This window comes from Mustelus asterias, chromosome 14, assembly GCF_964213995.1.
Source record: "Mustelus asterias chromosome 14, sMusAst1.hap1.1, whole genome shotgun sequence".
NCBI lineage: Eukaryota > Metazoa > Chordata > Chondrichthyes > Carcharhiniformes > Triakidae > Mustelus > Mustelus asterias.
In genome coordinates, this window is record NC_135814.1 from 101,392,775 (window position 1) to 101,536,953 (window position 144,179).

The 144,179-nt window shown below is 48.1% G+C and overlaps 2 protein-coding genes across 6 annotated transcripts in view; both read left to right on the plus strand.

Annotated features, from left to right (window-relative positions):
- Positions 1 to 375: 375 nt before the first annotated feature.
- On the plus strand, positions 376 to 76,773 carry LOC144503905 (integrin beta-2-like). Of its 2 annotated transcripts, none has more exons than XM_078228964.1 (16): positions 376 to 479; positions 33,577 to 33,643; positions 39,143 to 39,228; positions 42,573 to 42,768; positions 47,881 to 48,051; positions 48,190 to 48,431; positions 49,736 to 49,894; positions 51,433 to 51,528; positions 52,623 to 52,712; positions 55,528 to 55,665; positions 56,827 to 57,017; positions 59,728 to 59,960; positions 61,163 to 61,385; positions 65,962 to 66,170; positions 67,623 to 67,789; positions 72,842 to 76,773. In XM_078228964.1, the coding sequence occupies exons 1-16, from the start codon at positions 462 to 464 to the stop codon at positions 72,905 to 72,907; spliced, it is 2,352 nt and encodes a 783-aa protein (XP_078085090.1). In that variant the 5' UTR covers positions 376 to 461; the 3' UTR covers positions 72,908 to 76,773. The 2 variants fall into 2 exon arrangements, with proteins under 2 accessions (XP_078085090.1, XP_078085091.1); XM_078228965.1 differs by having other exon boundaries at positions 388 to 479; positions 33,580 to 33,643.
- A 29,186-nt stretch (positions 76,774 to 105,959) lies between these two features.
- LOC144503902 (disco-interacting protein 2 homolog A-like) overlaps positions 105,960 to 144,179 on the plus strand; it is a 304,026-nt gene continuing 265,806 nt past the window's right edge. For all 4 annotated transcript variants that reach the window (XM_078228953.1, XM_078228954.1, XM_078228955.1 and 1 more), the window contains exon 1: positions 105,960 to 106,176. In XM_078228953.1, the coding sequence (XP_078085079.1) occupies positions 106,098 to 106,176 (79 nt within the window). In that variant the 5' untranslated portion in view covers positions 105,960 to 106,097. The remainder of the gene's footprint in view (positions 106,177 to 144,179) is intronic.

Consider the following 144,179-nt stretch of genomic DNA (forward strand, 5'->3'; position numbering starts at 1 on the left):
CTGAGTCAGGGGACCCTCTCTGAGTCAGGGGACCCTCTCTGAGTCAGGGGGACCTTCTCTGCATCAGGGGACCCTCTCTGAGTCAGGGGGACCCTCTCTGAGCGAGGGGCACCCTCTCTGAGTCAAGGGGACCCTCTCTGAGTCAGGGGGACCCTCTCTGAGTGAGGGGGACCCTCTCTGAGTCAGGGGGAACTCTCTCTGAGTGAGCAAGACCCTCTCTGAGAGAAGAAAACCCTCTCTGAGTCAGGGGTCTCTGAGTCAGCTTAGTGACCCAACACCAGTCAAAACCCATTCCCTCCGCCCTCCTACACCGATCTTTGGCTTCTTGCCATTGCGCGTATGTTCTCTTCCACTTCCTCTGCACAGAGGGAAGTGGTTGTTTGTTGAGTGAGGGCAGAGTTGGAGGGATAGAGACACAGGGGGAGAGGCGAGGCTGTGTGAACACTCCCGCTGGTGCAAGGATGGAGCGGGGAACTACAGTGAGTAACTCAACATTCAAACTGTATGAGTGTGTGTGTGTGAGTGAGAGCAAGACCCCTGTCCCAGTCTCTCTGTCCTCTGCTCCTTGCAGGGGAAGGGGGGCAAATGCTGTGTCTTCACTTTCCCCCTTCTCTGGAAGGTGATCTGGCTTCAGTTCCAATCTCCCGCTGTGATTCCCCGGAGTTTAATCTTTCTGCCGATGCTAAAAGCAACTGGATGCAACTTGTATATTTCAGCCACGTTCAGTGTAAAGCAGAAATGTTATCCACTTCTGCTGCATCTTGCTCAGAATAAAACCGCTCCTTAGTTGGAAAGGTGTCTCACTCTGTTAGACTTCAAGATATCACTTCTACCACCCCCGTCACTGACTCTCTGCCCACCCCTGTTTAGAGTGTGGAAACTTTTGGGGGGGAGTTTTGTATCAGTTTGACAGTGGAGGGAGGGAGGGGACGGGGGGGAATAGGTCTGTGTTACGCAGTCCCTTTCAACTTGTCAGCACTTCCAAATAACATCAGTGTCTCCCCCACCCTCTGTAAACTACAACTCATTCAAAAACGCTGCAGTCCCCCCAGCGCTGGCTGACTTACTCTGACTTGCCTTACACCCGGGACCCGGGTTCGATTCCCGGCTTGGGTCACTGTCTGTGTGGAGTCTGCACGTTCTCCCCGTGTCTGCGTGGGTTTCCTCCAGGTGCTCCAGCTTCCTCCCAAGATGTGCAGGTCAGGTTGATTGGCCATGCTAAATTGCCCCTTAGTGTCAGGGAGGCTAGCCAGGCTAAATACATGGGGTTACGGGCTGGGCAGGATTGTTGTTGGTGCAGACTCGATGGGCTAAATGGCCTCCTGTATTGTAGGGATTCTATGGTTCTTCCCTCTTGCCAGCTCCTCTGAGATCTTTGGGCAGTTTTTTTGGGACATGGGCGTCACTGGCTGGGTCAGCATTTATTGCCCATCCCTAGTTGCCCGAGGGCAGTTGAGAGTCAACCACATTGCTGTGGCTCTGGAGTCACATGTAGGCCAGACCGGGTAAGGACGGCAGATTTATTTCTCTAAAGGTGAACCAGATGGGTTTTTCCAACAATCGAGAATAGCTTCATGGTCATCAGTAGATTCTTAGTTCCTGATTTTGTTTATTGAATTCAAATTCCATTATCTGCCATGGTGGGATTCGAACGCGGATCCCCAGAGCATTAGCTGAGGTTTTGGATTAATAGCCTAGCGATAATACCACTGGGCCATCAGCTCCCCCAGCATTCCTTCAGTCCTGACCTCACTTTGCAGTGTCCTCAATGTTAAGGTTCTGGGAGACCCTCTGTAAACTTCTCCATGGCCTCTTAGAATCCTACAGTGCAGAAGGAGGCCATTCGGCCCATCAAGTCTGCACCGACCACAAATGCACCCAGGCCTAACCCCATAACCCCATGCATTTACCCTGCTAACCCCTTGACACTAAGAAACAATTTAGCATGGCCAATCCACCGAACCTGCACATCTTTAGAGTGTGGGAGGAAATCCTCCCTCCACCCCCTCCAAAGATGCTCCAGAAAACACACCTCTTTGACCAAGCTTTTGGTAATTTTGTGTTAAAATGATTTGTGTTGATACCTCCTTCCGTGCATAGTATCAACTTCTGTCTGATAATACTTCCTTGAAGGACCTTGGGACATGAAAGGCATTATATGAAGAGCCATTTGTTCAGAGCCATTAACCCTGTAATATGTTTAATGAACATTTTTAATGAGTAAGGAGAGGTGATGGCCGAGTGGTATTATCACTAGATTATTAATCTAGAAACTCAACTAATGTTCTGGGGACCCGGGTTCGAATCCCACCACGGCAGATGGTGGAATTTGAATTCAATCAAGAATATTTTTTTATTTATTAGTGTCACAAGCAGGCTTACATTAACATTGCAATGAAGTTACTGTGAAAATCCCCTAGTTGCCACACTCCAGTGCCTGTTCGGGTACACTGAGGGAGAATTTAGCATGGCCAATGCACCTAATCAGCACATCTTTCGGACTGTGGGAGGAAACCGGAGCACCCGGAGGAAACCCATGCAGACACGGGGAGAATGTGCAGACTCCGCACAGACAGTGACCCAAGCTGGGAATCGAACCCGGGTCCCTAGCGCTGTGAGGCAGCAGTGCTAACAACTGTGCCACACTCTGCCATCCCTGGTAAGGTTGCCAAAGTGAAATAATTCCTCAGAGGCCTGGCGGTCCCTTCACCAAATTCCCTTTATTTACAAACTTTATCCCCAGTCCGAAGAGAGCTTGTGTACGAAGCCAGAATCTGGAGTGTCCTTAGCCCTGACACTCCTCTGTACATATACACAGGTGAGGCTCTGATTGGACAGGCAATCATTACCTCAATCAGGGATTTCATAGAAATCATAGAAACCTTACAGCACAGAAAGAGGCCATTCGGCCCATCGAGTCTGCACCGACCACAATCCCACCCAGACCCCACCCCCACATCCCTACATATTTTACCCACTAATCCCTCTAACATACACATCTCAGGACACTAAAGGCCAATTTAAGCTTGGCCAATCAACCTAACCCGCACATCATTAGAATGTGGGAGGAAACCGGAACACATTACACATTACATTGTAGACACATTACCAATGACTAATGCCATCCAATAACCTACAATTACTGTCTTCTATTTAGGAAGGGTTCATTGTCTGTTATAGATTTCCAGGGCATTGCCCTCTAAATACACCTCAATTTACAAATCTACAAATATTAGTACAACACAGCACACCGTACACAACAAAAATAAACATTGAAGCATATCCGCTGCCCTCCAGGGCACTGCCTCCTGAGTTTTTCTCCTGCTGGAAGTCGGGGTGGGAGTGCAACCCTCCAGAGGTACTTATGTCCGGGGGTTATGGATGTTCAGCCAGAGGGGGGAAGAGGGGAGGCCACCCCGGACCTACTCTGCCTGGACCCTCCCTTCCGGATTTTTGGCCGGGACGGTGGGGGAGGCTCTCCAGGGTACTCAGTCCGGACTGCACTTCCGGACTTTCTCCCAGAGAATGGGGATCCTCCGATGTTATCTCAATCAGGGATCTCATACTCTAAGAGGCCCACCTCATGGGCCTTGCTGCGGTCCAGGCAAGCGAGAATGGTGGAGCTCAAGAAAGAGGTCTTGGAGAATAGTGTAAAGGGAGGGGTTTGGTTGGGTTGGAAGTGGTTACTGAGATAGAGAGGAATGATAGCGCTGTGGTGTTTATAAATAAATGCAAAATGGTTTGTTTGAGATGCTGGTTGAAGGGCGGGGGGGGTCAGCGTACGTCTGTACATGTGGTTGTTAATGGTGAACATTCATTGGTGTGAAACAGGATATGGACTACAGAGATGCATTTGAGTCTGTCAGCCATGAAGAATGTGAGACAGGCCAAGAGAGAATTGGGGGTGTTTGAGTCTGAAAGTGAAGGAGAACTCTGACGAGGGTTCACGTAGAGATAGGCTCAGCTGAAGTGATGGAGGAGGTTGCCAAGTTTTGGGATAGAGAGTGCCTAAGGCAGGAATTTCAGCATGTCTTCAAAGACAACTCCCAGGAATTTGGCTGAATCAACTGGGAGCATTGACCACAAACTTGAAGTGAGGGGATCCAGAATTTGTGTCGGGTTGCACGGGTGTCCAGTACCTGCGACAGTGCCAGAGTGCTCTAATAATAAAATAAGTGGATGGAATGTTGGTATTTACAGCTAAAGGAATAGAATATAAAGGTAAGGAAGTATTGCTGCAACTATACAAGGCATTGGTGAGACCGCTCCTGGAGTATTGTGCACAGTTTTGGTCCCCTTATTTGAGGAAAGATGTAGTGACATCGGAGGCAGTTCAGAGGAGGTTCACTAGATTGATTCCAGAGATGAGGGGCTTGTCGTATGAAGAGAGATTGAACAGTTTAGGCCAATACTCTCTGGAATTTAGAAGAATGAGGGGAGATCAAATTGAGGTATACAAGATGATAAAAGGTATGGATAAAGTAGACGTGGAGCGGATGCTTCCTCTTGTGGGACATTCTAGAACAAGAGGTCATCGCCTTAGGATAAGGGGCAGCAAATTTAAAACAGAGTTGGGGAGAAACTACTTCTCCCAAAGGGTTGTGAATCTGTGGAATTCCCCAAAGTGGGGTGGATGCTGGGACAGTGAGTAAATTTAAGGAGGAGTTAGACAGATTTTTAATTGGGAATGGGTTAAAGGGTTATGGGGAGAAGGCAGGAAAATGGGGATGAGGAGCATATCAGCCATGATCGAATGGCGGAGCGGACTCGATGGGCCGAATGGCCTAATTCTGCTCCTATATCTTATAAACTTATAAATCTACGGCTTCAGTCTTTGTCCTGTTTACGAAAGGAGACCCAAGGTCATCCAAGGATGTCCGCCTGGTGCACGGAGGCAGTGGAAGAGTTCGCAAGTCATCCGGAGAGGTCCGGTTGGATGTCACCATTCAAACCTGGGTGAGGAAAAGGGGGAGGAGAAGATGGGTTTCCGTGGGTCTCAGAGCCTGATACAGCAAGAGGAGGGATGGTTTTAAATGTTCTGGCTACAGTTGGATACTGGCCAGGAGACTAGGTGACCTGCTCTTTTGAAAACAAATACATTTTCTTATGCCCATTTCAACTGGCAGGAGTTCAATTTTGCTCTGATAGATGGTATCTGCAGTAACGCAACACCCATCGGTAACTGGGCAAGAGCGTTAGTCGAGAATTCCTGGAATGGGTCAGAAACGCACTGATTGAATGACCACTGAAGCATCCCTGTACCATTCTGACTGAGATACACAGAGATAGATGGAAGTTCACGTGATTTAGATGGGACATTGAATATTTGGACATTGTTTTGATCATTTTCTGAAGGAAGTAGATTTTTAACATGGGACATTATGTCGGAGCTGTGTAAAACTTTGGTGAGGCCACAGCTGGAGTACTGTGTGTGTTTTTGGTCACCTCACTATAGGAAGGATGTGATTGCACTGGAGGAGGTACAGAGGAGATTCACCAGGATGCTGCTGGGATGGAACATTTGAGCTATAAGGAGAGACTGGATAGGTTTGGATTGTTTTCTCTAGAGCAGAGAAGGCTGAGGGGGGACATGATTGAGGTGTATAAGATTATGAGGGGTATGGACAGGGTGAATAGGAAGCAGCTGTTCCCCTTGGTCGAAGGGTCAACAACGAGGGGGCATAGTTTTAAGGTGAGGGGAAGGGGGTTTAAAGGAGATTTGTGGAAACATAATTGCATCCAGAGAATGGTGGGAGTCTGGAATGTACTGCCCTGGAAGGTAGAATCATAGAATCCCTACAGGGAGGCCATTTGGCCCATCGAGTCTGCACCAACAACAATCCCAGCCAGGCCCTATCCTTGTAACCCCATGTAATCCCCTGACACTCAGGGGAAATCCCACGCAAACCTGTTGGCCCGTAACCCCAAGTATTTACTCCACTAATCTCCCTAACCTACACATCCTGGGACACCAAGAGTCAATTTATCATAGTCAACCCTAACCCACACATCTTTGGAGTGGGGAAGGAAACAGGAGGAAACCCACGCAGACACGGGGAGAATGTGCAAACCCCACACAGACAGTCACCCGATGCCAGAATTGAACCTGGGTCCTGGCGCTGTGAGGCAGCAGTGCTAACCACTGTGTCACCGTTCCGCCCTAAAGTAGCAGAGGTGGGAAACCTCACAACTGTTAAAACGTACGTGAATGAGCACTTGAAATGTTGTAACATTCATGGCTATTGGACAAGTGCAGGAAAGCGGGATCAGTGTTGATGTAGTGTAGCTTTTGTCATGCAGACTTGATGGGCTGAAGGGCCTCTTCTGTACCATACAACTCTGACACATGAAGTGACGGATTAGGGTGGTTAACTCCCAACAGCCGGAGGTCTTAATCTGCAGGAATAAGTTTCTCAAAAACTCCAGTGATCTGTTACAGGAGTTCAGTCAGGACAGATTATCACTGTCACCCCGGAGGATATTTGAACGGCAGAGTAAGTGAGAATGTGTGCTAAAGATTGTCTGTGGGATAGAAGCACTAAAACGTCAGCAGGCGTTGATGTTAAATCGAGAGAAGCTTCCGGAGCTTCTAGTGCTGACCTTGCCAGTCAGGGAGCATCTTTTGCTTAGGTTTTTGGGGTCAGACAGAGAGAGGACTTGCCCCCTTTTCTTCGCGCTATGCCACTTTTCTTTCGGCCCACTCCAACCCCTGTTGCCCCCGGTGACGCCTTGCCTTTATCTTGTGGCTTGTTGTCCTCTTGCCTCCTGGGCCTTTTCCTTTCTCTTGTATATTATTACTCCTGTTAGGGTTAGAATGCCTGTGAGATTTTGTGGTTTGCCAATGGCAGGTCTTCAAATGTGTTATTTTGTTACAAGATTACCCCGTCGACAAGTAAATGAATGGCTTGAGGCACCGGTGTTCATGTGTGGCATGGTGGCACAGTGGTTGGCACTGCTGTCTCAAAGCGCCAGGGACCTGAGTTCGATTCCAGCCTTGGGTGACTGTCTGTGTGGAGTTTGCATGTTCTCCCCGTATCTGCGTGAGTTTCCTCCGGGTGCTCCAGTTCCCTCCCACAGTTCAAAGTGTGTGTTTGGGTGGGTGTGGCACGGTGGTTAGCACTGCTGCCTCACAGCCCCAGGGGCCCTGGTTCGATTCCAGCCTTGGGTCACTGCTGGTGTGGAGTCTGCACAATGTCTGCGTGGGTTTCCTCCGGTGGGCCGAGGTGGAGTGCCCCTTTGGAGGGTGGGTGCCGACTCGATGGGCCAAATGGCCTCTGTCTGCACTGTAGGGATTCCATGAAATACTCTACGGAATAGACGTCTCATCTGAAAGACGGGCACCTCCGACAGTGCAGCACTCCCTTGGCACCGCCCTGCACCGTTGGCCCGGAATTTGGACAGGATGTTATGGTTGTACCCGCTGGCCGGATTATCCAGCCTCGCCAAAGTCAGTGGATTTTGTGAGTGGGTCACTGCTGTCTCTGGCCCTCTCTCCAACCATAACATTCTGCCCTTTGTCCCCATGCCAATGGAGTGGGACTTGAACCTGCAACCTTGGCATTCTGATGCCACCACTGAGCTATCTCTGACACCATAACAACACAAAAACTGGGTAGATACAGGTGAAATATTGGCATGTGTTACAGAGTCAGGGAGAAAGGTTCAAATGCATTTACTCAGAATGAAGGACTCTGTTGTGATGTGGAGATGCCGGCGTTGGACTGGGGTGGGCACAGTAAGAAGTCTCACAACACCAGGTTAAAGTCCAACAGGTTTATTTGGTAGCAAATACCATAAGCTTTCGAGATATTCGATAGCAGATATCCACTCCATCTGACGAAGGAGCAGTGCTCCGAAAGCTTATGGTATTTGCTACCAAATAAACCTGTTGGACTTTAAGCTGGTCTTGTGAGACTTCTTACTGGACTCTGTTGTGACAGAGGTGACGCAGAGTTCATGTTGCAAACAGTCACACATCCGGGTTTTGAAAAAGTTAAAAGTTTATTATTAGCCACACGTAAGGCTTACATTAACACTGCAATGAAGTTACTGTGAAATTGTGGGGTTTAGATCACAAGGGCCTGTTTCTTCATTGGAGAGATGTCTTGGATGAATATCTTTTTAATTCACTCGTGGGACACGGGCGTCGCTGGCTGGCCAGCATTTATTGCCCATTCCTAGTTATCCGAGGGCAGTTGAGAGTCAACCACATTGCTGTGGCTCTGGAGTCACATGTAGGCCAGACCAGGTTGGACAGCAGATTTCCTTCCCTAAAGGACATTGGTGAACCAGATGTTTTTTCCCGACAATCGACAATGGTTTCATGGTCATCAGTAGATTCTTAATTCCAGATATTTTTTATTGAATTCAAATTCCACCATCTGCCGTGGCGGGATTCGAACCCGGGTCCCCAGAATATTAGCTGAGTTTCTGGATTAATGGTCTAGCGGCACGGTGCCACAGTGGTTGGCGCTGCTGCCTCACAGTAGCCAGGGACTCAGGTCTGATTCCCGGCCTTGGGTCACTGTCTGTGCGGAGTCTGCACGTTCTCCCCATGTCTGCGTGGGTTTCCTCCGGGTGGTCCGATTTCTTCCCACAGTCCGAAAGACGTGCTGGTTAGGGTGCATGCTGAATTCTCCCTCAGTGTACCCGAACTGGCGCCGGAGTGTGGCAACTAGGGGATTTTCACAGTAACTTCATTGCAGTGTTAATGTAAGCTAGTGACTAATAAACATACTTAGCGATAATACCACCAAGTCATTGCCTCTCCACCCCAGTCATGATAAGTAGCATGAGTCACTCCGACTGTAGGTCACACGGAGAGTAAATGGTGGCTTCTAAAGGCATTAATAAAGGATAAATTGACGATATCCTCTGATTGGGAAATCAGTGATGAGTGAGCATTTGTTTCACATCTTCACAAAGAGAATGAGGAGCAAAGTGAAGAAAAATTCCTCTCTCTGGAACATTGATCACCAGTAGAGTGACTGACTGTCCCGTCCTTTAAGAGGTTGTTGGATTGTTACCAGAAGCAGAGAAGGATACAGGAATAGTGGCCACAGCAATAGAGCAGGGCTCCTGGCTTCAGCAAAGGGTCAACAGAGACATGAGGCAGCACGGTAGTTAGCACCGCTGCCTCACGGCACCAGGGTCCCATCCCGGGTTCAATTCCCGGCTTGAGTCACTGTCTGTGTGGAGTTTGCACATTCTCCCCGTGTCTGCGTGGGTTTCCTCCGGGTGCTCCGGTTTCCTCCCACACTTCAAAGATGTGTAGGTTAGATGGATTGGTCATGATGAATTGCCCCTTAGTGTCCAAAGGTGTGCAGGTTAGGTGGATTGGCCATGCTAAATTGCCCCTTAGTGTCCAAAGATGTGCAGGTTAGGTGGATTGGCCATGCTAAATTGTCCCTCCGTCTCCAAAGATGTGCAGGTTAGGTGGATTGGCTATGCTAAATTGCCCCTTAGGGTCCAAAGATGTGCAGGTTAGGTGGATTGGCCATGCTAAATTGTCCCTTAGTGTCCAAAGATGTGCAGGTTAGGTGGATTGGCCATGCTAAATTGTCCCTCCGTCTCCAAAGATGTGCAGGTTAGGTGGATTGGCCATGCTAAATTGTCCCTTAGTGTCCAAAGATGTGCAGGTTAGGTGGATTGGCCATGCTAAATTGCCCCTTAGTGTCCAAAGATGTGCAAGTTAGGTGGATTGGCCATGCTAAATTGCCCCTTAGTGTCCAAAGATGTGCAAGTTAGGTGGATTGGCCATGCTAAATTGCCCCTTAGTGTCCAAAGATGTGCAAGTTAGGTGGATTGGCCATGCTAAATTGCCCCTTAGTGTCCAAAGATGTGCAGGTTAGGTGGATTGGCCATGCTAAATTGTCCCTTAGTGTCCAAAGATGTGCAGATTAGGTGGATTGGCCATAGTAAATGTATATGGGGTTATGGGGATAGGGTGGGGGATGGGGCCTGGGTGAGATACTCTGCCAGACAGTTGGTGCAGACTCGATGGGCCGAACGGCCTTTTCTGCACTGTAAGGATTCTCTGAGTCCGTGTGACAATGGCCTAGTCTTCACCAATGAGGTGGTTGGCGAAGACAGGACCACTCATTTCACCAGGAAATTGGATGGGTGCTTGCAGGAAATAGACTTGCTGGCTAACAGAGATAAAACGGGGGTGGGGGTTGGGGCAATATGACTGATTGGAGAGCTGGCATGGGTTTGATGGGCTGAATGGCTGCCCATGGGCTGAGTGTACTGTAGTGATTCAATGATTGGATGTGTCACGTTGCGCTGACCAGCAGGTCACTGGCACTGCTCGGAAATGGTCATTCTTCATTGGTGACTTCAATTGCAAACATTACCAAACTGGGCAACAGGTGGAACCTCATCCTGCGCTCACTTGGTGTGCATACGCACGCATGAACTCTCCATCAGGCTCTCCACCGGGCATCTCTGGATCAACTTTACTCTCTTTTATAGTTCTATAGTTTATTTATTAGTGTCACGAGTGGGCTTACATTAACACTGCAATGAAGTTACTGTGAAAATGCCCTAGTCGCCACACTCTGGCACCTGTTTGGGTACACTGAGGGAGAATTTAGCACGGCCAATGCGCCTAACCAGCACGTCTTTCGGACTGTGGGAGGAAACCGGAGGAAACCCACGCAGACACAGGGAGAATCATACAAGCCCGACTGTGCAGAAGGAGGCCATTTGGCCCATCGAGTCTGCACTGACCACAATCCCATCCAGGCCCACATATTTACCAATCCCCCTAACCTACACATCTTTGGACAATAAGGGGCAATTTAGCATGGCCAATCCACCTAACCTGCACATCTTTGGACACTAAGGGGCAATTCATCATGACCAATCCATCTAACCTACACATCTTTGAAGTGTGGGAGGAAACCGGAGCACCCGGAGGAAACCCACGCAGACACGGGGAGAATGTGCAAACTCCAAACAGACAGTGACCCGAGGCCGGAATCGAACCCGGGTCCCTGGCGCTGTGAGGCAGCAGTGCCAACCACTGTGCCACCCGTGCCACCCCTTTTTTTGTTAACGTTCTATCTTGGCCTATGGCTGGTGAATCGAATTGTTGTCCCCACTCTGCTGCCCTCAACACTGCAACAGGGTGATGCATTTCCCATAGAGTTATGGAAGTAACACTGTTCATGAACACACGGCTATTGCAACATGCAAAATGCATTAGCAAGTGTTTTGGCTTGTAGATAACAAGTATGTGACTTTCTGGTCACTGAGGTATTTTGCAAGAGCACAGCTTTGCATGTGTTAAGTCTGTAATTATCTGGGAGGTAGATTCAAAGAAGTCACACAAAATGCAAGCCGCAGGAATAGTCGGTTTATTTGAAGGTCTGTACAACTTGCGCTCCAGCCCTCGAGTGGCTGGAGGGGCAGTTCCCAGGACAGGTCACTTCACCCTCTGGGTCACCTGACCTCTTAAAGGGGCCACGCCTCACATACGTAACAGACGCCATGAGATATTGATTATAGGTTGTGCTAACGAGTGTATAGACTTGCTGTGCCATCGTGTTTGTCCAGCATAGTTAAAGGTTAAATATTTCTTCCACAATGAATGGAGTCCAGTCATTCCTCGACTCAAATTCGGAGAAGTCAGTCTTCATTTCTTCGTGAAACAAAAACAGAAAATGCTGGAAAATCTCAGTGGGTCTGACTGCATCTGTGGAGAGAGAATTGAGCCAATGTTTCGAGTCTGGATGACCCTTTGTTCTGACAAAGTGTCGAAACGTTGGCTCTATTCTGTCTCCACAGATGCTGTCAGACCCGCTGAGATTTTCCAGCATTTTCTGTTTTTGGTTCAGACTCCAGTATCAGCAGTAATTTTGCTTTCATTCCCCAGTACCTCTTGATAGAAAGTGAAAGATATTGAGATATTGAGAGTGGACGGCACGGTAGCACAGTGGTTAGTGCTGCTGCCTCACAGCGCCAAGGACCCGGGTTCGATTCCCGGCTTGGGTCACTGTCTGTGTGGAGTTTGCATGTTCTTCCCCGTGTCTGCGTGGGTTTCCTCCGGGTGCTCCGGTTTCCTCCCATGGTCCAAAGATGTGCGGGTTAGGTTGATTGGCCGTGCTGAAATTGCCCCTTAGGGTCCTGGGATGTGTGGATTAGCGGGGTAAAAGAGTGGGGTTGTGGGGATAGGGCCCTGGAGTGGGATTGTTGTCAGTGCAGACTCGATGGGCCGAATGACCTCCTTCTGCGATGTAGGGATTCTATGATGGTTTCTATGATTGTTCAACTTTTGAAGGACTCTCGGGGTGGAATTTTCCAGCCTCGGAACTGTAAAAAGATACAAAAGTCTGAGATCAACAGAACTTCCCATTGTCCGCATCCTGTCCGCTCTGATTCCCGTGACGGTAGAATTCCAGCCAAGGAGTTAAGAGAATCTCTGATGGACAGGGCTTTCGAGCCTGGGGTGTCCAGTCCCGGGGGTGGGGGGGCACAGACCAGGATAATGGTTTGGCCATTAGGGATGGGGAGAAATTTCTTCATTCGGAGGGCAGTGAATCCTTGGAATTCTCTACCCCAAAGGGCTGCGTAGGTTCAGTCATTGAGTCTGTTCCAGACAGAGCAATAGACTCCTGACTTTAAAGACACCGAGGGAAGTGGGGATACTGCAGGCAAGTGGCATTAAGTTAGAAGATTAGCCGCGATATGGTTCAATGGCAGAGCAGGTTCGAGGGGATGAGTGCCTACTCCTGCTCCTATTCCTTTTTGATTTGATTTGATTTGATTTATTATTGTCACCTGTATACATATGCAGTGAAAAGTATTGTTTCTTGTGCGCTATACAGACAAAGCATACCGTTCATTGAGAAGGAAAGGAGAGGGTGCAGAATGTAGTGTTACAGTCATAGCTAGGGTGTAGAGAAAGATCAACTTAATGCGAGGTGGGTCCATTCAAAAGTCTGACGGCAGCAGGGAAGAAGCTGTTCTTGAGTCGGTTGGTACGTGAACTCAGACTTTTGTATCTTTTTCTTGACTGAAGAAGGTGGAAGGGAGAATGTCCGGGGTTCGTAGGGGTCCTTAATTATGCTGGCTGCTTTGCCGAGGCAGCAGGAAGTGTAGACAGAGTCAATGGATGGGAGGCTGGTTTGAGTGATGGACTGGGCTTCGTTCACGACCTTTTGTATTTATTTGCGGTCTTGGGCAGAGCAGGAGCCAGACCAAGCTGTGATACAACCAGAAAGAATGCTATATTTGTAGAAGTTGGTGAGAGTTGTAGTGGACATGCCAAATTTCCTTAGTCTCCTTCTGCAAAGAGAATGGGTACATCATTCTGACCTATCCTTATCCCAAGTGATGTTGTACATTGGAGCTTCTGAGTGGGTTTCGGATCATTGCACAATTGTTTGAACTGTCCTTGCCGCAGCAATGAGGGGTTTGGGGGAAAATATTGCCAGTGAGTAGAATGTTTAAGCTAAGTTTAAAGTCAAGTTTAGTGTCACAAGTAGGCTTGCATTAACACTGCAATTAAGTTACTGTGAAAATCCCTAGTCGCTACACTCTAGCGCCTGTTCGGATACGCTGAGGGAGAATTTAGCACGGCCAATGCACCCTAACCAGGACAACAAAAACAGAAAATTGCTGGAAAATCTCAGCAGGTCTGACAGCCTCTGTGGAGAGAGAATGGAGCCAACGTTTCGAGTCTGGATGACCCCTAGTCAGATTCCAGCATCCGCAGTTTATTTATTTTGCGTTCATCACCTAACCTGCACGTCGTCCGGAGTGTGGGAGGAAACCTGGAGCACTCGGAGGAAACCCACGCAGACACGGGGAGAACGTGCAGACTCCACACAGACAGTGACCCGAGCCGGGAATCGAACCCGGGTCCCCGGCGCTGTGAGGCAGCAGTGCTAGCCATGGGCTGGATTTCTGCAAATCTGGTGTCACTGGGCCGTTTGATCAAACACTTCATCTGAACAAAAACCAGAGCGGAAACGTCGAGTTGAGCCTGGCGAGTGGCCGTTTCCATGACGCCGTGTGACCCGCTGCTACAACCTGCGCCACGCGAAATGTCTGCCATGATTCACAAAGCAGCAGAAAATGGCTTTCTGTGTTGCCGATCTCTGTTGCATAGGTGTGAAACTAGTTGTTAACATCTCACAAACAAACTACTGATGCGTGTGGATGTGGGCACTCACAGCTTGTCGCAATCGCTTGATGATCAATGTTGATTGCGGCCCCTTCCTGCCTCTCACCATTGATCTCTGTTGGGGTGCGGGAGTTCAATCGATTGAAAATTTCCCTGGGGAAGCAATCAGCCCCTTTTGTATTTCACCACCTCCCCCGCCCCACTCCCCGTCTGAGCTTATCTCTGACCTCAGAATGACCTCTGAACTGAGGACTTGTGGCAAACTTTCAGAAAGAGCAATAACAGGATATCCATCAAACTGAATGGTTGTTGAAGGCGTTAACATGTCAACTCTCGCCAAGGTGTACGTGGCTCCTCTTTGCGTGTGACTCCGTACGCAACTAGACGCCCTGCAGGTTCCTTAACTTTTTAAAGCCACCTCGGCGTAAGATGAGGCTTTAGATCCAACACGGGAGGAGGTGCGATGTATGTGCAGGTACAGCAGGCGGTAAAGAAGGCAAATGAGATGTTGGCCTTCATAGCGAGAGGATTTGAGTATCGGGGTGGGGATGTTTTGCTGCAATTGTATAGGGCGTTGGTGAGGCCACACCTGGTGTATTGTGTGCAGTTTTGGTGTCCTTATCTGAGGAAGGATGTCCTTGCTATAGAGGGAGTACAGCGAAGGTTTACCAGGCTGATTCCTGGGATGGCAGGTCTGTCAAATGAGGGGAGACTAAGTCGGTTAGGATTATATTCACTGGAGTTTAGAAGAGTGAGAGGGGATCTCATAGAAACTTATAAAATTCTAACAGGGTTCGTAGTAAGTCTTCTAAATCTAAGTAGAGACTTCTTACTGTGCCCGCCCCAGTCCAATGCCGGCATCTCCCAAGCAGGGTTAGACAGGGTAGATTCAGAAAGAATGTTCCCGATTGTGGGGGAGCCCAGAACTAGGGGGTCATAGTTTGAGGATAAGGAGTAAACCTTTTAGAACTGAGGTGAGGAGAAATTTCTTCACCCGGAGAGTGGTGAATGTGTAGAATTCACTCCCACAGAATGCATTTGAGGCCAAAACGTTGTCTGATTTCAAGAAGAAATTAGATATAGCTCTTGGGGCGAAAGAGATCAAGGGATATGGGGGGAAGGCAGGATAAAGATATTGAATTTGATGATCAGCCATGATGAAAATGAATGGTGGAGCAGGCTCAAAGGGCCGAATGGCCTCCTCCTGCTTCTAGTTTCTTTGTTTCTCTGCTTCATCCTGTCAGCTTGGATCTTGTTAGATCGAGCCCAAAATGGGATGTAATATCCTTGTCTTGTCAGCTTGGATCTGGTTTGGGCGGCACGGTAGCACAGTGGTTAGCACTGCTACTTCACAGCTCCAGGGTTCTGGGTTCGATTCCCGGCTCGGGTCACTGTCTGTGTGGAGTTTGCACGTTCTCCTCGTGTCTGCGTGGGTTTCCTCCGGGTGCTCCGGTTTCCTCCCACAGTCCAAAGATGTGCGGGTTAGGTTGATTGACCAGGTTAAAAATTGCCCCTTAGAATCCTAAAAAATGCGTAGGTTAGAGGGATTAGCGGGTAAAATATGTGGGGGTAGGGCCTGGGTGGGATTGTGGTCGGTGCAGACTCGATGGGCCGAATGGCCTCCTTCTGCACTGTAGGGTTTCTATGATCTATGATTGTCCCTCACGTGGGGACCATGATTGGACTTAATTTGAGTTGGCTTTTGTGATTAAAAATAAAGTACCGGAATGTACAAAGAAATGAAACACAGAACAGGTGACGTTTATAAACTTGGTTTGAGGCCTGCAGTTGTTTGCAGATTGACTAACTGCCTGACTTTGGTCACACATGCAAGGGTGGCACGGTGGCGCAGTGGTTAGCACTGCTGCCTCACAGCGCCAGGGACCAGGTTCGATTCCCAGCCTCGGGTCACTGTCTGTGCGGACTCTGCACATTCTCCCCGTGTCTGCATGGGTTTCCTCCGGGTGCGTCACTGTGCCACCCTAATGCCACTGAATGTCAATGGTTCGATCCCCTTTCGGTGGTGATGGCCATTGCCTGGCCTTTGAGTGGCGCAAATATTACTTATCAGCCTAGGTTGGATAACATTTTCTTGAATGCAGAGTAGGGTTCGGATGTGCTTAAAAGCTAAAAAGTTAAAGTTTATTTATTAGTCACAAGTAAGGCTTACATTAACACTGCAATGAAGTTACTGTGAAAATCCCCTAGTCGCCACACTCCAGCGCCTGTTTGGGTAACACTGAGGGAGAATTTAGCACGGCCAATGCACCCAACCAGCACGTCTTTCGGATTGTGGGAGGAAACCGGAGGAAACCCACGCAGACACGGGGGGAACGTGCAAACTCCGCGCAGACAGTGACCCAAGCCGGGAATCGAACCCGGATCCCTGGCGCTGTGAGGCAGCAGCGCTAACCGCTGTGCCGCCCATACCCTGATGGAAGCTTTTGCAAGAAATACTTGCGAAAACGGCCAGTGACGACAAAAATAGTTGTTGTCGAGTGTGTGGAATGGAACTAATTTGGTGACTGTTGCACCAGCTCGCTCAAGCACAGACTGAGTGAACACTCCCTGCTTGGAAATTTCTCTGCCTCTGACAAAAGGGAAATTTACCCTGTTACCTTATAGAATTGCGGCTGATGATGTGGTTTACTCCAGTGCTGCTCGCTGGCTTATCAATTAGTACCAAACTTAAAAGTGTGAAGCTTTTCTGTCACCTATGTACATTTTCAGTGAAAACAGGAAGTGAGCACTTTGCGATCTATTTGTACTTCAGTGTGGAGCAGTGTGTTCGTCCGTGCATGCTGTGCGCTGCTTCTGAAACAAAAACACTGCACCACAAGAAGGTTGAAAGCCGCTTCTCAAATTTTGTGGCTTCAGGACAGGTTGTGGAAATGGGAAGACGTTTTGTGTTGAAACGCTGGGCAGCGAATCAAGTCCTTCCGAATCCACGCACAGCAAGATCACACAGACAACAATGCAGCCCAATCCATCACACAAACCAGCCTCCAATCATCAACTCCGTCTACACTTCCCGCTGCCTCGGGAAAAGCAGCCAGCCTAATCAAGGACTCCACGCACCCTGGGCATAGTCCGGGATTTTACCGGCACGCCCGCCCGAGGCTGGTAAAATCGTGCCCGAGGCCAATGGAGAAATGCCATTTTGTGAGCCTCGCCCGCCCCGGAAAATGCCCCGTGCCAATAAGGTCAGGGCCATTTTCTCTTCCACCTTCCCATCGGGAAAAAGATACAAAAGTCTGAGGTCACGTACCAACCGACTCGAGAACAGCTTCTTCCCTGCTGCTGTCAGACTTTTGAATGGACCTACCTCGCATTAAGTTGATCTTTCTCTACACACTAGCTATGACTGTAACACTACATTCTGCACTCTCTCGTTTCCTTCTCTATGAATGGTTTGCTTTGTCTGTATAGCGCGCAAGAAACAATACTTTTGTAATATTGTTTTGTATTACTGTATACTAATACATCGGTGGCATGGTGGCACAGTGGTTAGCACTTTGCTGCCAGGGACCCGGGTTCAATTCCAGCCTTGGGTCACTGTCTGTGCGGACTCTGCACGTTCTCCCCGTGTCTGCATGGGTTTCCTCCGGGTGCTCCGGTTTCCTCCCACAGTCCAAAGATGTGTAGGTTAGGTGGACTGGCCATGCTAAATTGCCACTTAGTGCCAGGGGGACTAGTTAGGGCAAATATATGGGGTTACGGAGATAGGGCCTGGGTGGGATTGTGGTTGGTGCAGAGTTGATGGGCCGAATGGCCTCCTCTGCACTGTAGGGATTCTATGTGACAATAATAAATCAAATCAAATCCACTGTTATTTGTCATTTATATTAATGATTTGGGTGAGAATATAGGAGGCATGGTTAGTAAGTTTGCAGATGACACCAAGATCGGTGGCATACTGGACAGTGAAGAAGGTTATCTCGGATTGCAACGGGATCTTGATCAATTGGGCCAGTGGGCTGACGAATGGCAGATGGAGTTTAATTTAGATAAATGCGAGGTGATGCATTTTGGTAGATTTAACCAAGGCAGGACTTACTCAGTTAATGGTCGGATGTTGGGGAGAGTTATAGAACAAAGAGATCTAGGGGTACAGGTTCATAGCTCCTTGAAAGTGGAGTCACAGGTGGACAGAGTGGTGAAGAAAGCATTTGGCATCCTTGGTTTCATTGGCCAGAACATTGAATACAGGAGTTGGGACGTCTTGTTGAAGTTGTACAAGACATTGGTAAGGCCACACTTGGAATACTGTGTACAGTTCTGGTCACCGTATTGTAGAAAGGATATTATTAAACTAGAAAAAGTGCAGAAAAGATTTACTAGGATGCTACCGGGACTTGATGGATTGAGTTATAAGGAGAGGCTGGATAGACTGGGACTTTTTTCTCTGGAGCATAGAAGGCTGAGGAGTGATCTTATAGAGGTCTATAAAATAATGAGGGGCACAGATCAGCTAGATAGTCAATATCTTTTCCCAAAGGTAGGGGAGTCTAAAATGAGAGGGCATAGGTTTAAGGTGAGAGGGGAGAGATACAAAAGAGTCCAGAGGGGCACTTTTTTCACACAGAGGGTGGTGAGTGTCTGGAACAAGCTGCCAGAGGTAGTAGGTACAATTTTGTCTTTTAAAAAACATTTAGACAGTTATATGGGTAAGATGGGTATAGAGGGATATGGGCCAAATGCGGGCAATTGGGACTCGCTTCATGGTTTAAAAAAAAGGGCGGCATGGACAAGTTGGACCAATGGGCCTGTTTCCATGCTGTAAACCTCTATGACTCTGTGACTCTACAAAGCAATGAAATATCAACCAGTCTTTTCAATCATTTTCGACACCTGTTAATGTCCCAAAAAGCAGCAGATGACGTGTCACACCCAGTCTGAGGGGCAGAAGGGTGTCTTGTTTTAGTATTTCCATCATGGGCTGAAGGACCTGTTCCTGTGCTGTACTGTTCTATCTCGTCCGATTAAACAGAACCAGCCTGGGAAAGTAGAATTTTCCCAGTTAAGTCCTGTCCGCAGCACTGCTGGGAAGGGAGTTCCAGGTTTTTGACCCAGTGACAGCGAAGGGTCAAAGTCTAGTTTCAAGTCGGGATGGTGTGTGATTTCGAAGGGAACTTGCTGGTGATAATGGCACCTGCTGCCCATATTCTTCTACGTGGCAGAGTTTGTGGATTTGCAACTCCTCAGATACTGATGGAAGCATCCCTTGTCCAAATGCAGCAAGATCGGACAATATCGGCTTGGGCTGATAATTGGCAAATAACATTCATGCCACACAAGTGCCAGGCAATGACCATCACCCACAAGAGAAAAGCTAACCATCTCGCCTTGACATTCAATGGCATTACCATCACTGAATCCCCCCCACTATCAACATCCTGGGGGTTACCAATGACCATCACTGAATCTCCCTCTATCAGCATCCTGGGGGTTACCAATGACCATCACTGAATCTCCCACTATCAGCATCCTGGGGTTCCCATTGACCAGAAACTGAACTTCACGAGCCATATAAACACAATGGCTACAAGAGCAGGTCAGAGGCTGGGGATCCTGCAGTGAGTAATTCACCTCCTGACTTCCCAAAGCCTGTCCACCATCTACAAGGCACAAGTCAGGAGTGCGATGGAATACTCCCCACTTGCCTGGATGGGTGCAGCTCCGACAACACTCAAGAATAACTCTTGTGTGGTGTGATTGTCACTTGCCATTTATCAGCGCAAACCCACATATTGTTCCGTTTTTGATGTGGGTGACAGAGACTGCTTCAGCATCCGAGTAAGTGGCAAATAGATCCCTTTTATACTGGAGGGAAGGTCATTGATGAAGCAGTTGAAGGTGGTTGGGTTGAGGACACTAACCCCGAGGAACCCTGAGGACAATGTCTTGAAGCTGAGATGACTGACCTTTGACAATCACAACCAACTTCCTTTGTGCTCAGTGTGACAGTGGACAGTGTCCCCTGGATCCCCACTTCATTTTTTACTGGGGCCCCTTGCCACGCTCGGCCAAGCTCGACGTCAAGAGCAGCCACTCACATCTCTGGAAATGTTGTCCATGTTTGAACCAAGACTGCACTGCGGTCCGGAGTTGAATGTCCACTTTGTCAGGTTGGTTCTGTTATTGGATGAGATACTTAAACCGAGAGCCCATCTGACCTGTATCAGGCGGACTGTAGGGCTCAGGAAAGAAACTCACCAGCAGCCTTGCAGGGGCAATTAGGGATGGGGCAAATAATAGTTCACAAGAATTATCCCTGGAATGAAGAGCTTGTCGTATGAGGAATGGTTGAGGACTCTGGGTCTGTACTCGTTGGAGTTTAGAAGGATGAGGGGGGGATCTTATTGAAACTTACAGGATCCTGCGAGGCCTGGATAGAGTGGACGTGGAGAGAATGTTTCCACTAGTAGGAAAAACTAGAACCAGAGGGCGCAACCTCAGGCTAAAGGGACGATCCTTTAAAACAGAGATGAGGAGGAATTTCCTCAGCCAGAGAGTGGTGAATCTGTGGATCTCTTTGCCGCAGAAGGCTGTGGAGGCCAGGTCATTGAGTGTCTTTAAGACAGAGATAGATAGGTTCTTGATTAATAAGGGGATCAGGGGTTATGGGGAAAAGGCAGGAGAATGGGGATGAGAAAAATATCACCCATGATTGAATGGCGGAGCAGACTCGATGGGCTGAGTGGCCTCATTCTGCTCCTATGTCTTATGGTCTAAATAATGTCTGGTATTGCACACATCCTGTGAATTTAAAAAAACTCCTCAAACAGTCTGGCACTGTCTCAGTCCTGCAGTGTCAGCCTGGATTTGTACTCTCAAGTTGTCAGTCCAATATAGGGGAGGTGATGGCCTCGTGGTATTATCGCTTGACCATTAGTCCGGAAACTCAGCTAATGTTCTGAGGACCCGGATTCGAATCTCGCCATGGCAAATGGTGGAATTTAAATTCAATAAAATAAGTATCTGGAATTAAGAATCTACTGATGACCATGAAACCATTGTTGGAAAAACCCATCTGGTTCACTAATATCCCTTGAGGGAAGGAAATCTGCTGTCTTTTCCTGGTCTGGCCTACGTGTGACTCCAGAGCCACAGCAATGTGGTTGACTCTCAACTGCCCTCGGGCAACTGGGGATGGACAATAAATGCTGGCCAGTCAGCGAGAGTCATGTGATTTGATTTGATTTATTATTGTCACAAAGCATACCATTCATAGAGAAGGAAAGGAGAGAGTGCAGAATGTTACAGTCATAGCTAGGGTGTAGAGAAAGATCAACTTAATGCAAGGTATGTCCATTCAAAAGTCTGATGGCCGCAGGGAAGAAGCTGTTCTTGAGTCGGTTGGTACGTGACCTCAGACTTTTGTATCTTTTTCCCGACGGAAGAAGGTGGAAGAGAGAATGTCCGGGGCGCGTGGGGTCCTTAGTTATACTGGCTGCTTTGCCAAGGCAGTGGGAAGTGTAGACAGAGTCAATGGATGGGAGGCTGGTTTGTGTGATGGACTGGGCTTCCTTCATGACCCTTTGTAGTTTCTTGTGGCCTTGGGCAGAGCAGGAGCCGTACCAGAAATTATGTTTTTTCTGGTGCATCTGTAAAGGTTGATGAGAGTCATAGCGGACACGGCAAATTTCCTTAGTCTTCTGAGAAAGTAGAGGCATTGGTGGGCGTTGGTGTCCCACGAGTTGATAAGAAAAAAGAGTTGGAAAACACAACTCTTTGACGAAGATATGTCAACATCCTGTGTGAGAATAGTGACCCTCTTGTGAGAAAAGCTCTCGTATTTCGGAGGGTAAATTAACCCAATTGATCCATTCCGGCCTGGATAATCAGGAATATTGTTTCCGGTGTTTGGAGAACTGATTTCTGATGTGAGGGTATCATTATTGCGTTCAGCTTTCTGCATGAAGGGTGCAGTATACTGTATATGGGTTTTATTAACAGGGGCAGAACAGGAGGTTATGACTTGTATAAAGACACTTAGTTCAGTCTCAACTGGAGTTACTGTGTCCAGTTCCAGGCACTGCACTTCAGGAAGGATGTGGGGATCAGACAGAATGCAGGAGAGATTCACAAGGATGAGGAACTTCAGTCATGAAGATAGATTGAAGAAGTCGGGACCTTTCTCCTTGGAGAAGAGAAGGTTGAGAGGAGATTTGTGAGAGGTGTATCATAGAATCCCCACAATTCAGCCCTCAAGTCTGCACTGACTCTCTGAAAGAGCATCCACCAGGCTCCTCCCGCGCTTTCTCTGTAAGCATATTTACAATAGCTAATCCACCTGAACTGCATATCTTTGGACACAAAGGGGCAATTTAGCATGGCCAATCCACCTAACCTGCCCACCTTTGGACACTAAGGGACAATTTAGCATGGCCAATCCACCTAACCTGCATATCTTTGGACACTAAGGGACAATTTAGCATGGCCAATCCACCTAACCTGCATATCTTTGGACACTAAGGGACAATTTAGCATGGCCAATCCACCTAACCTGCATATCTTTGGACACTAAGGGACAATTTATCATGGCCAATCCACCTAACCTGCACATCTTTGGACACAAAGGGACAATTTAGCATGGCCAATCCACCTGACCTGCATATCTTTGGACACTAAGGGACAATTTAGCATGGCCAATCCACCTAACCTGCACATCTTTGGACACAAAGGGACAATTTAGCATGGCCAATCCACCTAACCTGCACATCTTTGGATACTAAGTGGCAATTTAGCATGGCCAATCCCCCTAACCCGCACATCTTTGGACACTAAGTGGTAATTTAGCATGGCCAATCCACCGAACCTACACATTTTTTTACACTAAGGGACAACTTAGCATGGCTAATCCAACTAACCCGCACATCTTTGGACATGGTGACCTCTGACCTGTACTGAGCTCTGTAAATTCCACACCATGGTGCATCGTGATTCACCTTCACTTGGCCTAGCTTTAACTTCTGTCTTTGCTTCAGCCGGTTGTCAGTAACAAAGTAACCCTTTGTTCCAGGAGTTTGTTAAACACTAACTTTGGAAGGTCAGCAGCCTGTGGGGTTACTCTGTCAGAAAAGGGAAGTGTTGTCCAGCCAGCCTGGAAGAGAAGAGTGCCAATTCCTGCCAGCTGAGTCACCCGGCAAATACTTTGCAAACATCTCTCCACAATCCGACATTGTTAGATTATGGTGGGGTATTCGACTGCGTTTGATTCCAATCTCACTCAGACATAGTTCAGACCCTTCTGACGGTAAATGGTGGACCAAACTCTCACACCGACCCCTCTCCGGCAACCGGTAAATTGCTAATTGATTGTGCTTTGCTCGCGCGGGTTTTGAATCCCATCCTCACGCCACCTTTCGGTTGGGTATTGCACTGAAAAGGTCAACGAGTGGGTATGATCTTCCGTCGCCATCACGGTGGGACCCGCCCCTCCCCCTGCCCCCAGCAGGAGATTTGGCACCCCAGCCAAAATCCCATTGACTTGGGACCGGACCACCCCGGTGGCAGGCGGGCATGTGGGCGAGGCCGGACTGGTAGCCTCACGGCAGGCAGCCATTGTTGAACTAACTTCACTTACACCTCTCCAGCAGAGAGGGCAGCAGAGCAAAAGACCGATACTCCGACCATTCAGCGCACCACACGATTGCCTCAAAGATTCGACAGAACAAACATTCTTTTTACAAGATCATTAAATCCCTACAGTGCAGAAAGATTGGCCCATCGAGCCTGCACTGACAACAATCCCACCCAGGCCCCATCCCCATGACCCCATGTATTTACCCTGACAGGAAGGGGCAATTTAGCATGGCCAATCCTCCTAACCTGCCCATCTTTGGACACTAAGAGACAATTTAGCATGGCCAATCCACCTAACCCACACATCTTTGGACTTTGGGAAGAAACCGGACCACCCGAAGGAAACCACGCCGACATGGGGAGAATGTGCAAACTCCGTACAGACGATGACCCAAGCCGTGAATCGAACCTGGGTCCCTGGCACTGTGAGGCAGCAATGCTAACCACTGTGCAACCGTGCCACCTTTGCTGCTGTCCGCACCAAGGCAGACTTTCATCTGTTCCCCTGGGGAGGTTTTTCCTGGAACAGGTCACTATCCTATCACCAGAAGCTCATAATCACCATGCACCAAGTATGGTTGGACTTTAACCTGGTTAGACTTCTTACTGTGTTTACCCCGGTCCAACGCCGGCATCTCCACATCATGTGTGGCTGACCAGGAGTCTCTCCCCCTCTTACCGCCAGCCATTGGCGTGTTTGGCAGGTTGACACTTGACCTGTTTGACTGCGTGACGAACGCTCCTTCGTTTGCCATCAAGTCCTGGGGTGGGACTCGAACCCGGAGCTTCTGGCTCAGAGGTAGGGCCTCTAACCCAGTGTGCCGCACAGACCTCCACGCTTGCGGTTGTGAATGTTGGAATTGTATTGCAATAAAAGACCTGTTTTAAATTGGTAATTAAGCATGGCGGCCTCCAACTGGGGGTTCATTGCAAGATTATATAAACTAGTTCACTCTGGGGGTGACCGGGAGAAACTGGGAGAGTCTGTGACTTGACGCTGCTGTCTCAGAAGTCAACCTATTTCAGGGCGCAGAATGTCTTCATACCATCCTTTCTCAATCCATCATTACTGGAACTAATACTGATAGCAGGTGATGGTCCTGGCGGGGAGGTGTACGACAAATAGTGAGCGGGCTCGCAGGAATTCTCAGTCTTCCAACAGATCTCGTTCTCAGTGAGACAGAGAATAAGGAAGCTGTGCTGTCCCAGCGAGTTCACCGGAGACCTTTATGAATGCCTACAACCATCCCCCACAGCATTTCCTGTTGCAACGAGCGTCGCCGTACTCTGTCTCCTCCAGTTCCTCCCCCACCGCAGCGAATATCAGCAACATCAGTCAGCCAGTGCCCCACGTTATTCAGGTCACATTCCCTGAAAGTTGTAACAAGTCTCACAACACCAGGTTAAAGCCCAACAGGTTTATTTAGAATCACGAGCTTTCTGAGTGCTTGGTGAGTGGAGAGGGAGGTTTCACAAACACGGCAAATATAGACAAAGGCACAACTGCAAGATAATAAAGTCAAAAGTTAAAGTTTATTTCTTCGTTACAAGTAAGGCTTGCATTAACACTGCAATGAAGTTACTGTGAAAATCCCCTAGTCACCACACTCCGGTGCCCGTTCAGGTCAATGCACCCTAACCAGCACGTCTTTCGGACCATGGGAGGAAACTGGAGCACCACGCAGACACAGGGAGAATGTGCAAACTCCACACAGACAATGACCCAAGCCGGGAATCGAATCTGGGTCCCTGGCGCTGTGAGGCAGCAGTGCTAACCACTGCGCCACCGTGCCACATAATGGTTGGAATGTCAATATTTTCAGATAATCAAGTCTTTACAGGTGATTTAACCTGTGATTATCCCTCTCTCCACTCGCACTGTCTGTACCTGTAAAGACTTGTGTCTTTGTCTATATATGCCGTGTTTGTGAACTAACTTCTACTCACCTGATGAAGGAGCAGCGCTCTGAAAGCTCGTGATTCCAAATAAACCTGTTGGACTTTAACCTGGCGTTGTGAGACTTCTTACTGTGCCCACCCCAGACTCACGCGGCATCTCCACATCATCCCTGAATCTTGTGTAACTGGTTGGGGCGCTGGTGTTCAGATAGATTGTAGCATCCCGGGAGTGTTTGGGACATCATTGTCTGACCGCTTGTCCTGGACCCGACCGTCCTCAACTGCTTCATCAATGACCTTCCCTCCGTCATGAGGTCAGACGTGGGGATGTTTGGCGATAATTGCACAATGTTCAGCACCATTCGCAATCTCGAGACTGAAGCATCCCGTGTCCAAATGCAGCAAGACCTGGACAATGTCCAGGCTTGGGCTGACAAGTGGCAAGTAAAGTTCGCGCCTCTCAAGTGCCAGGTAATGACAATGATTCCATGATCTGAGACACTGGATAATTTAGTTGCTTTTCATAGAATCCCAACAGTGCGAAGGAGGCCATTCGGCCCATCGAGCCTGAGCAAACAACAATCCCACCCAGGCTCTATCCCCGTAAGCCCACGCATTTACTCTGCTAATGCCCCTGACACTAAGGGGCAATTTAGCATGGCCAATCCACCTGACCCGCAGATCTTTGGATACTTAGGGGCAATTTAGCATGGCCAATTCACCTAACCTAAATATCTTTGGACACTAAGGGGCAACTTAGGTGATGCATCTTGGTAGATTGAACCAGGGCAGGACTTACTCAGTTAATGGTAGGGCGTTGGGGAGAGTTACAGAGCAAAGGGATTGAGGGGTACAGGTTCATAGCTCCTTGAAAGTGGAGTCACAGGTGGACAGAGTGGTGAAGAAGGCATTCAGCATGCTTGGTTTCATTGGTCAGAACATTGAATACAGGAGTTGGGACGTCTTGTTGAAGTTGTACAAGACATTGGTAAGGCCACACTTGGAATACTGTGTACAGTTCTGGTCACCCTATTATAGAAAGGATATTATTAAACTAGAAAGAGTGTAGAAGAGATTTACTAGGATGTTACCGGGACTTGATGGTTTGAGTTAGAAGGAGAGGCTGGATAGACTGGGACTTTTTTCTCTGGAGCGCAGAAGGCTGAGGGGTGATCTTATAGAGGTCTATAAAATAATGAGGGGCATAGATAAGTCAATATCTTTTCCCAAAGGTAGGGGGGGTCTAAAACGAGAGGGCATAGGTTTAAGGTGAGAGGGAAGAGATACAAAAATGTCCAGAAGGGCAATTTTCTCACACAGAGGGTGGTGAGTGTCTGGAACAAGCTGCCAGATGGAGTAGTAGAGGCGGGTACAATTTTGTCTTTTAAAAAGCGTTTAGACAGTTACATGGGTACGATGGGTATAGAGGGATATGGGCCAAATGCGGGCAATTGGGACTAGCTTAGGGGTTTAAAAAAAAGGGGCAGCATGGACAAGTTGGGCCGAAGGGCCTGTTTCCATGCTGGAAACCTCTATGACTCTATAACTTAGCATGGCCAATACATTTAACCAGCACGTCTTTCGGACTGTGGGAGGAAACCGGAGCACCCGGCGGAAACCCAGACAGACACAGGGAGAACGTGCAGACTCCGCACAGACAGTGACCCAAGCCGGGAATTGAACCTGGGTCCCTGGCACTGAGAGGCAGCAGTGCTAACCACTGTGCCACCTCTAGAAACGTATCAACCCTTGCTTTGGACAATGTTCAATGCTTGAGCTTCCACAATCCCTCCAAAGGTTCCCAGCCTCTGAATCAAGAAATTCCTCCTCATCTAGATCCTGAATGGCCGACCTCACATTCTGAGACTGTGTCCCTGGTTCTAGATATGCCCCCGCCACTCAAGTGGATAGAGCTGTGAAGAAGGCCTATAGTGTGTTAGCGTTTATTAACAGGGGGTTTGAGTTTAAGAGCTGTGGGGTTATGCTGCAACTGTACAGGACCTTGGTGAGACCACATTTGGAATATTGCGTGCAGTTCTGGTCACCTCACTATAAGAAGGATGTGGAAGCACTGGAAAGAGTGCAGAGGAGATTTACCAGGATGCTGCCTGGTTTGGGGGGTTGGTCTTATGAGGAAAGGTTGAGGGAGCTAGGGCTTTTCTCTTTAGAGCAGAGGAGGATGAGAGGTGACTTAATAGAGGTTTATAAAATGATGAAGGGGATAGATAGAGTGGACGTTCAGAGACTATTTCCTCAGGTGAATGTAGCTGTTACTAGGGGGCATAACTATAAGGTTCATGGTGGGAGATATAGGAAGGATGTCCGAGGTAGGTTCTTTACTCAGAGAGTGGTTGGAGTGTGGAATGGACTGCCTGCTGTGATAGTGGAGTCAGACACTTTAGGAAACTTCAAGTGGTTATTAGATAGGCACATGGAGCACACCAGAATGATAGGGAGTGGGATAGCTTGATCTTGGTTTCGGACAAAGCTCGGCACAACATCGAGGGCCGAAGGGCCTGTACTGTTCTATGTTCTATGTCCCCCGTCAAACCAGGGGAAACAGTGTTCCTGCAGCAAGCCTGTCGAGGCCTGGAGGATTTTGTCACACTTCAGTGAGATCACCTCTCATTCTTCAAAATTCTAGAGACTGCGGGTCCAGCCTCTCCAATCTCTCCTCATAGGACATCTCAGGTTTCAGTCTGGTGGACCTGCATTGTGCTCCCTCTATGACAAGTAGATCCTTCCTTAGGTAAGGAGACCTGCAGCATGGTGGTACAGTGGTTAGCATGGCTGCCTCACAGCGCTAGAGACCCGGGATCGATTCCCGGGCTCGGGTGCCTGTCTGTGCGGAGTCTGCACATTCTCCCCGTGTCTGTGTGGGTTTCCTCCGGGTGCTCCTGTTTCCTCCCACACTCCAAAGATGTGCAGGTTAGGGGGATTGGCCGTGCTAAACTGCCCCTTAGTGTCCGGCAGATTAGCAGGGTAAACACGTGGGGTTACAGGGATAGGGCATGAGTGGGATTGTGGTTGGCGCAGGCTCGATGGGCCGAATGGCCTCCTTCTGCACTGTCTGGATTCTATGAAACTTAAAAATATGAACGTAAATGAGATGTAGGAGCAAAGGAATCAGACAAATGAAAATCCAGGGTCAGTAAGAACCTGACAAATGCAAACCAATCACTCGGGTCTAGATCCAAAAGTAGAGAAATTATCCTCGACTTAAGTTAAACCTTGGTCGGACCACGCTGGGAGTTCTAATATTTTTCATTCATCTTATGGGACATGGGCATTGCTGGTGGGGTCCAGTATTTTTTTGCCCATCCCTAATTGCCCCCTGTGAGGGGACTGGTGAGCCGCTGCCTTGAACCCTGCAGTCCGTTTGGTGTAGGTACACCCACACTGCTGTTAGGGAGGGAGTTCCAGAATCTTGACCCAGCCTCAGGGAAGGGACGGCCGATATGTTTCCAAGGCAGCTTGGTGAGTGACTATATTCTCAAAAGGATGTGGAGTGCAGAGAAGATTTACAAAGATGAGCACGAGAGATGTATGTGTATATCTATCAGGAAAGGATTGACAGGCTGGGCTTGTAAAGGGGAAGACGAGGGGGTGACTTGATGGAACTCTTGAACATTACATGAAGTTTGGATCGGTTGGACGCACAACGGGCCCGATTTTACCATTTGGAGTCTACGGGCCGGATCCGGGCGTAATGCAGATCTGAGCCCGGAATCCTCTTTCCAGCGCGCCCACGCGCTTTTTGCCGGCTCCGGTCCGATCCGTGCAGTGGGCGGGGCTTAGCGCTGCCGGAACGATCGGAGCTCTGAACTGCGCATGCGCAGTTCGAAAAAAATCTGAAGCAGCGCGCCTGGGCGGGGTGAGAAAGAAAAGCAGAGAGATCGGCTCTCTGACACATGGAAGAGTTGGCAATAATTATACCTGCTCTTGTTAGAGAAAATATTGTTCTAACAATCTGATAACGCTATTAAACTCAAAGCTTTTGTCGAAAGATTACACTTGCAATAAATTTCAACTGTCTACTTTAGTCTCAGTAATGAATGTGAGCTGCTTGGGTTATTTTGGGCTGATTGTGTCTACTTGCAGGGCTCAAGTGAAAAATAAAATGTGCATTTCTGAGAATCTTCGACCACACAGAACAAAATACATTCAAATCATTTTGAGTGTCTGTTCATTCCTGTTGTCACAGAGACGTCTCCCCATCAACAGATTGTAAAATAAATATATATCAAACCCAGTACTTGTAGCATATATCCTGAAGCAACAGTTCTTTAGAAGAAATTTCTAGTCCCAGGAACATCTTGGATCGACTTAAACAGTGTCAGAAGTTTAATATTTTAGATCAAATGAATGTAATGGTAGTTTATGCAGAAAAATTAGTTTATTAACTTTCTAAAGTGTAACAATATTTTGAAAAGAGATGCTTTTTACTGTTAAAGCATAGGAATTAAAATATTCAAATGTTTCAATTCCTATCCTTTAACAGTAAAGATAATGAATGGTTTACGTCCTCCCCGCCCTCCGCAACCAGAGATCCATCCTCCCCCGCTCCTCCCCCCCTCCTCCTCCCCCCAACCAGAGATCCATCCTCCCCCGCTCCTCCCCCCTCCTCCTCCCCCCAACCAGAGATCCATCCTCCCCCGCTCCTCCCCCCCTCCACCCCCAACCAGAGATCCATCCTCCTCCCCTCCTCCCCCCTCCTCCTGCCCCCAACCAGAGATCCATCCTCCCCCCCTCCCCCCCAACCAGAGATCCATCCTCCCCCCTCCTCCTCCCCGCAACCAGAGATCCATCCTCCCCCCCCCTCCCCCCCCTCCGCCCCCCCCAGCCGGAGATCCAACCTCCCCCCTCCTCCCCCCCTCCCCCCCCAAACCAGAGATCCATCCTCCCTCTCTCCCCCCTCATCCCCCCCTCCTCCCCCCCAACCAGAGATCCATCCTCCCCCCCTCCTCCCCCCCCTCCTCCCCCCAACCAGAGATCCATCCCCCCCCCTCCTTCCCCCCTCCTCCCCCCCCCCAACCGGAGATCCAACCTCCCTCCTCCTCCCCCCCTCCCCCCCAACCAGAGATCCATCCTCCCTCTCTCCCCCTCATCCCCCCCTCCTCCCCCCCCAACCAGAGATCCATCCTCCCCCCCTCCTCCCCCCTCCTCCCCCCAACCAGAGATCCATCCCCCCCCCTCCTTCCCCCCTCCTCCCCCCCCCCAACCGGAGATCCAACCTCCCTCCTCCTCCCCCCCTCCCCCCCAACCAGAGATCCATCCTCCCTCTCTCCCCCTCATCCCCCCCTCCTCCCCCCCCAACCAGAGATCCATCCTCCCCCCCTCCTCCCCCCTCCTCCCCCCTCCTCCTCCCCCCAACCAGAGATCCATCCTCCTCCCGTCCTCCCCGCCCCCCCAACCAGAGATCCATCCTTCCCCCTGCCTCCCCCCTCCTCCCCCCATCTCCCCCCCAACCAGAGATCCATCCTTCCCCCCACCTCCCCCCTCCTTCCCCCCTCCTCCCCCCCAACCAGAGATCCATCCTCCCCCCCTCCTCCTCCCCAACCAGAGATCCATCCTTCCCCCCGCCTCCCCCCTCCTCCCCCCCTCCTCCCCCCCAACCAGAGATCCATCCTTCCCCCAACCAGAGATCCATCCTCCCCCCCTCCTCCTCCCCAACCAGAGATCCATCCTTCCCCCCGCCTCCCCCCTCCTCCCCCCCAACCAGAGATCCATCCTCCCCCCCTCCTCCCCCCTCCTCCTCCCCAACACACTCGCAGAGCTGCCACCGACCCGGGATGGCGGAATGGCTGCGACTACAAGACACCCGTAAATACCGGAGAGCTTTCGGACACCACGCACCTACCTCCTCGCCAACCCTCACTGAGGAAGCGCCGGCTTCCGACTTTTATTTAGCAGGTCGCTAAAAACGCGGATCCGGATCGGCCCGCGCGGTGGTAAAGTGGGATTTGGTGGTAGAGTTGGGCGGGCGGTTCATTAAATCGATTTAAATGCATGCAAATGCATTTAAATCGTCGGGCCGCCCGATTCGGGCGCGGACCGGATCTGCGCCCGAATCGGGTGTCGGTAAAGCTACGATCTGCTCGGATTCGGGTGCAGATCGCGTTAAAGGCCCCACACCCGAATTTACCGCGATTTTGCGCCCGAAAACAGGCACGAATCTTTGGTAAAATCGGGCCCAACATGTTCTTACGAGCTTTGCTGAAAGGCCGTACAGACTGGAAATGTTAACTGTTTGGGCGGCACAGTGGTTAGCACTACTGCCTCACAGCGCCAGGACCCGGGTTCGATTCCCAGCTTGGGTCACTGTCTGTGCGGAGTCTGCGCGTTCTCCCCGTGTCTGCATGGGTTTCCTCTGGGTGCTCTGGTTTCCTCCCACAGTCCGAAAGACATGTTGATTAGGGTGCATTGGCCATGCTAAATTCTCCCTCAGTGTACCCGAACAGGCGCCGGAGTGTGTAGACTGGGGGATTTCCACAGTAACTTAATTTACAGTGTTAATGTAAGCCTACTTGTGACAATAATTTTTTTTAAACTTTAAACTGTTTCTCTTTCCACACACATTATCAGACTTGTTGAGTTTTTCCAGCATTTTCTGTTTTATTTCAGCTTTTCAGCAAGTATTTTGCTTTTATTTTACTGTTTGTTCTGAAGCGGAAAGTGAGACACTATATCTATATATAACCCAGAAATCAAATAGTGAATTCCAGAGAATCTTCAATACACAGAGGACGGTGAGAGTGACTACCAGAGAAAGCCATAGAGGTCAACAGTTCAGATGGATCCAAGGAGAAGTTTTTTTTATACTTTTCCAATTCAATCAAATCAAATCCAATTCAGAGTCTCAACAAGTTGAGATATTTCAGATCCAGGCTGACAAGACAGGGCGAGTGACCAAAATCACCCTGTCCTGGGCCTGATCTACATGAGCCAAGCTGATTGGAGAAGGGGGAGGTTCCTCCTCCAAGACTTGAGCTCATCTGCATCTTAGCCAAAAGGCCGAGATGCCGCTTTTAAAAATTGCTTCATATGAAACATATGAAGCTTCAATGTAACCTAATGACCTCAACCAAGTGCAGCATCCAATCCATACTACACTTGATCTTAGCCAAAAGGCCGGGGATCCAAGGGGAAGTTTGTGAGCCAGAAGGAAATGGAGGACTTACGTTAGTCATGTTAAGTGAGGCAGGGTGAGAGGAAGCACAGCACAAACGTCAGGGATTGGATGGGCTGAATGGCCTGTTTCAATGCTGTAAATTCGACGTCACTCTGTGTCTGTAGAGGTTTGGCAACAATTTTGCAATGTGTTAGGTTGAGGGGTCACTAATTTTTTGAAGTGTATAGTTCCTCAGGGTGCATTGCCAGGAGGAACTCACTCAAATTATGAGGAGACAGAATTTCAGTCACTAACCAGTGCTGGATTGTGCCATGATTTCAGAGAGGAAGTGTGGTACTGGAGGAAGTGTCGAAAGGGAACCATAATGTTGACTCATACTCCGGCATCGTGGACTCTCAATTGCCCTCCCTGTAACCCCACAAATTTATCCTGCTAATCCCCCTGACACTAAGGGGCAATTTACCATGGCCAATCAACCTAACCCGCACATCTTTGGACACTAAGGGGCAATTTAGTCGAATGGGCTCTTTTTGCACTGTAGGGATCTTAATGTCTTGTACAACTTCAACAGGGCGTCCCAAGCCCTGTATGGGGCTAACTTTCAACTGCCCTCCAAGGGCAACTAGGGATGGGCAATAAATGCTGGTCCAGCCAGAGACGCCCAGGTGCCACAAATGAATAAAAATAATGTAAAATTGGGGGTGTTGTGGTGAACAATACTGAACAAGCTGGAAGTTGGGGTGTGTTAATGAACGAGTGAGCTTCACGTTCAGCATTCAGACTCAAATTGGAGATTGTGATCTGGATCTATTCTTTTTTTTCAAAGCAGGAAATGGCCAAGTGGTTCTTCTTCAAGCTGGCGTTCGTCTCTGTGTTGGGAACAGGACTGGCGGGTGAGTGAATACGAGCTTAAATGCACCTGGAAAGGTAACACAGAAAGAAAGGGAGATATTGCCCTTCATAACCACGGGTCCTTCCAAAAATGCTTTGCAGTCTTTTTGAAGACTGCTCACTGGATCTGGGAGGTCTTACTGGGTATATTGGGTCCCTAAACTACAGGCTCTGGGTTTGATTCTCAGTCTATGGGGCGGCATGGTGGCACAGTGGTTAGCACTGCTGCCTCACAGCGCCAACCTTGGGTGACTGTGCACATTCTCCCCGTGCCTGCGTGGGTTAAATGTGTAGGTTAAGTGGATTGGCCATGGTAAATTGCCCCCTAGTGTCCAGAGATGTGCAGGTTAGGGTGGATTAGCCATGCTAAATTGCTCCCTCGTGCCCCAAGATGTGTAGGTTAGGTGGATTGGCCATGCTAAATTGTCCCTTAGTGTCCAAAGATGTGCGGGTTAGGTGGATTGGCCATGCTAAATTGTCCCTTAGTGTCCAAATATGTCCAGGTTAGGTGGATTGGCCATGCTAAATATGTAGGGTTACGGGGGTAGGGTCAGGGAGAGGGCCTCGGTAAGATACTCTGTTGGAGAGTTGGTGCAGATCGATGGGCAGAATGGCCTCTTCTGCATGATAGTGATTCTATGATTCCTGCTGCCCACAAACTCCCAAATATTGCAATTGAGACCCTCACCCCCCACGTTGTTCCGCCATTTCACACACTCGATTATTTATTCTGGCTTTTTAGTTTATTTGCAAGTTTGATTTCTTTCTTTGCAATGGTTTGCACTGAACACTGGACGGAATTATAAACATCCACTGCCTCAAAAGACACAAACCACAAATTTGTCAGAAAGCCAGAACTCCTTTCCCACTCCAACCAAATCCCCTTCTCTCGGCCTCGGTTCACCTTGTTGGTCACCGCTCTGTGAGCCTAGCTACTGTTCCCTTTTATACACTTCTACACCCAGCTCACCATTGCTCACATTGCAACCCGCTCACACACACAACGGGGCGGCACGGTGGCACAGTGGTTAGCACTGCTGCCTCACAGCACCAAGGACCCGGGTTCGATTCCCGGCTTGGGTCACTGTCTGTGTGGAGTCTGCACGTTCTCCCCGTGTCTGCGTGGGTTTCCTCCGGGTGCTCCGGTTCCCTCCCACATTCTGAAAGATGTGCTGGTTAGGGTGCATTGACCCGAACAAGCGCCGGAGTGTGGCGACTAGGGGAATTTCACAGTAACTTCATTGCAGTGTTAATGTAAGCCTTACTTGTGACACTAATAAATAAAATAAACTAATCACTGTCACGGATGGGCCGGTTCTGCTAACAGATTAGTAGGGTTCTTTTTCATGTTTTTATACCTCAAAGTCGCATTCAAAACAGCAAATAAAATTTGGAAACAGAACCACTTTCACCACATTCTCAACATTAAAGCTTCGTAGGTTGAGTGGCTGTAATAAGTCTTCGGAAGCAGAAGTCCCTTCACCAGAATATTTACAATTCTAACAGCAGTACACAGAGTGCTATCAGTCAACAGTCTACCCTCGGGGGTGCCAGAGGAACTGACACGCCCGGCTAAATACAAGGAAAAGACTCCCTGATTGGCTCATCAATTGACTCCTTAATCAGGGAGTTCATACTCCAATAGCCAAACTCAATGGCCTGATTGACAGTGGCCATGCAAATTTGCCCCTTAGTGACAGGGGAATTAGCGGGCTAAATACATGGGGTTATGGGGATAGGGCCTGGGTGGGTCAGTGCAGGCTTGATGGGCTGAATGGCCTCCTTCTGCACGGTAGGGATTCTATGATTCGATCTTCATTCACTGTGGGCAAACACTTTATTTCAGATTTCTAACATTTCTTTACCCTGGGTCTTTTTAAAAACGTATTCTTTCATGGGACATGGGCGTCGCTGGCTGGCCCAGCATTTATTGCCCATCCCTAGTTGCCTGAGGGCAGTTGAGAGTCAACCACATTGCTGTGGTTCTGGAGTCACATGTAGGCCAGACCAGGTAAGGACAGCAGATTTCCTTCCCTAAAGGACATTAATGAACCAGATGGGTTTTTCCAACAATGGTTTCATCAGTAGATTCTTAATTCCAGATAATTTTTATTGAATTCAAATTCCACCATCTGCCGTGGCGGGATTCGAACCCGGGTCCCCAGAGCATTAGCTGAGTTTCTGGATTAATAATCCAGTGATAATACCACTAGACCATTGCCTCCCCGTTTCTAAGATTAGCTTTTCAATTCCTGTTTTAATCATTGAATTTGAACTGCACCAGTTGCTGTGATGGGATGTGAACCCAAATTCCCAGCTGGGCCTCTGGATCACCAGTCACGTGATATCATCTCTACGCCACTGAGTCCCCTGTACCGTTTGCCTTCTGTCCTCTTGTTATCCTCTCTCCTTTCCCTGTTTGCGTCACTCTCTACTTCCTGTGTTTCTTTATTCTCCACCTTATTCCTCTTGAGTCTCTTTATTCCTCCCTTTACCTTGGGAAGCACGGTGGCACAGTGGTTAGCACTGCTGTCCCACCGCGCAAGGGACCCGGGTTCAATACCGGCCTCGGGATGACTGTATATGTGGAGTCTACACGTTCTCCCCGTGTCTGCGTGGGTTTCCTCCGGGTGCTCCGGTTTCCTCCCACACTCCAAAGATGTGTAAGTTAGTGGGATTGGCCATGCTAAATTGCCCCTTAGTGTCACAAGATGTGCAGGTTAGGGGGATTAGTGGCGTAAATACTTGGGGTATGGGGAAAAGGTCTGGGTGGGATTGCCCCTTAGTGGTGGGGGAATTACGTGGGGTTATGGGATAGGGTCTGGGTGGGATTGTTGTCGGTGCAGACTCGATGGGCCAAATGGCCTCCTTCTGCACTGTAGGAATTCTATGATAACCTATTCCCCCTCACATCTGTCTCACTGGTTCCTTCACTCGTTGGCCGGAACTTGCCGGCCAGTCCCGCCGACGGCACTCTCCCCGCCGCGGGTTTCACCGTGGACGCACCGACGGGAATCCCCGTTGACAATGGGCGGGACCAGAAGATCCTGCCTTCGGCTGCCTCCCGGTGTGGTGAAACGCGTGGCGGGTTGCGTGGAAAATCCCACCCGTTGTTTCCCGGTTGACATATTTTGCATCAAGTCTCTGCTTGGGCTGTTTGAGAGTTGCCCATTTTTCAGCCAAGTTAAAACAAAGTATCCTGTGTCTCTGCTGTGATCTATATTTGCTCCATTTGGCCTTATAAGTCTATGAAGCTGTTTGTGCTTCCCATTTGTCTTTCCCCATCCCTCTTACATAACCTTCTCGGCAGAACATTTCCTTCCTCATTCTTACTTACCTTCCTGTTAACTGTATATATATCTATACTGCTCATCTCAACCACACCACATTGAGTCTCGAGATTTCCTGCACAAAAAGAGGCCCTTTGGCCCATCGTGTCTATGCTGGCCATCAAGTAGCTATCTATTCAAATCTCCATTCTCCATCATTTGGTCCATAGCCTTGTCATCATCATATCATAGAATCCCTACAGTGTCGAAGGAGGCCCTTTGGCCCATCGAGTCTGCAGTGACCCTCTGACAGAATATCTTACCAGGTCCTCTGTCCCGCCTTCTCCCCGAAAGCACACACACTTACCATGGCTAATCCAGGGGCACCATGGTGGCAAAGTGGTTAGCTGCCTCACAGCGCCAGGGACCCGGGTTCAATTCCCGGCTTGGGTCACTGTCTGTGCGGAGTCTGCACGTTCTCTCCCCATGTCCGCGTGGGTTTCCTCCGGATGCTCCGGATTCCTCCCACACTCCAAAAGACATGTTGGTTAGGGTGCATTGGCCGTGCTAAATTCTCCCTCAGTGTTACCCGAACAGGCGCCGGAGTGTGGCGATTAGGGGATTTTCACAGTAACTTCATTGCAGTGTTAATGTAAGCCGACTTGTGACACTAATAAATAAACTTAACTTATCTAACCTGCACATCTTTGGACTGTGGGAGGAAACTGGAGCACCCGGAGGAAACCCACGCAGACACGGGGAGAATGTGCAAACTCCACACAGACCGAGAATTGAACCCGCGTCCCTGGTGCTGGGAGGCAGCAGTGCCAACCACTGTGCCACCGTGTATGCCACGGCTCATCAAATTGCTTCTTATATGTTGTGAGGACTGGCTAACTAAGGGAAGCAGAGTCAAGATAAATGGGTCACTTTCAGGTTGGCAAACTTGAGATAAAGAGGGCATTTTTAATTGTCAGCTTTAACTGGTAGAATGCCACAGTGATCAGTGCTAGTACCACAGTCGTTTACAATCTGTATTAATAATGGGCGGCACGGTGGCACAGTGGTTAGCACTGCTGCCTCACAGCGCCAGGGACCCAGGTTCAATTCCCGGCTTGGGTCACTGTCTGTGCGGAGTCTGCATGTTCTCCCCGTGTCTGCGTGGGTTTCCTCCGGGTGCTCCGGTTTGCTCCTGCAGTCCAAAGGTAAAGTAAAGTTTATTAGTCACAAGTAGGCTCACATTAACACTGCAATGAGGTTACTGTGAAATTCCCCTAGTCGCCACACTCCGGCACCAGTTCGGGTCAATTCACCTAACCAGATGTGCGGGTTAGGTGTCTTGGCCATGCTAAACTGCCCCTTAGTGTCAGGGGGACTAGCTCGGGTAAATGCCTCAGTGGGATGGTGGTCAGTGCAGGCTCGATGGGCTGAATGGCCTCCTTCTGCACTGTAGAGATTCTATGATAATGATGTGGGTAGTGGGACCAATAAACTCTCTCGATTAAAAGAAGTTATTTATCTGGGTTTTGGCTTCACCAACCGGCTTGGATCGTGTCAATGGATCTTCCTGGCCAATGGTTATCCTCCAACCAATCTCACCAAAACAGAACGTCAGCTCATTATCTCTTCACTGGGTGGGAGTTTGCTGTCCAAACGTTGGCTGCCATTTTTCCTGCAGCAAAGTGACCAAATTTCAAATCAAGCACTTCACTGGCCATAATATTGCAAGGAAGGTTTTTAAGTGTTTACTTTATTAATGTCACAAGTAAGGCTTACATTAACACTGCAATGAAGTTAGTGTGAAAATCCCCTAGACGCCACACTCCGGCGCCTGTTCGGGTACACCGAGGGAGAATTTAGCACGGCCAATGCACCCTAACCAGCACGTCTTCCGGACTGTGGGAGGAAACCGGAGCATAGACGAAACTCTGACGAAGGGTCTTCCAGACTCGAAACGTTGGCTCTATTCTCTCCCCACAGATGCTGTCAGACCTGCCGAGATTTTCCAGCATTTTCTGTTTTTTGTGGCCAAGGGATCCGAGTCTCTGCCACGAATGGAAACATCTTCCCCGTGCCCACTCTATCCAGGCCTTTCAGTACTCTCTTATGATGATAGACCGCGAACGTGGCGCTATGTAGTTTTGATGTGCCAATTATCTCCTTTTCTACCTGTGACCTTCATAATCATAATCGTTGTAACAGTAAATGAACCAATTTTCTATTTTGTTTTAGATATTGCCTGCAATCCCACACACGCAGAAGCGACTTGCGAGGACTGTATTAACTTGGGTCCAAACTGCGCCTGGTGTAAGGCACTGGTAAGCCTCATTCTGTACAGTGGCACCATTCGCAATGTCGAGCACAGTGCCCACATCTGAAATTACACTCGGGCTCACCAGTAACCGAACCAAATCCTTCAGAGTGGGACTGCTGGCAGCAGATATGAGGGAGCCAGTTTGATTTGATTCGATTTATTATTGTTACGTGTATCAGCATACAGTGAAAAGTATTGTTTCTTGCGCGCTATACAGGCAAAGCATACCGTTCATAGAGAAGGAAAGGAGAGAGTGCAGAATGTAGAGTTACAGTCATAGCTAGGGTGTAGAGAAAGATCAACTTAATACGAGGTAGGTCCATTCAAAAGTCTGACGGCAGCAGGGAAGAAGCTGTTCTTGAGTCGGTCGGTACGTGACCTCAGACTTTTGTATCTTTTTCCCGATGGAAGAGGTGGAAGAGAGAATGTCCGGGGTGCGTGGGGTCCTTAATTATGCTGGCTGCTTTTCCGAGGCAAGTGTAGACAGAGTCAATGGATGGGAGGCTGGTTTGCGTGATAGCTTGAGCTACATTCACGACCTTTTGTAGATCCTTGTGCAGAGCAGGAGCCATACCAAGCTGTGATACACCCGGAAAGAATGCTTTCTATGGTGCATCTGTAAAAATTGGTGTGAGTCTAAAATATTGGTGTAGATTATATCGGTGATAAATGGGATGTTGATTGAAATTAGTCTAGTTTGTGACGGAAGAGAGGATGAGATATATGTATGTTAATAATTCCTAAGGATATTCTTAGAGTTCAAATTTAGGGTTTGAGTCCCGTTCAAGGACTTCTGTGGTCTTAGGGAAAAGTGCATTCACATATCGGTGGCATGGTGGCACAATGGTTAGCACTGCTGCCTCACAGCACCAGGGACCTGGGTTCGATTCCCAGCTTGGGTCACTGTCAGTGTGGAGTCTGCACGTTCTCCCCGTGTCTGCGTGGGTTTCCTCCGGGTGCTCCGGTTTCCTCCCATAGTGCAAAGAGGTTCGGGTTGGCCAGGCTAAATTGCCCCTTAGTGTCGGGAGACGAGCTAGGCTAAATGCATGGGGTTATGGGGATAGGGCAGGGTGGGATTGTTGTTGGTGCAGACTCGATGGGCCGAACGGGCCCCCTTCTGCACTGTAGGGTTCTATAATACAGCTCACAGGATCATAGAATCCCTGCAGTGCAGAAGAGGCCATTTGGCCTCATCTTCCAGCTGGTCACCTTGCAGCTTTGGAACTCAATGTTGAGTTTGGCAGCTTTAAATTGTGACCTTTCTCCTCCATCTTCACCCCCGTTTTTTTAAATAGCCTATAGACATGTATTTCCTCATTGCTAGATACCCTCCCGCCCCTTCCCACACCCGGTCATCTGCTACATAGAATCATAGAATCCCTACAGTGCAGAAGGAGGCCATTTGGCCCATTGAGCCTGCACTGACCACAATCCCACCCAGGTCCTGTCCAATCCCTGTAACCCCATGTATTTGGCCTTCTAATCCCCCTGACACTAAGGGATAATTTAGCATGGCCAATCAACCGAACCCTCACATATTTGGACTGTGGGAAGAAACCGGAGCACCCGGAGGAAACCCACGCAGACATGGGGAGAACGTGCAAACTCCACATAGACACAGTCACCCAAGGCTGGAATTGAACCCAGGTCCCTGGCGCTGTGAGGCAACAGTGCTAACCAACGAGGCAACAGTGCTAACCAACCAACAATGAGAATCTTGTTGCAGTTTCTCCATTCTCCGTCCCTTCCGTTCTGACGAAGAGTCAAAGGACTTGAAACGTCAACTCTGTTTCTCTCTTGATGGGCGCTGGATGACTCTGTTCCTGCTAACAATCTGATTGGTTTGCCATTCTCGCCCCTCCTTCAACCCAGGGAACCTACTTGGGGATCTCTGAAGCATATGTGAGTGCATGGCCTCTCTGAGGGATCCTGTGTAAGCTTAGCCCTGTTTGCTACAGTCATAACAAAGACTTTGTTTTAAGATATTTCTCCCTCTGCACAATTACATTTAAATGCTAGACTGTAGGGGTTAACTAACTCTGCTCAGCTGACTAATTGTAGATAACCTGACTACATGTGGAATCATAAGGCATGATGGGTTAGCTAAAGATTGACTGCATTCCTGAAGGGTACACAATGCAGGCAAACAACAGTTTCCCATAGCAGCAGCTGCAAGGATTGTTTTCCTAGATGGAGACAGCCTGCGAAAAACACTTCCAATAATGGGATAAGGATTGAAATATGTTTTGGATTTTAGAATGTATGTGTTCAGTTCACGTTAAAGTTAAAATTCAGTTCAAGGCCTCCAATTTCGCTGTTTTGCTTCTGCCATGTTAACTTTTTAAGTTCTGTTCAATCAAAGAAAAACATTTTAAAACTGGTATCAGTGCTATCCCCTCGTCTATTCGAACGAATGAATGGACCTAACACTTTCTAAGCTCAAGGGACAGGCAGGCGGTGTCAGAGATCCTGGGTACCAGCAACCTCAGACACTTGACTTGAGTACAAACAGTACTAGACACCATGGATAATCCGATGTGAGGCCTTGTGCACAAGGGAAAAGCAGCCTGCAGTCGTCCTGCAAGGGTCTCTGAAGTTACAAACAAACAACTTGGTAATTATAGTCAATTACAGCAAATCAGAAAGAAGCAATTTTTTCAATCTTTCATTTGCAGACATATTCACCAATTAAATCCTGGCTTTTCATCCTTTCTCATTCGATGAAAAACTGACTGCTGCTAACCCTTCATTTGCATAGCATATCCCCATATCTCACCTTTGGTATTTGTTATGGAAAAATCTGGTCTTGCTCACCCTCTGGTGAAGGCGGAAATGATGTGGAGATGCCGGCGTTGGACTGGGGTGGGCACAGTAAGAAGTCTCACAACACCAGGTTAAAGTCCAACAGGTTTATTTGGTAGCAAATACCATAAGCTTTCGGAGCACAGCTCCTTCGTCAGATGGGGTGGATATCTGTTCTCCAACAGTGCACAGACACAGAAATCAAGTTACAGAATACTAATTAGATGGCAAATCTCTACAGCCAGCCAGGTCTTAAAGGTACAGATAATGTGGGTGGAGGGAGCATTCAACACAGGTTAAAGAGATGTGTATTGTCTCCAGACAGAGGCGGAAAAGCAGAATGTTATGGGGCCGATGCAGATGAAGATTAGCCTGTTCATGCTGAAATAACAGACACTGTCTCCTTTTGAAGGCCTGTAAGCTGATAAACATTTTCCACTACTGTACAGAGAAGGCATGAAACTTTAATTTGGACAGTTTAGCTTCCGCACAGTTTAGCTTCCAAACTATGATACTTCAATCTGAACATTTTAACTTCTCATGCAGAATTTCACCAAGGCTGGAGAATCGAATTCCGCACGCTGTGATTTGGTGGAGGCGCTGAAGCAACGAGGTTGCAAACACGTCGACATCATCAACCCGCGGAATACCATGGAGCTGCAGGTGGACAAGTCTCTCGTAAACTCCGGAGATAACGTGATCCAGATAAAACCACAGAGAGTTAAACTTTATCTTCGGCGAGGTAAACACACAAGCTGTGAAGCTATTGTCGTGTGGGGGGGTTTTGATTTGATTTGTTATTGTCACATGTATTAACATACAGTGAAAAGTATTGTTTCTTGCGCGCTGTACAGACAAAGCATACCGTTCATAGAGAAGGAAATGAGAGAGTGCAGAATGGGGTGTTACAGTCATAGCTAGGGTGTAGAGAAAGATAAAGCATTGTTAGAGAGTTTGGAAAAGGCATCTAGATAGATCCGTGAATAGGCCGGGAATAGAGGGATATGGAACACATAGAGACAAGAAAATATTAGATTCGAGAGGCATCTGTGTCAGCACAGACTTGGAGGGCCGAAGGGCCTGTTCCTGTGCTCTACTGTTCTTTGCTCTTTGTCACCAGACAAAGGGGTGGGATTTTCCAGTCACGCTCATCCCAAGATTGGAAAATCCCACCCAACACATGCTCTGTGTCCCGCCCGCCACAATTCCCGTGGTGAGTGGGACGGGAACATTCCACGTTAGCTTTCAATTTCCAGATTTTATTAAGTGAATTTAAATTCCACCAGCTGCCCCGGTGGGATTCGAACCCGTGTCTCTCAGAGAGTTAGTTTTAGAAGCATAGAATGAGAGTAAAAGATAGAATTAGAAGGTATGTTGGGCACAGCTTGCAAGAAGTCGCCCCACTCCGGCGTCAGATGCTGGCGCAGTAGTATTATCACTGGGCTAGTAATCCAGAGACCCCAGGCTAAACTCTCTGAGAGACATGAGTTCGAATCCCACCGGGGCAGCTGGTGGAATTTAAATTCACTTCATAAAATCTGGAAATTGAAAGCTAATGTGGAATGTTCCCGTCCCACTCACCACGGGAATTGTGGCAGGCGGGACACAGAGCATGTGTTGACCTTGGGTGGGATTTTCCAGTCTTGGGGTGAGCGTGGCTGGAAAATCCCAGCCCTTTGTCTGGTGACAAAGAATAGCTCAGCACAGGAACAGGCCCTTCGGCCCACCAAGTCTGTGCTGACACAGATGCCTCTCTAATCTAATATTTTCTTGCCTCTATGTGCTCCATATCCCTCTATTCCCGGCCTATTCATGGATCCATCCAGATGCCTCTTGAATGGTTGTTATAGAATCTGCTCCCACCACCTCCTCCGGCAGCGTGTTCCAGGCATTCACCGCCCTCTGTGTGAAAAACCTGCCCCTCACATCTCTATTAAACTTTCCCCCTCTCACTCTCAACCTATGCCCCCGGGTAATTGACCCTACGACCCTGGGAAAAAGACTCTGACTATCCGCTCTATCCAAGCCTGTCATAATCTTGTAAACCTCTATCAGGTCCCTCCTCAATCTCTGACCGTGAAACCATTGTCGGAAAAACCCATCTGGTTCACCAATGTCCCTTTAGGGAAGGAAATCTGCTGTCCTTACCCGGTCTGGCCTACATGTGACTCCAGAGCCACAGCAATGTGGTTGACTCCCAACTGCCCTCTGTAAAAACTGGATGGCACGGACAAGTTGGGCCGAAGGGCCTGTTTCCATGCTGTAAACCTCTATGACTCTAAATGACCGAGAGAGACACTCTCAGTTCAAGGGCAATTAGGGATAAGCAACAAATGCTGACCCAGCCAGTGATGCCCATGTCTCATGAAAGGATAAATAAAACAAAATAGTCAACAGGTCAGCAAGTTTCACATATTTATATTTATCACATTGCTGCACATTCGAAGTAAAATTCAACTCAATCAAGCCCTCACATGGAGCTAAAATAAGACTCAATATCTTTACAATCAGAATTTTGATGACACATTGCATAGGATGGCACGGTGGCACAGTGGTTAGCACTGCTGCCTCACAGCGCCAGGGACCCGGGTTCAATTCCAACCTTGGGTCACTGTCTGTGCGGAGTTTGCACGTTCTCCCCATGTCTGTGTGGGTTTCCTCCGGGTGCTTTGGTTTCCTCCCACAGTCCAAAGATGTGTGGGTTAGGTGGATTGGCCGTGCTAAATTGCCCCTTAGTGTCCAAAGATGTGCGGGTTAGGTGGATTGGCCATGGTAAATTGCCCCTTAGTGTCCAAAGATGTGCGGGTTAGGTGGATTGGCCATGCTAAATTGCCCCTTAGTGTCCAAAGATGTGCGGGTTAGGTGGATTGGCCATGCTAAATTGCCCCTTAGTGTCCAAAGATGTGCGGGTTAGGTGGATTGGCCATGCTAAATTGCCCCTTAGTGTCCAAAGATGTGCGGGTTAGGTGGATTGGCCATGCTAAATTGCCCCTTAGTGTCCAAAGATGTGCGGGTTAGGTGGATTGGCCATGCTAAATTGCCCCTTAGTGTCCAAAGATGTGCAGGTTAGATGGATTGGCCATTGGCTGAATGCGTGGTGTTACAGGGAAAGGAGCGGTCAGGGGGCGGTATTTGGGTTAGATGGTCAGATGCTCTTTCAGAGAGTAGGTGCAGATTTGTTGGGCTGAATGGCCTCCTCCTGCACTGTAGTGATTCTGTGGTGTGAATGGAGCTGAGCTTTCACACTGTGTGTGTGAGTGGGTAAAGGTGAGGTTAATTAAACTGAACATACGGACATTCCATTATGTTCATGTTTTCTTGTGCAATCTCGCCCTATGTCTCGGCAGGGAAGGGTGTCTGGCTGTTCCTTGTTACGCTTCGTCTGGCTCACCCTCCATATATCTCCCATCCAAAGCAACGCAGCTGGTTCCTTTCACAAGAATCTCAGTCTGTCAGCTGGTGGACTCAACACGAATGAGATCAGCTTCTATTAATGCACGCACTTATCCATCACCCGAACTTCCGGGATGAAATCATGCGTACATTTGATTTGATTTATTATTGTCGCATGTATTTATTATTCACCATAGAATCCCGACAGTGCAGAAGAAAGCCGTTCGGCCCATCGAGTCTGCATCGACCACAATCCCACCCAGGCCCTATTCCCATAACCCCACATATTTATCCGGTTAATCCCCCTGACACTAGGGTCAATTTGGCAAGGCCAACCAAAGGGTCGTGAGCGAAGCCCAATCCATCACTCAAACCAGCCTCCCATCCATTGACTCTGTCTACACTTCCCGCTGCCTCGGAAAAGCAGCCAGCATAATTAAGGACCCCACGCACCCCAGACATTCTCTCTTCCACCTTCTTCCGTCAGGCAAGAGATACAAAAGTCTGAGATCACGTACCCCCTCAAGAACAGCTTCTTCCCTGCTGCCATCAGACTTTTGAATGGACCTACCTCGCATTAAGTTGATCTTTCTCTACACCCTAGCTATGACTGTAACACTATATTCTGCACTCCCCTCTTTCCTTCTCCTCTATGTACTCTATGAATGGTATGAGTCATAGAAGCCCACAGCGCAGAAGGAGGCAATTTCACCCATCGGGTTTGCACCAAACACAATCCCACTCAGGCTCTATCCCCATAACCCCAAGTATTTACCCTACTAGTCCCCTTGACACTAAGGGGGCAATTTAGCATGGCCAATCAACCAAACCCGCACATCTTTGGACTGTGGGAGGAAACCGGAGCACCCGGAGGAAACCCACGCAGACACGAGGAGAATGTGCAGACTCCACACAGACAGTGACCCAAGCCGGGAATCAAACCCAGGTCCCTGGTGCTGTGAGGCAGCAGTGCTAACCACTGTGCCACCGTGCCGCCTATGATTCTACGATTCTATGTTGTGCCTGTATAGCGCGCAAGAAACAATACTTCTCACAGTATCCCAATACATGTGACAACAATAAATCAATTAACATTCAAGCTGCGAGCGTGTTGAGTTGTGGATGGAAAGGTTGCCAACAAACAGTCGGGATGGTATTTTGGGAGATGAACAATTAATCACACCTTTCGAGGAAGAGGTCCGATTATCAAGATCAATAAAACATATAAAACTCATCGGAGCACAGGAATTAGGAGCAGAAGTAGCCATTCAGCCCATCGAGCCTGCTCCGCCATTCAATCAGATCATGGCTGATCTCCCCCTGGTCTCAAATCCACCTCCCCACCCGTTCCCCATATCCCCTTATCCCTTTTTTAATTAGAAATATATCTCTCTCCTTCTTGAATCCATTCAATGATTCAGACTCCCCCGCGCGATGGGGCAGCGAGTTCCACACATTCTCCACCCTCTGCGAGAAGTAGCTCCTCCTCATCTCAGTTTTAAATCTACTGCTTCTCAGCCTATACCCTGTGGCCTCTTGTTCCAGATTGCCCCATAAGAGGAAACATTTGGTCCACATTTACTTTAGCAATCCCTTTTAGTATTTTATATACGTCAATCAGATCCTCTCTCATCCTTCTAAACTCCAGTGAGCACAAGCCCAAACTGTTTAATCCCTCCTCATCCATCAACCCCCTCATCCCCGGAATCAATCTGGGGAACCTCCTCTGAACTACCTCCAATGCCGCAACATCCTTCCTCAAATAAGGAGACCAGAACTGGACACAATATTCCAGATGTGGTCTCACCGACACCCTGTACATTTTTCATAGAATAATAGAATCCCTGCAGTGCAGAAGGAGGCCATTCGGCCCATCGAGTCTGCACTGACCCCTGACACTCGGGGGCAATTTAGCATGGCCAATCCCGCACATCTTTGGAGTGTGGGAGGAAACCGGAGCACCCGGAGGAAACCCACGCACCCACGCGATTCCGCACAGACAGTGACCCAAGCCGGGAATTGAACCCGGGTCCCTGGCGCTGTGAGGCAGCAGAGCTAACCACTGTGCCACCTTGCCGTCTAACTTATCCCACTTCGAGCTATGACATTAAAACAACAATAGATGGAAGACCTTTATACAGGAGTTGGAGGGAAGAGGTAAGTTGTAACCAAAAGCGAAAATGCTGGAAAATCTCAGCAGGTCTGGCAGCATCTTAAGGAGAGAAAAGAGCTGACGTTCCGAGTCTAGATGATCCGTTGTCGCAGTTTTGACAAAAGGTCACCTGGACTCGAAACATCAACTCTTTTCTCTCCTTCCAGATGCTGCCAGACCTGCTGAGATTTTCCAGCATTTTCTCTTTTGGTTTCAGATTCCAGCATCCGCAGTAATTTGCTTTTATTAAGAGTTAAGTTGTAGTTTCCCTTTCTGATTCCTTTTTAAATGTGGTGCCTTGTGTTTCAGGTAGTCCGCAGAAAATCGCGGTGAAGTTTAAGCGTGCAGAGGGTTACCCTGTTGATGTCTACTACCTCATGGATCTCTCCTACTCCATGAAGGACGATCTTGCCAATGTCAAGAGCCTGGGAGGGCAGCTCCTTCAAGCCCTGAAGAGTGTCACAAAATCCATCAAAATTGGTGAGCGCATCATTTGCCATGGTGCTGGTTGTCGATTTAATAAGGCTCAGCGGGCGGCGGGGGACAGTCTCGTAACTTTAAAATGTAGGTGGTTGTTTGCTGGGTCAGGTCATGACCTTTTTATTTGTCCGCCTGTAGGGTTTGGTTCCTTCGTGGACAAGACGGTGCTGCCTTTTGTCAACACCCACCCGGAGAAGATGAAAAACCCCTGTCCCAACAAAATTGAGGCCTGCCAGCCTCCCTTTGACTTCCGCAACGTCCTCAAACTGACGGACAATGCGGACATATTCAGGAAAGAAGTCGGCAAGCAATCCATTTCCGGAAACCTGGATCCTCCAGAGGCGGGGCTGGATGCCATGATGCAGGCCGCAGTGTGCGAGGTGAGGCCTTATTTTATTGACAAGATACAGAGAGGATAGTGCTTGGATAGGCCCCTTTTCTGAAGGGCCCCCGCGGCCAGCTCTGGAACGTTTGATCCCAGGGATTACCAGGTGAGATCCGAATCCAGTGCTCGGTTGTGGAAAATGGGAGTTTAATCTGCCACACAGCCTCATGGGCAGAGCTTTTTATTCAACCTCTGGGGTGCTGAGATAATCCCCAGGACTTGCACGGGGAATCACTGATTGACCTCCCTGTAGGAAACATTGAATATGAGCTCCCTGAGGATTGGTAATTAACTCACCAGGTGGAGCTCGTGTACCGAGGCTTATATAAAGCAGGCCCATGAGTGGGTCCATTATTGCATTGTCCCAATTGGGACCGGTTCACCACAAGCTTGTGATTTTGCTTTACTTTATTTTGTGAAGTAAAGCATTGTTCCTTTACAGCCGACTTTTCTTTTTATTCATTCGTGGGACATGGGCGTCGCTGGCTGGCCAGCATTTATTACTCATCTCTAGTTGCCGGAGGGCAGTTGAGAGTCAACCACTTTGCTGTGGCTCTGGAGTCACATGTAGGCCAGACTGGATAAGAGCGGCAGATTTCCTTCCCTAAAGAACATTAGTGACCCAGATGGGTTTTTCCAACAATCGACAATGATTTCTGTAATGACTTCAATCAGGCCATTGAGGCTGGCCTATTGGTGTGTGAACTCCTTGATTAAAGAGTCAATCAGGGAGTCTTTTCCTTGTATTTAACCGGGCGTGTCAGTTCCTCTGGCACTCCCAAGGGTAGACTAGTGACTGATAGCGCTCTGTGTACTGCTGTTGGAATTGTAAATAAAGGGATTTGGGTGAAAGGACTTCTGCCTCTGAAGAATTATTTCAGTTTTATAGTCATCAGCAGATTCTTAATTCCAGATATTTTTTATTGAATTCAAATTCCACTACCTGCCGTGGCGGGATTCGAACCCGGATCCCCAGAACATTAGCTGAGTTGCTGGATTAATAGTCTAGCCATAATACCACTCGGCCATCACCTGACCTTAAGACTCCTGGAGTTATTTTAGGTGCCACATTGGGAAACAGGGAAGGGAGATGGGGGCGAGGCGGACATGTCAGTGGGAGAGTTTTCACCAGTAGATCCACGGGCTGAAGGAACATCCTATAACGTTTAAAACCCCACCCGAAATATTGATTCTGGAAATCGTTTGCAGATAATTTAATGGGAACTTAAAAAGATGTGGACAAAGGTTTTGTATGTTTGCTGTGCTTCTGCCTAATACTCGTGGCGTTGTTCCTCACAGAAGGAGATAGGATGGCGTAACGTCACACGACTACTTGTGTACACCAGCGATGATGGTTTCCATTTTGCTGGTGACGGTAAGCTCGGAGCGATCCTTACCCCGAATGATGGCCAATGCCACCTTGATAAAGACGGCTTCTATGCAGACAGCACTAAATATGTGAGTATAACCTTCCTATTGGTTATTGACATGAGTATAATCATCTTGCTCGACACAAGAGTGTGGCCAGAATATTACCCCCCTGGAAACGATCCTGGCAGACTGTGGACAGAACGGTGTCTTCACCCAGCCTCTACCTGCCTTGCAGCAAGTGCTCTTGGGTTTATTTCCACTGTTGCTGCCTTGTTAGTCCCTGTCCTGTGACAGTATTTATTCAGTGTCACAAGTAGGCTTATATTAACACTGCGATGAAGTTACTGTGAAAATCCCCGAGTCGCCACACTCCGGCGCCTGTTCGGGTACGCTGAGGAAGAATTTAGCATGGCCAATCCACCGAAACTGCTCATCTTTGCAGTGTGGGAGGAAACTGGAGCACCCGGAGGAAACCCACCCAGAGAACGTGCAGACTCCGCACAGACAGTGACCCAAGCCGGGAATCGAACCCGGGTCCCTGGTGCTGTGAGGCAGCAGTGCTAACCACTGTGCCGCTCATGTGGCGTTGTTATGGCTTTGCGGAAATTTGGGTTTTAATCCCTGATGAAGCAACGCATTCCCGAGAAGGGTTAAACTCGGAACATTTCCCTGGCCCTGATGATTTGGAAGGAAACATCAGAGTATTTAACCCAACGTGAGATTTTACATAATTTAGACAAGTATTTGCTTTCTACAAATGATATTCCTGAGCTCTCGGTGGGATTAGAACCAGATTCACCTCATCTACACCTCTTTAGACATGAAGGGGCGATTTAGCACGGCCAATCCACTAACTTGCACATCTTTGGACACTAAGGGGCAATTTAACATGGCGAATCCACCTAACCTGCACATCTTTGGACACTGAGGCAATTTAGCATGGCCAATCCCCCTAACCTGCATATCTTTGGACAATAAGGGGCAATTTAGCATGGCCAATCCCCCTAACCTGCATATCTTTGGACACTAAGGGGCAATTAGCATGGCCAATCTCCCTAACCTACACATCTTTGGACTGTGGGGGGAATCCTGAGCACCCAGAGGAAACCCACCCAGACACAGGAAGAATGTGCAAACTCCACACAGTGTCCCAGGCCGGGAATCGAACCCGGGTCCCTGGTGCCGCGAGGCAGCAGTGCTAACCACTGTGCCACCGGGCCGCCCGGGGAGAGAATGGGGCAATAGGGAGCAAGATTCAAACATCCACTTGCTGTACAGCTGACGCACAGTGGCAGCAGTGTGTACTGTTTATGAGGTACACTGCAGCAACTCGAATCCTTCGATAGTTCCTTCCAAACCTGCAGCCTCTACCACCTAGAAGGACAAGGGCAGCAGATACCTGGGAACAATTTCCCCTCCGAGCCACTCGATCTAACGATCGGCAAAGCTAGGTTCATGTCTGCACGATAAGTCCACAACATTTCCAGTGTCTCGTGTGTAGCATTGCAAAGTTTTGTGATTTCAGATCAATAACAACTCAGTGTTGCTCGGGTGAGGATTGGGGTAATTACTGTTCCTGTATCCAGCTGTGATGGAACATTGTGTCTTCTTTCTGTTGTTGCCAGGACTATCCCTCCGTTGCTGAACTGGCTTTGAAGCTGGCCGAAAATAACATTCAACCCATTTTTGCAGTCACGAGCAAGATAATGCCAGTGTACCAGGTAATCATTCACGGTTCATGTCACAGTGCTTACCAACTATTCACAAAGCAAGGCCAGTGTGCCACGCAACTAGCCAAAGAATGTGCCCAGCGCACAGAGACTATCTCGCTTCGCACAAAATGATGCGTTTGCACAGGAGTGGCACAACATGACAGATGAACAGTCATAAAACAGTGGTGATTTTTCGAGTCCAGGTGACCCCTTTGTCAAAGCTAAAAGGCAGAGAATGTGGGAGATATTTATACTGCAGGGGGAGGGAATGAAAGATGAGTCATAGCCACAGAAACCAGGGGAAAGGCTGCTAATGGCAGCCCATAGAGAGAATAAAGGGTGTGAATGGCCAAACGGCAGAGAAACTGAAATCAGAGGGTGAACTGATGGAGATATGGGGGAAGGGGGGGAGATGGGTGGGAGAGAGGTAAAATTGAGAAAGAGGGGGGAAAGAGGAAGCAAAGGGGGAGAAAAGGTAAAGAAAGGGGATAAAATAGGGGAAAGAGTGGTGGGGGGAGGGCTTTTATCCAATGTTGCCAGGCAGGTAATCAAAGAATGAGCCAGTGCACCATGTCGAGAGGCTATCTCGCTCCATGCAAAATGATGTCTTTTGGCAGGAGTGGGACAACGTGGCAACCGAACATTCGTAAAACAGTGACTCCCTGTAATTTAGCATGGCCAATCCACCTAACCTACACATCTTTGGATTGTGGGAGGAAACCAGAGGAAACCCACGCAGACACGGGGAGATTGTGCAGACTCCACACACAGCCCAAGTCAGGAATCGAACCTGGGTCCCTGGCGCTGTGAGCTGCAGTGCTAACCGCTGTGCCACGATTGGGCTGTATTGGGAGGGACAAGTTTTTACGATCATCAAATACCACCCAAGGCATCATGAAGATGGAGTCCAGGTCCTTGTACGGTTCCCCTGCTGTCAGTCCCTCTTAAGGCAGCCTTGCTGGGATATCGGGAAGAAAGTAGATTTCCGACACTCCAGCTTCCCACAGGAAGTATCATTGCTCCTGCCATTGCCAACATTGTTTTTTGCTGCCATATCTTCGCACGGCTGAAGTAACCAAAACTGTCTTTCCTTTTCCTTCCAGGAGCTGAGCAAAATGATTCCTAAGTCTGCGGTGGGTGAATTGAAGGAGGATTCCAGTAACGTGGTCCAGTTGATAACAGCTGCCTATAATGTAGGTCACACTCAGTGGGAACTTCAATCCATGTTAGGTTCTGCTCTGAATATACTGCTGACTGGCAGTACACAAGTGCCTCTGTGCTGTACTCTCAGTTCAGTACTCTCAGTTCAGTATTGCTGCCAAGATTTGATTTGATTTGATTTGATTTATTATTGTCACATGTATTGGTTTACAATGAAAAGTATTGTTTCTTGCGCGCTATACAGACAGGTCTCACATCACCAGGATAAAGTCCAACAGGTTTATTTAGAATCATGAGCTTTCGGAGCGCTGCTTCTTCATCAGGTGAGTGGAGAGGTTAGTTCACAAACATTGCATATATAGACAAAGACACAATTACAAGATAATCCATTCTTCACATTCCAATCTGTAATTACCTTGTAATTATGCCCTGTTTGTGATCTAACCTCCACTCACCTGATGAAGGAGCAGCGCTCCGAAATCTCGTGATTCTAAATAAACCTGTTGGACTTTAACCTGGTGTTGTGAGACTTCTTACTGTGCCACCCCAGTCCAACGCCGGCATCTCCACAGCATGGCTTTACAGACAAAGCATACTGTTCATAGAGAGATAAAGGAGAGAGTGCAGAATGTAATTTTACAGTCATAGCTAGGGTGTAGAGAAAGCGATTGAATCAAAGCATTGTTAGAGGATTTAAAAGAATTAGAATGAAGTTTTAGAAGCGTAGAATGAGAGTCAAAGATAGAGTTAGAAGGTCTGCTGGGCACAGCTTGCAAGAAGTCACCTTGCTCCAGCGTCATCTTAAGAAGCACACAAGGGGCGATTCTCCCAAACTTCTGCTCCAGAAATCGGCACAGAGCTGTATAAATTATTCAGATGAAGATTACCATCTGATTGGCAGACTGAAGTCTCCGGGTCCGCTCGCCTCTCCCCCGCTCCCCACTAATGGGGAGCTGGCAGCCCGACCCCGCTAGAGTGAAGGGAGGTCCCCCCAGGGAGTCGGGGGTAGGGTGGGTGGGTGCCCCCTGGGCATTGCCTTGCTGGCTTGGCAGTGCCAGCCTGGCCCCCTGCATTGCCCAAGGGTCAAAGTGGCACTGCCCAAAAGGGGCAGGGCCTGAGGGGGCGGGGCCTAATGGGGTGAGGCCTCTGGAGAGGGAGGAGATAGGTTGGGGGGGGGGGCTGTCCCGCTGCCACTCTGCACTTGGGTTTGGTACAGTAAGGAGTCTCACAACACCAGGTTAAAGTCCAACAGGTTTATTTGGCAGCACTAGCTTTCGGAGCCTCAAGCTCCTTCTTCAGGTGAGTGAGGAGTTGTGTTCACAAACAGGGCATATAAAGACACAAACTCAATTTACAAGATAATGGTTGGAATGCAAGTCTTTACAGGTGATCAAATCTTAAAGGTACAGACAATGTGAGTGGAGAGAGGGCCAAGCACAGGTTAAAGAGGCTGAATGCCCGTGACTGCTGAAGTGTTCCCCGACTGGAAGGGACTTCAGCAGTCACGGGCATTCAGCCTCTGATCTTCGGGTAAGCGTTCTCCAAGGTGGCCTTCACGACACACGACAATGCAGAGTCGTGAGCAGAAACTGATAGCCAAGTTCCGCACACATGAGGACGGCCTCAACCAGGATCTTGGGTTCATGTCACACTATCTATAACCCCCACGACTTGCCTGGGCTTGCAAAATCTCACTAACTGTCCTGGCTGGAGATAATACACATCTCTTTAACCTGTGCTTAACCCTCTCTCCACTCACATTGTCTGTACCTTTAAGACTTGATTACCTGTAAAGACTCGCATTCCAACCATTATCTTGTAAATTGAGTTTGTGTCTGTATATGCCTGTTTGTGAACACAACTCCTCATTCACCTGATGAAGGAGCTTGAGGCTCTGAAAGCTTGTGCTGCCAAATAGACCTGTTGGACTTTAACCTGGTGTTGTGAAACTTCTTACTGCACTTACCCCAGTCCAATGCCAGCATCTCCACATCTTGGGCTTGGTGACAGAGGGAAGGAGGCAAGCGATCGGGGCTGGAGGTCGGGGTTGGTGGGGAGGGTTTGCCCTGACCCGGGGGGGGTGGAGCCCCGCCCACTGATTTTTAATGATATTCACGCTGGGGCACTCTGCAGTGCTCAGAGTATGGGAGATTCATTTTGAAAATCCCGCTGAAAAAACCAGCGGAATTTACTCCAATTTTTACCCAAATCTGGCACTTAAAATCTTTTGGGAGAATCCCACCCATAATGTCGAAGTTTTTTGTCTTGCACTCATCAGGACAGATTCACAAGATTACTAAATTGCAGAGGGCACAACAATTTGTACCGCCTGAGGAGTGAGTGTTGATTGGCTGCCAAGCAGACTCCGACTGGTAGAGGTGCTGCCATGGAGAATGCATCAGTTGACTGATAATTGCCGGTCAACCGCCAAGCTTTGTCTCAATTCAAACCAGGCAGGTTAACTCTGAAACAAAAACAGAAAATGCTGGAGAAACTCAGTAGGTCTGTGGAGAGAGAATAGAGCCAATGTTTCGGGTCTGGATGACCCTTCGTCAGAGCAGGTTGACCCTGATTGATCAAGGCATTGCCTTGGAGAATGAACCAGGGAATGACTGTCGGAGATTTAGTTTAGTCAAAAGAGCTGCAATGTGTCTACCCATTTATCTGTCCGCAAAGGACAGGGCTGATGTGTGTGAATATATGCATTGATGTTCCCTTCAAAATTTGGTATGCTTGTGAATTGTTCTGATGCGTGCAAGATGGAAAACCTCGACAACATGTCCTTTTTCGGCATTACGCCGCTTCTAGCGACTATTCTCAGTTTATAGGCCCATTCTTCTTTTTCAGAATCTATCCTCCACCGTGATTTTAGCACACAAAAACCTCCCGGACGGAGTCCAAATCTCCTACACGTCACACTGCAGCGACGGAGACACTCAGAGTGAAAAGCAAGGAACCTGTTCCAACGTGAAGATTAACACGGAGGTGAGTTCAAACAGAGGGTCTTGATGGTGGTCTCTGGGCTGGGGGGGGAGGGGGGGGCGGGGGGCACACAGCAGCGCCCTCCACCCCCTGCCTCCACCCTCCCGCACCCCAGCACTCGCACCAAAATAAAATCCACTTGAAAGATAGAGCGGGTGGGCAACATACGGCGAACCCGGAAGCAATGGCGTGAAGTTGTTTCTGCATATTTAAATATAGGCCGAGCCTCAGTAATTAGGTTCATGTCCTTGCCAGGCTGTGACCCGAATAACATTGCTGGCGGGGTGGGGTGGGGGTATGTTGGGTAAGGGAGTGGGGGGGTCGACGGTGGGACAGTTGGGGCAAGATCTCACTCTGCGATCTCCCCAACACCAATCCCCTGTCACGGCCCACCAGGGCGCCAGAATATATCCCCCCCACCCCCCCTAAAGATTTTTCTAGTTGTCAATAGATCGGGGGCGGCACGGTAGCACAGTGGTTAGCACTGCTGCTTCACAGCTCCAGGGACCTGGGTTCGATTCCCGGCTTGGGTCACTGTCTGTGTGGAGTTTGCACATTCTCCTCGTGTCTGCGTGGGTTTCCTCCGGGTGCTCCGGTTTCCCCCCACAGTCCAAAGATGTGCGGGTTAGGCCGATTGGCCATGCTAAAAAAATTGCCCCTTAGTGTCCTGAGATGCGTAGGTTAGAGGGATTAGTGGGTAAATATGTCGGGATATGGGGGTAGGGCCTGGGTGGGATTGTGGTCGGTGCAGACTCGATGGGCCAAATGGCCTCTTTCTGCACTGTAGGGCTTCTATGATTCTATGTTAGCAGAATGGACACCAAACAAAAGTCTATAGGGGCAGCATGGTGGCACAGTGGTTAGCACTGCTGCCTCACAGCGCCAGGGACCCGGGTTCGATTCCCAGCCTTGGGTGACTGTGCAGAGTCTGCATGTTCTCCCCGTGTCTGCGTGGGTTTCCTCTGGTTTCCTCCTTCAGTCCCAAAGCGGTGCTAAAAATTGGGGGACTAGTAAATCCCTGGGGATAGGGCCTGGGTGGGATTGTGGTCGGTGCAGACTCGATGGGCCGAATGGCCTCCCTCTGCACTGTAGGGCTTCTATGATTCTATGGAACCTGACGGCGGCTATTGTGGCTTTTTTGTTCTCCTGTTTCCCCTCGCCCAGATTGATTTCACAATCACAGTCACCGCAGACAAGTGCCTGACCACCACACAGTCCTTTGAGATTAAACCTTTAGGTTTCACGGAGAAGTTGGAGATTCTGCTGGAGATGAGGTGTGACTGTAAATGTGACGACAAGCTTGACTTGTCCAGTCACTGCAATGACAAGGGTCGAATCAACTGTGGTGTTTGCAGGTAAAGTAATGCTGTTGGAATTCCTTCACACTCTTTTGTCTCCCTTGATGGGACACTTCCTTCAACACTTCTGAAGCCGCGATTTAATATTTAATACATTTAATATTTACTCACTCTCCAAGTTTGTGTGCCAATGCTTCTGTGGAGCGCCTTGGAAAAAGTAACGTTTATTTATTCATAGAACATAGAACATTACAGCGCAGTACAGGTCCTTCGGCCCTCGATGTTGCGCCGACCAGTGGAACCAATCTAAAGCCCCTCTAATCTACACTATTCCAATATCATCCATATGGTTATCCAATAACCATTTAATTGCTCTTAATGTTGACGAGTCCACTACTGCTGCAGGCAGGGCATTCCACGCCCTGACTACTCTCTGAGTAAAGAACCTACCTCTAACATCTGTCCTATATCTCTCACCCCTCAATTTAAAGCTATGTCCCCTTGTGCTAGCCAACACCATCCGAGGAAAAAGGCTCTCACTATCCACCCTATCTAATCCTCTGATCATCTTGCATGCCTCTATTAAGTCACCTCTTAACCTTCTTCTCTCTAACGAAAACAACCTCAAGCCCCTCAGCCTTTCCTCATATGATTTTCCCACCGTACCAGGCAACATCCTGGTAAATCTCCTCTGCACCCTTTCCAAGACTTCCACATCTTTCCTATAATACGGCGACCAGAACTGTACGCAATACTCCAAATGCGGCCGCACCAGAGTTTTGTACAGTTGCAGCATGACCTCCTGGCTCCGAAACTCAATCCCTCTACCAATGAAAGCTAACACACCGTACGCCTTCTTAACAACCCTGTCAACCTGGGTGCCAACTTTCAGGGATCTATGCACATGGACACCCAGATCCCTCTGTTCATCCACACTACCAAGTATCTTACCATTAGCCCAGTACTCTGTATTCCTGTTACTCCTTCCAAAGTGAATCACCTCACACTTTTCCGCATTAAAATCCATTTGCCACCTCTCAGCCCAGCTCTGCAGCTTATCTATGTCCCTCTGTAACCTGCCACTTCCCTCCGCACTGTCTACAACTCCACCGACTTTAGTGTCATCCGCAAATTTACTAATCCATCCTTCCACGCCCTCATCCAGGTCATGAATAAAAATGACAAACAGCAGTGGCCCCAAAACAGATCCTTGCGGTACACCATTAGTAACTTATTCGTCACAAGTAGGCTTACATTGACACTGCAATGAAGTTACTGTGAAAATCCCCTAATCGCCAGACACCGGTGCCTGTTCGGGTACACGAAGGGAGAATTTAGCATGGCCAATGCACCTAACCAGCACTTCTTTCGGACTGTGGGAGGAAACCAGAGCACCCGGAGGAAACCCACGCAGACACGGGGACAACATGCGTTTTTTTGCATGTTGCTGCAGTGAAAGGTTACCCTTGTGGTATTATCGCTAGTCTATTAATCTAGAAACTCAGCTGATGTTCAGGGGACTGGGTTCAAATCCTGCCACGGCAGATGGTAGAATTTGAATTCAATAAAAAATATCTGGAATTAAGACTCTACTGATGACCATGAAACTATTGTTGATTGTTGGAAAAACCCATCTGGTTCACTAATGTCCCTTTAGGGAAGGAAATCTGCCGTCCTTTTTTTCATATTTATTCGTGAGACATGGGCGTCGCTGGCTGGCCAGCATTTATTGCCCATCCCTAGTTGCCCTTGGAGGGCAGCTGAGAGTCAACCACATTGCTCTGGAGTCACATGTAGGCCAGACCGGGTAAGGATGGCAGATTTCCTTCCCTAAAGGACATTAGTGAACCAGATGGGTTTTTCCGACAATCGACAATGGTTTCATGGCCATCAGTAGATTCTTAATTCCAGATATTTTTTATTGAATTGAAATTCCACCATCTGCCGTGGCGGGATTCAAACCCGGGTCCCCAGAACATTAGCTGAGTTTCTGGATTAATAGTCCAGCGATAATACCACTAGGCCATCGCCTCCCCTATCCCTGTTGTTACTTCCGATTTCAGCATCGGCTTATGAGTGACTTCTGAAAGTCTGTCACCATCATTATGTCGGCAAGGAAGGGTGGCACAGTGGTTAGCACTGCTGCCTCACAACGCCAGGTTCAATTCCCGGCTTGGGTCACTGTCTGTGTGGAGTTTGCGCATTCTCCCCGTGTCTGCGTGGGTTTCCTCCGGGTGCTCCGGTTTCCTCCCACACTCCAAATATGTGCGGGTTAGGTTGATTGGCCATGCTGATTTGCCCCTTAGTGTCCGAAAATGTATAGGTTAGGTGGATTGGCCAAGCTAAATTGCCCTTTTGTGTTCAAAGATGTGCAGGTTAGGTGGATTGGCCATGCTAAATTGCCCCTTATTGTCCAAAGCTGTGTAACTTAGGTGAATTCGCCATGCTAAATTGCCCCTTAGTGTCCAAAGGTATTCAGGTGAAGTGGACCGGCCATGCTAAATTGACCGTAGTGTCAGGGGATTAGCAGGGTAAAGGGTTTGGTTATGGGAATAGGGCCTGGATGGGATTGCAGTCGGAGCAGACTCAGTGGGCCAAATGGCCTCCTTCTGCACTGTCGGAACTCTATAAAGGAAGGAACGGATGTGTGGGGAGGACACGGGGGGCGTGGGAGAGGGTGGTTACCACGACACTTGCCCTTTATGTACTGTGTCAATAACCTCTCTCTCGTTGGAGGAGTTGATCCCAATTTCTTCCCTCTTTCCAGCTGTATCGAAAATCGAATTGGCAAGTTCTGCGAGTGTGACCCCGGGAAGCACTCCACCAAAGATCTGGACGCCGCTTGCCGGAAGGACAACTCATCAGCTATCTGCAGTAACCAGGGAGACTGCGCCTGCGGTAGATGCATTTGCCACACTAACCCCAATAAAAAAATCTACGGCAGGTACTGTGAGTGCGATGACCAGAGCTGTGAACGGAACCTGGGTAAATTGTGTGCTGGTGAGTATTATCTTATCAGAAATATATATATTTTTAAAGTTTCTCTTACAATCAACGCTTGTTTTTATTATTCACTACAACCTCTCCCCACACGGAACCTCAGCATTACAATCCGAACTTAACTGGTGAGGGGAAAGTCACACGTAAATTACCCCTTAGTGTCCAAAGATGTGCAGGTTAGGGGGATTGGCCATGCTAAATTGTCCCTTAGTGTCCAAGGATGAGTAGGTTAGGTGGATTGGCCGTGCTAAATTGTCCCTTAGTGTCCAAGGATGAGTAGGTTAGGTGGATTGGCCGTGCTAAATTGTCCCTTAGTGTCCAAGGATGAGTAGGTTAGGTGGATTGGCCGTGCTAAATTGCTCCTTGATATCCAAAGATGTGCGGGTTAGGTAGATTGGCCATGCTAAATTGCCCCTTAGTATCAATAGATGTGCAGGTTAGGTGGATTGGCCATGCTAAATTGACCCTTAGTGTCCAAATATGTGCGGGTTAGGAGGATTGGCCATGCTAAATTGCCTCTTAGTGTCCAAAGATGTGCAGTTTAGGTTGATTGGTCATGCTAAATTGTCCCTTAGTGTCCAAAGATGTGCAGGTTAGGGGGATTAACCATGCTAAATTGCCCCTTAGAGTCCAAGGATGTGTAGGTTAGGTGGATTGGCCATGCTAAATCGCCCCTTGGCACCCAAAGATGTGTAGGTTAGGTTGATTGGCCGTGCTAAATTGCCCCTTAGTGTCCAAAGATGTGCAGGTTAGGTGGATTGACCATGCTAAATTGCTCATTAGTGTCCAAGGGGGATTAGCAGGATAAATGGTGTGGGGCTACGGGGATGGGGCAGGGGCTGGGAAGCTCTTTTGGAGGGTTGGTGCAGGCTCAATGGGCTGAATGGCTGGGAAGATCCCATGATATTTCATTGCAACACTAACCAAGATGCCCAACATTCTTCTGAGGTTGCCGAGGTGGGAGATGTGGACGCCTTGCCCGTGTAGAGTAGGGTGCAGAGAATACAAACCTGTGACCCACACGGAGCTTTGCATTATCATTTAATTTGCTGATGCATCCAGTTTGCTCCCAATCCCTGCTGTTTGGACCATGTGGTTTAGAACATGTGGCACACTCGTTCCGGTCAACACGTCGGTGAAGGAGCCGTATCAGCGTTTTCCACTGACTATTCCCTCTCCCTCTCTGTTGCGTTATCCTTCAGGCCATGGGAAATGCGATTGTGGAACATGCAAATGTGAAAAAGGTTACAGTGGGACCGCCTGCGAGTGTCCCGACGCCAAAGGACAGTGCGTGGAGCCAGACACGAATGCCACCTGCAGCGCCAGAGGGACATGCATATGCAACCAGTGTAAATGCAACGCAGGGTACCAACTTCCGTACTGCAAGGAGTGCCCAGGCTGTCCTTCCCCATGCCCCACCTACGTGTAAGTACCCCTCTGAGGGAAATCAAAGACTAATAGAGTCCACAGCATCGGAGATCATCAAAACCCAGGTTGGCCGTTGATTTTGGTCAGAGCTCACGTTCCTCGAGCAAGGAGCTTTGATTTCTGTTTGCTTTCGGTTCCATCACAGGGGCACTAAGCCGCCTTTTCACTGCTGAGAGCTGATACTGGGTAGCTACAACTTTAAAAAAATTCATTTGTGGGACATGGGCGTCGCTGGCTGGGCCAACATTTATTGCCCATCCCTAGTTGCCCTTGGAGGGCAGTTGAGAATCAACCACATTGCTGTGGCTCTGGAGTCACATGTAGGCCAGACCGGGTAAGGACGGCAGATTTCCTTCCCTAAAAGACATTAGTGAACCAGATGGGTTTTTCCAACAATGGTTTCATGGTCATCAGTAGGTTCTTAATTCGAGATTAATTTTTTTATTGAATTCAAATTCCACCACCTGCCGTGGCGGGATTCGAACCCGGGTCCCCAGAACATTCGCTGAGTTTCTGGATTAATAGCCTAGCGATACCACCACTAGGCCGTCGCCTCCCCTAAATGTGGAAATGCTGTCATTGTATCGCAGGTTTGAAAGAGGAAGTGTGGGCAGAGATTTCCCAGAGTGGCACAGTTGGTGGAAAGGGGGCATGGAGGCTGCCAGCCCCGATGGATTTCTCCATCAGTTAAAGGGGCGTGACCCATCATGTAACGCTGGCGGGATTCAGCTCAGCCCGACAGCAACTTGGTTTTAAAAGATCGGGGGGGGGCAAGGGGGTGGGGGGGGGCACAAAAATTTAAAAATAGAACCCATCTGCCCAGCTCCCCCCCACAAAACATACCGCCCCCAACACTTACACCTCACGTAACACCCCCACGCTACACCCCCACCCCTCCCCCTCACACAACACCCTCCCAAGCACTGCCCCATGGAACTATCTGGCTACTGCTCCTGGCACTAGCCAGCGGGCAATGCCAGGGGCATCGCCAGGGTGTCGTGTCCAGGCACTGCCAGGGGGCAGTGCCCCCGGGTAAGGCCCTCTCGTTCCTGAACAATTCACTTAACTCCTCTGGCGGGTTCAGCTCACCAGGTATACGTAGAATCCCTACGGTGCAGAAGGAGGCCATTCAGCCCGTCGAGCCTGCACTGACTCTCCGATTCAGTCGGACTTCTCCAATCCCAGTCATAGGATCATAGAATGCCTGCGGTGCAGAGGGAGGCCATTTGGCCCATCGGGCCTACACTGATACCAATCCCACCCAGGCCACACAGTGGCGGCATGGTGGCGCAGTGGTTAGCGCTGCTGCCTCACAGCGCCAGGGACCCGGGTTCAATTCCCAGCTTGGGTCACTGTCTGTGTGGAGTCTGCACATTCTCCACGTGTCTGCTTGGGTTTCCTCCGGGCGCTCCGGTTCCCTCCCACAGACTGAAAGATGTGCGGGTTAGGTGCATTGGCCGTGCTACGTTGTCCCTCAGTGGGGATAGGGCCTGGGTGGGATTGTGGTCGGTGCAGACTCAATGGGCCAGATGGCCTCCTTCTGCACTGTAAGGATTCTATGGGCCCGATTTTACCAAAGTTTCGTGCCCGAATCGCGGTAATGTCGAGCTTCGGGCCTAAAACGCGATCTGCACCCGACTCATGGCAGATCGCGTCTTTCCCGAGCCCCGATCCGGGCGCGGGTCTGGCGCGCGACCGAATCGGCCGGCGCGACGATTGAAATGTATTTGCATGCATTTAAATCGACCTAATGAAGCTCGCGCCCAACTTTACCGACGAATCCGACTTTACCAGGTTACGGCCCATTTCGCGTCCGTGCATTAAACAACCGGCTAAATAAAAGTCCGAATGGGACAATTCAGCAGGGGAACCGCCGAAGCCAATCCCCCCCGACCATCCTTCGCGGACCCCCCCCCCCCCCTGCGAACCACCCCGGCAGCCCACCCACACCCCCCGATCGGACCCCCCTGGGAGGCAGGCCCCAACGACAGACCCCCCCCCCCCGCAACCCCAGGGAAAGGCAAAGCAGCACAGACAGCAGAGAGGATGAAAGGAATCCCCTTTGGAGGATAATGTCCAAATCACAGGAACTAAAAACCTGACATTCCAAAATCTGGGATAATATTACAGGACAGGGATGGGGGGGATACATTTTGAAATATTATCCCAGATTTTGGACTGTCAGGTTTTTAGTTCCTGTGATTATAACGTGGACATTATCCTCCAAAGGGAATTCCTTTCATCCTCTCTGCTGTCTGCGCTGCTTTGCCTTTCACGCCCGGGCGGCGCTGCCTGCGGTCTGTTCTGAACTGCGCACGTGCAGTTGGAGCTCCGGCCGCTCCAACAGCGCTAAGCCCCGTCCAATAGACCGGCGCCGAAAAAAGGCGTATGGGGGCGCTGGAGCGCGGCTGCCGGGCGCGGATCCGTTTGACGACCGGACCCGGCACTTAGTCCCGATTTGATAAAATCGGCCCCTATGATCCTTCTATGAAGCCCAATCCCTGTAACCCCCCGTATTTACCCTGCTAATCCCCCTGACACTAAGGTCAATTTAGCGTGGGAGTGTGTCCCAAGGTGAATGGATGATGTAACCTGGTGGCGGGGGCGGGGGGGGGGTTGATTATTGGGTTTGGAGGCCCAATATGTTGGTGTGAAATACGATTTGGGATCCCTGCTGCATTTTCCATTCCCGCCCAGTGAAATCCGGATCGGAAAATCCTCCCCCTTAACCTTTCAGCTGCCTTTTTGATTTGATTTGATTTATTATTGTCACATATATTGGTATACAGTGAAAAGTATTGTTTCTTGCGCGCTATACAGAGCATACCGTTCATAGAGAAGGAAAGGAGAGAGTGCAGAATGTAGTGTTACAGTCATAGCTAGGGTGTAGAGAAAGATCAACTTAATGCGAGGTAGGTCCATTCAAAAGTCTGACAGCAGCAGGGAAGAAGCTGTTCTTGAGTCGGTTGGTACGTGACCTCAGACTTTTGTATCTTTTTCCTGATGGTCGAATCATAGAATCGACACTGCAGAAGGAGGCCATTTGGCCCATCAAGTCTTCACCGACCACAATCCCACCTAGATCCCATCCCCATAACCCAGCGTATTTACAGTCCTAATCCCACTGACACTACGGGTCAATTTAGCACGGCCAATCAAGCTAACCTTCACATCTTTGGAGTGTGGGAGGAAACCGGAGCAGCCGGAGGAAACCCACGCAGATACAAGTAGAATATGTAAATTCCACACAGACATAAGTTTCTAAGATATAGGAGCAGAATTAGGCCATTCGGCCCATCGAGTCCGCTCCACCATTCAATCATGGCTGATATGTTCCTCATCCCCATTTTCCTGCCTTCTCCCGGTAACCCTTCAACCCATTCCCAATTAAAAATCTGTCTAACTCCTCCTTAAATTTACTCACTGTCCCAGCACCCACCACACTTTGGGGGAGCGAATTCCACAGATTCACAACCCTTTGGGAGAAGTAGTTTCTCCCCAACTCTGTTTTAAATTTGCTGCCCCTTATCCTAAGACTGTGACCTCTCGTCCTAGAATGTCCCACAAGAGGAAGCATCCGCTCCACGTCTACTTTATCCGTACCTTTTATCATCTTGTATACCTCGACAGGAACCCGAGGCCGGAATTGAACCCGGGTCTCTGGCGCTGTGAGGCCGCAGTGCTAACCACTGTGCTGCCGGCTGCCCCAAAAAGAATGTGGAAGAGACTATGCTTGGGGTGTGTGGGGGTCCTTCATTATGCTGGCTGGTTTTCCGAGGCAGCAGGAAGTGTAGACGATGCCAATGGATGGGAGGCTGGTTTGAGTGATGGACTGGGCTTCATTCATGACCCTTTGTAGTTTCTTGTGGTCTTGGTCAGAGCAGGAGCTGTGATACATCTGGGAAGGATGCTTTCTCTGGAAGATTCTGCCAGCGTGCCCAGCCTGAGAATTCCGGCCGCTGATTGCTTTTCCGAGCTGGCGGGAAGCGTAGATGGAAGCAGTGGATGGAGGAATGGGTGGCATGGTGTTTAGAGATGATGTGGAGGTGCCGGCATTGGACTGGGGTGGGCACAGTAAGAAGTCTCACAACACCAGGTTAAAGTCCAACAGGTTTATGTGGTATCACGAGCTTTCGGAGCGCTGCTCCTTCCTCAGGTGACTCACAACTTGAATTCGATGATCAGCCATAATCAAGATGAATGGCGGAGCAGGCTCGAAGGGCCGAATGGCCACCTCTTGCTTCTAGTTTCTAGGTGAATCATGCAGCCCCACGCCAAGGGGTTCCTTGTCTGTTAGGTCCTATTATCCCTCTCCCCACTCGCACTGTCTGCATCTGTAAAGACTTGATTACCTGTAAAGACTCGCATTCCAACCATTATCTTGCAATTGTGCCTTTGTCTATATATGCTGTGTTGGCGAACCCAACTCTCCACTCACCTGATGAAGGAGCAGCACCCTGAAAGCTCGTGATTCCAAATAAACCTGTTGGGATTTAACCTGGTGTTGTGAGACTTCTTACTGGTGTTCAGAGGGCAGTTTTGTGACCTCTGCACTTTTCTGCTTACAATTCAGGCATTGCATCGAGTGTCTTGGGTTCTCGAGTGGACTGTACCAGAAGAATTGCACTGAATCTTGCACGAATATTCGATACACTATGGTGGATGAATTGAACGATAAGGATGCGTGCAAAGAGAAAGACTCCATGAATTGTTGGATGAGTTTCCTGATGAAGGAAAGGGAGGGGATTTCACAGTATGACGTTATCATCAAGAAAACAACAGGTTTGTACACATGTCTTTGCTTGCGTTAGCAGACTGCGACACGCACGCTCGAATCAGCCTCGCAGCTCTGCACCCTCCCTGTTTTTTCTAAGCCAAAGAATGGGACTTCACTGGCCCCTGAGGTCGGCATGGTAACAATAAAGTGGAATGCTGGGATAGTCCACCCATGTGAGTAATTCATAGAATCCCTACAGTGCAGGAGGAGGCCATTCAGCCCATCGAGTCTGCACCGACTCTCCAACAGAATATCTTACCTAGTCCATCTCTTCCACCCTATCCCTGTAACCCCACACATTTAGCATGGACAATCCTGAAACCTGCACATCTTTGGACACAAAGGGGCAATTTAGCATGGCCAATCCACCGAACCTACACATCTTTGGACACTAAGGAACAATTTAGTGTGGCCAATGCATCAAACCTACACATCATTGGACACAAAGGGGCAATTTAGCATGGCCAATCCACCTAACCTACACATCTTTGGACACCAAGGGGCAATTTACCTAACCTACCTATCTTTGGACACTAAAGGGCAATTTAGCATGGCCTATCCACTGAACTTACACATCTTTGGACACTAAGGGGCAATTTACCATGGCCAATCCACCGAACCTACACATCTTTGGACACTAAGGAACAATTTAGTGTGGCCAATCCATCAAACCTACACATCATTGGACACAAAGGGGCAATTTAGCATGGCCAATCCACCTAATCTACACATCTTTGGACACTAAGGAACAATTTAGCATGCCTAATCCACCTAACCTACACATCTTTGGACACTAAGGGGCAATTTACCATGGCCAATCCACCTAACCCGCACATCTTTGGACACTAAGGGGCAATTTAGCATGGCCAATCCCCCTAACCTGCACAGCTTTGGACTGTGGGAGGAAACCAGAGCACCCGGTGGAAACCCACACAGACACGGGGAGAACGTGCAGACTCCGCACAGACAGTGACCTGAGGCTGGAATTGAACCCGCATCCTGGCGCTGTGAGGCACCAGTACGAACCACACAGCATGAATAATTTATTATTAGGATCAATAGAGTTGATAAGGAGCCTAATTGGCTCTTAATTGATCATTTCAACTTTGGGGAGGGGTGGGGGGGCGGGAAGTGGGGGGCTGCCCATTTCGGCATCCCCCATGTGCTGGGAATGAGCTCCAGGATGAGTGGGGAGGTGGTGGGATTGTTGCCTACCCCATTTTATGTGCCCCCCTCCCCCTCACACCTCCCACAGGAAACATGCTCGCCAGGTAAAATCCAGCCCCATGTCCACGCATGGAAGATACCAAATATACCAAAAGAAAATGTGTACATGAATCTCTACTGGAGGCATTGCATTGAGATGACATTGTAGATTCCATTCACATCCACACAAAGACTGTGCGAAGATTTGACTCGCTCCCGTGACCCTACATCTCCTCATTTCCGCATTTCAGAGTGTCCTCAGCCTCCGAATATCATTGCCATTGTGGCTGGAGGAGTTGGTGGTGTACTCCTTATTGGTCTTGCCATTCTTCTGATTTGGAAACTGGTGACTGAACTCTATGACAGGAGGGAGTACAAGAAATTTGAAAAGGAGAAAGCACGATCAAAGTGGAATGACGTACGTAGACATGTTCACTTTATCACTAAACCTGCTACAATGTTGAAACTGGTTTTTAATCGTGAGCTCCCATTGATATAATCCTGTGTAAACAGTACTTTGGAATGTCTGTGTTAAATACCTTCATGTCAATCTAAGGTCTGGTCGCTAGACTAGTCACCCAGGATAAAGCTCTGAGGGACAAGATTTTCCAGAAAATACTGGAAAATCCCAGCAGACCCGACAACATCTGCGGAGCGAGAATGGAGCCAGTGTTTCGAGCCTGCATGACTCTTCATCAGACATGGTTCGAATCCCACCAAGGCAGATGGTGGAATTTTAATTCAATAAAAATAGTCTAATGGTGACCATGAAACCGTTGTCGCAAAAACCCATCTAGGATCATAGAATCCCGACAGTGCAGAAGGAGGCCCATCGAGTCTGCACCGACCACACTACCCAGGTCCCATTCCCATAATTCCACATATTTACCCAACTAGTCCCCCTGGCAATTTAGCACGGCCAATCCACCTATACCGCACATCTTTGGAGTGTGGGAGGAAACCGGAGTACCCAGAGGAAACCCACGCAGACACGGGGAGAACGTGCAAACTCCCCACAGAGGCCAGAATTGAATCCGGGTCCCTGGAGATGTGAGGCTCCATCTAGTCCACTAACGTCCTTCAAGGAAGGAAATCTGCCGTCTTTACGCGGTCTGGCCTACATGTGACTCCAGAGCCACAGCAATGCGGTTGACTCTTAAATACCCTCTGAAATGGCCGAGCGAGACACTCAGTTCAAGGGGCAATTAGGGATGGTCAATAAATGCTGTATAAAAGGTAAGGTCGCCATAGTGCCAGGTGACCATAGGCTGGTGGTGATTTAACCTGAGGGTCACCTCAGGCGAGGGAGCAAGGTTGAGAAGGCGGGGTCTTCATGAGTAACCTCAGCCGGTACAGGAATTGAACCCATGCTGTTGGCGTTGCTCTGCATCGCAAACCAGCAGTTTAGCCAACTGAGCCAAACCAACTGCCCCGCCAATTCTGGGCACTATACCTTAAAAAAGATATAATGGATGTGGGAGGATGCGGCAGAGATTCACCAGAATGTTGCCGAGGTTAGATTATGAGGAGAGATTAACTAGGTTTGTACTCGCTGGGATACGGATGGTTAAGGACTTTGAAAGGAAGTGTGGATCGTTTTCCATTTGTGATGAGGGTGGGGTAGTCTAAGCTAAGGGGACATAATTCTAAAAGAAAGACAGGGCCATTCAATGGAGAAGTTTGGAAATGTAAAACTCTCTCCCACCAAGATGGGGTAGATGCTAAACTCAGTTACTAATGGGGTCAACACACTTGCGCTACACAAGGATATAATGGGTGAATGGAGTTAAGATATGGATCAGTCATGATCTTGAATATCGCTGGAAAAAAAGACATGTTGCTGAAGTTTTTCGCCTTGCACTCATCAGGACAAATACAAGAATGCCAAATTTCGAAGCACCCCAATTTGAGGGAAAGTCACCATTGTCCCAGAAGACCACAGGCCGTGACCTGGTGGTACTCTAACCTGAGAATCACCACACTTCAGGCCGGAGGCAAGGGCGGGGTCCTTCATGGATACCCTTACCTGGTACGGGAATTGAACCCACGTTGTTAGCATCGCTCTGCATCACAACCCGGCCGTCCGGCCAACTGAGCTAAACCCACCCCCAATTTACACGACAGGAGAAAAGCGTGCTGATTGGTTAGCAATGCCTTGATTTGCCAAAAGCTTCCCCTTCAAATATTTATCCAATTTCCTTTAGAAAGTTATTATTGAATCTTCTTTCTGTCAGTGTATCAGCCATGATCTTATTGAATGGCGGAGCAGGCTCGAGGGGCCAAATGGCCTCCTCCTGCTCCTATTTCCAATGGTCTTATGGTGTATCCCAGATCACAACAACTCGGGATGGGCAAATATATTTTCCTTGTCGCCTCTTTTTGGCAATTGCTTGACAAAGGCGTCGGAGTGTGGCAACTAGGGCATTTTCATGGTAACTTCACTGCAGTGTTAATGTAAGTCCACTTGTGACACTACTAACTAAACTGAACCAGGGCCAATTTCCTTGTGGGATAGAAACATAGAAAGTAGGAGCAGGGGGAGGCCATTCGGCCCTTCAAGCCTGCTCCACCATTCATTATGATCATGGCTGAACATCCAACTCAATAGCCTGATCTCACTTTCCAGTCTTCTTTGTGCCCACCTGCACAGCTGGCACAGCTATGGTGCCATGGATTTACCCCTGGGCTGTATTCCCCAGAACTGAATACTCCGTGGAGAATGAGATGCATTCAAGGGATTCCTGCGTTACTTCTCTATTTCTTCCTGACTGCCTGCTGGTCACCCATTCCCTCTCTCCCTGCCCTGGAGTGACGTCTGTAAAAGCTGTGTCAGCAAAGCTCACAAACGCACAGATGCGCAGCCGAGACTGCGGCTTCTGCTTAAGCTTCAAAGCGCAAAGTTCGAGCAGCCGTAACTGACAACACTTCCTGCGCCAGATGGTTACCCAAGGCACAGGAAATGTCCTGGAGTTCCCACGTGGAACAGGATGTGCACTTCAGGGGTCAGAATTTCCCCTGCCATTTCTCTATCTATTGGAAAATTAAACTTAACCACATTAAAAAATAAAGTCTCACCAGCAACGCACTTTTCTCTCTGGTGCCAATAAATGTGGAAAACATTGCTCCCGGTCTGCTTCACAGTGATCCCAAGCCGTGATACATCCGGAAGGGATAATTTCCATGGAAGATCCCGCCACCGTGACCAGCCGGAGAATTCCGGCTGCACTATGTTCTCTGTAAAGTGGGACCTTTCGAATGGTGGCCTGATTCCTTAGAAAAAATTATCAAATCTCGCAAAGGCAAAATCCTTCAGTTTAAACGTGTACCAAGATTATTAAAAACATATAAGCTTACATAGACAGACAAGAACATAAATGAATGGCTGAAGGGAGATCCTCAGATTATCAAGCAGCACAGAGTACCACTAAGCCTTCCAAAGATCTCTCTCTACCTTGTCCCAAAATTCAAATACAGTTATACCTTTTTTTCTTATCTAAATCTTTAGCTTAATTCGATTTCATTACATGTTAAATTGTCAGCCTTATCATGTCAAATGTCTCTTAGTCATTTGCAATACGCCACCCGATTTAGTGACATCTCTATTGGTCCATCCCAATATCTGATTCCCACCGATTTGGCACAATCTGAAGATGGCATCCCTTTCTTGTGTTATTTGTGACATAAATACCTTGAAAACATCAAATCCAGAGCACATGGATCTGATGTTATCTCATGCTTGTTAATTAGAACAAAGAAAATTACAGCACAGGAACAGGCCCTTCGGCCCTCCAAGCCTGCACCGACCATGCTGCCTGACTGAACTAAAACCCCCCCTACCCTTCCGGGGACCATATCCCTCTATTCCCGTCCGATTCATGTATTTGTCAAGACGCCCCTTCAAAGTCACTATTGTATCTGCTTCCACTAGCTCCCCCGGCAACCAGTTCCAGGCACCCACCACCCTCTGTGTAAAAACCTTGCCTCGTACATCTCCTTTAAACCTTGCCCCTCGCACCTTAAACCTGTGTCCCCTAGTAATTGACTCTTCCACCCTGGGAAAAAGCTTCTGAGTATCCACTCTGTCCATGTCCTCACAATTTTCTATCAAGTCACCCCTCAACCTCTGTCGTTCCAGTGAAAACAACCCAAGTTTCTCCAACCTCTCCTCATAGCTAATGCCCTCCATACCAGGCAACATCCTGGTAAATCTTTTCTGTACCCTCTCCAAAGCCTCCACATCCTTCTGGTAGTGTGGCGACCAGAATTGAACACTATATTCCAAGTGCGGCCTAACTAAGGTTCTATAAAGCTGCAACATGACTTGCCAATTTTTAAACTCAATACCCCGGCCGATGAAGGCAAGCATGCCGTATGCCTTCTTGACGACCTTCTCCAAATTATGTTCCAAATTCAATGTTGCATCATTTGTTCTTATGTTGAAATATCATGTTAGTATTAAGCAGACCAAGAACATTCAAATTCCCTAACTGCCACTTCTGCAATCTTTAACTAAATGCTTGGAATATTTGTCGTGTTAGCATTTTTAGTGAGTGGCACGGACAGGTTAAATTTTAGTTAATACATATTATTGAAAAGATGCTTTCTCGTTTGAATAAAAATACTTCACAAACAGAGTCATAATATATAATTTCACTTCAATTAAACGCATTCACATCTGATTAAAAACTGTTGACATCCAATGTTGAGTAATAATCATTTTAACTCTTCCCTCCCCATGGAGAGGTTGGAGAAACTTGGTTTGTTCTCACTAGAACGACGGAGATTGAGGGGCGACCTGATAGAAGTCTACAAGATTATGAGAGGCATGGACAGAGTGGATAGTCAGAAGCTTTTTCTCTGGAACTCGTTGCCGGGGGAGGTAGTGGAAGCGGATACGGTAGTGACTTTTAAGGGGTGTCTTGACAAATACTTGAATAGGATGGGAATAGAGGGATATGATCCCCGGAAGGGTAGGGGGTTTTAGTTCAGTCGGGGAGTATGGTCGGTGCAGGCTTGGAGGGCCAAAGGGCCTGTTCCTGTGCTGTAATTTTCTTTGTTCTTTGTTCTAACTCTGTTACCCTCTGAGCTAACTTGGAATCCCCTTCTCAAGTCAAGTTTATTTATTAGTCACAAGTCCGCTTACATTAACACTGCAATGAAGTTACTGTGAAATTCCCCTAGTCACCACACTCTGGCGCCTGTTCAGGTCAATGCACCTAACCAGCACGTCTTTCAGACTGTGGGAGGAAACCGGAGCACCCGAAGGAAACCCACGCAGGCACGGGGAGAATGTGCAAACTCCATGCAGACAGTGACCCGAGCTGGGAATCGAACCCGGGTCCCTGGCGCTGTGAGTCAGCAGTGCTAACCACTGTGCCACTGTGCCGCCCCGCTTCTACACGATGTCATTCTGTGTGCTCTTCAATGCGAAATGTTCTGATTGCTTCCCTGTGCTATTTGTCTCCGCCAGGCTGACAATCCACTGTTTAAGAAAGCAACCACCACCGTGATGAACCCCAACTTCGATGGAGAATGAAGACTTGGATGGAAGGGAGCTTGTGGCCATTCAGACTGTTTTGCATCGAGCAAGCCTGTGTTTTTCAAGGACTAACGTTAATGCTTATTTTCTGTATTTTTTTATCCACAATGAAGGTCTTTCGCTTTTACTTGATACATTACCGGAAGAAGCAACATGGGGAGGGGGTGTACGGGGGTACATACAGAGAGGGTGGGGGGGGTCAGTGTTGTGACGCTTCAATCCTCAAACTCTACCCCCCCCGATTCTTCCTTGGACTCTTCTCAACCAGTTTAAAGTCAAGCTTATTTATTAGTGTCACAAGTAAGGTTTACATTAACACTGCAATGAAGTCACTGTGAAATTCCGCCTGGTCGCTACAGTCCGGTGCCAGTTGGGGGCAAAGCACCCTAACCAGCACGTCTTTTGGAGTGTGGGAGGAAACCGGAGCACCCGGAGGAAACCCACGCAGACACGGGGAGAATGTGCAGACTCCGCACAGACAGTGACCCAAGCCGGGAATCGAACCCGGGTCCCTGGCGCTGTGAGGCAGCAGTGCTAACCACTGTGCCACCGTGCCATGCCAGAAACCACCTTTCCTCCTACCCACTCAGTATCAGCCCACGTTAAAAAGGAAATGATTCTTCCAAAGGTCTGAGGGCAGGTTCATTATACAGTCTCCTGCAGTGACAGGCTACCGGGAGGAGATCTGATCTCAAAATAAAATTGGAGGGGTGTTGAAGCCAATAAAATAAATATTCAATTCCGATGGGAAGTTTTGCCCGGAGTTGAGAATGGCAAATAACAATGCCTGTGTCGAAACCAGACCAACAGGACCGGGCGTGTTTGCAAAGTGACTTCTTTAGTACCCAGCTGGTGTTGCCAGTATAAAAGTGAAAGACTGCGGATGCTGGAATCCGAAACAAAAGCAGAAAATGCTGGAAAATCTCAGCAGGTCTGGCAGCGTCTGTGGGGCGAGGATAGAGCCAAAGGGTGGGATTCTCCAGCCTCGCTGGTCTAAAAGCCGGAAGTTCCCGCCCCACCGTCAATGGCGTTTCACATTCTCCGCAACCCGCCCCCGCTAAGATTCCAGTGGCGAGTGGGATGAGGGAATTCCGGCCAACGTTTCCAGTCTTGGTGACCCTTCGTGTGAGCGCGAAGGTGGTGGTGCCAGCACTCGGGTACCCAGTGTCAAAGTGCCAGTGGCACCCTCCCGTCTCCCGGTCAAGCTGCCAGGGCCCAGTGTCAAAGTAATTGACTCCAAACCTGTTCTTAACCCATTCCGTTTTTTTGTGACGGCTTTGCCATTTTCCCAACGGCCGTTTTGTCAAAGAAGATAAGGTGGGATTCGTTCTGTACTGTTGGGAAAAGAATACATCCGTATTAGCAAATCGTTTAAGGAGCAAATGTCTGCAGCCCTGTGCATCCCTTCTCTGGCAATTGCATTTACCCCCTACCCCATTTATGACCCATATTCCCTCACCAGTGAGTGACCAAAGAGCTTACTCTGGGATTATTCCAAATCACAATTGATTTTATCAATAGGCGCCAGAGGTAAATAAATATGTCCTGGGTGAGGTAATGAAGAGATAGTTCTGGTTGATCAAGGTCCTCCAGTAAGTGGTATTAGTCTTGAAGATGACTATTACGAGTACTTTGGTTCAATTATAAAGCACCCGGTCTGGCACTTTTGATAGCAACATCCACATCAAAGCACCAGCTCTCCCAGTTCCCACGTTACATATTTTCAGTTGCATCCCCACCCAAGCTGTAGCCATTTCATTTAACTTTTTGTTACTGTTGCCCGGTTCGTTTGTAAGATTAATGTGTGCCTTTCAGGTGGTCAGTGTCACAGAAAAACTGCTTCCATTGGTGCTGAGCTTAACCGTAGCTTCATCTTGGTACTCCTGTGTTGTAAAGAGAATGCGGAGGTGTGTGACACTCAGATCAAGCCCTTCCGTGAGCTGGAATCTTACCGCCTCGCCCGCCCAAGGCATCGTAAGATCCCGCCCGAGGCCAGCGGAGAATGCCATCCTGCGAGCCTCGCCCGCCCCGATTCTGAGGCGGGCATGCCGGTAAAACTCCAGCCGGGGTCTCTGAATGTTTTCGGGCCATTGGAGGTCCAAAGGCTTAGCTGTTACACTGAGTATGTGAGGAGAGACCTCAGGATTTAGCCAGTTGTTCTCCGGATTTAATCTGTGCAGTATTCCGCGGTGCAGGAGAAATTAGATGTAATAGTTTATGCCCTCCATTGTGAAGTTTACAATTGCACTTTTGTACAGAAGCATGTGTGTCCTGAGTGTTAAGATTCTGTGTAAAACTTCTCTGAATAACTGTTGTACAGAGTTCACAGTCCCTCCCTGAAGGCAAGCTCCATCCCCTCACCTTCACTGCAGGACGGCACAGTGGTTAGCACTGCTGCCTCACAGCGCCAGGGACCCAGGTTCGAATCCCGGCTTGGGTCACTGTCTGTGTGGAGTCTGCACGTTCTCCCCGTATCTGCGTGGGTTTCCTCCGGGTGAGAACGTACAAACTCCACACAGACAGTGACCCGAAGCCGGAATTGAACCCGGGTCCCTGGCGCTGTGAGGCAGCAGTGCTAACCACTGTGCCACCGTGCCACCTCAACCCCATAGGGACATTAGTGCACCAGATGGGTTGTTCTGACAATGGTTTCGTGGTCATCATTAGGCTTTTTGGGCGAGATTTTACAGCTTCGCTCGGGTGAGATTGTAAAATCCTGCCCAAGGCCAACGGACATCTCCGTTCTGCGAGACTCGCCCGCCCCGGAATTGGAGCCAGTAAAATTCTGGTCTTAATTCCAGATTATTTTTATTGGCTTCAAATTTCACCATCTACCAAGGTGGGATTCAAACCCGGGTCCCCAGAGGGTCTCTGGATTGTTAGTCCAGTGACAGTACCAGTGGACCACCACACCTTCTCCCTGCCCCAGAGTGATGCAGGGAAGCACTGAAATTGAATTCTTGAATCTGCACTGTGGTCGGTGCAGACTTGATGAGCCGAATGGCCTCTTTCTGTACTGTAGGGTTTCTATGATTTCTATGATTCTAAGTGGGTTAAAATAGAAATTTATGCAATTTCTCCCTGGGCAATTTTAACTCTGACCAGTAGTGGAGACATGGCAATGATCCCTTAGTTCCCGGCAACATTGGTGATTTGAATACGTTAAAAGGATAAAGGAAGTAAGAGACTTTACTGGTGCTCCTGTCTGTGTGGAGTTTGCACATTCTCCCCATGTCTGCGTGGGTTTCCTCCGGGTGCTCCGGTTTCTTTCCGCAGTCCGAAAGATGTGTGGGTTAGGTGGATTGGCCATGTTAAATTCTCCCTTAGTGCCAGGGGGACTAGCTGGGGTAAATGCATGGGGTTGTAGGGATAGGACTTGGGTGGGACTGTGGTTGGTGCAGACTCGATGGGCTGAATGGCCTCCTTCTGCACTGTAAGATTCTATGATTCAGTCAGCACTCCAGTGGTATCTCTGGGGATATTATCGGAGAAGGAGACTCCATTGTCAAGAGCCAACCTACATCTCCGATATTTACCAGCGCTGGATAAACTCTGACTGATGTGGAAATGAAACATTTTGCCTCAAAGACGCACGCTGGGAGGCCTCAGTAACTTGTTGGGCAACAGAAACGTTGAAACCTTGCTTAACACTTTGTAATAATGAGTCGAGAGGTTTGGAGATATCACAGAGAGATTTGTAACAGATAGTATTAAAATGGTAGCCAGGAGTTTTGAGAATGTAATTATTTTATTGTTGAATGAACCATTGCAAGCTTTAATTAAGAAATTCTTATCTGTTGTAAACTATTGGTAAAAAAAATATTTTGTCTGTTATTAAACTAAAGCTAATTTTTTTGAACGAAAGATAATAGAAGTGGGTGAACTCTGTCTCCTGAATGAAGAAACATGCTGTAAATTTCTTGCTTTTCTCCCATCTCAATATTCAGTGAACGGAAACAGAACAAAGAGGTGGGATTTCCCTAAAATTTGCCTGGGCTGTCGGTTTCAGACTGAAAAATGGCGTGTATCTCCCCAGAGGCACAGGCGAGTTTTCTCTCCATGTTTTCTGGCACGCAGTGAGCAGAGGATGTGGGGATGTCGTTAACCCCAGGCGGAAGTGGGGCCTGGTAGTGGTGGCAAGGCCTGTTCCACAGAGATTGGGGCACCCCCTTTGAAGGGTTCCTCGATCGACGCAAAAAATTAAATTTGCCTCCCAGGGACACAGAGGACCTCCCCCCACAGCCCCGCCCCCCGCCACCCACAAGCAATGGAGCAACCTCCCCCCACCATGCAAGCATTGGGGTCCACACCCCACCATACAAACATTGGGGTATGTACCCCAACACACAAGCTTTGGGGTCCATACCCCACCATGCAAGCAATGGGGCACACACCCCAACACGCAAGCATTAGGGTACACACCCCAACACACAAGCTTTGGGGTACAGACCCCAACAAGCAAGCATTGGGGTCCACACCCCAGCACACAAGCATTGGGATTCTGACCCCAACATGCAAGCATTGGGGTACACACCCCACTATGCAAGCACTGGGGTATACACCCCAATATGCAAGCATTGAGGTACACACCACAATACGCAGGATTGGGATACACACTCCAATATGCAAGTACTGGGGTACATCCGCCACTATGCAAGCATTGGGGTACACACCCCAATACGCAAGCATTGGGGCACACACCCCACTATGCAAGCATTGGGGTCCACACCCCACTATGCAAGCATTGGGGTCCACACCCCACTATGCAAGCATTGGGGTCCACACCCCATTATGCAAGCATTGGGGTCCACACCCCACTATGCAAGCATTGGGGTCCACACCCCACCATGCAAGCATTGGGGTCCACACCCCACCATACAAACATTGGGGTATGCACCCCAACACACAAGCTTTGGGGTACAGACCGCAAAAGGCAAGCATTGGGGTCCACACCCCAGCACACAAGCATTGGGATTCTGACCCCAACATGCAAGCATTGGGGTACACCCCCCACTATGCAAGCATTGGGGTACACACCCCACTATGCAAGCACTGGGGTATACACCCCAATATGCAAGCATTGAGGTACACACCACAATACGCAGGATTGGGATACACACTCCAATATGCAAGTACTGGGGTACATGCGCCACTATGCAAGCATTGGGGTACACACCCCAATACCCAATATTGGGGTACATACCTCACTATGCAAGCATTGGGGTCCACACCCCAATACACAAGCATTGGGGTACGCACCCCACTATGCAAGCATTGGGGTCCACATCCCACTATGCAAGCATTGGGGTCCACACCCCAATACGCAAGCATTGGGGTACACACCCCAATACGCAAGCATTGGGGTCCACACCCCACTATGCAAGCATTGGGGTCCACACCCCACTATGCAAGCATTGGGGTACACACCCCACCAGGCACTGGAGCACCAATGCCCATCACGGAAGAATCAAGGCCCCATCCACCACCTTGCCCCCCTTCTAGGCATCACGGTGACCCCCCACCATGCAATCATCAGGGACCCACTGCACCAGGGCACTCCCTCACGCCTCACAAGCACCACCCCACCCGCTCCCCCTCATCCTCCCACCCATCACAGGCATCAGGGTGCATGCCCCTCAACAGGGCTTCCCAAAAAAGGGCCTGCCCCTGGCTGTGCCAACCTGCTCACCACCCGGGGGGGCTATACTTATCTGTGCCCCTCCCCCAGCCCCCTCACACCCCAGCACCGTCATTGGTTTTTGTATTTGGCAATCGGCACTGCGAGTCGGGTTGGTGTGACACCAGGCCGGCGGGAGGGACGATACGGTGAGGGTGGAAGGAGCGGTGTTAAGGGGGGAGCGGGGGGGAGCGGGGGTGTGGCGGGGGGGGGGGCGGGGGGGTGGCGGGGGGGGGGGGTGGCGGGGGGGGGTGGGGAGGCATGGTGGGGGAGATCACATCAGAAATCTCACCGCTGCAAATCCCGTTTATGGCTTCTGGTGAGATTTGGCGGCCATTCTGGGATTTGCGCCCCCGGCTGGTGAGGTTGCCAAATCGCGGCCAAGAAGTCCAATCCAGGGTGGTAAATTTCAAAATGGCGGTGGAAAAGAGATGGGGGGTGGGAATTACGCCCCCTTCCCCACCCCCACTTTGCATGTTTTGCAGAGGTGGCTGCCATTGGCCAGTGACAGGACTTTCCAGCCCTTCCACTGTCAACGGGGCTTCCCGTTCTTTGCACTCTCCGCCACCCACAGCAGTGGGAGGGGGGGATGTGGGTCACCATCAGCAGGGACAGGAAGATCCAACCAGTGGGAACAGCTGGAAAATCCCACCTAGGTTTAAGTTTATTTATGAGAGTCACAAGTAGGCTGACGTTAACACTGCGATGACGTTACTGTGAAAATCCCCTGGTCGCCACACTCCGGTGCCTGTTCGGGTACACTGAGGGAGAATTTAGCACGGCCAATGCACCCTAACCAGCACGTCTTTCAGACTGTGGGAGGAAACCGGAGCACCCGGAGGAAACCCATGCAGACACGGAGAGAACGCACAGACAGTGACCCAAGCCGGGAGTCGAACCCGGGTCCCTGGCGCTGTGAGGCAGCAGTGCTAACCACTGTGCCACCGTGCCATCTGGTGTTATCTTCGGGACCTGGAGATTTTTCTGAATTTCTTCTTGGGATGTGGGTGTTGTTGGTTAAGTCCAGCATTCATTGCCCATCTCTAATTGCCCCTTCAGAAGGCGGTGATGAGCCACCTTTATGAACCACTGCAGTCCCTGGAGTGTAAGTACACCCACAGTGCTGTTAGGGAGGGAGCTCTGGGTATATTTTGGTTGAAGTGGATTGCCCCACGACAATACGTATACACAAATTAGGAGCAGGAGTAGGCCATTCGGCCCTGGGAGGCTGGCCCATTCACTACTTATCTGACTGTAACTTCCTGCCGAACCCCATTAACCTTTCACCCTCTTGTTAATCAAGAATCTATCTCGCTCTGCTCTGAAAATATTCACAGACTAAAGAGGAGGCGACGGCCTAGTGTTATTATCGCTAGACTATCAATCCAGAAACTCCGCTAACCTTCTGGGGACCCGGATTCGAATTCTGCCACGGCAGGTCATAGAATTCCGACAGTGCAGAAGGAGGCCATTTGGCCCATCGAGTCGGCATCGACCACAATCCCACCCAGGTCCTAGTCCCCGTAACCCCACATATTTACCCTGCTAATCCCCTGACACTAAGGGGCAATTCAGCATGGCCAATCAACCTAACCCACACGTTTTTGGACTGTGGGAGGAAACTGGAGCACCCAGAGGAAACCCATGCAGACATGGGGAGAATGTGCAAACTCTACACAGACAGGAATTGAACCCGGGTCCCTGGCGCTGTGAGGCAGCAGTGCTAACTACTGTGCCACCGTGCCGCCCTGGTAGAATTTGAATTCAATAAAAAATATCTGGAATTAAGAATCTACTGATGACCATGAAACCATTGTCGATTGTCGGAAAAACCCATCTGGGTCACTAATGTCCTTTAGGGAAGGAAATCTGCCGTCCTTACCCGGTCTGGCCTACATGTGACTGCAGAGCCACAGCAATGTGGTTGACTCTCAACTGCCCTCGGGCAACTAGGGATGGGCAATAAATGCTGGCCAGCCAGCGACGCCCATGTCCTAATGAATTAAAAAAGATTCTGCTTTCACTGCCTTATGAAAAACATAGAAACATAGAAACTAGGGGCAGGAGTAGGCCAATTTGCCCTTTAACCTTGCTCCACCATTCATTTTGATCATGGCTGATCATCGAATTCAAGATCTTGATCCCCCTGTTTCCCCCCATATCCCTCGATCCCTTTAGCCCCAAGAGCTATATCTAATTTCTTCTTGAAATCACACAACGTTTTGGCCTCAACTATTTTCTGTGGGAGTGAATTCCACACATTCACCACCCTCTGGGTGAAGAAATTTCTCCTCACCTCAGTCCTAAAAGGTTTACCCCTTATCCTCAAACTATGACCCCCTAGTTCTGGACTCCCCCACCATCGGAAACATTCTTTCTGAATCTACCCTGTCTAACCCTGTTGGAATTTTGGAAGTTTCTGTGAGATCCCCTCTCAGTCTTCTGAACTCCAGTGAATATAATCCTAACCAAATTAGTTTCTCCTCATATGACAGACCTGCCATCCCATGTATCTACCCTGCTAATCCCCCTAACCTACACACCTAAGGGGCAATTTAGCATGGCCAATCCACTTAACCTGCACATCTTTGGGCACTAAAGGGCAATTTAGCATGGCTAATCCCACACGTCTTTGGAGTGTAGGATGAAACCAAAGCACTTGGGGAAATAAATAGTGATGTCTTGAGGAATGTACATATTACAGAGAAAGAGGTACTGGAAGTCTTAAAGTGCATCAAGATAGATAAATCCCTAGGACCTGATGAAGTGTTTCCCAGGACATTGCGGGAGGCTAGGGAAGAAATTGCGGGTCCCCTAGCAGAGATATTTGAATCATCGTTCGTCACAGGTGAGGTGCCTGAAGATTGGAGGGTGGCAAATGTTGTGCCTTTGTTTAAAAAGGGCTGCGGGGAAAAGCCTGGGAACTACAGGCCGGTGAGCCTCACATCTGTGGTGGGTAAGTTGTTGGAAGGTATTTTGAGAGACAGGATCTACAGACATTTAGAGAAGCAAGGACTGATTAGAGACAGTCAGCATGGCTTTGTGAGTGGAAAATCATGTCTCACAAATTTGATTGAGTTTTTTGAAGGGGTAACTAAGAAGGTAGATGAGGGCAGTGCAGTTGATGTTGTCTACATGGACTTTAGCAAGGCCTTTGACAAGGTACCGCATGGTAGGTTGTTGCATGAGGTTAAATCTCACGGGATCCAGGGTGAGGTATCTAAATGGATACAAAATTGTCTTCTTGACAGAGGCCAGAGGGTGGTTGTAGAGGGTTGTTTTTCAAACTGGAGACCTGTGACCAGCGGTGTGCCTCAGGGATCTGTGCTGGGTCCATTGTTATTTGTCATTTATATTAATGATTTGGATGAGAATATAGGAAGCATGGATAGTAAGTTTGCAGATGACACCAAGATTGGTGGCATAGTGGACAGTGAAGAAGGTTATCTAGGATTGCAACAGGATCTTGATCAATTCGGCCAGTGGGCTGACGAATGGCAGATGGAGTTTAATTTAGATAAATGCGAGGTGATGCATTTTGGTAGATTGAACCAGGGCAGGACTTACTCAGTTAATGGTAGGGCATTGGGGAGAGTTACAGAACAAAGAGATCCAGGGGTACAGGTTCATAGCTCCTTGAAAGTGGAGTCACAGGTGGACAGAGTGGTGAAGAAGGCATTCGGCATGCTTGGTTTCATTAGTCAGAACACTGAATACAGGATTGGGACGTCTTGTTGGAGTTGTACAAGACATTGGTAAGGCCACACTTGGAACACTGTATACAGTTCTGGTCGCACTATTATAGAAAGGATATTATTAAACTAGAAAGAGTGCAGAAAATATTTACTGGGATGCTACCGGGACTTGATGGTTTGAGTTATAAGGAGAGGCTGGATAGACTGAAGCATAGGAGGCTGAGGGGTGATCTTATAGAGGTCTATAAAATAATGAGGGGCATAGGATCAGCTAGATAGTCACTATATTTTCCCAAAGGTAGGGGAGTCTAAAACTAGGGAGCATAGGTTTAAGGTGAGAGGGGAGAGATACAAAAGTGTCCGGAGGGGCAATCTTTTCACACAGAGGGTGGTGAGTGTCTGGAACAAGCTGCCAGAGTTAGTAGTAGAGGCGGGTACAATTTTGTCTTTTAAAAAGCATTTAGACAGTAACATGGGTAAGATGGGTATAGAGGGATATGGGCCAAATGCGGGCAATTGGGATTAACTTAGGGGTTTAAAAGAAAAAGGGCCGCATAGACAAGTTGGGCCGAAGGGCCTGTTTCCATGCTGTAAACCGCTATGACTCCCGGAGAAAACCCACACAAACATGGGGAGAACGTGCAGACTCCACACAGTCACGCAAGCCTGGAATCGAACCCTGGTCCCTGGCGCTGTGAGGCAGCAGTGCTAACCACTGTGCCATCAAGCCGTCTTTCATTAGTTCTCTCCTTAAGCACTGGACTAAAATAGTGCAAAAACAGAAAATGCTGGACCGACAGCGTCCGTGAAGAGAGACCAGAGCCAACATTTCGAGTCTGGATTACCCTTAGTCAGAGCTGGACGAAAATGGTGTTTGGTTCAGAGCAATTACTGACAATTGACATTTGGGAACATTAGATTTCCAAACTGGAAGGGAGGAGGGCGGTCAGAGTGTATTCCCTCTATTTTTATGCATAGAAAGAGGAACTTGTTTTGCGGATGAGTGCATTTTACAGTTGCTATTAATGGCTGCGTTCATAGCACTTGTGGTAGGAAGAGGTCTGTGTGATCCAGGCATCTGCTCCGGACTCATATCCCGTTTGTCTGAGAATAGATGAGGAAGCAGTGATGCAACGAGGGGGAGCTGAGTTAAGACATGTGATTGGGCAGTTTGAGATGAATCAATCTCAATAAGAGTGGACGGTGAAGGAGTTAGAAATGACTAACTCCAGCAACCTCATTTATCAACATGTCACCAATGCGATTTTCAAGTTTGCTGACGACACCACCGTAGTGGGTCGGATCTCAAACAGCGATGAGACAGAGTACAGGAAAGAGATAGAGAATCTGGTGAACTGGTGCAAGGACAATAATCTCTCCCTCAATGTCAACAAAACGAAGGAGATTGTCATCGACTTCAGGAAGCGTAAAGTAGAACATGCCCCTGTCTACATCAATGGGGACGAAGTAGAAAGGGTCGAGAGCTTCAAGTTTCTAGGTGTCCAGGTCACCAACAACATGTCCTGGTCCCCCCCATGCCGACACTATAGTTAAGAAAGCCCCACCAACACCTCTACTTTCTCAGAACACTAAGAAAATTTGGCATGTCAGCTACGACTCTCACCAACTTTTACAGATGCACCATAGAAAGCACTCTTTCTGGTTGTATCACAGCTCGGTATGGCTCCTGCTCTGCCCAAGACCACAAGGAACTACAAAAGGTCATGAATGTAGTCCAATCCTTCACACAAACCAGCCTCCCATCCATTGACTCTGTCTACACTTCCCGCTGCCTCAGAAAAGCAGCCAGCATAACCAAGGACCCCACGCACCCCGGACATTCTCTCTTCCACCTTCTTCCATCGGGAAAAAGATACAAAGTCTGAGGGCGCGTACCGACCGACTCAAGAACAGCTTCTTCCCTGCTGCTATGAGATTTTTGAATGGACCTACCTCGCACTAAGTTGATCTTTCTCTACACCCTAGCTATGACTGTAACACTACATTCTACATTCTGGCCTTTCCTTCTCTATGAACGGTATGCTTTGTCTGTATAGCGCGCAAGAAACAATACTTTTTACTGTATCCCAATACACGTGACAATAATAAATCAAATCAAATCAACAACTAGGAATGTGTTGGATATAAATTTGCAGCCAATTCCTGTCCAACTACAAGGGAGAAATAAGGTCCGGGAGAATACAGGTTTCTATTCATTTTAAGAATCAACCCGCATTGGAAAAGAATCCAAATTCTTTGGCGAGGAACATCCTCTTGGGTGAGAGTTCTGTGCAGAACATCGGCAGGGATCGTTCAGCTTTACTGAGTTATGTTCAGACGGAGATTCAATGGAAATGAGGCAAAGAATATTTTCATAGAATCATAGAATCCCGACAGTGCAGGAGGAGGCCATTCGGCCCATCAAGCCTGCACCGACAACAATCCCACCCAGGCCCTATCCCTGTCACCCCATGTATTTACCCTGCATATCCCCCTGACACTGAGGGGCATTTTACCCTGGCCAATCCACCTAACCTGCATATCTTTGGACACTAAGGGGACAATTTAGCATGAGCAATTCCCCTAACCTGCACATCATGGGCGGCACGGTGGCCCAGTGGTTAGCACTGCTGCCTCACCACGCCAGGGACCCGGGTTCGATTCCCGGCTCGGGTCACTGTCTGTGTGGAGTTTGCACATTCTCCCCGTGCTTGCGTGGGTTTCCTCCGGGTGCTCCGATTTCCTCCCATGGTCCGAATTTCTCCCTCAGTGTACCCGAACAGGCGTCAGAGTGCGGCAACGAGGGGATTTTCATAGTAACTTCATTGCAGTGTGAATGTAAGCCTACATGTGACTAATAAATAAACTTTAATTCATCTTTGGACGCTAAGGGGCAATTCAGCATGGCCAATCCACCTAATCTGCACAATGTTGGACACAAAGGGACAATTTAGCATGGCCAATCCACCTAATCTACACATCTTTGGACACTGAGAGATAACTTAGCATGGCTAATCCACCTGACCTGCACATCTTTGGACACTAAGGGACAACTTAGCATTGGCAAATCCACCTAACCCGCACATGTTTGTCCTGTGGGAGGAAACTGGAGCACCCGGAGGAAACCCATGCAGACACGGGGAGAACGTGCAAACTCCACACAGACAGTGACCTGAGGCTGGAACTGAACCCGGGTCCCTGGCGCTGTGAGGCAGCAGTGCTAATCAGTGTGCCAGGGGCAAGAATGAGGGAAAATCTACAAGGATCATCCTGTGACTGTGACTGTTTTTCCCTCAGAAGTTTGAGAATGTGGAAGAGAGTGGGTTTATTCCGTGTCACGGGGGATGGGTGAGCTCTGACATTTTTATTACAGAGTGGGATGATTCTGTCACCACAAGGCAGTGTACCTGCAATTCACAATATGATGTGTTTGCATTCCTTTCAAGGGGATTTTTTGACAATAATTCCCACCAGCTGTGGCAAGCCTTCCAGATGTGACCTTGGAGGTCTTTGACTCAGTCTGCTGATTCACGTGACTGACAGTCCCAATGCCCCTTGTGGCCAAACATTGATGTTCTGATTTGAAAGGTGGCACTTGGACACAATCGTTCTCAATATAAAACCGAGGAACAGGTGGCTTAAAATTAATATCAAAATATTAATATTAATATTTACTAAAAGAAAAACACTGCGGATGTCGGAAATCTGAAATAAATACAGAACATCCTTGGGTTTAACCACTGAGCAGAAACTCAACTGGCCACACAAACACAGTGGCTAGCCTCTAGCCGAGCTACTCGCTGCAGTTTTCATAGAATCCCTACAGTGCAGAAGGAGGCCATTCGGCCCATCGAGTCTGCACCCACAACAATCCCAACCAGGCCCTATCCCCCATAATCTCATATAACTTACCTTGCTAACCCCCCCTGACACTGAGGGGCAATTTAACATGGTCAATCCACCTAACCTACACATCTTTGGACACTGAGGGGCAATTTAGCATGGCCAATCCACCTAATTCGCACATCTTTCGGACTATGGGAGGAAACCGGAGCACCCGGAGGAAACCCACGCAGACACGAGGAGAACGTGCAAACTCCGCACAGGCAGTGACCCAAGCCGGGAATCGAACCTGGGTCCCTGGCGCTGTGAGGCAGCAGTGCTAACCACTGTGCCACCGTACTACCCCACACGTCCTCTGTTCTGTGGAGTTGCAGTACCGTGAGCAGTCAGTTTGGTCCTAATACGAGGTCGAATCTCACACAGCGCACAATACTCCGCCATGTTCACTGAATGAGCTGTTTCGGGAGTTCAGTGCATCGATGTCTGCCTGGGTTTCCTCCGGGTGCTCCGATTTCCTCCCACAGTCCAAAGATGAGCAGGTTCGGTGGATTGGCCAGGCTAAATTGCCCCTCAGTGATAGGGGGATTAGCAGGGTAAATATCTGGGATTACGGGGATAGGGCCTTGGTGGGATTATTGTCAGTGCTGACTCAATGGGCTGAATGGCCTCCTTCTGCACTGTAGGGATTCTATGATTGTATGATGTGTACAATGCTGCCACCTCCTGGCCACCACAAGCAGCGCTCAATGAGTTGCTGACTCCCAGATAAGTTCTGAGACTTTTGGAATGTTTGTGTTTGTGGAACATATTAGCTGGTGCCAGACACAAAATTGACTTTTTTTCAGTCGAGTGGATCTTGAGACATTTAAATGAAGCAGTTAAAACTGTTCAGAGTGTATAGAAAATATAGGGGAAAACAAAGGTGGGTCGGATCTCAAACAACGGTGAGACGGAGTACAGGAAGGAGGTAGACGCCGGAATTGTACTGTCCCGCCTGCCACAGGAATCGGAGCGGGCGAGGGACGGGCAATGGAAATGTCCGTTGACCTCGTATGGAATTTTCCAGTCTCGGGTCGAGCGAGGCCATAAAATCCGGAGAATCTGGTGAACTGGTGTGACGACAGGAATCTCTCCCTCAATGTCAGTAGAATGGAGGAGATAGTCATCGACTTCAGGAAGCGTAGTGGAGGACATGTCGACTGATTGTCAGCATTCTCACCCCCCCCCCCCCTCCCGATCCCACACCGTCTCCCCAAGGGCTAAAGACCAGTTGCTGCAAAGTCATTTTCTCTCACCCAGATGATGAGTTAGAAAATTAAAGAATCCAGGGGCGGCACGGTGGCACAATGGTTAGCACCACTGCCACACAGCGACAGGGACACGGATTCGATTCCTGGCTTGGTTCACTGTCTATGTGGAGTCTGCATGTTCTCCTCATGTCTGCGTGGGTTTCCTCCAGGTGCTCTGGTTTCCTCCCACACTCCAAAGATGTGTGAGTTAAGTTGATTGGCCATGCTAAATTGCCCTTTAGTGTCCAAAGATGTGCAGGTTAGGTGGATTGGCCAAGCTAAATTGTCCCTTATGGTGGGACTTTCCGAAGTGCTCGCTCCAAGACTGGAAAATCCCATTCGAGTTCAACAGACCTGAGTATGGTCCGCCCCTGCCCCCTATGATTCCTGTAGCAGGTGGGATGGGAAAATTCTGGCATTAGTGTCCAAAGATGTGCAGGTTAGGTGGATTGGCCATGCTAAATTGCCCCTTAGTGTCCAAAGATGTGTAGGTTAGGAGGATTGGCCAAACTAAATTGCTCCTTAGTGTCCAAAGATGTGTCGGTTAGGGGGATTGGCCAAGCTAAATTGCTCCTTAGTGTCCAAAGGTGTGTAGGTTAGGTGGATTGGCCATGCTAAATTGTCCCTTAGTGTCCAAAGATGTGTCGGTTAGGGGGATTGGCCAAGCTAAATTGCTCCTTAGTGTCCAAAGGTGTGTAGGTTAGGTGGATTGGCCATGCTAAATTGCCCCTTAGTGTCCAAAGATGTGCAGGTTAGGTGGATTGGCCAAGCTAAATTGTCCCTTATGGTGGGACTTTCCGAAGTGCTCGCTCCAAGACTGGAAAATCCCATTCGAGTTCAACAGACCTGAGTATGGTCCGCCCCTGCCCCCTATGATTCCTGTAGCAGGTGGGATGGGAAAATTCTGGCATTAGTGTCCAAAGATGTGCAGGTTAGGTGGATTGGCCATGCTAAATTGCCCCTTAGTGTCCAAAGATGTGCAGGTTAGGGGGATTGGCCAAACTAAATTGCTCCTTAGTGTCCAAAGATGTGTCGGTTAGGGGGATTGGCCAAGCTAAATTGCTCCTTAGTGTCCAAAGGTGTGTAGGTTAGGTGGATTGGCCATGCTAAATTGTCCCTTAGTGTCCAAAGATGTGTCGGTTAGGGGGATTGGCCAAGCTAAATTGCTCCTTAGTGTCCAAAGGTGTGTAGGTTAGGTGGATTGGCCATGCTAAATTGCTCCTTAGTGTCCAAAGGTGTGTAGGTTAGGTGGATTGGCCAAGCTAACTTGCTCCTTCGTGTCCAAAGGTGTGTAGGTTAGGTGGACTGGCCATGCTAAATTGCCCCTTAGTGTCTAAAGAAGTGTAATTTAGATGGATTAGCTATGGTGAATATGTAGGGTTATGGGGATAGGACGAGGGAGAGGAGCTGGGAAAGATGCTCTGTCAGAGAGTTGGTGCAGACGCGATGGGCCGAATGGCCTTCTTCTGCACTGTAGGGATTCTATTCTATGATTTTTACTGGAGAAATAGATGAAAGGAAGCTAATATAAGACTTTTTAACTTCATAGTTTGCGCAAATGATACCATAAAGAGTGTTAAAAGTCCGATGGTTCTTTCACCGCCATGGGGAACAGTTGTGACGACAGATCACCAATCGCAACTTGACCTGGAGTTCAGAGGATGTCTGTAAAAATAAAAATGTATAGAGCAGCTGGGGTGTGCTGGTTAACTGAGATTGCCGCTTGGCAAAGCCTTAAAGGACCATTTGTATTTGTGTCGATGATGAGTTAATCCACGTTGTGCACACTTGCCAAAATCCGCCTCGAAAATGGAGCAGAGGTGACTGGCAGTCACACGGAGGCTGCTCCTCTGTTTGTGGTTTCCAGCGATAAGAGACAAAGGAAGCTTATTGCCTGTAATAAAAGTACCCGACTCAAGATGAGCAGGGTCAGACCTGGCTTGTATTTGGTTTTAAAAGTACAGACGATGTGAGTGGAGAGAGGGTTAAGCACAGGTTAAAGAGATGTGCATTGTCTCCAGACAGGACAGTTAGTGAGATTTTGCAAGCCCAGGCAAGTCGTGGGGGTTACAGATAGTGTGACATGAACCCAAGTTCCCGGTTGAGGCCGTCCTCATGTGTGCGGAATTTGGCTATCCGTCTCTGCTCAGTGATTCTGCGATTCACATTATCTGTAACCCCCACGACTTGCCTGTGCTTGCAAAATCTCACTAACTGTCCTGTCTGGAGACAATGCACATCTCTTTAACCTGTGCTTAACCCTCTCTCCACTCACAGTGTCTGTACCTTTAAGACTTGATTACCTGTAAAGACTCGCATTCCAACCATTATTTTGTAAATTGAGTTTGTGTCTTTATATTCCCTGATTGTGAACAGAATTCACACTCACCTGATGAAGGAGCAGCGCTCCGAAAGCTTGTGGCTTGTGCTACCAAATAAACCTGTTGGACTTTAACCTGGTGTTGTGAGACTTCTTATTGTGCCCACCCCAGTCCAACGCCGGCATCTCCACATCGTATTTGGTTGCCAAAATGCCTGGGGATGTGAGGTGCAGTGGCTGTTCTTTGCCAGTAGAGGCTGATTAAAGTTGTGCATATGTAGACAGCTTGGTACTGCCTGGTTAGAAGTCTCAGAACACCAGGTTAAAGTCCAACAGGTTTATTTGGTAGCACAAGCTTTCGGAGCGCTACTCCTTCTTCAGGAGAGTGAGGAGTTGTGTTCACAAACAGGGCATATAGAGCTGCTTTCTTGCATCTTTGTAGAAACTTGGTGTCTGTGTCGATATGCGCGATCTTCTTGGAGATCCTCTCCACTTAGAGCTGGCAGTTTGTGGTGCCGATGGTAGCCACGATGTGGAGATGCCGGCATTGGACTGGGGTGGGCACAGTAAAAAGTCTCACAACACCAGGTTAAAGTCCAACGCCGGCATCTCCACATCATGGCTATTCTCTGCACACATTCAATATGATGTGGAGATGCCGGCGTTGGACTGGGGTGAACCCAGTAAGAAGTCCCACAACACCAGGTTAAAGTCCAACAGGTTTATTTGGTAGCAAATACCATAAGCTTTCGGAGCGCTGCTCCTTCGTCAGATGGAGTGGATATCTGCTCTCAAACAGTGCACAGAGACACAAAATCAAGTTACAGAATACTGATTAGAATGCGAATCCCTACAGCCAGCCAGGTCTTAAAGGTACAGATAATGTGGGTGGAGGGAGCATTAAACACAGGTTAAAGAGATGTGTATTGTCTCCAGACAGAACAGCTAGTGAGATTCTGCAAGTCCAGGAGGCAAGCTGTGGGGGTTACTGATAATGTGACATAAATCCAACATCCCGGTTTAGGCCGTCCTCATGTGTGCGGAACTTGGCTATCAGTTTCTGCTCAGCGACTCTGCGCTGTCGTGTGTCGTGAAGGCCGCCTTGGAGAACGCTTACCTGAAGATCCAAGGCTGAATGCCCGTGACTGCTGAAGTGCTCCCCCACAGGAAGAGAACAGTCTTGCCTGGTGATTGTCAAGCGGTGTTCATTCATCCGTTATTGTAGCGTCTGCATGGTTTCCCCAATGTACCATGCCTCGGGACATCCTTTCCTGCAGCGTATCAGGTAGACAATGTTGGCCGAGTTGCAAGAGTAGGTACCGTGTACCTGGTAGATGGTGTTCTCACGTGAGATGATGGCATCCGTGTCGATGATCCGGCACGTCTTGCAGAGGTTGCGGTGGCAGGGTTGTGTGGTGTCGTGGTCACTGTTCTCCTGAAGGCTGGGTAGTTTGCTGCGGACAATGGTCTGTTTGAGGTTGTGCGGTTGTTTGAAGGCAAGAAGTGGGGGTGTGGGGATGGCGAGATGTTCATCTTCATCAGTGACATGTTGAAGGCTCCAGAGGAGATGCCGTAGCTTCTCCGCTCCGGGGAAGTACTGGACGACGAAGGGTACTCTGTCCACCGTGTCCCGTGTTTGTCTTCTGAGGAGGTCGGTGCGGTTTTTCGCTGTGGCGCATCGGAACTGTTGATCGATGAGTCGAGCGCCATATCCTGTTCTTATGAGGGCATCTTTCAGCGTCTGGAGGTGCTACATTCAATATGATCAGCCATAATCAAGATGAATGGCAGAGCAGGCTCGGAGGACCGAATGGCCTCCTCCTGCTTCTAGTTTCTATATGAGCTCCACACCGAGGGGTTCCTTATCTGTCAGGTCCTTTTGAGATGGAACTGGAAGAAGTCACAGAACTTGGAGAGGGGACATGCACCAAGAGAAGCAAAGATGATAGAATCGTAGAGTGGTGTTATGATGCGGAGGTTGTCCCCATTTTGAGACATAACGCCGAATCCCCCAAAGAGGAATCCCTCGCCTCGTAATCTGTTAAGTGTGTGGGAAGGTGTGAACTGTCCTTCAGTAACGTTTAGTGGGTAACTAACAGAGGTACCCCACACTCACTTTAACATGAACACTTAACAATTTATTTATTTAACTAACCGGGAACTTTAACCAAACACGTAACACACCGAATAAAATAAGATTCTACTGGAATACTGTTCAAATAAATACAATACTCATTCATTAACCAAAAAAAGTAAAAATAGAATTTAGTCACTCTCAGGAAAATATACAACCAGGTTTTGTGTTTTTCGGAATCTTCTGGAGTTTCCCGGTTGATTTCTTTGTCTGTAAGTTCTTTCTGATTTGGTACCTTTCGCTGGTTAGATGATGCGTTCGCTTAAGACATAGATAAAGCTGGCAGAGTTGAGAGCCAAGAACTCTTAGCTCTTGGCAATTGGCATTTGCTCTCTCCCTCTCAAGGCTTGAGAGGTAGCAATTTCTATCTCCTGTTTTTTCCCCCTTGCACTCTCTTTTATACCTGTGATGACCTATCAATTTTCCTACGATAGGATTGGTCTGATTTTGTCAACATCATCAAATTTAAATCTAATAGGTTCTTGGTAGCTGAGTGCCTGCTTTAAATTGATTGGTCAAAATTCAAGCACAAACAGGTTGTCTTGTCAAGACGACTGCTTGACCTTTTGATACAAATGTTTCAGTCTGGGACTCTGGATGTACTTTGCATCTTAGACCACCAACCACTGACACAAAACACCAGCTTTTAAAGGGACATCGGATTATTTTTTTCCCTTGAACATTTTTATAATTTTTTACATTTTTACCAACATCAAATTCCAACTTCACAAACTCAATTTTGCAACAATGGGACAAGACAGAATCAACGCCCATTCGGCCCATCGTGCATAGAAGGAGCTGTCCAATTAGTCCCACTCTTTTCCCCTCGACCACAGCCCTGGTTCAATATGTAACAATCTTATTTTGCAAAAAAAAACTTTATTCATTAAAATACCTGAAAGAACATTACAAAACATTTCAAAGTGGCCAACACATGAGTGCAATACTAGACAACGTTTTTACAGAGATCATGCTGCACCTTGGATAGTTTCAATAGAATTGTGATACATTGAATGTGAGGCACACAGCCTGAGAAGGGTCTATACAATTCCCAGCCCCTCCATAAACAATGGCTGAAAGGTCTTAGATAGCGACCTTCCCCAAGCCTCTGCCCCAAGCTTTTGGCACTGCTGCCTCACAGCGCCAGGGAACCGGGTTCAATTCCCGGTTTGGGTCACTGTCTGTGTGGAATTTGCACATTCTCCCCGTGTCTGCGTGGGTTTCCTCCGGGTGCTCCGATTTCCTCCCACAGTCCAAAGATGTACTGGTTAGGGTGCATTGGCCGTGCTAAATTCTCCCTCAGTGTACTCAAACAGGTGCCGGAGTGTGGTGACTAGGAGGTTTTCACAGTAACTTCATTGCAGTGTTAATGTAAGCCTACTTGTGACACTAATAAATAAACTTTTACTTTTTTAGTGCATCCCTCAGTACTTGGTCCTGAGCTTTGGAATGTGCCAGTCTGCAACACTCGGTCGAGGACAACTCTTTTCACTTAGAGGTCAACAAGGTTCGGACAGACCAAAGAGCATCCTTCACCAGGTTGATGATCCTCCAGTAGGAGTTGATGTTTGTCTTGGTGTGCGCCCCTGGAAACAACCCAGAGAGCACAGAATCTTATGTCACAAACCTCGTCAAGTACCACTGCATCTCTCTCCAGACCCTGCATCACGTTTCGCACTGTTGGTAGAACTCATTTCTGGATCAGTGGTTGTCTCCGAATGTCATGCTATGATTTCAGTCCATTATCATAGAATCCCTACAGTGCAAAAAGAGGCCATTCAGCCCACCGAATCCGCATCGACTCTCCAAAAGGGCATCCCACTCAGGCCCACCCTATCCCCGTAGCCTCACATACTTACTCCATCAATCCCCGTTACCGACACATCTTTGGAAACTAAGGGGCAACTTAGCATGGCCAATCCACCTAATCTACACATCTTTAGACGCTAAGGGGTAATTTAGCATGGCCAATCCATCTAACCTGCACTTCTTTGGATGCTAAGGGGCAATTTAGCATGGCCAATCCACCCAACCTGCACATCTTTGGATGCTAGGGGGCAACTTAGCATGGCCAATCCACATAATCTACACATCTTTAGACGCTAAGGGGTAATTTAGCATGGCCAATCCATCTAACCTGCACTTCTTTGGATGCTAAGGGGCAATTTAGCATGGCCAATCCACCTAACCTGGAGTGTGGGAGGAAACTGGAGCACCTGGAGGAAACCCACGCAGACATGGGGAGAACATGCAAACTCCACACAAACAGTCACCCGAGGCCGGAATTGAACACGGGTCCCCGGTGCTGTGAGGCAGCAGCGCTAACCACTGTAGCACCGTGACTGACATTTCACTATGGTGAGTGTTGTACTGCCTGTCGGACCAGATATTCTCTGCCTTCTCACGTAGACATAAAGAATTCCAGCGATCCATTGGCTGAGGAGTTGGGAGTTCTCCTGATCTTCTAACCAACTCTGTGAAAAATGTGCAATCTTGTAATTTATTCATCGATGCTTTCTCTAATTTGATTTGATTTATTATTGTCACATGTATTAGTATACAGTGAAAATTATTGTTTCTTGCGCGCTATACAGACAAAGCATACCGTTCATAGAGAAGGAAAGGAGAGAGTGCAGAATGTAGTGTTACAGTCATAGCTAGGGTGTAGAGAAAGATCAACTTAATGCGAGGTAGGTCCATTCAAAAGTCTGATGGCAGCAGGGAACAAAGAACAAAGAACAAAGAAAATTACAGCACAGGAACAGGCCCTTCGGCCCCCCAAGCCTGCACCGACCATGCTGCCCGACTGAACTAAAACCCCCTACCCTTCCGGGGACCATATTCCTCTATTCCCATCCTATTCATGTATTTGTCAAGACGCCCCTTAAAAGTCACTATCGTATCCGCTTCCACTACTTCCCCCGGCAACGAGTTCCAGGCACCCACCACCCTCTGTGTAAAACATCTGCCTCGTACATCTCCTTTAAACCTTGCCCCTCGCACCTTAAACCTGTGCCCCCCAGAAATGGACTCTTCCACCCTGGGAAAAAGCTTCTGACTATCCATTGTGTCCATGCCTCTCATAATCTTGTAGACTTCTATCAGGTCACCCCTCACCCTCCGTCGCTCAAGTGAGAACAAACCAAGTTTCTCCAACCTCTCCTCATAGCTAATGCCCTCCATACCAGGCAACATCCTTGTAAATCTTTTCTGTACCCTCTCCAAAGCCTCCACATCCTTCTGGTAGTGTGGCGACCAGAATTGAACACTATATTCCAAGTGTGGCCTCACTAAGGTTCTATAAAGCTGCAACATGACTTGCCAATTTTTAAACTCAATACCCCGGCCGATGAAGGCAAGCATGCCGTATGCCTTCTTGACTGCCTTCTCCACCTGCATTGCCACTTTCAGTGACCTGTGTACCTGTACACCCAGATCTCTTTGCCTATCACTACTCTTAAGGGTTTTGCCATTTACTGTATATTTCCTATCTGTATTAGACCTTCCAAAATGCATTACCCTACATTTGTCCGCATTAAACTCCATCTGCCATCTCTCCGCTAAAGTTTCCAACTGATCTATATCCTGCTGTATCCTCTGATGGTCCTCATCGCCATCTGCAAATCCACCAACCTTTGTGTCATCCGCAAACTTACTAATCAAACCAGTTACATTTTCCTCCAAATCATTTATATATATTACAAACAGCAAAGGTCCCAGCACTGATCCCTGAGGAACACCACTTGTCACAGCCCTCCATTCAGAAACGCACCTTCCACTGCTACCCTCTGTCTTCTTTGACCGAGCCAGTTTTGTATCCACCTTGCCAGCTCACCTCTGATCCCATGTAACTTCACCTTCTGCACCAGTCTGCCATGAGGGACCTTGTCAAAGGCCTTACTGAAGTCCATGTAGACAACATCCACTGCCCTACCCTCATCAATCATCTTCGTCACTTCCTCGAAAAACCCGATCAAGTTCGTGAGACACGACCTCCCCTTCACAAAACCATGTTGCCTCTCGCTAATACATCCACTTATTTCCAAGTGGGAATAAATTTTGTCTCGAAGAATCCTCTCCAATAAAACAAAGAACAAAGAACAAAGAACAGTACAGCACAGGAAACAGGCCCTTCGGCCCTCCAAGCCTTTGCCGCTCCTTGGTCCAACTAGACCAATCGTTTGTATCCCTCCATTCCCAGACTGCTCATGTGACTATCCAGGTAAGTCTTAAACGATGTCAGCGTGCCTGCCTCCACCACCCTACTTGGCAGCGCATTCCAGGCCCCCACCACCCTCTGTGTAGAAAACATCCCTCTAATATCTGAGTTATACTTCGCCCCTCTCACCTTGAGCTCGTGATCGTCACTTCTGATTTGGGAAAAAGCTTCCCACCGTTCACCCTATCTATCCCCTTCATAATCTTGTACACCTCTATTAGATCTCCCCTCATTCTCTGTCTTTCCAGGGAGAACAACCCCAGTTTACCCAATCTCTCCTCATAGCTAAGACCCTCCATACCAGGCAACATCCTGGTAAACCTCCTCTGCACTCTCTCTAATGCCTCCACGTCCTTCTGGTAGTGCGGCGACCAGAACTGGACGCAGTACTCCAAATGTGGCCTAACCAGCGTTCTATACAGCTGCATCATCAGACTCCAGCTTTTATACTCTATACCCCGTCCTATAAAGGCAAACATACCATATGCCTTCTTCACCACCTTCTCCACCTGTGCTGCCACCTTCAAGGATTTGTGGACTTGCACACCTAGGTCCCTCTGTGTTTCTATAGTCTTGATGGCTCTGTCATTTATTGTATAACTCCCCCCTACATTATTTCTTCCAAAATGCATCACTTCGCATTTATCTGGATTAAATTCCATCTGCCACCTCTCCACCCAATTTTCCAGCCTATCTATATCCTGCTGTATTTCCTGACAATGCTCTTCGCTATCCGCAAGTCCAGCCATCTTCGTGTCATCCGCAAACTTGCTGATAATACCAGTTACACCTTCTTCCAAATCATTTATATATATCACAAATAGCAGAGGTTCCCAGTACAGAGCCCTGCAGAACACCACTGGTAGTCATGATGTGGAGATGCCGACGTTGGACTGGGGTAAGTAAACACAGTAAGAAGTTTAACAACACCAGGTTAAAGTCCAACAGGTTTATTTGGTAGCAAAAGCCACACAAGCTTTCGGAGCTCCAAGCCCCTTCTTCAGGTGAGTCACCTGAAGAAGGGGCTTGGAGCTCCGAAAGCTTGTGTGGCTTTTGCTACCAAATAAACCTGTTGGACTTTAACCTGGTGTTGTTAAACTTCTTACTGTGGACACCACTGGTCACAGACCTCCAGCCGGAAAAAGACCCTTCGACCGCTACCCTCTGTCTCCTATGGCCAAGCAAGTTCTCCACCCATCTAGCCACTTCTCCTTGTATCCCATGAGCCTTAACCTTCTTAACCAACCTGCCATGTGGGACTTTGTCAAATGCCTTACTGAAATCCATATAGACGACACCCTTCCTTCGTCAACCGTTTTTGTCACTTCCTCAAAAGACTCCACCAAATTTGTAAGGCACGACCTCCCTCTTACAAAACCATGCTGTCTGTCATTAATGAGATTGTTCCGTTCTAAATGCGCATACATCCTGTCTCGAAGAATCCTCTCCAACAACTTCCCTACCATGGACGTCAAGCTCACCGGCCTATAATTTCCCGGATTATCCCTGCTACCCTTCTTAAACAACAATAAGAAGAAGCTGACTGGAAATTTCTGCCTGAGGTCAACGGACCTTTGCATGGTCCACCATATTTTCTGTCCCGCCCGTTACAATTCCACCCTTTGTGCTTTTCTCAAACTGCGGAACTGTGCAAGGGACTCAATTTTCAGCCCTTGTCCGTCTGTATATGCCGATGCTAATAGCATTGAGGTGTGTCGTGTGTCTGCAAGGCTTATCCAATCTTGGAATAAAACTGACTACTCTTGGTCCATGCTTGGAATGTCTACAGCACCCTATGACTGTGCGGCCAAATTTCCCTCCAACTCGGTTTTCAAGTTTGCTGACGACACCACCGTAGTGGGTCGGATCTCAAACAATGACGAGACAGAGTACAGCAATGAGATAGAGAATCTGGTGAACTGGTGAAAAGATTTACCAGGATGTTGTCTGGTATGGAGGGCATTAGCTATGAGGAGAGGTTGGAGAAACTTGGTTTGTTCTCACTGGAATGACGGAGGTTGAGGGGGTGACCTGATAGAAGTCTACAAGATTATGAGGGGCATGGACAGAGTGGATAGTCAGAAGCTTTTTCCCAGGGTGGAAGAGTCAATTACTAGGGGGCATAGGTTTAAGGTACGAGGGGCAAGGTTTAAAGGAGATGTTCAAGGCAAGATTTTTACACAGAGGGTGGTGGGTGCCTGGAACTCGCTGCCGGGGGAGGGTGGAAGCAGATGCGATAATAACTTTTAAGGGGCGTCTTGACAAATACATGAATAGGATGGGAATAGAGGGATATGGTCCCTGGAAGGGTAGGGGGTTTTAGTTCAGTCGGGCAGCATAGTCGGTGCAGGCTTGAAGGGCCGAAGGGCCTGTTCCTGTGCTGTAATTTTCTTTGTTCTTTGTTCTTTGGTGCGGCAAAAATAATCTCTCCCTCAATGTCAACAAAACAAAAGATATTGTCATTGACTTCAGGAAGCGTAGTGGAGAACATGCCCCTGTCTACATCAACGGGGATGAAGTAGAAAGGGTCGAGAGCTTCAAGTTTTTAGGTGTCCAGATCACCAACAACCTGTTCTGGTCCCCCCATGCCGACACTATAGTTCAGAAAGCCCACCGATGCCTCTACTTTCTCAGAAGAGGAAGGAAATTCGGCATGTCAGCTATGACTCTCACCAACTTTTACGGACACACCATAGAAGGCATTCTTTCTGGTTGTATCACAGCTTGGTATGGCTCCCGCTCTGCCCAAGACCGCAAGAAACTACAAAAGGTCGTGAATCCATCACGCAAACCAGCCTCCCATCCATTGATTCTGTCTACATTTTCCGCTGCCTCAGCAAAGCAGCCTTTCCTTCTCTATGAACGGAATGTTTTGTCTGTATAGTGCGCAAGAAACAATACTTTTCACTGTATGCTAATACATGTGACAATAATAAATCAAATCAAATCAAAACCCACTTCCCCTTTGATTAGATTTGATTTATTATTGTCACATGCATTAGTATACAGTGAAAAGTCTTGTTTCTTGCGCGCTATACAGACAAAGCATACCGTTCATAGAGAAGGAAAGGAGAGAGTGCAGAATGTAGTGTTACAGTCATAGCTAGGGTGTAGAGAAAGATCAGCTTAATGCGTGATGGGTCCATTCAAAAGTCTGATAGCAGCAGGGAAGAAGCTGTTCTTGAGCCGGTTGGTACATCACCTCAGCCTCAGGCTTGGCTGTGAAGCAATGTGTCCACAGAACAGGAACTGTGCTCCATAAGTAATTTGCTGGTTGTGCAGTGCTTGGGGTAACTTGGCAATGAAAAATGAGCCGCGTAATTTCCTTTTGAGCTTGTTGACGGGATGTGGGTGTCGCTGGCTAGGCCAGCATTTCTTGCCCATCCCTAATTGAACTGCTGCAGTCCATGTAGCATAGGTACGTGATGTGGAGATGCCGGCGTTGGACCGGGGTGAACACAGTAAGGGTTTTAACAACGCCAGGTTAAAGTCCAACAGGTTTATTTGAATGAATAGGATGGGAATAGAGGGATCCAACGTTTCGAGTCTGGATCACCCTTCATCTTTAATCTTTTGATCTAGGTACAAAATGGTTTGCTGTTTTAGACATGAGATTATGTTCAGCCAATCATTGACTGCAGACGCTGAAGGCTTAAGCCAGTTAAGATTGCTGATATATGTTTGCCATTCCAATTTAATGTTCCACGACATTGTTAGGATATTATAGTTTAACTATCAGGCAGCGTGAAGAATAACTACACTTTCATACCACATCAGTAGTGTTGGTTCCATCACCACGCGTTTAGAATACATGGAAAGTGGATCCTACCAAATAAACCTGTTGGACTTTAACCTGGTGTTGTTAAAACTCTTACTGTGTTTACCCCAGTCCAACGCCGGCATCTCCACATCATGACTACCATCGACACCGCAAACTGCCGGCTCCAAGTGGAGAGGATCTCCAAGAAGATCGCACATATCGACACAGACATCAAGTTTCTACAAACATGCAAGAAAGCAGACATAGGTACGTCCACAGGGCTGTTAGGGAGGGAGATCCAGGATTTTGAAACAAGTTTGTTCCTTTATTCCAGTCCATTTCTCCCCTTCCACTATTTCTAACAATGCGTTTGTACAACTCAACCTAAATCCCGACCAGTGCAGAAATGTTATTCTTTTACATTATCTTCATCTTCATATAGATCTGATCAATCTTCGCAAGGGTGGCACCGTGGCACAGTGGTTAGCACTGCTGCCTCACAGCGCCAGGGATCGGGTTCAGTTCCAGCTTTGGGTCACTGTCTGTGTGGAGTTTGCATGTTCTCCCTGTGTATGCAGTGGGTTTCCTCCGGGTGCTCCGGTTTCCTCCCACAGTCCAACGATGTGCGGGTTAGGTTGATTGGCCATGCCAAATTGCTCCTTAGTATTCAAAGATGTGCAGGTTAGGTGCATTGGCCATGCCAAATTGCTCCTTAGTATTCAAAGATGTGCAGGTTAGGTGCATTGGCCATGCTAAATTGCCCCTTAGTGTTCAAAGATGTCTGGATTAGGTGGATTGGGCATGCTAAATTGCCCCTTAGTGTCGTGGGATGCGTAGGTTAGCGGGATTAGCGGGGTAGATGTGAGGGGTTATGGGAATAGCGCCTGGGTGGGATTGTTGTCAGTGCAGACTCAATGGGCCGAGTGGCCTCTTTCTGAACTGTAGGGATTCCAAGAAAAGCAGAAAATGCTGGAAAATCTCAGCAAGTCTCACAGCATCTGTGGAGGGAGAATAGAGCCAACGTTTTGAGTCTGGTTCATCTTTAATCTTTTGATCTAGATACAAAATGGTTTGCTGTTTTAGACATATTAGAAACCAGTTAGAGATTATGTTCAGCCAATCATTGACTGCAGACGCTGAAGGCTTAAGCCAGTTAAAATTGCTGGCATATGTTTGCCATTCCAATTTAATGTTCCACGACATTGTTAGGATATTATAGTTTAACTATCAGGCAGCGTGAAGAATAACTACACTTTCATACCACATCAGTAGTGTTGGTTCCATCACCACGCGTTTAGAATACATGGAAAGTGGATCCTTACTCCTGGTAATATTGGATTCTCGTTCAGACTCAAACTCCATGAACTTGGTTTATGTATTTCAATGAGAACCACTGATTTGAAAATTATAGTGAAGGATTATGGCTGTAATTCTCCAATCCCGTACGCCCCACCCCCGCTCCCAGCAAGAACGGAGAATTTGGCGCCTAGCCAAATCCTCATTCACTGCTGTGGCACCGGAGAATCCCAGCCCCAGGCTAGGTTGGACAATCCTGGCCTATTTAAGGGTGACACGGTGGTTAGCATTGCTGCATCACAGGGACCGGGGTTGGGGCGACTGTGTGGAGCTTGCTCAGTGGGTGGCATGGTGGCATAGTGGTTAGCACTGTTGCCTCACTGCACCAGGGACCTGGCTTCAATTCCAGCCTAGGGTATATATTTTATTTTTTATTAGTAGGCTTACATTAACACGGCAATGAAATTACTGTGAAATTCCCCTAGTCATCACACTCCAGCTCCTGTTCGGGTACACTGAGGGAGAATTTAGCATGGCCAATGCACCCTAACCAGCACGTCTTTCAGACTGTGGGAGGAAACTGGAGCACCCGGAGGAAACCCACGCAGACACGGGGAGAACATGCAGACTCCACACAGACAGTGACCCAAGCTGGAAATCAAACCCGGATCCCTGGAGCTGTGAGGCAGCAGAGCTAACCACTGTGTCACCCTGCCACCCAAAATGGCCAATACAGTATCGGAAGTTTGGCATGGGTTGGTTTTGTTGCCCTGGAAGCCATATCCTGTTAACAGAAAATAAAATGGTGACAATGTACAGAAAGAACCCTGGCAAGAAATATGTCATAGATCATAGAATCCCTACAGTGCAGAAGGAGGCCATTTGGCCCATGGAGCATGCACTGACAATGATCCCACCCAGACCCTATCCCTGTAACCCCATATATTTACCCCGCTAATCCCCCTGACACTAAGGGGCAATTTAGCATGGCCAATCAACCTAACCTGCACATCTTTGGACTGTGGGAGGAAACCAAATCACCCGGAGGAAACCCACGCAGACACGGGGAGAACGTGCAAACTCCACACAGTGAAACCCAGTGTCTGGGTTTCCTCCAGGTGCTCCGGTTTCACCCCACACTCTAAAGTTGTGTAGGTTAGGTGGATTGGCCATGCTAAATTGTCCTTATTATCAGGAGGATTAGCAGCATAAATACATGGGGTTATGGGGATATGGCCTGAGTGGTATTGTTGTTGGTGTGGGCTCAATAGGCTAAATGGCGGTGGACAACTGGCGGATGTGGTGTATCTGGATTTCCGGAAGGCATTTGACAAGGTGCTGCACAAAAGGCTGCTGCATAAGATAAAGGTGCACGGTGTTACGGATAATGTATTAGCATGGATAGAGGATTGGTTAACTAACAGAAAGCTAAGAGTGGGGGTAAATGGGTGTTTTTCTGATTGGCGATCAGTGACTAGTGGTTTGCCTCAGGGGTCAGTGTTGGGACAGCAATTGTTTACAATTTACAGAGATGATTTGGAGTTGGGGACCAAGTGTAGTGTGTCAAATTCGCAGATGACACTAAGGTTAGTGGTAGAGCAAAATGTGCAGAGGACGCTGAAAGTCTGCAAAGGGATATAGATAGTCTAAGTGAGTGGGCGAGGGTCTGGCAGATGGAGTACAATGTTGGTAAATGTGAAGTCATCCATTTTGGTAGGAATAACAGCAAAATGGACTATTATTTAAATGGTAAAAAATTGCAGCATGCTGCTGTGCAGAGGGACCTGGGTGTCCTTGTGCAAGAATCACAAAAGTTGGTTTGCAGGTGCAGCAGGTAATTAAGAAGGCAAATTGAATTTTGTCCTTCATTGCTAGAGTTTAAAAACAGCGAGGTTATGTTGCAGCTGTTTAAGGTGCTGGTGAGGCCACACCTGGAGTACTGTGTACAGTTTTGGTCTCCTTACTTGAAAAAGGATGTACTGGCACTGGAGGGGGTGCAGAGGAGATTCACTAGATTGATTCTGGAGTTGAGGGGGTTGCCTTATGAGGAGAGACTGTGTAGACTGGGGCTATACTCATTGGAATTCAGAAGAATGAGGGGGGATCTTATAGAAACATATAAAATTATGAAGGGAATCGATAAGATAGAAGCAGGGAAGTTGTTTCCACTGGCGGGTGAAACTAGAACTAGGGGGCATGGCCTCAAAATAAGGGGGAGCAGATTTAGGACTGAGTTGAGGAGGAACTTCTTCACCCAAAGGGTTGTGAATCTGTGGAATTCCCTGCCCAGTGAAGCAGTTGAGGCTACCTCATTGAATGTTTTTAAGGCAAGGATAGATAGATCTTTGAATAATTAAGGGTTGTGGTGAGCGGGCGGATAAGTGGAGCTGAGTCCACGAAAAGATCAGCCATGATCTTATTGAATGGCGGAGCAGGCTCGAGGGGCCAGATGGCCTACTCCTGCTCCTAGTTCTTATGTTCTTATGAATGACCTACTCCTCCACTGGAGGGATTCTATGATTCTAAAGTTCAGTTCTGGACAATGGGTCCAGTTTTGTGGGGATCGGGACAGGGTGGCGGCAGGTACATATTGGTCTTGATTTGTGAGAGGTTTGACACTTGATTCTGGAGCCCACCCTCAAGCTCCCTAACCAGATGTTAGCTTGACCTGCTGTGTGTTTCAGGTATTTCCTGTTTCCTTTCACAGGTGATAACTGACACACCGGGAGTTTCCAGAATGTTCTATTTCTCTTCTCAGGTTTGATACCTTCCAGCCAGAGACCAATTCAAATTCACCCTCCTCGTACATTGTGGTGGGGGGGACATAGATTTAAGGTAAAGAGCAGGAGATTTATAGGGGATTTAAGGAAAACCTTTTTCACCCAGAGGGTGGTGAGAATCTGGAACTCAATGCCTGAGGGGGTGGTGGGGGGGCGGGGGGTGGGGGAGTGGTGTTGACGATGGGAACCCTCACAACATTTGGGAAGCATTTAGATGAGCACTTTAAATCCCGGCACGTGGCCCAATTCCCAGGGTGGGTGGGAATCCAGCATGTGGCCCAATGCCCAGGGTGGGAATCCCGGCACGTGGCTCATTTCCCAGGATCCCGGTGCGTGGCCCCTTTCCCAGGATGGGAATCCCAGTGTGTGGCCCATTTCCCAGGATCCCGGCACGTGGCTCATTTCCCAGGATCCCGGCACGTGGCTCATTTCCCAGGATCCCGGTGCGTGGCCCCTTTCCCAGGATGGGAATCCCAGTGCGTGGCCCATTTCCCAGAGTGGGAATCCCGGTGCGTGGCCTGTTCCCCAGGGTGGGAATCCCGGTGTGTTGCCCTATTCCGTCCGCCTCCCGTTTCCCAGGGTGAGAATCCCGGTGCGTGTCCCATTTCCCAGGGTGGGAATCCCGGTGCGTGGCCCCTTTCCCAGGGTGGGAATCCCGGTGCGTGGCCTGTTTCCCAGGTTGGGAATCCCGGTGTGTTGCCCTATTCCGTCCGCCTCCCGTTTGTTTTCTCTGCACTGCTCCCACTTCACCCCCAAGTGAGGGCCCACACTGCACCAATCATCCAGCTGCTCCGCCAGTGATTGGGTACGGCGGCACTTCTTGGTGGACCAATGGGATGGTGAGAAATGCAGGACCAACAAATGAAAAGCAGTGCAGCGGGGGAAGGGCCTTTTCCGGGGGGGGGGGGGGGGCCTCGGTATGTCAGCAGATCGAGGGTGGGCAGTGCCTAGCTTAGAATCCCTACAGTACAGAACAAGGCCATTCAGCCCATTGGGTTTGCACTGGCTCGCATTGTACTCAGTTCCTGTAACTCCACCTAATATGCACATCTTTAGACTGTGGGAGCACCTGGAGGAAACCCACGCAGACACGGGGAGAAAGTGCAGACAGTGACCCAAGCCGGGAATCGAACCCGGGTCCCTGGCATTGTAAGGGACATCATTGTAAGGCAGCAGCGCTAACCACTGCGCCACCGTGCGGCTTGTCATTGACAGCTGGGCGTCGGCTCTCGATGTGATTGACGGGGGGGCGGCGCCATCGTTTGATTGGCAGCTGTGCGGCTCGCGCCTCCACCGTCTGGAGGGGCGCTAGTGGACGTCTCTGACAGCAGCTCCGCGTGTGATTGACGGGGGGCGGGGACAGTGTGTGATTGACAGATGGGCGGTACCAAGGTTTGAATGACAGGCGGGTGGCGCCACCGTGTGGTTGCTAGGAAGAACAGGGGCGGTGCCAGCGTTTGATTGACAGATGAGCGTTGCTAGGCTGTGGATGACAGCGAGGCGGAGACAGCGGTGTGGTCGACAGTGGTGGGACGCGGAGCTAGTTTGTGATTGACAGGGGGCGTGGTTGGTATGTGATTGACGGTTAGGCGGTGCCAGTGTGTGGTCGACAGTGGAGAGGGGGCGGAGCCGGTATGTGATTGACAGGGGGCGTGATCGGTTTGTGATTGACAGCTGGGAGGTGCCAGTGTGTGATTGAGGGCGGAGCTGGTGTGTGGTTGATGGGGACGGGCGTGGTCAGTTTGTGATTGACAGCTGGGCGGTACCAGCGTGTGGTCGACAGTTGGGAGGGGGCGGCGCCAATGAATGATTGACATGGGGAAGGGCGCGGTCGATCTGTGATTGACAGCGAGGCGGTACGCTGTGTTGGCGTTGAGAGGGGGCGGGGCCAGTGTGTGATTGACAGGGAGAGGGGGCATGGTCGGGCTGTGATTGACAGTGGGACGGTTGGCGCCTGCGCGCTGCCTGAGGGGGATAGTGTAGGGGGGGGTGGGGCTGTCACGGGCGGCTTTTCTCTCAGTGAATGTGAACCAGGGGGGAGGCGGCAGGGCTGTCGGGGCGGCGCACTGGCGCCATGGCAGCGCCGAGTCGGAGCAAGAGGAGGAGGAGAGCAGCAGCGTGAGGGAGAAGAAGCAGCCGGGCGGGATAGTGAGTGAGGAGAGGGATCGGCATCCATGGCCGGCATGGAAACCGCCAGCCTTCCCCGCGATGTGAAGGTGAAGCTGGCCGAGCTGGAACTGGAGCTGTCGGAAGGTGAGAGCGTGTCCCTCCCCCCATGCCTTCCCCCGAGCCCCCCACTCCCTGTGTGTGTGTCCCCCAAAAGGGGCACCTGGCGGCACCCCGGGCGGGCACACTGCGTTCCGGATGGCCGGCTGCAGAGGGGCGCAGTCCTTCCCTTCAGATGCCCTTGCAGCTTGCAGAAAAGCATTGAATCCAGCGGCATGTGGCCAAGGGATGGGGTTTGGGAGAAAGGGGAAAAGGGAAGGGGTTTGGGAGAAGTGGCGGCTTTGGGGGGGGGGGGGAGGAAAAGGGGGCACAGGGGAAGGATTGGGGAAAGGGAAAGCATTTGAGAATAGGGAAATGGGGAAAAGGGTTTGGGAAAAGGAAGGAGTTTGGGAGAAGTGGGTTGGGGGGAAGGGAAAGGGGGCATAGGGGAAGGGTTTGGGGAAAGGTACAGCATTTGAGAATGGGGAAAAGGGTTTGGGGAAAAGGAAGGAGTTTGGGAGAAGTGGGTTGGGGGGGAAGGGAAAGGGGGCATAGGGGAAGGGTTTGGGGATGGGGGAAAGAGGGGACGAGAAAGCATTTGGGAACAGGGAAATAGGGTAAGGGAGAGGGTTTGGGGGAAAAGGGAGAAAGGGAAAGCACTTGGGATAGGGAAAAGAGGCAAAGGGAAGGAGTTTGGGGGATATGGAAAGGGGCAAAGCGAAAGGGTTGTGGGGGTAAAAGTGTATGGGGAAAGGGTTTGGGGCAGAAAGGGAAAGGATTTGGGGATAGGGGCTGTGGGGGGAGGGGTTGTGGGGCAATGGGGAAAGGGTTTGGTGGGGGGCATCGGTTGGGAGGGTGATGGCAGCATCCCAAGCTGACAAGTTGCACTCTCCACAAGAGAAAGCAACAGCTTTTTCTATGCAGAAAATCAGAAGGAGAGAAAAAGAAATGGGGCTGCAGTGTAGCTTGGAGTTGTCCAGCATTGGGTGGGTGCGTTTTCACTGAACCTGCTTGCTTCATTTTTTCTTGTGTGTGGGGGGGGGGATAAGGGGGTGCAAAAGACAGTGGAACAAATCAGTGGCTAATTTTTGGAGTCCAAACATTTGCAGTCAGTCTTCAGAGGGTTGGACAGGAATTGTATTAATGGTCATTTGGTGGTACGGAACTTGAGTATTGCTGAAAAGAGATTTTGTTTTGTTGAAGCTTTTTGCTTTGCACTCGTCAGGACGTTATCGTGTTATTGTAGGTGACACTGCCACCTTCTCAACCCCCTTTTCCCCCGTCATCCCCAGCACCCTCTTTTTGGGGATTCTGCTCCACGAACTTGGTTCTGTCAGTGTTTATTGCTGACTTATTTTATTTGTACCGGTTGTTGTGTGTGAGCAGCATTTAGCAAGCCAAATACCGAGCTGGTAATTAGATTTTTGATATGCTGTATTTTTTTTTTAAAATCCGTTCTCATCATTTTTGTAATAATTGTGTGGCGGTGCTGCTTTGGGTCAAATCGCATGTTCCAGATCCAGAATTGCATACATTTCTGAACTCTGCCTCAAACAATCTCTCCCCCCCCCCTCCCTCCCTCCCTCCCTCCCTCCCTCCCTCCCTCCCTCCCCTTGACCTGCTAATGTGATCTTTAATAGGTGATGTTTCTGAAGGATGTTCTGTGAATCAAAACTCAGTAGATTGCATTCTTGTCGTGTGTCTGTGTACAGCATAATAATAGACATCTGAAAATAGTTGCAAGCCATTACTTCAGAAGCCTAGGTTCTTCAGCAGTGTTTTTCCAATGAGATTTGAACCACCACCCCCCCCCCCCCCGCCCCCCTCACCACCTCATTCATTTACTGATCCTAAATAATTTCCCTGGCATTTAATTCCGTTGGAATTTTTGTTGTGCTTTACGTTGGGATTGTGGTTGGCTTGAGTGGCTAATAATTCTGTGATGAAGCTCTGTGGAGTATTAATGGCTGCAGCTTTATTTACGAATAATCTGCGATTGATATTAACTGGCTTTAGGTGGATTACAAGTATGTCACTGCTTTGTATTTATTACGAGTGGCGTCTTCTGCTTTTGGGGCTTTTTCAAATGTGAAGCAGCTCAGAATGTATTCACTTTGTTAAAAGATGAAGGAACCGATGTTCTAGCCACTGCACAGACTCATTTGTATGCACTTGCTGATCTACTGGGATTTCCCATCGATGGAATTTAGTTTCCAAAGATGGCAGTGAAGGTGCCTGTGCCAGCTTACAAGATCACACCATTTTACCTTGCTTCTGATTTTGCTCATCATATCCCTGCAGTGCAGAAGAGGCCATTCGGCCCATTGAATCTGCACCGACTCTCTGACAGAGTATCTTACCCAGGCCCTCTCCCTATTCCCTAACCCCATACGCTTACCATGGCCAATCCATCTAACCTACACATCCTTGGACACTAAGGGGCAATTTGGCACGGCCAATCCACCTAACCTGCACATCTTGGGTCACTAAGGAGCAATTTAACATAGCCAATCCACTTAACCTGAACATCTTTGGCTAAAAGGGGAAAATTTAGCATAGCCAAACCACCTAACCTACACATATTTGGACACTAAGGGGCAATTTTTCATGGCCAAAGCCCCTGACCTGCACATCTTTGGCCACTAAGAGGCAATTTAGCATGGCCAATCCACCTAATTTACACATCTTTGGTCATTAAGAGGCAATTTAGCATGGCCAATCTGCCTAACCTACGCATCTTTGGACTGTGGGAGGAAACCGGAGCACCCGGAGGAAACCCACTCAGACATGGGGGGAATGTGCAAACTCCACACAGACAGTGACCCGAGGCCGGAATCGAACCCGGGTCTCTGGTGCTGTCAGGCAGCAGTGCTAACCACTGCGCCACCCTATGCCACGTCTATAAGATCAGCATCATAAGAAATAGGCGCATCAATAGGTTATTCAGTTATTGAGCCATTCAATAATATCACAGCTGATTGATTGTGGCCTTAAGCACCACTTTTCTATTTATTTAGCTAGGGTAAATGCATGGGGTTATGGGGATAGGCTCTGGGTGGGATTGTGATCGGTGCAGACTTGATGGGCTGAATGGCCTCCTTCCACACTGTAGGGATTCTATATAGAGTGAGGAGAGGTTGGTTCAAAACTGAGATGAGGAGAAACTACTTCTCAGAGGGTTGTGAATCTGCGGAACTCACTGCCCCAGCGTGCAGTGGAGGCAGAACCAATCAGCAGATTTGAGAAAGAGATAGATGATGAAAGATGGGATAAAGGGAGCAGGTAAGAAAGTGGAGTTGAGACCAGGACAAGATCAGCCATGTTCATGGTAAATGACAGAGCTGGCTCAAAGGGCTGAATTGGCCATTTCCTATGCTCCCTCCTTGCCAAAATCACCATATTGCCTTCCTTAGAAGAATTGTGAGGGTGAGGGGATGGGCCCAGCCACCCTCAGAAGACCAATGACTTTGACATTTTCAACTGAACCCATATGCGCTTGCAAAAATAAACTCTAATTGCAACATCTCACTCTGCAATATTGCTCAGTTACACTTTGCCAGGCTTTTGGAAAATTGTACAAGAGAGCAAGACGCTTGCAAAAATTGTTTCCCAAGTTGCATCACACATCAGTGCACTGTCACCATGGTCACTGCGTGTGGTACAAGATTAAGACTCATTAGGTCATCTCCTACTGCAATCATTTTTCTCTCTGAGGATTTCAACTTGGAATCTGCTACCTCAAAGTTTTTCTCAATTAATCTCAGCTCCCTTAGTCTTCTATCCATGTGTCATCGTAACTTCCATCAGTATTTGAATACAGATTAATTTAGGATTTTAAAAACTAATTGAGCACAGTACAGAAAGAGGCCATTAACCCCATCGAGCCTGCACCAAGAACAATCCCACCCAGGACCAATCTCTCTAACCCCATGTATTTACCTTGCTAATTCTCCCTTACACCAAGGGGCAATTTAGCATGGCCAATCCACCTAACCCGCACATCTTTGGACACTAAGGGGCAATTTAGCATGGCCAATCCACCTATCCCACATATCTTTGGACACCAAGGGGCAATTTAGCATGGCCAATCCACCTAACCCGCACATCTTTGGACTGTGGGAGGAAACCCACGCAGACACGGGGAGAATGTGCAAACTCCACACAGACAGTGACCCAAGCCGGGAATCAAACCCGGCTCCTTGGCGCTGTGAGGCAGCAGTGCTAACCGTGCTGCCGTTTCTGTGCCCTCTTGTTCTCGACTGTCCCACAATGAGGGAACATCTGTTCAACATCCACCTTATCAGTCCCCTTCAACAATTTATATACCTCAATCAGATCCCGTCTCACTCTTCTGAACTCCAGAGAGTACAAGCCCAAAGTATTCAACCGCTCCTCGTACGACAACCCTTTCCTCCCTGGAATCAATCTGGTGAACCTCCTCGGAAAGGGCAGTCACTCGAGAGAGGGAAGCGTTTTCAGAATTAACTTGGAGTTAGGGGTGGCATGTTGGACAATAAGTTGATTGGTTAGGACCCAAAGAAAATATCTTTTTGATGACATTGGGGCAAGACCACTGACAAGGCCAGTATTTGTTGCCCATCCCTAATTATCCTTGAACGCAGTGTCTCGCTCAGCCATTTTAGAGGGCAGTTAAGAGTCAACTACATTGCTGTAGCTCTGGTGTCACACATAGACCAGACCGGTTAAGGACAGCAGATTTCCTTCCCCAAAGGACATTAGTGAATGAGATGGATTTTTACAACAATCAATGATAGTTTCATGATCACCATTAGAGGCAGCACGGTGGCACAGTGGTTACCACTACTGCTTCACTGCACCAGGGACCTGGATTCAATTCCTGGCTTGGGTTACTGTTTGTGTAGAGTTTGCACGTTCTCCCCGTGTCTGCATGGGTTTCCTCCGGGTGCTCTGGTTTGCTGCCACAGTCTAAAGATGTGCTGGTTAAATGGATTAGCCATGCTAAATTGCCCGTCAGTGTCCCAAGATGAGTAGCTTAGATGGATCTTGTGGATTAATCATGGTATATGTGTGGGGTTATGAGGTGAGGGTCTGGGTAAGAAACTGTCAATCAGTGCAAACTGGATGGGCCGAATGGCCTCTTTGCACTTTAGGGGTTCTATGATTAGTGAGGCTCGCTTTAGATTGCAGAATTATGCGTCGGCATCTCCACAGCATAACTTCCTGGTGGGAGTTGAACCCTTGTCCCTAGCTTTGCGTCGCTGGATTACTAGCCCAGTGACTTTATCGCTGTGTCACCACCTCCGCTGAATGTGATGTATTCACGTTCCCCCTGTGCGTAGTCCAAAGGCAGACTGCGTCATTCCCCCTTCGGTTCCTTTCTTTGCTTGCACCTGAGGAGACTTGTCTGGCAGCTGAGGCTATTGCCTCCCAAGCTTTGTTTCTGTTTCTGAGCAGGCCTGCCTGTCTGCCCCTCCAGGATGCCTTGGCACAGGCACAGCTAATGACAGGGTTGCCTTCACACCCACGTTGTTCTGTACATTGCCGTCGGCATGCAAGTGGGAAATTGGCGTGGGGAATGAAAGGGATTCTATATTAAGATTTTTGTTTGCAAGGAACATTCAGGGACAGGTTCTGTGGAATTAAATCAATTTGCAACCCATGTGATTTGCTTGTTTAAAAAGACTTGGGTCGAGTGGTTTTGAATCACAGGGAGCTTGAAAGACTTGCAAAAGAAAACTGGCAGCAGAATTTGATGAAGCGTCGGGATCTGGGGACCATACAATGGAAGAGAAATGAAATCCAGTCATAAATCACTTGAGTTACTGAAATTAATTGGGCCTCAGCATTAGACTGGAGATGTAACAATTGAGCACAAGTGCGACTGAAGAGCAAATGAACATAATCTAAAAATAACCCCCCTTAACAATGAGCTCTCTTTATTTCTGTACTCCCGAGGCAAGGTGATGCTCATGTGCTATGTGTACCTGGGTACGCCAAGATTTCACAAGATGTGGCAGCCTCGTCGTTCTGTATGATCCAGAGATTGTAGAGCATGATGGGTATTCATAAAGGCACCAACAAAGCCTGATGAGCTAACTCTGTGTCACAGTAAGAAGTCTCACAACACCAGGTTAAAGTCCAACCCTGACGAATTCCTCTGTGTCTGCCGCGAGACCGATGGGGTCCATTTTGGTGGTGGGGCAGAAATTGAGCCCTTGGCTGAGAACTTTGATTTTGTCTGGTTGAAGGGTGTAGTCTGACAAGTTGACAATGGACTTCCCTGTCGTGTTTTCTACTGTGGTACCGGGGGAGGCTTGGTTGCTGCTGGTGGTGATGCTGAGTTTCTCAAGTTTCCTGTTCTTGGTGTGCATGTAGGTGGTATAGTTCCGTTGTCTCGTCTGCTTGGTAATATCTCGCAGCTGGTCTGCTGCATCTTGAGTGCAAGTTGAGAATATGGACTCTCTCTTGGTTTCCAGATTGTGGCGTCTGCTGTAGACCTGGTGTAGAAATCATCATAGAAACCCATCGAGTCTGCACCGACCACAATCCCATCTAGGCCCTATCCCCATATCCCTACATATTTACCCACTAATCCCTCTAACCTACGCATCTCAGGACACGAAGGGCAATTTTAGCATGGCCAATCAACCTAACCCGCACATCTTTGGACTGTGGGAGGAAACCGGAGCACCCGGAGGAAACCCACGCAGACACGAGGAGAATGTGCAAACTCCACACAGACAGTGACCCAAGCCGGGAATTGAACCCAGGTCCCTGGAGCTGTGAAGCAGCAGAGCTAACCACTGTGCTACCATGCCGCCCGTGTACGAGGTGGTTGAGGAGTGTGAGAGAGGTGCGATGGCAAAGTCTCTCAGCGTAGTCTGTGTTGTAGGTCGACTTGAGTGGGTTTGTGATCTGTCGTCCTTTCAGGACCTTGTCTGCTTTCTTGCATCTTTGCAGAAACATGATGTCGATATGCGCGATCTTTTTGGAGATCCTCTCCGCTTTGAGCCGACGGTTTGTGGTGTCAATAGTAGCCATGATGTGGAGATGCCAGCATTGGACTGGGGTGGGCACAGGCACAACCTGGTGTTGTGAGACTTCTTACTGTGCCCACGCCAGTCCAATGCTGGCATCTCCACATCACAACTCTGTATCAGGCTAAGGACTGTGGGAGCAGCAAAGAACAGGATGTGCAACTATGGCACAAACAGGGGAATTGATTGGACACTGGCTGTTGCTATGCCTTGAACAGACAGTGATCAAACACAAACCCCTCTGTCGTGCTCCTGAGAGAATTACAACCCCTGACAGAGGCACGACTCCTCAGCATTCGTGACTAAAAAGAGAGTGATTGATTAGTTCCTGTCCTGTGAGTGTGTGACTGGAAGCATGATCAGTGCCAGCAATATCTGGAAGAAGGAGAGATTCGGAGACATCGCCAGCAGTCACCCGGGATCGACCATTGCAGAAGAAGCAGCAAGACCCCGAGTCTGGGACTCGAAGATATTGGAATAAAGCCTATTGGGAGGGAACCTACTCACTTCACCTCACCATGGGTATTTCCAAGTGCAAGTCGTGAGTTTGGATATTTTGTGTATAACAAAGTAGGCCAGCGGTTAGTTATTTTGTACTAGAACTAAGTAAGTCAGAGGTTGGATACTTTGTGCATAATGAAGTTTGATTTCATGTTATGCTAAAGTTTGTGTAGTAGAGTTTGATAGTTTTGCGATAACTTGGTAGAGTACAATAAAGGGCAGCACGATGGCTAGCACTGCTGCCTCACAGCGCCAAGAACAAAGAACAATACAGCACAGGAACAGGCCCTTCGGCCCTCCAAGCCCGCGCCGCTCCCCAGTCCAGGATTGAATCCTGAATCAGGATCCCCGCCCAATTTTCCAGCCTATCTACATACCAATATCCTATCCACCGAGCTGTCCCTCACAGCTACGATGCTTTGTTCATCACAACCTATTAACTCACCCCCACCCCCCCATTCCAGACCATTGAACCCAAGGACCTGGGTTCAATTCCGGCTTCGCGTCACTGTCTGTGCGGAGTTTGCACGTTCTCCCCGTGTCTGCGTGGGTTTCCTCCGGGTGCTCTGGTTTCCTCCCACAGTCCGAAAGATGTATTGGTTAGGTGGATTGGCCATGCTGAATTGCCCCTCAGTATCAGGGGGATTACCAGTGTAAATAAGTGGGGTTATGGGGATAGGGCCTGGATGGGATTGTGGTCTGTGCAGACTCGATGGGCCAAATGGCCTCCTTCTGCCCTGTAGGGAATCTATAATAAAGGAGATTTGTACAATAATTTGAGAATCTATGTCCACTGCGTCATTTGGCCCGGGTTCATAGAAACATTGAAGATCGGAGCAGGAGGAGGCCATTTGGCCCTTCAAGACTTCTCCACCGTTCATCACGATCATGGCTGATCATCCAACTCAATAGCCTAATCTTGCTTTCTCTCCATAACATTTGATCCCCTTCGCCCCAGGTGCTATATCCAGCTGTCTCTTGAATACATTCAATGTTTTGGCATCAACTACTTCCTGTGGTAATGAATTCCACAGGCTCACCACTCTTTGGGTGAAGAAATGTCTCCTCATCTCCAACCTAAATGGTCTACCCTGAATCTTCAGACTGTGCCCCCTGGTTCTGGACTCCCCCACCATCGGGAACATCTTCCCTGCATCTGCCCTGTCTAGTCCTGTTAGAGATGATGTGGAGATGCCGGTGTTGGACTGGGGTAAGCACAGTAAGAAGTCTCACAACACCAGGTTGAAGTCCAACAGGTTTATTTGGTAGCGACCTGTTAGAGGGCAGCAGTTTCACCAGTAAGGAAACTTTAAACAGTTCTTCCTCCTCTGGTTCGCTGATACATTGCCCGCGTGTGTGTTGGACTTTGAGTGGTGCTTAACCCTGCATTTGCGCATCCAGGTACCGATTTGCATAAATGGGAGTTCTCTGGAGTACAATTCCTTTTAATCATTCAATATACCCTTAACCACCAGTGTCAAATGTGTACCTTTCCTCATTACAGTTGTTTCTAACCGCATTTGATGATGCCACTGATTAAGGAAGCGATATTCTGCACCCAGGAATGCTGAAGAAGCATTTCTAAACACTGGTTTTAGGTCAGATGTCTGTGGGTGCTGCAAAGTCTTTGGAATTACCATTCATTCCGAGGCAAGGAATTTGCTAATTGGAAAATATTGAAGTTTTGTTCCACATCTGAAGCCACGCTGAGGAGCAGATGTTTTATTAACAGTTTCTGGTTTTCTCAATGACGCACTGAGAAACTTGATATTTTGTAAGGGGGAAAATCTCGTAGTTATGTTTTAGCATTCACCACCTGCTCCCATTGATATTCCTGACCTGAATTTATTACATTTTAGACATTTAAATTCTTGATGGACCACAATTGTCATTTTGTTATATGGCCATAGAATCCCTACAGTGCAGAAAGGGACCATTTGACCCACCGAGCCCGCACCGACTCTCCGACAGAGTATCTTACCCAGGCCCACTCCCCTGCTCTATTCCCGTAACCCCCTACATTTATCCTAGTAATTTCCCTAACCCACACATCTTGGGACACTAAGGGGCAATTTAGCATGGCCAATCCACCGAACCTACACATCTTTGTGCATTAAGGGACAATTTATCAGGACCAATTCCCCAACCTACAAATCTTTGGACACTAAGGGGACAATTTAACAGGGCCAGTCCCCCTGACCTACACATCTTTGGACATTAAGGGGAAATTTAGCATGGCCAATCCACCTAACCTGCACATCTTTGGATTGTGGGGGGAAACTGGAGCACCCTCTCACTAATGCCAAATAGAAAACTGTCGTGATCTGGTCAGTCTTCATAACATAGTTTGGAGTTTCTGCTCTGGTACCCTAGCATCATGATCACCCATGGTCTTTTCAGCATATTCAGTAATATAGCTCAGGGTGGCCACTGCATTAACCAGATCGGCTGTCATACTGAATGGTGGAGCAGTTTTGAGTCTGACTGGAAACATTGGCTCGATTCCCTCTCCACAGATGCTGTCAGATCTGCTGAGATTTTCCAGCATTTTCTGGTTCTTGTTTCAGATTCCAGCATCCGCATATTTTGCTTTTGTCTGGGAACTTGGCTGAAGCGTATGAACCACCTGAGTGCTCGTGTTGGTCCTGGTCTGTGCTGAATTAACTCATCTCAACTTAAATATTGACATAATGTTGTAAATATCTCTATTGTTTGTGGTAGTGTCTCAGGATGAGGGAGGGGTAAGTTACCCACAAAGTAGTCACTGTAAATTACTGCCACAGAATATAAATTCAGTTCTAACATGCCCATTTTAGCTTGAGGTGAAAAATCCTGTCTAGGCATTTGTTCACTGTTGAATATATGGAAGAGTAAACTTATGCACTCCAAAACAGTACAGGACAGAGATAGTGAATCTGGTGAACTGGTGTGACGGCAATAATCTCTCCCTCAATGTCAGTAAAACAAAGGAGATTGCCATCGACTTCAGGAAGCGTAGTGGACGATGTGATCCTGTCTACATCAACAGGGATGAAGTGAAAATGAAAGCAGGGGTGGCATGGTGGCACAGTGGTTAGCACTGCTGCCTCACAGCGCCAGGGACCAGGTTCAATTCCCGGCTTGGGTCACTGTCTGTGTGGAGGTTACATGTTCCCCCCGTGTTTGCGTGGGTTTCCTCCCACCGTCTGAAAGAAGTGCTAGTTAGGTGCATTGACCCGAACAGGCACCGGAGTGTGGCGACTCAGGGAATTTCACAGTTACTTCATTGCAGTGTTAATGTAAGCCAACTTGTGACTAATAAATAAACTTTCGTACCTTGAGCCCATTGAAATTGTGCTTAAATTCCTGGAAGAAATTGATCAGTTGAGTGGATGGAATTGACCCATCTGGAATTATAAGAAACCTGTGTGAAAGCCAACTTAATTCTTTTGAATTTGAATTTGATTTATTATTGTCACATGTGTTGGGATACACTGAAAAGTATTGTTTCTGGCGCGCTATACTGACAAAGCATACCGTTCATAGAGTACATAGGGGAGAAGGAAAGGAGAGAGTGCAGAATGTAGTGTTACAGTCATAGCTAGTGTGTAGAGAAAGATCAACTTAGTGCGAGGTGGGTCCATTCAAAAGTCTGACGGCAGCAGGGAAAAAACTGTTTTTGAGTCAGTCGGTAAGTGACCTCAGACTTTTGTATCTTTTTCCCGACGGAAGAAGGTGGAAGAGAGAATGTCCGGGGTGCGTGGGGTCCTTAATTATACTGGCTGCTTTCCTCGGGCAGCAGGAAGTGTAGACAGAGTCAATGGATGGGAGGCTGGTTTGTGTGATGGATTGGGCTTCATTCATGACCCTTTGTAGTTTCGTGTGGTCTTGGGCAGAGCAGGAGCCATACCAAGCTGTGATACAACCAGAAAGAATGCTTTCTATGGTGCATCTGTAAAGGTTGGTGAGAGCCATAGCTAACATGCCAAATTTCCTTAGTCTTCTGAGAAAGTAGAGGCATTGGTGGGGGTTCGCTTAACAATAGCGTCGGCATGGGGGGACCAGGACAGATGTTGGTGATCTGAACACCTAAAAACTTGATGCTCTTGATCATTTCCACTTCATCCTTGTTGATGTAGACAGGGGCATGTCCTTCACTACGCTTCCTGAAGTCGATGACAATCTCCTTTGTTGAAGTTGAGGGAGAGATTATTGTCATCACACCAGTTCACCAGATTCTCTATCTCTTTCCTGTACTCTGTCTCATCATTGTTTGAGATCCGATGTGAGCTAGAACTTTTTGCTGCCTGTGACTGACCAACCGGCTTCTGTTTTTATAATGAAATCCATGACATGCTGGTGTGTTATATCTCTCTTCTGTACAATAGATTGAAGGGCTGGTTATTTTAATAGCAGATGATGCCATAATGTTTAGGAGGAAGAAAATCATAGAAACCCTACAGCACAGAAAGAGGCCATTCGGCCCATCGAGTCTGCACCGACCACAATCCCACCCAGGCCCTACCCCCATACCCCTACATATTTTACCCACTACTCCCTCTAACCTATGCATCTCAGGACATTAAAGGCAATTTTAGCATGGCCAATCAACCTAACCCGCACATCTTTGGACTGTGGGAGGAAACCGGAGCACCCGGAGGAAACCCACGCAGACACGAGGAGAATGTGCAAACTCCACACAGACAGTGACCCAAGCCGGGAATCGAACTCAGGTCCCTGGAGCTGTGAAGCAGCGGTGCTAACCACTGTGCTACTGTGCCGCCCGTAAGAAACATTGAGTATTTCTTGATGAAAGGCACATTCCCTGCGAGGTGTTTGCCTTGGGGTCGCACACATTGCCTTGGATCAGAATGATGTGGATTTGAACCTCATTTCAAGAGTTGAGCACAAAAGTGCAGTGCAGAACGAATGAAAGGCGCCAGAGTCCTTGAGGACTATCGGATACTTTCCCATTTTGAGCTGACTGGTGATCATTTAACCTGTGGGTCACCACACCTCGGGCAAAGGGCAAAGAGAACCTCATGGATAACCTCAGCAGTACGGGATTTGAACCTGCCTTGTTGGCATTGCTCCACATAACGAACCAGCCATCCAGCCAACGGAGCTAGCCGACTCCAAAGATGTGCGGGTTAGGTGCATTGGCCATGCCATCTTGCCCCTTAGTGTCTCGGGATGCGTAGGTTAGAGGGATTAGCGGGGCAAATGTGTGGGATTAAGCGGGGATAGGGCCTGGGTGGGATTGTGGTGGGTGCAGCCTCGATCGGCCGAACAGTCTCCTCCTGCACTGTAAGGTTTCTGTGACTCTCCGCAGAGGGAATACTGCACTGTTGGAGGTGCTGCTGGGGCAAGGCCACAGCTGCCTGCATAGGTTATGAAGACGTCTAGTTCCAGAAGCTGACATTCAATAACAAATTGAAGAGAGTAGGGCATTAATTTTGTTCTTTATTGCAACTTGTATGTGATTTGTGATGTGTTTCCCCATGGAGAGAATCCGGCTGTGGAAATATCTCCTTGTATTGACTACTGCAGCCTCTGTGCTGTAATATGACTACAATATCTATGTCCTGACAAAGACAAGCTACAGTAAAGCTAGTGTGAAAATAAATGTTTCCTTTATCCTGAATGAGATAGAGGCTAGCAATCAGATATTCCAATCTCCGATTTTTCATGGGGTTGTGTTCCATCAGTGATTGTTTAGTAATCCCGAGGGGCCAGAATAATGTGTTTATCTATATATATATATATTTAGCTTCTGTTTGCAATCAGACCTTTTGTGAAAAAAATATTAACTAGCTTCACTGGTTATTTATTCCACACCCGCTTAATACACACTCAGATTTACTTCTCTTGTCCGAGGTGTGACCCCCTTTTTATACTTGTTATATTTTCCAGTCACGTTTTAAGATAGTTTCACTGCTTACACTGGTGTTAGCATTCCTTTCTGTAAATAAAAAGAGTGTATTTTCATTCCTGGAGATGAAAAGGTGTCTGCTTGTGAATCAAATCGTATTCCAGAGCCTGTAGCCAGTACATCCCAAAGTCTGAAATACAAACAAATTCTGTGGTCGCAAGGCTATCTGAAATAAAACAGCGCTTGGGGGGTGGAAAAAAAACTCAGTAGGTCGAGCAGCATCTGTGGAGCGAGAAATGGGCGGCACTGTGGTTAGCACTGCTGCTTCAGTGCCAGGGAACCGGCCTCGATTCCTGACTTGGGTCACTGTCTGTGTGGAGTCTGTACGTTCTCCCCGTGTCTGCGTGGCTTTCCTCCGGGTGCTCCGGTTTCCCCCCTCAGTCCAAAAGATGTGCTGGTTAGTTCCATGCTAAATTCTCCCTCAGTGTACCTGAACAGGCCAGAGTGTGGCGACTAGGGGATTTTCACAGTAATTTCATCACAGAGTTACTGTAAGCCTACTTGTGACACTAATAAATAAACTGAAACGTTTTGAGTTGAATAATGACTCTTAAGTTCTGAAGAAGTCACATTCAAGTGTGGGTTTCCTCCGGGTGCTCCAGTTTCCTCCCACACTCCAAAGATGTGCGGGTTAGGTGGATTGGCCACGCTAAATTGCCACTTAGTGTCAGGGGATTAGCAGAGGAAATATGTGAGGTTATGGAAATAGGGCCTGGGTGGGACTGTGGTCGGTGCAGACTCAATGGGCTGAATGGCCTTTTTCTGCACTGTAGGGATTCTATGATTTGATTGATTGTTAACTCTGGTATCTGTCTCCACAGATGCTGCCGGACTTGCTGAGTATTTCCAGCACTTTCCATTTCTAACCTCCATGTCGAGTCTGTTTGCATTTGCAATGTTAAGCCTATTTGCTATTTTTCCATTCGCTTGAAACTTCTGCAAACAGTAAGCATGTAATTCAATCGTATGATTGTGGGCTCAAATAATTCCTTTAGATTTGAGGCATTGTGTATTGCTTCCAAATCCTCTGAGTATTCCATTCGAGAAACATTTAATTGCATCCTGAAAAAAAGATTGTATGTTCCTTTATTGCTGATGTTAGACTGATGGGCAGATGTAACTCCCTGATTTGTACCTCGGTTATTGTTTCACTGACAATAGTCCCTTACGTTAACAAAAGAAGAACAAAGAACAATACAGCACAGGAACAGGCCCTTCGGCCCTCCAAGCCCCCGCCGCTCCCCGGTCCAGGATTGAATCCTGAATCCAGGATCCCCGCCCAATTTTCCAGCCTATCTACATACCAATATCCTATCCACCGAGCTGTCCCTCACAGCTACGATGCTTTGTTCATCACAACCTATTAACTCACCCCCACCCCCCCATTCCAGACCATGTGATCTCCAGGGAGAGGCGAAAACCCAGAGTGAAAACCCCAGGGCCAATATGGGGGAAAAAAATCTGGGAAATTCCTCTCCGACCCCCTGAGGCGATCGAAACGAGTCCAGGAGATCACACTGGCCCTGATCGGAAAATGCTTCCCAACCCTAGTCATTTCCACTTCCACGAACACCATATGAATTCCCTGCCCCCGAGACAGGTTCCCAACTATCCGCAGTCTCGCTCTGTACTGGCACCAGCAAGATGATCATAGAATGAAGCCTTGAAACGAGAAACAAGGAACAATTAGCCCGCGCCGCTCCCTGGTCCAAACTAGACCACTCTTTTCATAGATCATAGAACTCATAGATCATAGAAACCCTACAGTGCGGAAGGAGGCCATTCGGCCCATCGAGTCTGCACCGACCACAATCCCACCCAGGCCCTACCCCCACATATTTACCCACTAATCCCTCTAACCTACGCATCTCAGGACTCTAAGGGGCAATTTTTAACCTGGCCAATCAACCTAACCTGCACATCTTTGGACTGTGGGAGGAAACCGGAGCACCCGGAGGAAACCCACGCAGACACGAGGAGAATGTGCAAACTCCACACAGGCAGTGACCCGAGCCAGGAATCGAACCCGGGACCCTGGAGCTGTGAAGCAGCAGTGCTAACCACTGTGCTACCGTGCCGCCCTTTTGTATCCCTCCATTCCCACTCCGTTCAAGCTTCCTCCTTTTTCCGCATTTATTTGTTTGAAAGTTCTGTTTTATTCCAACTAGGTTGATATTCCAACTAGGTCCAACGCCGGCATCTCCACATTATTCCAACTAGCCCAGGTGTCCTGTAGCCATTTAAGGCATCGAATTTCTTGATGGCTGGTTGACTTCACATGTATTGGACCCTGAGCCAAATTGGCCCAGCTTTCTGTTGTACAGAATTAATTTAACACACTCCTCAGTTTCCTGCTCCGATACATTGATTTTACTTCCGATTCCCTCGAAGGATTTGCATGGCCTTGGAAAAGCAATTGTGAGGCTGAAATGGCCTTTTCTATTTCTTGACACTGTAACATTCTGACTTGATATCTCCCTTTGTTGTTTTCAGCTGTCTTTTGTGGTCGCCAGTTTCTGCTTCCCCCTGCTTTTGTTAAATGTAGCAACGGATGGAGGTCTATGCTGCCTATCTGTAAATGGCCCCCCATGTAACAGGTGTAGATATCCTCATCCTGGCTTTCACAACATCAACTGTCAACAGAAAGCAGTCATAGGCATGGTAGAGGTAATTTCAATTTGATATTACAAGAGCCTCACAGCGCTAATGACCTAGGTTCAATTCCAGCCTTGGGTGGCTGTCTGTGTGGAGTTTGCACATTCTCCCCATGTCTGCATGGGTTTCCTCCGGGTGCTCCGGTTTCCTCCCACAGACCGAACATGTGCAGGTTAGGTGGATTGGCCATGCTAAATTGCCCCTTAGTGTCGCAAGATGTGTAAGTTAGATGGATTAGCCATGGGAAATGTGTGGGGTTACAGGGATAAGGTGGGGATGATGCTCTGGGCAAGATGCTCTGTCAGAGAGTTGGTGCAGACTCGATGGGCTGAATGGCCTCTTCTGCACTGTAGGGTTCTATTATCTATGAAGTTTCAAAGGTTTTAAAGTATATTGTATCAGTCCAGAGTAGACTAGAAGGAATGGCACAATTGAATATTATCTGATATGTCTTGTGTTACGAGTACAAAAATAGAATGATTGTTATTACTCATATGTTTTTCCCCCTTTGCTGCATGAGTTTTGCCTATCTGACGAGCTCTTTGCTGTGTCCCTTCCCTGGCTAGAAGAATGGGCCAACAATATACGCTAGACTTCTGCAGTGCTATTCCTGGTTTCAGCTGCTGAAATGTACAATTCTGACTCAGCACAGCAACTGCTCCCAATATTTTTTGATCTTTAGTTTTTTTTAAATTCACGCTTTGTGCCTCAGTGACTCGGATTTGATTACAAAGTGAAATGCTGTTTCCACTTGGTGCTCCAAAAAGATGGGACTTAATGATTTCCTTACGTGATGGAATTGGGAGCTGAGCAGTGTGGGGTCAGATTTGTGTACTTCATTGGCTGCAGGGCGGCACAGTGGTTAGCGCTGCTGCCTCACAGCCCAAGGGCCCCGGGTTCAATTCCGGCCTTGGGTCACTGTCTGTGCGGAGTCTGCGCATTCTCCCCAAGTCTGTGTGGGTTTCCTCCGGGTGCTCCAGTTTCCCCCCACAGTCCAAAGATGTGTTGATTAGCCATGCTAAATTGTCCCTTCGTGTCAGGAGGATTAGCAGGGTAAATACGTGGGATTACGGAAATAGGGTCTGGGTGGGATGGTTGTCGGTGCAGACTTGATGGGCCAAATGGTCTCCTTCTGCACTGTAGGGATTCTATGATTCAATGAAAATCCTGTGGTATGTCCTAAAGTCATGAAAGGCGCTATATAAATAAATGCAAGTTTTCTTTAAGTATTTCTCTACCTGGCACCATATTCCAGCTGTGATGCAGTGATTACCTTGTGTAGCCTGGGTTCAGTGGTGGCATGTTGATGTGGGTGCTGTAGTATGGTGTGAGTATAGTATGCATTTGCATGTATAGGCTGACATCGAACAGAACTATCGCGCATTGTGCGATTATTTTTAACCTGCGCTAACCACAACAATCTTGCAGATGTATAACAGATGCATCAGGTTTAAAAATCAGTCAAGCTTTGCAATCAGATGTTTTAGTTTAGATTTTCTGAGATAGAGAGGGGGAAACGCTAAAAGCCCAATTTCAGTGCAGTAAGCAGTGAATCATGAGTTGTTATCTGTGTAAGAAATGCTGGGACCAAATGGCTGGGATGCATCATTGAAGATGCCCTTAAACAGGCATTCGTCATTTATCCAATTCCTTTTCTCCAATCATTTTCTTCTTTGTCCCTCAAACTCACCCATTTATTTATTTTATGGTCCCCTCCACTGATTGCATTGACTGAGCAGAGGCCCTTTGATACCTCTCTCAAATGGCTGAAAGAGCAATAGTTTCAGGCTGTTTGGGGTCGGGAGGTATCAAAACAAGTCCGTATCAAATGAAGGTGAACCCTGAGGCAAGCTAGGGTGTCTGTTTAGCTATCATACCATGTAATAATGCACCCCCCATTCTTTCTTGGGATGTGGGCATTGCTGGCAAGGCCAGCATTTGTTGCCCCTACCTAACTATCCTTGAACTGAGTGTCTTGCTCGGCCATTTCACAGGGCAGTTAAGAACAAGGAACAGCACAGGAAAAGGCCCTTCTGCCCTCCAAGCCTGCCCCGATTCTTACTCCTTATTTAGACCCACTACTTCTTGCCCATACGCAGTTACTATCCTTCTGTTCGCATTCCACTCATGTGCCTTATCAAGATACGCCTTGAACGTTGCTAATGCGCCTGCTTCCACCACCTTCACTGGCAGTGTGTTCCAGCCACCCACCACTTTCTGTGTGGAAAACCTTTCCCCGCACGCCTCCCCTAAACTTTCCCCCCCTCACCTTGAACCCGTGCCCCCTTGTAGTTGACCTTTCCACACTGGGGAAAAAAGCCTCTGACTATCCATTCTATTTATGCCCTCCATAATTTTGTAGACCCCTATCAGGTCACCCCCTCAGCCTCTGTCTTTCCAGTGAAAACCATCCGAGTCAACCACATTGCTGTGGCTCTGGAGTCACATGTAGGCCAGACCGGGTAAGGATGGCAGATTTCCTTCCCTATAGGACATTAGTGAACCAGATGGGTTTTTACAACTAGTTTCTTATCACTGTGAGTGAGACAAGCTTTCATTCCCAGATTTCATGAATTGAATTTTAAATTCCACTGTGTTGGGATTTGAATCCCGTGACCCCAGAGAATTAACCTGGCCTTCTGGATTTCTAATCCGGTGACATTGCCACGACACCATCGTCTCCCCGATTCATCGCCTCTATCGTGTTTTTCTTAAATTACAGGAGATTACATTTTATGCTTCTGATATGAATCTGACAAAGGGAGGTGATGGCCCAGGGGTATTATCACTCGGCTATTAATCCAGAAACTCAGCTAATGTTCTGGGGACCCGGGTTCGAATCCCGCCACGGCAGATGGGGGAATTTGAATTCAGTAAAAAATATCCAGAATTAAGAATCTACTGATGACCATGAAACCGTTGTTGGAAAAACCCATCTGGTTCACTAAGGTGCTTTAAGGAAGGAAATCTGCCATCCTTATCTGGTCTGGCCTACATGCGACTCCAGAGCCACAGCAATGTGGTTGACTCTCAACTGCCCTCCAAGGGCAACTAGGGATGGGCAATAAATGCTGGCCCAGCCAGCGACGCCCATGAATGAATCACGATTTTGTAGATATAATGGTACAATGTGCAGTTTGATTGTCTTTTTGTTTGGAATGCCAGCGGTAGAGTGAACAACAGGGATCCCGATTTTGGAAAAACTATATGGAGGAAGGCAAGAGCAAGGACTGTCAGATGTTAATCTCATTAACTAAAACATAAGGAGGTTTTTTATGAGGTGTTAAAATTTATTGCCCATTTTCCAGTTAGCAAAAGAAATTTCCTTTCGGTGGAAAGCACTTTGGAGGTCAGTTTTTTGCCCTGCGTTCCTGAATGGAAAACGTTGAAGTAACAGTGACTAAAACTGCTCGGGTGCTGATTTTATTTTCATTTCTTACAACTGTGGGTTTTCACAGGAGCCCGGTTGGTTCCTGTATCTGTGCTGGCTTGTCCTCTGACTTTTTTTCCCCTTCCGATTAAGCGCAGAGAAACTCTTTCCATCCCACCTCTCTCACGATTCTATTCATTGAATCTTATCCGAATGGGGCGACACGGTGGCACAGTGGTCGACACTGCTGCCTCACAGCGCCAGGGACCTGAATTTGATTCCCGAGTTGAGTCACTGTCCGTGCGGACTCTGCACGTTCTCCCCGTGTCTGCGTGGGTTTCCTTTGGGTGCTCCGGTTTCCTTCCACAGTCTGAAAGACGTGCTGCTTAGGTGCGTTGGCCATGCTAAATTCTCCTTCAGTGTAACCCGAACAGGTGCCGGAGTGTGGCGACTAGGGGATTTTCACAGTAACTTCATTGCAGTGTTAATGTAGGCCTACTTGTGACTAATAAATAAACTTTACTTTTCTTATGACTTGATTTGATTTATTATTGTCACATGTATTGGTATACAATGAAAAGTATTGTTTCTTGCGTGCTATACAGACAAAGCATACCATTCATAGAGAAGGAAAGGAGAGAGTGCTGAATGTAGTGTTACAGTCATAGCTAGGGTGTAGAGAAAGATCAACTTGGTGCAAGGTAGGTCCATTCAAAAGTCTGACAGCAGCAGGGAAGAAGCTGTTCTTGAGTCGGTTGGTGCGTGACCTCAGACTTTTGTATCTTTTTCCCAATGGAAGAAGGTGAAAGAGAGAATGTCCTGGGTGCGTGGGGTTCTTCATTGTGCTGGCTGCTTTTCCGAGGCAGCGGGAAGTGTAGACAGAGGCAATGGATGGGAGACTGGTTTGCGTGATGGATTGAGCTTCATTCACGACTCTAGTTTTTTACCATGTTGGGCAGAGCAGAACCAACCTGTGATACAACCAGAAAGAATGTTTTCTCAATTTAAAAAAAAAAACAAAAACCTGGTTTTGAAACTGGACTGTAATCTCCTGACTCTTTATCATAATCGAACCAGTCTTCCTGAGAGCAAGAGGGAATCATAGAATCCCTGCAGTGTTGTTTAGGTTTCACATAACGTCTTTACTTTTGGGCTGTCGGCATCAATTTATAAAGTCAAGGATACCATGTGTACCATCTCAAATTGCCTTACCATCTTCAGATTTGTGTGCATATATGGGGAGAGAATATTATTAGTGTCGCAAGTAGGCTTACATTAACACTGCAATGAAGTTACTGTGAAAATCCCTTCGTCGCCACACTCCGGTGCCTGTTCGGGTACACGGAGAATTTAGCATGGCCAATGCCTGTTCCCTATATCCCATTTAAGATTGAATCATTTAACTTATTATGCCTCTCCTTATTCTTCTGACCAAATTCGTCATGCCACACTCCTCTGCGTTAAATTTCATTTGCCACCTGTGCCTATTTTGCCAGCATATGCTCACCTGAAGTTCATAACGGCCCTTCTCACTGTTTGTAACATTTGTGTTTCATCTCATTTGCAGAGTTTGAAATAATACCCTGTGTTCTAAAACGTGGATCAGTGATCTTGCATCGGACCCCTGAAGAGTATCACCATTTACTTCCCTCCAGCCTGAAATACAGCATTGTAGGCCCTGTTGCTTGCTTTTCTGTCTTTGTGCCAATTTCCTATCCACGCTGCCTATATACCTTTAATCCTCACGGGCTTAATTTTGCTAACTAGTCTGTTTTGCGGTACTTTGTTAAATGCCTTTTGACAGTCGATTTACAAAGCATCAACTGTGCAACCCTCATAAACCGCCTCCATTAGGTCTTAAAAATATACAATCTAAGTTGGTTAAACACCATTTGTCTGCAACAGATTCCTGTTGACTTTCATTTGTTAACATGTACTTTCCCAAGCGCTAAGTTATTTTGTACATTGTTTTCTCTGAAATTTTCCGTTGCCGCTGATGTTAGGCACGCAGGTGTAACATTTGCAATCTTCGAATTCCCTGATACCTTCCTCGTATAGAATCCTACAGCGCAGGAGGCCATTCAGCCCATCGAGCCTGCAGTGACTCTGGTCCTATCCCCATAACCCCATGTATTTACTTTGCTAATCCACCTAACCTGCACATCTTTGGACACTAAGGGGCAATTTAGCATGGCCAATCCACCTAACCTGCACATCTTTGGACACTAAAGGGCAATTTAACATGGCTAACCCTCTTAACTTACACATCTTTGGAGTGTGGGAGGAAACCGGAGCACCCGAAGGAAACCCATGCAGACATGGGGGGAGCATGCAAACTCCACGCAGTCACCCAAGGCTGGAACCAAAGATGGGTCCCTGGCGCTGAGAGGCAGCAGTGATCACCACTGTGCCACCGTGCTGCCCATTTGTAACCTCTTGCAAATCCAAGGTGTGGCCTTTGCCTACGCCACTTTCGCACTCACTCTCCTCAGTACCCGGGGTTGCATCCTATTCAGTTACCCTTTCTGCTTCAATTAATGTCAGCATTTTAAGTAGCTTCTATTTATATATTTTTATCCTACCCACTATTGCTGTTCTTGAATGAAGACAGCTACAAAGTTCTACCTATTTAGCATCTTAGCTGTGCCCTCTGCCACTACATGAAGATCTTCTATTTGGTCCTGAATTGGCTTTATCTACTCTGGTAAAATTTGTCTGTCTCTTTTATGCTGGCCAAAAGTCTATTCTCTCTTTTCCCTTTTATTAACTTCATAGATCTCCTCTGTATCTCCTGGAAGGGTCGCCGAGACTCGAAGCATTGGCTCTGTTCTCTTTCCACAGATGCTGTCAGACCTGCTGAGATTTTCCAGCATTTTATCTTTTTCTTTCAGATTCCAGCATCCGCAGTATTTGCACTTTTCTGTATCTGTTGTGTTGAGGGGGGAAGGAAAGGCACAAAACTAAGCTAGTGATTTAAAAAATATCTAGTATTGTGATACGGATGCCTGTCTGCATGAGTGTGGCCTGGTACAGGCAGCTGTATACTATAGTCCAATGCCCACACACACTCCTCGAGGCGTAACATCTTCTTCCTGTCCCCCTAACCACATAGCACACATCCCCAAATCTGGGATAAGCGGGTGATTGAGTGAAAATGGGAAGATAACCGCAGTATTCATGGAAGTGGCATAGTATGTGCTGTAGTAGGAGGCAGTGGCGTAATATCACTGGACTATCAATCCAGACACTCAGCTAATGTTCTGGGGACCTGGGTTCGAATCCTGCCACGGCAGGTGGTGGAATTTGAATTCAACAAAACAAAATCTGGAATTAAGAATCTGCTGATGACCATGAAACCATTGTCGATTGTCGGAAAAACCCATCTGGTTCGCTAATTTTTAAAGTTTATTTATTAGTGTCACAAGTCGGCTTACATTAACACTGCAAGAAGTTACTGTGAAAATTCCCTAGTCGCTACACTCCGGCGCCTATTCGGGAATTTAGCATGGCCAATGCACCTAACCAGCACGTCTTTCAGACTGTGGGAGGAAACCCACGCAGACACGGGGAGAACGTGCAGACTGCACAGACAGTGACCCAAGCCGGGAATCGAACCCAGGTCCCTGGCGCCGTGAGGCAGCAGTGCCAACCACTGTGCCACCCTGGAGAAGGAAATCTGCCGTCCTTACCTGGTCTGGCCTACATGTGAATCCAGAGCCACAGCAACGTGGTTCACTCTCAACTGCCCTCCAAGGGCAAATCAGCTCATGTTCTGGGGACCCAAGTTCGAATCCCGCCACGACAGATGTGGAATTTGAATGCAATAAAAAAAAAAATCTGGAATTAAGAATCGACTGATGATCATGAAACCATTGTCTGAAAACCCATCTGGTTCACTGAATTTTAAAGCTTATTTATTGGTGTAACAAGTAGGCTTCCATCAACTCTGGGCAATGGGCAATAAATGCTGTGATGTGGAGATGCTGGCGTTGGACTGGCCAGCCAATGACGCCCATGTCCCATGAATGAGTAAAAAAAATTCTCTCTCGTTTCTCAATTGTGAATGTACCCCAAGTGATGCAATTAGTGTATCCGCTGCTGTGTATGTTTTGGCTGCTAGCTGAGGTAACTCTGTCGCTGTTAAACATTGTCTCTTTCCTATTTTTCTGACTGTTTCCTGTTGCACAGCCTTCCGTGACTCTAGTTTCTACCATTCAAACCCGAACAGACAATGTGTTTTGTTATGGCTGCGCCCTTTACAATTTCATTCCTCACTTTTTCTTTAATAGTCAGAAAAGGTTGGCAACCAGGGTCAAGGTAGACTCAAGTCTCCAGGGACGGGCCTGTTGGTGTTTTTGGCACCTTCAGCTGCATTGCTTTACAAGAGCATTTATTCAATGAGATATTACGGCAGCTTAACCACTTAATCATCTGGCAGCTGAATCTAGTAAAGACAAAGTTTGCTTTAGCAGCTTATTGACCTGTCAAATGATTAAGTATTTTAAAGGGTGGTACAATGGTTTGCGCTGCTGCCTCACCTGGGTTCGATTCCCAGCTTGGGTCACTGTCATAGAGGCCTACATCATGGAAACAGGCCCTTCAGCCCAACTTGTCCATGCTACCCTTTTTTCAACCACTAAGCTAGTCCCAATTGCCTGTGTGGAGTTTGAACATTCTCCCTGTGTCTGCGTGGCTTTCCTCCAGGTGCGCCGGTTTCCTCCCACAGTCCGAAAGGTGTGCTGGTTAGGTGGATTGGCCATGCTAAATTCTCCCTCCGTGTACCCGAACAGGCGCTGGAGTGTGGCGACCAGGAGATTTCACACTAACTTCATTGCACTGTTAATGTAAGCCTACTTATGACACTAATAAATAAACTTCAAACTATTTCGGTGACAATCGATGCTTTTTTAATTCATTTGAATCAACTTTTTCTTCAGATAAATTTATTTTAAATGCTGAATGAATTACTGATGCAAATAGACATGGAGTGAAATATCTCCAATATTTTGTCTTGTATGCTGTACTGAAAGCCAAGTGACAAGTTTCTCCTTTCATCCCCTGTACTGTCACCTTCATAAGTTAGTCTTTTATCCCAATTACACGTTGCGTCTCGACAATATGACACACAGATCGGAGAGGTCAGCTTCTGTATGTACGATCATAACAGAAAACGCTGGAAAATCTCAGCCGGTCTGACAGCATTTGTGGAGAGAGGACAAAGCTAACGTTTCAAGTGTGGATGACCCACAGTCAGAGCTGCAGGGTCACCCTGACTCGAAACAATGTCCTTCCAGATGAAAGAGGTGGTGGGTCTGGAAGGTGCTGCCTAAGCATCTTTGAATTGCTGCAGTGCATCTTGTAGATAGTACACACTGCTGCTACTGAGCGTCAGTGGTGGAGGGAGTGGATGTTTCTGGATGGGGTGCCAATCAAGCAGGGCTGCTTTGTCCTGGATGGTGTCGAGCTTCTTGCTGCAGTACCCAAGTTGGTGACCTTGTCCTGCCAAGAGACCCGAGGCATTGAAGGTGGAAGCTATCGAGCCTCTTCTGCCTAGTATGTGTTGTCCAGGGCTCCACACTGTACTGGAGCGCAGGCTTAAGTGAATTGCATTTTCTCAGTCACTTTTGTTCTATACTCTTACTCGGTATTCCTGGGGTGGGACTTGAACCCACAAACCTCTTTGCCATTCTGGCATTTTGAAACTGACACGAAAAGGCAGTTAGTTTTTTGAGTCACAGGCTAACTATCACAGGCCTTTGCTGTTTATCTTACTGCAAGCAAATTTCCAGAAGGGTTGGAAGCTTGGATATTTCATGTGACCTTGTTGCAGTGACAGTGAGCTGCAGGTTGTTTCTTTATATTGACACCCCATTATAGCATTTGTTTGTGTGTGTGCCCTGTGGAGCCCAGCTATTGGCAAGAGTTCCGTTCTGCCGCTTTCTCTTAGACTTTGGTACAGTTTGGTTCCTTTCCCGAAACAGCCCAACTCTTTGGCGCAGGGGCTGCTTAGCCTGAGATTTATTTGCATTTTGTTTCCCCTGAAAATGCTGCTTCTCTTTGGTAACTTATTAGCCTGTTTTGTATTGCAAATATCAAACCACAGGAAGTGAGAGGTGGCTTAAATAAAGGTCTCTGTCTGTAACATTTTGTAACCGAATTTGTGCATATCTTTCACGGATACGGTCAGGGGAGAAGCGTCTGAGCAAGTGTTACAGTGTTAATTACGTTTCCTTTTCCGTAAAGGTTTGGATTCATTTTCCCACTTCTAGAATTTAAAGTTATAGTTGTGAGCTTTAATCTGCTACTGACAATTCAGGCTGTTTCCCGTGGCGAAAGGAAACTGCATTGTATCATTTCATTCTGGAGGCCAGCTGTTTTGAAGAGGGGAAATATATTGAAAAGTATCCCCTTTTTAAAAAATCTCTGTTTTGTTAGATTAACAAGCACAGCGGCAAAGAGTGGGGCATTTCTGCGGTTAAGCCTGTAACTCTGTATGGGTAAGAGTTCAGCGTGCATATATGTGGTCTGCAATGCAGCAATTTCAGTGTTCGGATCTGAGCTTGATAGACGCAGAGCAGGCAGCAGAATACTGATGGGTGGATTCATCGCTTTGATTAGCAGATCTCTGCACGGGGCAATGCTGCTGAAGTTGACCTAACTGAATTGAAATGTGATCGCTCCGCTTTGCAAGTCAGCATTTGAGCCCTGTGTCATTGAATTCCTTCCACGGTCACATGCTTGGTGCATTGTGCTCCCCACACATGGGAAGTTTCTGGTGTGGACTTTTTTTACAAACCGCCTCTGGCAAATAGCTGTATGCACAGAGATCATACGCACCGTTTCTGCTGATTTAGTAGGGCTGTACCTTTTTAGATGCTCTTATCAATTTCTGACCCTGCGTGTTACCAGCCTCTGCAGCATCTTCGCATTTAAGCATAAATACTTGGGTGAGAGTTGATTGTCCCCTCTGCCACTTTTGAATGGACCTACCTCCAAGAACAAAGAAAATTACAGCACAGGACCTACCTTGCACTTAGTTGATCTTTCTCTACACTCTAGCTATGACTGTAACACTACATCTCTCCTTTCCTTCTCTATGAACGGTACACTTTGTCTGTATAGCGCGCAAGAAACAATACTTTTCACTGTATGCTAATACATGTGACATCAAATCAAACCCCTGTAACCCTGCACATTTACCATGGCCAATCCACCTAACCTACACAGCTTTGGACACTAAGGAGCAATTTATCATGCTAATCCACTGAATCTATACACCTTTTGGATACTAAGGGACAATTTAGCATGGCCAATCCACCTAACCTACACAGCTTTGGATACTAAGGAGCAATTTACCATGCTAATCCACCAAATCTATGCACCTTTTGGACACTAAGGACATCTTACGGCCTCGTCTAAGCATTTTACAGGCAAGAAAGCACTTTTGAAATCTAGTCAATGTGGCCATTTGGCAATTGGAGGTAAATTGCACACAGTGAGGTCCCCAAACAGCATTGCAATAAATGACAGTCTGATTAGGGAGTTGGTTGAGGGATGAATGTTGGCCTGGGCACTTGAAATATTCCTCTGCTAAAAGTCCCAAAGGACTGTTTATGTCCATTTGGAGGAACATGCAGGGTGTCTGATTTTAGATGTCTCATCTGGTGTACAGGACCTTCGACACAGTCCTGTACCGATGTGTCAGCTGTTACGAACTGAAGTCTCAAAGTGGGGCTTGAACCTACTGCCTCACGACTCAGAAGTGGCAATGTTGCAGTTGATCCAAGATTACAAAGAACAAAGAAAATTACAGCACAGGAACAGGCCCTTCGGCCCTCCAAGCTTGCACCGACCATGCTGCCCAAATGAACTAAAACCCCCTGCCCTTCCAGGGACCATATCCCTGAACATAGAACAGTACAGCACAGAACAGGCTCTTCGGCCCACGATGTTGTGCCGAGCTTTATCTGAAACCAAGATCAAGCTGTCCCACTCCCTATCATCCTGGTGTGCTCCATGTGCCTATCCAATAACCGCTTAAATGTTCCTAAAGTGTCTGACTCCACTATCACTGCAGGCAGTCCATTCCACACCCCAACCACTCTCTGCGTAAAGAACCTACCTCTGATGTCCTTCCTATATCTCCCTATAGTTATGCCCCCTTGTAATAGCTCCATCCACCCGAGGAAATAGTCTTTGAACATTCACTCTATCTATCCCCTTCATCATTTTATAAACCTCTATTAAGTCTCCCCTCCGCCTCCTCCGCTCCAGAGAGAACAGCCCTAGCTCCCTCAACCTTTCCTCATAAGACCTACCCTCCAAACCAGGCAGCATCCTGGTAAATCTCCTCTGCACTCTTTCCAGCGCTTCCACGTCCTTCTTATAGTGAGGTGACCAGAACGGCACACAATATTCCAAATGTGGTCTCACCAAGGTCCTGTACAGTTGCAGCATAACCCCACGGCTCTTAAACTCCAACCCCCTGTTAATAAAAGCTAACACACTATAGGCCTTCTTCACAGCTCTATCCACTTGAGTGGCAACCTTTAGAGATCTGTGGATATGGACCCCAAGATCTCTCTGTTCCTCCACAGTCTTCAGAACCCTACCTTTGACCCTGTAATGCACATTTAAATTAGTCCTACCAAAGTGAATCACCTCACATTTATCAGGGTTAAACTCCATTTGCCATTTTTCAGCCCAGCTTTGCATCCTATCTATGTCTCTTTGCAGCCTACAACAGCCCTCCACCTCATCCACTACTCCACCAATCTTGGTGTCATCAGCAAATTTACTGATCCACCCTTCAGCCCCCTCCTCTAAGTCATTAATAAAAATCACAAAGAGCAGAGGACCAAGCACTGATCCCTGTGGCACTCCGCTAGCAACCTGCCTCCAGTCCGAAAATTTCCCATCCACCACCACCCTCTGTCTTCGATCAGACAGCCAGTTACCTATCCAATCGGCCAACTTTCCCTCTATCTCACACCTCCTTACTTTCATCATAAGCCGACCATGGGGGACCTTATCAAACACCTTACTAAAATCCATGTATATGACATCAACTGCCCTACCTTCATCAACACACTTAGTTTCCTCCTCAAAAAATTCAATCAAACTTGTGAGGCACGACTTGCCCTTCACGAATCCGTGCTTTATTCCCATCCTATTCATGTATTTGTTCAGATGTCCCCTAAAAGTCACTATCGTATCCGCTTCCACTACCTCCCCTGGCAGCGAGCTCCAGGCGCCCACCACCCTCTGTATGAAAAAAAACTTGCCTCATATATCTCCTTTAAACCTTGCCCGTCACACTTTAAACCTGTGCCCCCTCGTAATTGACTCTTCCACTCTGGGGGAAAAAGCTTCTGACTATCCACTCTGTCCATGCTCCTTATAACCTTGTAGATTTCTATCAGGTTGCCCCTCAACCTCCGATAAATTACCCAAATTAGCGCCCCTCAAGTTTTAAAAAACAACATTGAGGTGACAGTGGTTTTAATTTCCTCTGACGTCCTGAATCTGCCGTGCGATATAAATGGGGCAAATAAAGGAATCTGCAGCGTCACCATATTGCAGTGTAAGATACTAATGAACATGTGTGGAGGTGGTGTTTTAATGAGGTGCATGAAGGTCAGAATTCAGTAAAAGGAAAATGAGCTTCGCTACTGAAGTTGCCTCTAAGATCTGTCCCATCGTCAACGGTGAAATTCTGATTGTTCTGATCTATCATTCGTGCCTAGACTGGGCCGTTCCAAATGTCATGTTTGTTTTGTGGTATGAGAAATTGGAAATTAGCAGTGAAACGCACGTTTTCTAGCTCATTTAAGTGGTGTACAGTCGTGACGGAGGAAGGGGGACTTGGTTGCAGGAGAGAATGTGTGCAGGCAGGGCAGTCGTCATGTTTTAGCTGGCGGTGATATCTACAGAATGATACGAGTTCCAGCAAAAATTCCTCTGGTGAGCAGCAAAACAAGCAGCGGTGAAGAAACAGAGAGCTGTTGCTGCGGACAGGATTTTCTTTCGTGCCAGCTGGTTCACTGAGCTGCCAGCACCATTCATCCTTGTGTTCTTAAGAATAACTTTGTTTGAGGATGCTTTGTGCTGTGGTTAGTCCCCACAGCCATCTCCGATCAAGTACTGTGATAATACCCCAATATATAAAAGCAAATTACTGCGGATAGGATCATTGAATCCCTACAGTGCAGAAGGGGACCATTCGGCCCATCGAGTCTGCACTGACAACAATCCCACCCCAGGCCCTATCCCCACAACTCCACACACTTACCCCTCTAAGCTTCACATCCCAGGACACTATGGCAATTTAGCACGGCCAATCAACCTAATCTGCACATCTTTCGGACTGTGGGAGGAAACCGGAGCACCCGGAGAAAACCCACGCAGACATGGGGAGAATGTGCAGACTCTGCACAGGCAGTGACCCCAGCCGGGAATTGAACCTAGGTCCCTGGAGCTGTGAGGCAGCAGTGCTAACCACTGTGCCGCCTGCTGGCAACTGAAACCAAAAGAGAAAATGCTGGAAAATCTCAGCCGGTCTGGCAGCATCTGTAAGGAGAGAAAAGAGCTGACGTTTCGAGTCCAGATGATCCTTTGTCAAAGCAGTGTTTCACTTGCACCTTTTTCAATTTGGTCTATTGCTTGACAAAGGATCAACTGGACTCGAAATGTCAGCTCTTTTCTCTCCTTGCAGATGCTGCCAGACCTGCAGAGATTTTCCAGCATTTTCTCTTCTGATAATACCCCGATCTGTACATTGGCAATGTTCAGAGAGCCATTCTCTCAATGTTTACCTCTGGGGAAGTTAGATGTGAAACTCTCGCTCCTTGTTTTTATGTGTGGAATGATTTGGGTTTGGTTAAATATTGGGTAAATTTCCCTTTAATTAGGAGCCAAAAAGCGCTGGGAGTGGGGTGGAGAATCATAGAATCCCTCCAGTGAAGGAGGAGGCCATTAGGCTCATCGAGTCTGCACCGACCACAATCCCACCCAGGCCCTATACCCATAACCCCATGCGTTTACCCTGCTAATCCCCCTGACACTAAGGGACAATTTAGCATGGCCAATCCACCTAACCTGCACATCTTTGGACTGTGGGAAGAAACCGGAGGAAACCCACGCAGACACGGGGAGAATGTGCAGACTCCACACAGACAGCGACCCAAGCTGGGAATCGAAGCTGGATCCCTGACGCTGTGAGGCAGCAGTGCTAACCGCTGGGCCACCCGCAGTGACGGAGCAATGAAAAATCACAGCTTTTTTCACTTAATCTGGGAAGGGTGAAGAGTCACATCTGACTAATTTGATGAATGTAGTGGCAGTGTCACTGGACGAGTAATCCAGAGACCCAGGCTCATGCTCTGGGGACACGGGTTCAACTCCTGGCATCGCAGCTGGTGCAATTTAAATCCAATTAATAAAGTCTGGAATTGAAAGAGTGCGTCAGTGATGGTGATCATGACAACTATCATTGAAGTAAAAGCCAAATCACTGCGGATGGATGCTGGAAATCGGAAATCAAAGTGCTGGAAAGAATCAGCCAGTCTGACAGCGTCTGCAGAGCGAGAAACAGAGTTAGCATTCTGCGTCTGTATGAGACACGCGGACTCGACGCTCAGTCTCACTTCAGACAGGCTGAACTTTTTTATTCATTTGTGGAACATGGACGTCGCTGGCTGGCCAACATTTATTGTCCATTCCTAGTTGCCCTTGGTGGGCAGTTGAGAGTCAACCACATAGCTGTGGCTCTGGAGTCACATGTAGGCCAGACCGGGTAAGGACGGCAGATTTCCTTCCCTAAAGGACATTAGTGAACCAGATGGGTTTTTCCGACAATCGACAATGGCTTCATGGTCATCAGCAGATTCTTAATTCCAGATATTTTTTTATTGAATTCAAATTCCACCATCTGCTGTGGTGGGATTCGAACCCGGGTCCCCAGAACATTAGCTGAGTTTCTGGGTTAATAGTCTAGTGAGAATAGCACGAGGCCATCGCCTCCCCTACGAGGTTTGTCCAGCATTTCCTGTTTTGATTTCATCTGAAACTATCATAGATTGTTGTGAAAACTCACTTGCGTCACTCATATTTGGAAATCTGCCCTCCTTACCCAGTCTGGCCTACATGTGACTCCAGAGCTACAGCAATGTGGTTGACTCTCAACTGCCCTCTGAAATGGCCAAGCGAGACACTCAGTTCAAGGGATGGGCAGTGACGCAGACAAGCCATGAAGGAATAAATCCTTGGTTGCCTCTCTCTCTATTTTGTGTAATATTGTGCTGAAACTGCCAAGGGTGCGCATCAGATACTGGGATGGCTATTGATGTAATAGATCTCAATGTTTTTGAAGTTAATATTGTAGGATGGGGAAAAATTAAGCTGAGTCCATTTGTAGGATTTCAGTGACGACAGTGAATGGGCGTTGTTACTGGCAGGGTTTTCAGCTGGCTGAGTAGCTGCCATATATAGACACTACTTACTCGCTGGCAAGGCTGAATTATATTTTAACCTCATGCGAATCCTATGGACCATCAAAGCTCTCCAATTCTCCATAGAGGGTAGTGTAGAGAGATGGGTAGTAGAAGGGAATTTGTGATTTGATTTAGGGGAAGGCAATGGCACAGTGGTATTGTCACTGGACTAGTAATCCAGACACCCAGGATAAAGTTCTGGGGACCTGGGTTCAAATCCCACCAAGGCAGTTGGTGAAATTTGAATTCAATAAAAGTCTGGAATTAAAGTCTAACTGTGACCATTGTCGGAAAATCCCATCTGGTTCACTGATGTCCTCCAGGGAAGGAAATCTAGAAGAATCTAACAACCCTACAGTGCAGGAGGAGGCCATTTGGCCCATCGAGCCTGCACCGACAACAATCCCAACCAGGCCCTATCCCCTTGATAGTCACCCTGACACTCAGGGTAGTGCTCTGGGGACCTGGGTTCGAATCCCACCACGGCAGCTGTTGAAATTTGACTCAATAAAAATCTGGAATTTAAGTCCAAGTATGACCATTGTCGATTGTTGGAAAAACCCATCTGGTTCACTAATGTCCTTGAGGGAAGGAAATCTGCTGTCCTTACCCGGTCTGGCCTACATGTGAGTCCAGAGCCACAGCCGTGTGGTTCACCCTGAAATGCCCGAGCCATTCAGGGCAATAGGGAATGCAGGCCATGCCAGTGACGCCACATCCCTTGAACGAATAGAAAAAATTGAACGGGTTCCAAGTAAAAGGTATGTGTGTTCCAATATCTGAGATATTTTCCAATTATATAGTATAATATTCAGAGTTCAGAAGGTGTGAGATCTGAATCATGAATTTACATGGCATGAGGTGGCACAATGTACTTTAAGTTGTTTTGTAAATGAGAGGGTGTAGTATAATAATCACTTGCAAAAAAATTCCAAACACGTTTTGGTGACTAAATGTGATACGTGTACTAAAAACAAAAGGTGGATTGAGAAGTGTAAAGTGTGCATATTTGTTCTGGTAAGGTGACAGGGTGGCAATATGGATGTAACGCAGCCTTGAGGGAGATGGGAAGCATTATAATCGGGACGGTGCTTGGGCAGGGGGCTGAGGTTGGTGGGTGGGTGTAATGACCACGGACAAGATGCTGAGGAAGGTCGTGATCAGCGGTCATGGAGAAAACCGGCAAAGAAACGACTATTTCTATACTCCATCTTGCTTCAAAAAAAGATAGTTTATAGTTTTTTTTATTAGTGTCACAAATAGGCTTGCATTAACACTGCAATGTAGTTACTGTGAAAATCACCACACTCCGGCGCCTGTTCTGGTACACTGAGAGAGAATTTAGCATTTAGTGTACCTAACCATCACGTCTTTCAGACTGTGGGAGGAAACCGGAGGAAACCCATGCAGACACGGGGAGAATGTGCAGACTCCGCACAGACAGTGACCCAAGCCAGGAACTGAATCCAAATCCCTGGCGCTGTGAGGCAGCAGCGCTAAACACTGTGCCATCATACAAGAGAAGGGAGGGGAAAATGTAGGTTTTAAATAATGCAGAGTAAGTGACGCAAGTTGGAGCAGATTAGGGGTTCCTCCAGAATGTGTGGGCGATCTCTGCACTGCACATTTAAAATCGTTGTTACAAATGTCAAACATTTGGAGGCATGCCATTCAGTGGAATAGAGTTAATTGTGCAGATCGCTCACTGGGGCGGTGAAGGGGAGACAGTGAAATGCTTAACTAGGTGTTTCAATTTCTGAAGTGCTTAAAAAAAAAAGAGCACGAAACACGACAGCATTACAAAGCTGGAAATGTTCAGGTTTGGTGGCATCTTTGAAGCAATAAACGTCATGTGCCAGGTTGCTGATCTTTCATGGGATTTGTGGGGTGGCACGGTGGCACAGTGGTTAGCACTGCTGCATCACCGCGCTAGGGGCCTGGGTTCAATTCCGACTTGGGTCACTGTGTGGAGTCTGCACGTTCTCCCCATGTCTGCGTGGGTTTCCTCCGGGTGCTCCGGTTTCCTCCCACTGTCCAAAGCAGTGCGGGTTAGGTTGATTGGCCATGCTAAATTGCGCCCTAGTGGCAGGGGGATTAGCAGGATAAACGTGTGGGGTCACGGGGACAGGGCCTGTGTGGGATTGTGGTCGGTACAGACACAATTGGCCGTAGGGCCTCCTTCTGTACTTTGGGAATTCTATGATTCTGTCCAGAAATGTAACGGAGCGATGCAGGTAGGTGCAGATCAGCTGCTAATGCTGTAATGAGGGCATCATGATGCAAGTGAAAACAGGGTAGAGATGAGTTCTGGTTATTGGCCTGAAATCGGATCTGTTTCTCACCCCACAGATGCTGCCAGACCTGCTGAACATTTCCATTTGTGTTGTCTTGATAAATCTGAAGCAGTAATTTTCTCATGCTATGGCTAGGTTCCAACTGAGAGTGTTAGTGGATAAACAATTGAGACAGTGCGAAGGCTTGTAATGTTTTCCTGATTCCAGACTTTCAACATTTACACGTTATTTCCAGACTTTCCCTCCGTTTGAGAGAGAGAAACATTCGATGTGAGAAAACGTCTGTGTGATGCAGCACTGAGGTGATTCAGTACAGAGTCGAGCACTGAATTCATTTTGTGTTGCAGCAAGGTTGTTTATAGCTTCCGGAAGTGATAAAGCAGCACCAGTTGTCATTGAGGCGTGCAGATGCGGAGATTTTAATAACTGGTGGTTCATCAAGGCAGGCATGAGCCAAAATTGAAGTAGCTGTTCTCTTGGGTGCTCTGAACGGAAGTTCTTATATTAATTCAGATCTGTGGTCAATCTTAAATTTTTAGCTTTGAGTGTTATTTGCCTAATCTTTATGAATTCCTAAAGAAGGCACAAATTGAAAAGATTTAAAGGCACGGTGGCACAGTGGTTAGCACTGCTGCCTCACAGCGCCAGGGACCCGGGTTCGATTCCCAGCCTCGGGTCACTGTCTGTGCGGAGTCTGCACGTTCTCCCCGTGTCTGCGTGGCTTTCCTCCCACAGTCCAAAGATGTATAGGTTAGGTGGATTGGCCATGCTAAATTGGCCCTAGTGTCAGGGAAAATGTGTGTGGTTACGGGAATAGGGCCCGTGTGAGAGTGTGGTCAGTACAGACTCGATGGGCCAAATGGCCTCCTTCTGTACTGTAGGGATTCTATGATTCAACTGGCTTGAGGTTTGAAAGACCTGATTTTACTGAGTTTAAGATTACCTTTTTGGTATATTGCAAAAATGTTTCAAAGGTGCCATTATCCCAGTTTGCAATCGTTTTAAATTGTGCTTTAACTGTATATGCGCGCATCTTTTCTATACCTATTCAGACAGTGCTACTCACTCACATATATGTCTGCATGGTTTGTTCTTTTGTGACTTCCTGCAACAGTCAGCATAGAATCCCTACAGAATCTCTCAGAATCCCTGCAGTGCAGAAAGAGGCCATTCAGCCCATTGAATGGCTTCCCCTCCCTTCTCTTGTACTTTGGAAGCAAGTAGAAATAGTTGTGTGCACGAGGTTTCTTTGCCCGTTTGCTCCAAGGCCGCTCGCTGACCACAACCTTCCTCAGCTTCTTGTCCATGGTCTTGGAACCCATTACACCCACCCACCCACCAACCTCAACCCCCTGCCTCCCGCACAAGCATCCTCCCGATTCCAATGCTTCCCTTCTCCCGCAAGACGGTGTTATATCCATATTGCCGACCCTCTAAAAGAACATCTTACCCATCCCCGTAACCCCGTGCATTTACCATGGCCATTCTACCTAACCTGCCCATCTTTGGACACCAAGGGCAATTTAGCATGGTCAATATATCTAACCTCCTCATCTTCGAACACTAAAGGGCAATTTACCATGGCCAATCCACTTAACCTGCACATCTTCAGACTGTGGAAGGAACCCAGAGAACACTCACGCAGACACGGGGAGAACGTGCAGACTTCACACAGGCAGTGACCCAAGGCCGGAATTGAACCCGTGTCCTTGGCACGGTGAGGCAGCAGTGCTAACCACTGTGCTGCACTTTTGACTTCTCTCTGCAAGCATGAGGAGAGCGACTCCCAGCAACTTGCGTTAATGTAGCACATTTGCCGTGTCCCAAAAAAGTTCATAGAGACATCGATAGAAAGACAAAATTGGAAGACAAGCCACAAAAAGATGATCTGAGTGATCACCAAAAGCTTGAGCAGGGAGAGAAGCTGAGCTGCTAAATTGCCCCTTAGCGTCAGGAGGATTAGCAGGATAAATACTTGGGCTTAAGGGGGTAGGGTCTGGTTGGGATTGTTGTCAGTGCAGGCTCAATGGGCTGAATGGCCTCCTTCTGCACTGTAGGGACTGAGAGATTCTGCACAGTTGCCTTGCCAGGCATCAGCTGAGAGATTGTTTGTGCCTTTCAAGCCTTTGCCAGTTCTATTATTGAGCGATTTGTTTTTTAAAAGGTGTATGTGAGCTGATTACAGATTATGGGTGATTAGATTTTGATGTCCCCATTATTGGAAGAGGCTGATTTGTTTGTAGCAGCGTGGCTGATGCTGACAATGCAGCAGAATGGAAATTGTGAGCATTGTGGTCTGATGTTCTGCTGTTTTATGCGCTGTTCTGTTCTGAATTCCTTATTGTCTTGTTCAGGAATATCAGATGGAAGTGGGAATATCCTGCTAAAGGCAAAACTTTGAAACATTAACAATTGTACAAGTTTAGTGAAGGAGAATTTTAAAAGTGGTTATGCAAGGTGGTTGAAAATTAGATGAAAACCGTTGATCATCAAAGGGATAAGATGTGTGTGTCTGATTTGATTTATTATTGTCACATATATTAGTATACAGTGAAAAGTATTGTTTCTTGCACTATACAGACAAAGCATACCGTTCATAGAGTACATACTTGATGATGTGAAGATGCTGGCGTTGGACTGGGGTAGGCACATAAGAAGTCTCACAACACCAGGTTAAAATCCAGCAGGTTTATTTGGAATCATGAGCTTTCGGAGTGCTGCTCCTGATGAAGGAGCAGTGCTCCGAAAGCTTGAGATTCCAAATAAACCTGTTGGACTTCAACCTGGTGTTGTAAGACTTCTTACTGTACTTAATGAAAATCCCAAATGAGAATAGAGAAGGAAAGAAGAGGGTGCCAATATAGTGTTACAGTCATAGCTAGGGTGTAGAGAAAGATTTAATTTATTATTGTCACATGTATTAGTATACAGTGAAAAGTATTGTTTCTTGAGCGCTATACAGACAAAGCATACCATTCATAGAAAGAAAAGGAGAGGGCGCAGAATGTCGTCTTACATCATAATTAGGGTGTAGAGAAAGATCAACTTAATGTGAGGTAGGTTGAAAGTCTGATGGCAGCAGGGAAGAAACTGTTCTCTAGTCGGTTGGTACGTGACCTCAGACCTTTGTATCTTTTTCCCGGCGGGAGAAGGTGGAAGAGAGAATGTCCGGGGTGTGTGGGATCCTTGACTATGCTGGTTGCTTTTCCGAGGCAGCGGGAAGTGTAGACAGTGTCAATGGATGGAAGGCTGGTTTGAGTGATGGATTGGGCTTCATAGATCAGCTTAATATACAAGGCCATAAGATACAGGAGCAGAATTAGGCCATTGGGAATCCTAGTTCAGGATTCAATTTGCAGTTTGAGTTGGTAGTTAGGAAGGCAAATGAAATGTTGGCATTCATTTCAAGAGGACTAGAGTACAAAAGCAGGGATGTACTGCTGAGATCCATTCAAAAGTCTGATGGCTGCAGGGAAGAAGCTGTTCTGGCGTCTGTTGGTACGTGACCTCAGACTTTTGTATCTTTTTCCCGACGGAAGAAGGTGGAAGAGAGAATGTCTGGGGTGCGTGGGGTCCTTATTTTTGCTGGCTGCTTTTCTGAGGCGCGGGTAGTGTAATCAAGGGCAGTGGATGGGAGGCTGGTTTGAGAGAGAGACTGGGCTACGTTCACAACACTGAGACTGTGAAAGAAAGATGCTGAATAAACTACAATGTGCCACAGCGCTTACCAACCAATGAAGAAAGTGTAGCCACTTCTAATGTGGGAAACGTAAGCTTGCTGCTTGAGCATCCTGATGTTAGTTATATGTT

What these genes read in the sequence shown, in the direction of transcription:
- LOC144503905 (XM_078228964.1), top strand. An exon ending in GCGCCTGGTGTAAGGCACTG is followed by an intron (nt 39,229 to 42,572) that starts GTAAGCCTCATT and finishes CTTCTCATGCAG; the next exon opens with AATTTCACCAAGGCTGGAGA. An exon ending in ATGCAGACAGCACTAAATAT is followed by an intron (nt 49,895 to 51,432) that starts GTGAGTATAACC and finishes TGTTGTTGCCAG; the next exon opens with GACTATCCCTCCGTTGCTGA.